Consider the following 144,179-nt stretch of genomic DNA (forward strand, 5'->3'; position numbering starts at 1 on the left):
CTTGTCAAGGCATCAATTATCTTCTCATGAGTTTGGAAACACATCTGTAATCACCTAAATCTACTTCTTCCCAACAGAGACTCTTGCATAACCACCAATGGTACGAGTCTTGAAAGCATCAACATTTATGTCATAGGCTACTTTTCCTTCTTCAACTTCAATCATGCATGAAGTCTCACACTCATGGTCTAAAGACTTGTATCCATCAAATCCAATAAGCATATCATCTGTAGGGTTCCACCAATGATCTCGGCTCTAGTCCATGGCCATCTTTTCCTTTCTAACTCTCCTTTTTATCTACACTCATTTGTAATGTGCATGGGATCATCTACCCCCCCACATTGCCAGTTGAGGGCTAGTCTTGTCATATCAGAAATAAGTATTAGACCCCAATCTATGATACTTATCCTAGGGGTGTTATGTCTAGTAAAGTCTAGTACCATGTTGTTAGCATGCAAATTTCAATGGATGACACTAGCATTATGCACGGTCTTCATCCCATCTATCAATGCATGAATAATGTTTGGCATATTTTTTATGACACCCGCAATTCTGGCCATCTCCTCTACACTAAGCACCATGTTAGGACTGGGTTTGAATCCCATTGATGGCTTGTGTAGATGCTCGATTATTCTTTTGCATTTACATTCTTGAAAAGGACCCCACATCAATATATCATTCAGTGTACCACAATTGAAAAAGGGGAAGATTGTAACCCAAGGGGGCTCAAAAGTAAAGGCAATGCATCACATAATTGATATATTAACCTTCTGCATCCCACACTCCACTTGAAATTATTGTAGTTTGGTGTTGTTGGAGCCCTTGTACATTTGAAGAAGAAAAATAGCAAATATTTTCTATGGTAGCTTCAACACATTGTTCAAAGGAACCTTGGCCAATAACTCTCATTGGCTTGATAGCATCAAAGGGAATACCAATTTTTGGTGCACAATGGTGATTCCTCAAGGTGCGCAATATAGTTCCTACCCTTGATAAATCACCTTGTTGGTTGGCATCACATGCCTAGTTGCAAAAGATGACAAAAGCAACATCATTACTATTAACAAGGGATATTTGATTTTTTGTGCAAGATGATATGGCCTTTATCAAGAAAATACAGAGAGCTTTGGCAACATTGAGGGCCATTGTAAATCACAAACAATCCACAATAAAGAAAGGCAGGCATATAATCATGATGACGAAGGCTTAAACCTTGCATACTTGCATATGGACATGACAAAAACTTGACAAAACTTATAATCATAATTAAAAGAAATACACGATTGCAGTATATAAAAACATTGAAATACACGATTGTAATATAATCTTAAAAAGGAAATACATGATTGTAGTATATGAAAAACATTGAAAATGTGACATAAATTACATTAGATCTTCAATTAAAAACATAATTTCCACCTATGATTGATTCAAAAAATATAGTGTGACATCTAATCTTTGATTGAAAACGAAATTGTGTAACATCAATCTTAAGCTATATTGGTATTGCATGTAAACCTTGATTAAACTATGCAATTGTATTATACCATTTAGGAATTAAGAATTTACATAAACTACATTAACTTGTAGTTCAAAAATATTTTTTAAAAAATATTACCACTTTTTTAAACAACAACACATGCGATGATATTTTTTGGCCAATTATATGACCTGAATGCCCATCCATCGAATAAGCATGTCATGACATTGTGCAGCCGAATATATAACCAAATGCTCATCAGTTATTCTTCCATATGTAAAGCAAGCCACTATTTAGCCAAATTCGCAACCAAGTGTCCATCCATATCCAAGGGAGAAGGGAGGGTGTCACAATTAAAATGATGCCTCTATGTTGAGTTCACGACACAATGCCAAGTCGATTGTGACATGCCCACCAAAAGACATTCACTCACCAAATTCACAGCTAAGTGCCTATTTGGCAAGTAGCTTTCGGCCCTAAATATACTTGTCACAAGATAGAGGTATCATGGCATGTATATGCTGAATACATGACACATGCCAATCCACATGTCCCATAAGTAACAAGACAACTTGCACATACCCCAAATCTCAAATATACAAATATTCCATGACAAGGAAGAACCACCTCATGACATACATAGCATATACCAATTAGCAACCTCTTTCTTAGAATGCATATGCGTATGAAGGATACACATATACACACAGTTACGAAAGTTCCCAAGCAAACTTTGAACTACAATAGTTTATACTTTTTGTAGATAACTTGCAATAACCAAGATAGAATCAATCATACAAAACACATAAGTAATATGCATATCAAAATACATAGATAACAAAGATGGGACCAATCATATTATAGATATTTTCTTTTATCTACAAGCTTATTAAGTCACTAGCTGCTCATATAATCTATGGATGGATCTTTAAGGTTTTTCCATGCCCTAAAACACAATTCATAGCTGGTTCTTTTACTTCAAGAACTAGTACCAATTCTTAAAGAAAGAAAATTTATTTTAAATATCGCAAAAATTTTCCAAAGTGGGAGATGAAGAAGTGATTTTGGAAAATTCTAGTCAGGTGTCCTAATATTTTACCCCGCTTTCGGAACCAATGGATGGTTTCGCTTCCACTTTAACACATCCTTCAAGAGGATTGGGTACAAGCTTGAAAAGACCATTTGACAATAAACTACCACACGGCTAGTATGTTTCAAAGCTATCACCCAATGAACTAAAGAGCATGCTAAGAGACAAGTTGAGCTCAATAAGAGACACTATGAAAGCAACTTTGATTTCAAGAAACATTAGGGGTAAAGGTTCTTGTGCCTAGTCACCCATGTATAAAATACACTAACAATACTGCATACCCACACACTTGTATATTGCAGGTAATAGGTGCCCATCACTGTCACTTCATTCTTTATTCTTTTAGTGACATTTGAATAAAGGAAAGACCGATCACACATTGTGACTATTGGAGTTCCCACATTCTCTCTCTCTCTCTCTCTCTCTCTCTCTCTCTCTCTCTCTCTCTCTCTCTCTCTCTCTCTCTCTCTCTCTCTCTCTCTCTCTCTCTCTCTCTCTCTCTCTCTCTCGCGTCCCTTTTGCTCTCTACTTCCACTTTAGGGCTCTCTCCCTTCAAGTATTATTAGAGCCATTTTTCCCAAGAGCTTGAGCATGACATGCCAACATTGCTTTAGCGTGCATTCAATTGGCAAAGATGGATTTTTCACCCCGAGGTATGCATTGATCTCTACCTTCTTCCTGACTTGTTCCTATTAGTTGAGACTTGTGTCCTAAGGCTTCCTTTAAACCTACTAAGATTCCCAAGCCCTTAATACCATAAAGAGTAGAACCACAATAGCAAGGATAGCCAACATGATTTGTTCTTAGCTGTCATGGTCCTACTCCATCTTCATCTCACCTCTCCCCAATCGGAGGCATTACTCCCAACACACCTAGAAATCATCCCTGATAGTCCCAAGTATTGGTTACTTGAGACTTGGAGCTCCCAACCTCCATTCCTTGCTATCATAAACAACAAACGTGCTATTATACAAGTTGAATAGATTTTTCTCAAACATTGGAGCTTTTATATGCTTCCTAGGATATCCATATGCTTATATATTGATGCTTGATACTTGGGGGATGATATGGCATTGGACTGATTTGAGAACTCTTTTACTTAGTTTTATAGAGGTTTTTTACTATTTTAATAACAAGGGCTGAATGCTATTTTATTAATGAAAGCATATGCCTATTGCTATTGGGTGCTTATTGATTATTCTAGGTGATATATTGATGCTTATGGTTCATATTACATGCTTGGTTATGCTTCCAAATTGCCATTGAGTTGATATTGGAGCCTTTGAATCTTGACATTGGCTATCATTCACTATAATGTATAGTTATTTGATGCTCCAGTAAGAGCTTTGCAAGATACTTGGGTCTAATGCTCCTAGGTGCATGCTACTTGGATCTTGGATGTATGGATCCCTTCACATGATGTTTTGAGCTTTGTTTACTTGTAGAGAATTTGAATTTCACTCCATTGGGAGCCAATCTTGACATTTGGAGACTACATTGAGCTTTTGGCTTAATTGAGTTTGAAGGTCTTACAATGAGAGTGTGGAACTTGGTGCCATATACATGCTCCTCTCATGTTTTATGTATGTAGTTGATGCTTAATGGGTTGATCTTACATCCCTTTTGAACTAACACCTGTCTTTATCATGATGTTGTAAGTGATATCTGTATCTTGGTTGATTATGTACTATGCTTCTATTACATTGCTTAGTTCATTGTGCCTCTAATTGGTCTCTTCTATTACTCATGAGACCAACTCTATGCATGATGGTTATGCTTGTGGGATGTATCTTAGTCTCTTAGACTTATTCTTTAATAGTTTTAAGTGGAAATCACATATTCACTCACTGCTACTTGGAGCCATTCCTTGGTAGTTGTAGTTTATCTTATATCAATGATTGCCCATCTTTGGTATTGATTTCTTTACTAATATACTTCATCTTTAGCATGTTATAGTTATATTTTACTACACTGTTTATGTGAATAGTCACCTTCATTTGACAGCTTTTTGCATTGAGTTTGTGAAAATTTCATTACTTGGTTAGTAGCCCTTTGTTTTCAGCTTGATTTGGTAATGGTTTTAGGGTTTCTTGTAGTAAGTACAATAGTTTATCTCAGTAGTTTGTGCACTTGTTTGCCTTCATTATGGATAGTTGCTCAACTGATAGTGCTATGTTTAATATTGAAAAGTTGGATGGTACTAACTAAAGCTATTGAAATGCCTGAATCTAGCAAGTTTTAGTGTCAGAAATGCAGCAAGTTAGGCCCTTGAAACATAATGGTGTCAAGCTCAAACTTATTGATGCAGATGATTGGGTTAAATTAGATGAGCTATGTAAGTCCACTATCATATTATCCCTCTCTAAGAAAGTGTTCTATAATGTTGTCTCTAATGGTCATTCCACATGGGAATTATGGAAAAATATTTGCATTATCTATGACAAGCAAAGTCCCACTTCTCAAATGTATTGGTTGAAGCAAATCATGGACCTTCCCATGAAGGAGTGCACTTCTACGTCATTTCACTTAGATGAGTCTCATTCCATTATCAATATTTTATCTTTGCAAGGGATTGAATGAAAGGGAACTCTTCTTTCCTTGTTCCTCTTAGTTAAACTACCTGAATCATTGGGATACATTTGGTACTACTATGTGTGTGAACATACCTACTAATGGCTTGTAGTTGCATGATGTAGAGGGGGTGCACTATAATATCTTATCGATGATATCAAGACCCCCTCTTTTTTAACGAATCAAAATGAAAAATTTTACGTCGCCCCCCCTTTTAGCCCCGCCTGTTGGCAGAGGGAGGGGGAGATGAACTGGGAGTTAAGATAGGTGAGGGGAAAGGAGTCGAAGTTGTCAAGATTGTGGGAGAGAAGAAAGGAGTCTCGCTTGAAGCTTTCTTGCTTGCACAATGGGGGAAGACACACAAGGGTGGAGGCTGAAAACAGTTTTCCTCTTCTTAGTTGTGTAAGCCAAAAGAACTCTAGTACAAAGAAATAGAAGAACCCTATATATGGGTCTCAAACCAAACTCAACTAACTAAGGTGGCATACTAACTGAGCCACGAACTAGAGTAGATAAGGATAGCTATCATGTAGCTATTATTCATGGGCGGTGTACCAACCGCGTCTGCAACTGACAAGTCGGTGACATAAATATACAACGGTCACCCTGGCGTATCACGAGTGGAGCTCGATATCTCAACACTCCCCCTCGAGCTCAATCCCAATTCCTGCACACCAAGCAGGTCTCTGAACTTGCGCAGCTTCTCTGCGCCCAATGCCTTCGTGAATATGTCAGCTACCTGATCCTCTGTGCTGACATAAACTAGATCAATAAGACCTAGTAAAACCCTCTCTCGCACATAGTGATAATGCACCTCAATGTGCTTTGTTCTAGCATGATAGACTGGGTTATTTGCCAAGTGTATACTACTCATGTTGTCACAATAAATGACAACTGGCCCATCTGTAGACTGATGCATATCATAAAGTAGCTTATGCAACCAAGCTACCTCACATGCAGCCATTGTTGCACCCCTGTACTCAGCCTCTGTGCTCGACAAGGCAACTGTAGGCTGTTTCTTGCTGCTCCAAGTGACTGCAGCACTCCCAAAAGAGAATACATATCCACTGGTAGATCGTCTATCAGAAATACTACCAGCCCAATCAGCATCAGTGTATCCATGCAACTGTATCTGAACCCCAGTCTCATAAAATAGTCCATACTGCAATGTGGACTTCACATACCTAAGTATGCGTCTAGCCGCATCCAAATGTGGTTTCCTTGGAGCCTGCATAAACTGACTTACCAATCCAACAGCATAGCTCAAATCTGGCCTGGTAATAGTCATATAAATCAAACTTCCTACTATGCGTCTGTACATAGTAGGGTCTTCTAGAAGCTCACCTGCATCTGTGCTCAGCTTCACATTTTGCTCCAAAGGAACTGAAATAGGCTTACAGCCTGTCATCCCATATTTGGACAGCATGTCCAATCCATACTGCCTCTGCAAGAGCTGTATCCCACTTGGTGATCTAATCACCTCAATGCCCAAGAAATAACGCAGCTCTCCCAAATCGTTCATCTCAAACTTCTGCTTCAATAGCATTTTCACATGAAGGATATCTTCATCACTGTCACCTGTCATAATCAAATCATCAACATAAATGACAAGCAGCATAATACCTTTCTCTGTTTTTCTCACATAAAGTGAGAAATCTGCCTTGGAAATTTGAAAGCCAATAGTGACAAGATACTGTCCTATCTTGTCAGACCATGCTCTAGGTGCTTGCTTCAAGCCATACAAGGCTTTCTTCAACCTGCAAACAAACTCAGGATGAACAGCATGCACATAACCTGGTGGCTGCTCCATATAGACCTCTTCTTGCAAATCACCATGCAAGAAGGCATTCTTTACATCCATCTGATGTAAAGACCATCCCTTTGATGCAGCCATAGCAATGACTGCTCTTACGGTTGCCATCCTTGCAACCGGACTAAATGTTTCTTCATAGTCAATGCCATATGTTTGTGCATACCCCTTGACTACTAATCTTGCCTTGTATCTGTTCACAGAACCATCAGCATTGTGCTTCACCTTATAAACCCACTTACAGCCAATTGCATTCTTACCTTTAGGCAAAGGTACTAACTCCCATGTAGCATTTGCTTCCAAGGCATCCATTTCTTCATCCATGGCTTTCTCCCATTTTTCTTTTCCCATGGCTTGCTCAAAAGATGTGGGTTCTGGTTCCTGTATCACTTTGACCATATATGCATAGTGAATGGCTGTAAATCCATCATATTTCAGCCTATCCACAGGATACCTAGCTCTTGTAGACCTGCGCAAAGTAGGTTCACTCCCAGGTGCTCTCAAAACATCCCTGGTCTTCCTTACTCCAGGTGTAACAATAGAAGGAATACCCAACTCATCATCAATGCTCTGTTCTGAGCCACTGGATTCACCATCCACATAAGAGTGACCTGCATTCACATCAAACATGGGCTGATCAACCTTCTCTTTTCCTTTTCGTGATACCTGCATACCACTATCTGCATTGCTTTGAGAAGATTCTCCTGATCTCAATCTGCCTGTCCATGGCGAAGAATGTGAACCACTGCTAGAGGACGCTCCAGGTCCACTAATATTTTGTGACTGCTGCTGTGAATTCTGTGTAGCATTACCATTTTGTGCATCTTCATCATCAATCACATTTACTGGTTTATACCAGCTACTCATCTCATCAAAAACAACATCTCTGCTCACTGTAAACTTACGAGTAGAAGGGTTATAGCATCTATACCCTTTTTGCTGCAGAGAGTAACCAATAAAGATGCACTTCTCAGCTTTTGGATCCAACTTGGATCTCAGCTCATCTGGCACATGTACATAGGCAATGCAACCATAAATTTTCAAATGAGAAATATCTGGTTTCCTACCAGTATACCTCTCCTCTGGAGTCATTCCATGTATTGCTGCAGTGGGAGTCCTGTTCATTATGTAGACTGCTGTAGCAACTGCTTCAGCCCAATAAAAATCTGGCAAGTCTTTTTCATTGAGCATGGCACGAGATACCTCTCCAATATGCCTGTTTTTCCTTTCTGCAATTCCATTTTGTTGTGGGGTATAACTGCATGAATATTGCTGCTTTATGCCATGCTCCTGCAAGAACTTTGCAAACTCATTTGAGAGGTACTCTCCCCCTCCATCTGACCTTAGGCATTTTATCTGCAAGCCTGTTTCTTTTTCAACCATAGCTTTAAGAGTTTTGAAATGCCCAAAAACTTCACTTTTCTTTTTCATAAAATACACCCAAACTTTTCTGCTATAGTCATCAATAAAACTGACAAAATAATGACAGCCTCCAAGAGATGCAGCTTTAGTTGTCCACACATCAGAGTGAATTAATTCCAATGGCTTCTCACTCTCTTGAACATGTCTAGGAAATGGTTTCCTTGACTGTTTTCCAAACTGACAGGCTTCACATACCTTATGCATTTCTGCAACCTTGAATTTCGGCAAACCTGCAACAATATTTTGGGCCTGCATTGATTTAAGTCGCTGTACATTAACATGACCAATGCGTTTATGCCAGATATCAATATCTGCAACTACACCGGTCCCATGTGCAAACATTGCTGCACTCAATTCAGACATGTCTGCATCCAATGTAAACATTCTGCCCTTCTTCTTTCCTTTTGCTATCAAGTGACCTTTATTTTTCATATCCTCAACAAAGCATCCATGAGGATTAAATCTGACCTGCAAGCCCTGTTCAACCATTTGACCAACTGAAACCAGATTCTTGGTGATATTCGGGACATGAAATACATCGGACAGGTATTTCTTTTTCCCATCCTGCATAGACAAGGGAATTTTTCCAATCTGCACAATAGGATGTGCAGTATCATCACCAGTCTCCACAAATCCTGGTTTTTCCATTTTCCTTGCATCCTCCATCCATTCTGCATGACCTGTCATGTGGTTTGATGCACCTGAGTCAACATACCATACATCGTTGCTTTCTTTTGCACTTGTCACAGAATTGTTCATGTGCTGCACCATGAACAAATGCTCATTTCTGTCATCACCCTGTCTACTAGAAGATGCATAATTCCCTTGTTGCAGTTTTCCATTCATGATGTCATTCTGCTTTTTATAGCAGTCTTTAGCCATATGACCCATTTTACCACAGTAGTAGCATTCAACATTACTGTTTGCATTTTGGCCTCTCTGCCATCCACCACGACCTCTTTGGCTCCCCCTGCCTCTAGAGTTACCACGTCCTCCTCCATAGGACTGGTTTTCTTGAGTTTGCTGCATATTTTGATTTTTGCCACGGCCTCCAAATCGGCCTCCTCTACCTCTGCCTCTACCTCTTCCAGCATTTGAGTAGAAGACAGCTTCTTTTGAAGTTCCTCCTGAAGAAGATGCACCACCATTTCTCTGTTCCTCAGAAATTAGAAGAGCAATCAACTCCTCAAAATCAGGAAATCTTTCACGAACTGAAATGGATGTCCGAAACTGTGCATAATCCTTTCCTAGACCATTCAAGGTCACGGAAACTAAATCATCATCTTCCACTGGCGACCCAATGGAAGCAAGTGCATCTGCAATCTTCTTCACCTTCATGTGGTAGTCGTTGATGCTCATACTTTCTCTTTGCACATTATGCAACTCTTGCTTGAGCTGCATTTTCCTGGCTTGCGTATTTGTGCTATACATTTTTGACAAAGTATCCCATGCCTCCTTTGGCGTACTTGCATCCTGAATATGCACAATCATAGAGTCTGAAATGCTGATAGACAGCCAGTACATAACTTTCCTGGCTCTCTCATGCCATGTTTTAAATGCCTGCATTTGTTGTTGATTGGGAACATCAGGAAGAACTGGTTCTTCTTCATTTCCTGCAACAAATTCCCAATATCCTTTTCCCATAAGGAAATTCGTCATTCTAAACTTCCATGCCTGGAAGTTGTTCTTGTCAAGCTTTTCAGTGACAATCTGTGAAAGAGAATCAGACGCCATTACAGAATACTGCAAGAAATTCTGTCACTGCAAAAAACACAGCTTCACCCTCACAAGGGCAAATCTGCAAAACTGGCGAAAGTGGTATTTGACCACACAGTCACTTCCTAGTGACGATTTTGCATAAACAGGAACCAAGGATGATTCTGAAACTCCCAATGTCTCTGCGCACAAGCATACGATGCAATTTCTACAGTAACTTTTCACCGACCTGTAGAACAGTGGTCGGACAGCATAAAACTGAGCCTTTTCTTGAGTGCGTGCAGAAAACTTCCGTCTGCAAAACAGGCCCCGAAATGGCCTCAAATCAAAAAAACAAGGTCGCCTAAGGGCTAAAGCCCTCTCCCGCAGCATATACTGCCCTCTTGCTTCACCGCGAAGGGCGTCTCAACCTGAGACAATGCACTCCTGCAATTTCCGGCTGTGCTACCTGCAGAGATCTGCTCCCAAAACAGAAAATGAAAGCAACACTGCTCCTCTTACCAGAACACCGCGAGCTTGGCTTGCTTTCTTGAGCTCCTTACCACGAACAAGGCTCTGATACCATGTCAAGATTGTGGGAGAGAAGAAAGGAGTCTCGCTTGAAGCTTTCTTGCTTGCACAATGGGGGAAGACACACAAGGGTGGAGGCTGAAAACAGTTTTCCTCTTCTTAGTTGTGTAAGCCAAAAGAACTCTAGTACAAAGAAATAGAAGAACCCTATATATGGGTCTCAAACCAAACTCAACTAACTAAGGTGGCATACTAACTGAGCCACGAACTAGAGTAGATAAGGATAGCTATCATGTAGCTATTATTCATGGGCGGTGTACCAACCGCGTCTGCAACTGACAAGTCGGTGACATAAATATACAACGGTCACCCTGGCGTATCACGAGTGGAGCTCGATATCTCAACAGAAGTGGCACAAAGAGGAGGCCAAAGATCATGAAGACGATGATTGCGATGGGGGGAGACGTGTGCCACCTCCCACCCCCCCACTACACCTCCTGTTATGCAACATGGTGACGAGCAATAAGGCCGTAAAGTGGAGCTAAGGCCTCCTTACCACGATACCTTCTCCCCCAATAATACCTTCTTCCTCCCCCTATAAAAACTTCCCCTCGCCCTCATTTAGGGGGTAGGATAATTCTCTTTCCCCCCCCTAATGAAGAGAGGATATTTCTTCTTTTTTTCCCCCCCATCCTTGAGCAATAACATGCCATTCTTCTTTACCCCCCTTATTGCTAAGCTTGAGAGAGAGAGAGAGAGAGAGAGAGAGAGAGAGAGAGAGAGAGAGAGAGAGAGAGAGAAGGAGAGGGAGAGGTAGTGAAGGAGGGAGAGAGAGAGAGAGGAGAGGGAAGGGAAACCCAAAGTAAGAGAGGAAGAGAGAGAGAGAGACAGAGAGGAGACCCAGGGAGAAATCCTTTCTTCGTCAAAGGCTAGAGTACCCTCTCTCCCCATCGTGAGTCCTCGTAACCTCTCCATCGATTGCTTCTAGTTGACAAGGAGATCACGGAAGTCAAGATAAGGACTAGGGAATTCCTGCACCGAGGAGTCCTCCAAGAGGGATGAAGGACACATCCCGAGCTCCGAAATGGCCCCAAAGTGTAAACTCTCCCAAGTAACTGGAAAAGCCATGACTTCAAAAGGAGGATCGAGAAAAGATGCCGCCATCAACACGAATGGGTTATCAGGCATAAATGCTAATGCGACACTCTGAAACCAGATACCATTTAAGCATGGACATCATTAGGAAGAAGTCACACTTCGCATCATGCATAACTTGAAAGGTAGTTAAAAAGGTTTAATAGCCATGAATTGCGGCAAATAGATCAAGTATCTATGGGTTTTTGCAGTAATTAAGCCAAGTATTAGATTCGAACTCTCACAAATGCATCATAGATTGTCGGTATACACAAATATTCCGTATAGGTCAATTGCATCTTGTAGATCAGTGGTGCAAATTAACTCACATTTACAATGAACTCATGCACACTCACACTTAAATACTTAGGTCATGCCTTATGAATTGCATAAGTGCACTAGAAGGAATTTTTATAAATGGGGATTTACATCGTATCATCAACTCAGTAAAAACTTGCATGGCATCATGGATAGCCTCTATTGCACCATATAATGGGGATGCATCTAAAATGGTAGATTTAAGATGTGCATGTGAAATGTTTAGCTTAAATGCAAGGATTGGTTTGGTAAATGAAATCTTGCATGATAAGTGAATCCAAAATTTAGTTCGACTCAAGTAGGACTTTAGTCACAAATAGGTCAAGTTGTCCTTACGACCATATTCTAACTTAGAGTCAATACACTGTTGCGATGGGTCCTAAACACTCTTGGGTATATCATTTTTAAAATATGATATATCTCAAAGCTAACACAAGCTAACTCGAATGGTGTATCCATAAGAACAACAACCATTCACCATGTTGCATTCGATGTTTGAAAATATTTAAGGATTGTAAATGGGATTAGTTTACGCTTGACTTGCAAGAGGAATGAACACAAGTTCCTACTATCTTGAGGGAAGGAAACCCTAGGGTAAACTTAAAACCTTGAAAAACTCTAAGGTAGGAAAATGGTTACCAACTGACCAATTGAAGTCCTAGACCAGGACCTTAAGATAAGAACCAAAGGTTAGTAACTTGGGGAAGCTATAATCCGAAACTATAACATAATTTCTCACCCCTGTTACATAGGAGTGAGGTCGAAAAGGGGTAATTCTCTGTCCCTCAAAAAGGATAATGGGAGGTGACGCCCAAGCAAGGAGACCCAAGAAGGATAACGCTAGGCGTTCAAAGATGGGAGCTCCACCTTAGTAGATGTCCTAAGCACTCATCTTCATTGTTGTTTGTGCTTGTAAATCGAGATTCAATGTCTCTGAAAGGAATGTATGACCTAAGCACACAAAATAAATTTGAATAATGAATCAGGTTGAATTCATGGAGGGTGCACCAAGCTGCCCCTAACTGGCTGCCAACCCTAGCCAAGGGGATTCCAAATAACCATGATAGGAACGTGGACAGAACTCGCTATGAGAGGTCTCTCCGTGGGTTAGTTTGATTTTAGGAGCACGCTTGGATGCGAGCCGAGGCTCTGGCTATAAATTTCCTATCTCTTGGTCCTACTCAAATGATCTACATGACTCAGATGGATTCTCGAGGCTTTGTTACTAGTGCAAGGGCAAAAACTTGGAAGAAATAAGACACATCCTCATGGATTGCAGGAAACGTCCTTTTTGGACAAGATTTGTATCTCAGCTAAAATGCTAATATAAAGTTTGCCTCCAAGGAACCTATTTGAACTGTTTTCATGTTAGTGCCGTATGTTACGTGAAAGAACCATGTTCCCTAAAATGATAATTAAGGAAGTTGATTTTAAATATCATGCACAAATGTGATAGAACCTAATTAGATAACTAGCAAACACCTATTGAGGAAAGTGGGTGTGCGAAACCTCGATGGGTCCATCCTAGAAGATTGGGAGGCTTCTTACAAGGTTCTACAATCGTACAATCTTTAGATACTAGTAAGCTAGAACCCGACTCATGCCGTTTTAGGGGACTGGGATGGGACTATGCCCTACAGATAGAGAGATTGAGCAATACATTCCTCTCGTTTCCCATTCTCTTTGAACCAAGTAGGGCATGGATGTGCTTCAACTTGAGCATCTCTGTGTATAGTAGGATGTTGAGGATTCGAAGCTAGAATGTTGTTAGGAGACCCTGGCCAATAGGAACCCAGATCTCAAGGCAATCCTAGTGGGTTTGGACATGAACGTTCCGTTGCGAGGCAGACTTGGAAAACCTTAGACGACAAACCTCGGAACATTCTATGGGAGTTTTGGGCAGCAACGCTTAGATTCTTTTCTCGATGGACCGCTAAAAATGTGCTTAGAGAGCACTACGTTATAGGTGGTATCAAAGCCAACCAATGAATAAAACAATCCAGATTGGAATAAATTGGGAAGAGAGAAGTGATATTTTTCACTAGTAAAATATTTTTTTAATTATTCATTTGTGGATTGTTGCCACTTCCAGATTGATGAGGCATGGAGCAGGTTCCTCGTATTTCACATCATGTTCAAGATGGCTTTGAACTCTTCAAGTTATTGTCGACGATCCAATATAATGGGGATCTTGGATCAAATCTACAACCCTTCACTGCTATATGTGGAAAGGCGTTGGACTTCGAGCATGGGATATTGCTACATAGATGCCAATGGACTTGCATATCTTCAAAAAATTTTGAAGAGACTAAAATGGTTGTAAGACTTGAAGATTATCAAGTTATTCATCCTCCAAGAGGCTCATGCAAATTGGATCCTACACATCGGATGTCAGCAAGTAGAACAAAATCACTACATCTATAACGAGGTGGTCAAAGTTTTGCCAATGGATAGAATTAAAGTAATGGGGCAAAATGAACATCATGGCTATTAAAAATGGGGACTTTTCGAGCTTCCCATGACTTACTGCTTCTTGAGAATCCATTTTGCCAATCCATATTATTATTATGTCCTTGTAGTTGAATCCAATGGAGAGTTATTAACCTAGCATTGATGTAACTTTTGAAAAGAAAATCATTCGAGCCAATATCAATCTATTCCCAAATAATTGTACTTGAGGCTCATGCTTCTTTATGGATAAATAAAAATTTTAGGTTCATTTGATTTGTTGTATAGTATTAATGAAAAATAAACTACGCATTGAGATAAGTTATGAAGTGATGTGTAAATACAATCTTAACGCGAGGGTTTTAATTGAAAACCAGATACAACCCCAAGCGTAGAACCAAGGTCTTGTTTCTGCCCTAAGTCCAACACAGGCACAAAAGAAGAAGTTTCTTGTCAAACAGATTAAACCACCAAAATTGACAGAAAAAGGAAGTTCATTGAAGCTGATGCCGAAGTATGGATTGAATCTATGGAAGATTACTTTATCATAGCAAGAACAACACTTGTAAACTAGGCTATGATTGCCAAGCTCAAGCTTACCGTTGAAGCTAGGCTTTCGTGGAAGCAATGTTGTAAAGACCAAGCAGCTCCACTGAAAGCACAATAACTTGGGATACACTAAAGGAAGCAGTGTAGGGAAGGTACATGCCACCTACATACAAAACTCAGAAGATGAATGAGTTCTTCAAGTTGAAACAATTGGGCCTATGTTTGGAGGTATACTACTTGAGATTTGTCTTCTTTTGAAATACACCCCAACAATGAGTATTTCCCAACAGGTCTCAAAGTTCTGTGATGGGTTGAACCCAACAAGGAACACTCGGTTGGAATCAATGTGTCCTTTGGATTTGCAAGATGCATTGATAAGATTGTGACCTATTTCCCAAGAAGTCCAGCCCAGCCTAGGAATAATAGACCTTCATCTCACAAAGACCAGAATCTAGGAATGTTGAAAGCTCAATTCAAAAGGGCACAAGGATAGAGTCAAGGCCAACAGAAGAAGCAAAGGGAAAATGCAATCAGTGACTTTGTCGCCACTCAAAGAAGTGATCAAAGCCTATGTTGTTTTCACTGTAATTAACATGGACACTTCAAAACGGAATGTCCCAAACTTGGCAGAGATCGTCACCAAGGAAAAGTCCATGGTCAAGCCAGAGCTACCCGTGGTGGCTGAGGATGTGTAGCAATAGAAAGGGAAAAAACTTCCAATATCTCAACTAAGGGAATCAACGAACAAGAAGATGCATTCATGGAAGCTGAGATTGAGAGGGCATCCATTCATGCCGCTCTCCATAAGAAAGGCTTGAACCGCCAATTTTCGATGATCCAAACAACTGAGCAAACACCATCAGATTACCAATGTAAGAAATTCAAAATCCTAATTGACTGTGGCAGCACTTATTCTTTCATTTCACCAGCTTCTGCAAGAAGGTTGGAAATAGCCACTGTAGCTACACCCACTTTGCTTGTCAAGCTAGCAAATGGGTGAGAAATCACTTTCACTAGACAAACTGCTAAGGTGGAATTCCTACTCAGAAATGAGCCCACATTTGTGAAGTTCAGGTTAATGAATTGAGGAGTCCATGAGTGCCTACTCGGGATGGATTGGCTAATCTACAATGATGCTCCCATTCATTGTGGGAAAGGACAAGTCTCCTTTCAGAATCCTAAGGGCAAGCTAGTTACTACAGAAGGAGAAGCAGGTAAACTAAAGATCCAACTAGCTAAAGCAATGCAAATAGCTCAAAGAATAAGAAAAGGATTATCCGTCTATCTAATCAAGCTGAACAATCCAGAACAACTAGAGGACTCCATTGAGGAACCATCATGGCTAAAAGAGTATGCAGATGTGTTCCTAGAAGAATTGACTGAATTACCACCACCTAGGGAAGTGGATCATGAGATCAAGCTAATACCAGGAGCTGCACCAGTCGCAAAAAGGCCCTACAAGATGTCCATTCCTGAAGCTATTGAGTTAAAGGAATAGCTCAAACAGCTATTGGACCAAAGGTACATATGCCTCAGTAGTTCTCCTTGGGGGACTCCAGTCTTGTTCCACCAGAAGAAGAAGGATGGTACACTTCACCTTTGCATCGACTATAGAGGCCTAAACCAAGTAACCATGAAGAATAAATATCCTATCCTAAGGATAGACGAGTTACTTGACGGATTGCAGGGAGCAAAAATATTTTCCAAGAGTGATTTGAGGTCAGAGTACTACTAGATCCGTGTCATAGAAGAGGATATTCCTAAGATGGCTTTCAACACCATATATGGTCACTTTGAATTCACAGTAATGTCTTTTGGATTAACTTATGCCCCTGCCACCTTTAACAGGCTAATGCAGGATAATTTTAGACCATATATTGATGATTTTGTGCTTGTCTTCTTTGATGATACCTTGGTTTATTCCAAGAAAGAGGGGGAGCATGAATCCCAACTCCATATTGTCCTTGAGACCATGAGAGCTCATAACCTCTATGCTAAGAAGAAAAAATGTGCCTTCCTCAAGAGGCAGATTGAATACATTGGATTTATTATGTCAAATGAAGAAATCTCTATAGATCCTACAAAGGTCAAGGATGTCCAAGAGTGGCCTCCACCAACTACTATTAAAGAAGTGTGTAGCTTTCTAGGATTAATAGGTTGGTACATGATCTTCATTAAGGACTATGCCTTAATTGCAACACCCCTCATAAATTTTTTGAAAAAGTTGGTTGCCATAGTGTGGACGCTCCACTAAACAATCAAGTTTTGATCAACTCAAGCATAGCTTGGTGACAACACCAATTCTGAAACTCCCTAACTTGAGCAAGGAATTTGAAGTTGTCAAGGATGATAGTTCACTTGAACTAGGCTGTGTACTAATGCAAGAAGGTCATCCTATAGCATATTCTTCGAGGAAGCTGATAACCTAGAAAGGAATTATGCTACCCATGACCGAGAGCTACTAACAGTTCTTCATGCTCTCAAACTTTGGCGACACTATTTTCTTTGTAAAAAGTTCTCTTTGGTCACAGACCATAAGAGCCTTAAAGGGATATTCACCCAGACTAACCTCAATATGAGGCAATGTCGTTGGATTGAAGTTGTGCAAAAATATGACTTTGAGATCAAGTATCGACTTGGCAAAGAGAATGTAGTCGCCAATTCCTTAAGTTGCAAAGTGTTCCTCAACTCTCTTATTATGGAGAAATCCTTGATGGCATAATCATTGGCAACCATGGTGTCAATGCCTAGCAACCCTATCCTTGAATTAGCAAAGGAGGAAGCTAGCCATGACCCAGAATATCTGAAGATAATGAAGGAGATTTTGGAAAATGACAAAGACCCTAAACTCAAGGTCAACTATAAAGAATTTTCTATCAATGAGGGACTTGTCTATTTTAGGACAAGATTGTGCATACCCTCAAGCAAGAAACTCAAATAGAGAATACTCTAGGAAGCACATAACTCCCCCTTCTCATGCCATCCCAGATACGTCAAGACCCTCAACACAGTAAGGAAGAGCTACCATTGGTAAAGGCTTAAGGGAGACGTGCTCAAATATGTCACAGAATGTTTGTCTTGCCAACATATTAAGGCAGACCATGTCAAGATGTTTAGGAATCTGCAATCTCTTAACATCCCCCAAATGAAGTGGAAATTTATCAGCATGGACTTTGTTATCACATTACCTTCATTTCAAGGAGGGCACAATTCAATTATGGTTATAGTAAACATGCTCACTAAGGTTGCACACATCATTCTAGTCAAGAAAAACTATAAAGCTTCAGATATTTATAGATTTTTCATCAAGATTCATCAATGGCAATGCTCTTGCATCCATTGCAGTCATAAATAGTCCACAATATTCGATTGATGAGACAGAAAGCTATGCATTTCTTTAGGAGTACATCACACACTCATAGCAATGATAATCTTTATCTTTTCAAGTCTGATTTACTATATTAGCCAAGCTAAACATATGGCCCAACAACAATCCATAGGGCACTCCAAAGACACATTTCCGTGGGTTGAGAGAAATATAGAATGACCTACACCACTCAAAATATTTTTTTAGAATGATCAACTAACTTTTCCTTGTAATGGTTGCCCCCAACTTATCAATAAAGACTTTCAGCTCCTCTAAGGAAATGTCACCAAAAGTTTTATCAACTGTATGTTGCGAAGATCCTGGTGCATTGCATAGGCCAAAAGCCATCACATGATACCAAAATGTACCAAATACAATTATAAATGTTGTTTTCAATTTATCTTCCTATGCAATAGAAATTTGATCATAACTAATGAAGCAATCCATAAATGAATAAATAACCCTGCATACTAACTGATCTAGAATCCGATCAACATATGGCAGTGAATAGTAACCTTTAACTGTTTGTTTATTGAGCTCCCTTGAATCTACGCGAAGTCGAATTTGATTACTTTTCTTTTTTCTAATGACTACTAGCAAACGCCAATCTATGTGTTGTACATGCAATATTAGGCTAGCCTTACACAATTTCTGTAGTTCCTCAAATAGTCCATCCCTTAGCTCAAAAGACATACACCTCACTTTTAATCAAATAGGCTGGCTACCTTCCTTTAGAGAAATAGTATGAACATCAAGTAGACTAGGAGGAATATCTCTCAGCTCATCATTGCTTCAATGGAGCCCCGAGAGGAACACCAAGGAAAAGGGAATTCTCTTGCAAGAAAATCTATCTTGTAACATCAACAAGCTTGTTTATCATGTTTCATATGATCACAATGAAGAAAAGAACACCAGGCACAACAAATCTTCATGCAGCATCATGTAAATCTCCCACGGTTTTTAATAGAATCAACCATATTCTTCAACATCTTCACAAAATCCATCAATAGAACAAAGAAAGCAAAGAAGTACACCATCTTTGAATGGAAAAACATCACATAGTATTCATCTTCAATATCTTCATAGTCTTCTCTCTCAATCTCTCATATACAATCACTCTGTTTGAGTAGAATTGGCTATCTCTGACTCTCTCTCTTACACTCCATCAATAATACATCATGTCCTCGCTACAATCTCTCAAAAATTACTCTCAATAATCACTCTTAGGTCGTGGATACCCCTCCCAAGAGGTATGTCTGATATGAAGGGTCACCAGAGCCACTACAGTGTCTCTTCACAGCTCACTACTGTCACTTCACTCTAGTCTTCTCTTGAGTCTTCAGCAGCTACTTCTTCCACTTCTTTCAGCTCTTTTGCACTTGTATTCACCTCTTTCCAAGGCTAGAAAACTTTCCCAAAGTCACACATACATTCCACAGAACACTTACAGAAGCATACAGAACAGTCTACAGAACAGTACCAGAACAGCTACAATACAAAACAAAACAGAAACAGAACAGAAGTAGAAGCTCTACAGAAGACCTACAGAAGGTTACAGAAGGTTATCAAAACTTCATAACTCACTCTCAAATCATTCCAAACTCTCACAAACCATTCAATAAACTTTCACAATATCTCATTCTTCATCAATGAATACTTCATCCCTCCTTACAGAAGGCAATCAGAACAAAACAGACTAAAAGAGAACAAAACAGAAGGTATACAGAACCATTCAGAACCTATCAGAACATCACAGAACCATCAACAAACATCATGAACTTCCAAAACACAATCATTATCATCTAAAACACTCTCAAACCACTTCCAAATCAACCAATCATCCCATAAAATCAACCATTCAGCTCTCCAAAACAACAAAAATCAGCCAAAAAATAAGTCATTTCAACACTCAGCATATCCCCACACTTAATAAGGAAGCGTCCTCGCGACCCAGGAAAAAGGGAATACAAGTTCAGGGAAAAGCTCAACTTTGATCTTCAATATCTTTTCACAAAGAATCCATCCAACACGACCCCAACTTATAACTTGTTTCTGATATAAAAATACAAAGAAAGGAAAACTCTTTATACATTAACACCCCTTATCAAACTAAAAATCACCACAAATTTGTAAAGGATATAAGAGTTTGCTTCTTCTTCATCTGCATCAGCTTCAACTCTCCAACCACGACCCCATCTTTACAAATCTCCAAAACATAGCTCGTACACAAAATCCAATAGGAAACCACCACGTTCGTTTGACATAAAGGAACTCACAACACAAACACTAATACACAACACAACCATCTGAATGACTCCTTCAAAAAGAGAGTTGTTCATTAAAAGCTTCCACCATACATTGGAAAGGTATCAATGAAGATGATCCCTCTTAAAAGATTGATGTTGTCGGAATCAATCCATAGATAAGGATTCATCTACAAAGTTTTTAGGAGGATTTTGAAAAAATTGGAGACAGCACATCCTTTCCAACAGGACCAAGTATCTGCTAGGCAAACAGAGGGCATGAAAATACAGTATCTCCAGCTGCTGGGAATCAATGCTAAGATTGACATTCATGCACAACTTTGGAATAGGCTTTGAATCAGTATGAGAGTGCCTATGCATATACGCCAGGTACCAAGCAAAGTGAGCAGTTAATCTCACTGAGGGATCTGCAGACTGTGAATATTGCTGGGCAAAATGAACATAGTTTTGATAAGCTTGACTGGAAGCTGTCCATTCTCCTGGAATTACTGGCCAATTAATCTGCGGTCCTGTAAGGCAATCATCCGAACTCCATCCCCTTCTTTTGGAAATCTGATTATCAAAACCGTCACAGTCACTAACCAACTAAGGTGGCTGAGATATGGAAGTGTTAGGAGAGGGTAATGGAATAAGGGAAAGTGGATGTAGGGAAGGATACGAAAAATCATAAAAGGAAGAAAAGGTTAAAGAAGGAGTGGTAGAAATTTGTAAGGAATCACTAAGGAATGGTGTTAACTGATAAATAGGAAATGTGGAGGGTACATTAATGAGGGGTGAAGGACAGGGTGGAGAAGGGGAAAATACCCTATCCTCAATAAAGGAACAGTAAGTGAAAATAGGAATTTGAGGGAAATTTGAAGGTTGGAAAAGAAGTGGTAAAATTACTGTGGAATTAGTTTGACAAAGGGAAAAATATATAGCATAGCGGTGAGCCAATTGTTGGTAATAGAAGAGGGTAGGAATAGAAGGTTCTAAGAGAGATCGTCTATGATAGGCATCAAAGAAGGTAGCATCAAATGGATTATGTTTGGAAAGATAGGTTAAGAGATCCATCCTCAGTTGGTTAGTACTCTGTACAAAGGTAGGAGCTGTGTTTTGTCTTTGATTGAGGACCACCGAATCAATCATGGGATGCCACGAATTATCCTGACAATCAGCTACTTTGGAGGAATAACTTTGAAACATATCAGCTATGCGCAGCTCCAAATGATTGACATATAAAACAGCCTGTAAGACCACATCCCCCACATACCATGCCATATCTACCTCATCTGGAATTAACAAATCTCCTCGTAGATACATGTATGACATCAACATGGTGTCTGGCGTGACAGAATCTTCAAAGACCATTCTGACTACCTCTGTCAACAACTCAGCAGACCAAGCCCCACTCCAGCCATCCTCTGGAAAAGGTAAATCCATCGTGGAAAGCTTCATATAGAAGACCAACTTCTGTAAGTGGTAGTGGACAAAGAAAGAATGGTCTGGTAGGACAAAGTCCTGAAACTGTTCAAAGGTAGACCATAACAAGTCCATTCTGGACTGCAATCTTTCCACTTTTTCTTGGAATAGAGGGCACAAAGTAGCCTGTCTCTGTAGGGCAGCCAAGTCCTGCTGTGAAAGAGAAGGAATCAATGGAACAGGAGGGCTTGGAGGAACAGAGCGGGACTTTGCAAGCTGATCTTGCAACTGCTGGATTTGGGAGGCTTGGTTGGCCACTGTGTCATTAGCAGTCTGTAAAGCTAAAATCTTGTCATCTAAGATAGCTTGGAATTCCGTCGCTTCGCTGGACATCCTCTCCTTCTCTGCTGAAAGGCTAGTAACCTGTGACTGAGCCTCAAATAACTGGGTCTTCAATGAAGAAATCTCATCGCTCTGGATGGCAACCAGTTGGGTTTGCTGTTCCATTTGCTTAAATAAATCTGCTAGGGTATCTTTAGCAGAAGCTAACTCAGATGTTGCCTTATGCAACTGGTCTTTGGACTGCATGAGCTCTTCATAGAAAGATGCGTACAGCTGTTGAACACAGGCTGTCACTGACAACTCAATGGAACTTTGAATATCCTTGCAGAGGAAAGGAATGGCATCTCCTAAAACGAGACTGTTCAGGGAAGGAACTGAGATCTCCAAGGATCCTTCTCGATGTGCTCTGAACAGGTTATTGCAAGTGAGATACCCAGGGAGTTCACTGCTAGAAGTAGCAGGGATAGGCACTGAGGGAAGTACAGCAAGGGCTTTATCCGCTACCCTCTTCAAGCGTTTGCGTTGTATGACCAGGGGAGGCGGAGAATCATCATCCTCAATGTCAATAGGGGCTGACTCGTCTGAAGGTGGAGAAGGAGGTACTGGATCTGATGGAGGAGGTGGAGGTACAGTCTTCTGTAAACCGGAATAGGTCAAGAAGGCAAACAAATATGATCCATAGGTAACATTGGTAACATTTCCCCTCGTGACTTTAACAAAATGCTGATCCATTTTAGTAAGGAGGTAAGTGCTCCAATCAATAGCAACTCCTTTCAGCACCATCCTGGAAGTTGTGAAAAGCTCTTTGGACAAATAGTGGGATGGCGTTTTGGCAGGCATAAACTTGTCCTGAAGAAACTGACACATCGTCTTCCATACGGGATCAGTGATCATAGAAAAAGAAACTCCTGAAGAGTTTATCACTTTCTTAACATCAAGGACTTCCCTTGTCTGCTTCTGCAACAGCTTGAGAATCTCTTCATTAGAGAAGAGCTGACGAGTGGTCACAAAAGGTTCTCCTTTGGAGGGTAAAGATAGAGCCTTCCCTAAGCCTCGAGATGTCAATGTCATAGACATGCCCTGGACGACGCCTGTCTTCTTGCTGTAAGAGGCCAGGAACTCATCACATAACGACGGATCCTCTGGAAGCAATGGAAAAGGAGTGGCCACAAAAGCAGCAAGTCCCGCCTTCGTGAGGGGCTCAAAAGTAAGTAGGGACGAGTAATCCCTACTAACTAGTGGGACGTACTGGATAGGGGGAGGAGCATGAGAATGCGCCATTCAGATGGTTACACACACCACAAACACAGACAATCAAGGAGAATGCCTGCAAAGCAACAGACAAAAACCAAGGATAAGAGAATTGCCAATAAAACGTGACTCGACCTACTAACCCCAAGCAAACCACATCCTAGAAAAAATTTGACATGACCTCGAGACAAATGCGATCGAAAGCTTCATGCAATGCATCAGACAAACACCCTGAACCCCGTATCATGCAATAAAAGAAAAAAAACTGCATACCGTACCCGTAACCGTAACAAAGACAGGAAACCAAAACCATACCATATCCGACACATATCAATACTATATCTGTGATAGAACCAAGACTGGACCATGGAAAATAACACTAATGACTGTGCAAACCCATCCCACGAAACGGTTCATTAAAAAGGGAATTAAGTGCAGTGAGGGGGGAATTAATTTAATGAAGGGTTGATTTTAATTAATTAATAAAAATGGGTGAATTTTTATTAGGTGATAAACCTTAACAAGAAAACGGCGATTCCTTATTATAAATTAAATTACCAATTATTGGGTGAAGCGATGTAGTTATTCGATTCCCGGACTTCGATTCCCGACTGGGTCTCTAAATGCAATTCATTGATTACAAATTAAGGTGATGTGGAGCGCTTGTTTGCCAGCGCGTGCTCATGTGACGGCTGGTTTATTTAATTTAAAAAAAATTATAGTGCATCTGTAGCGCACGTAGCGCGTGCTAAGTGAACGGCTGGTTGATTTTAATTTAAAAAAATATGTGTGTTTTAGCGCGAATGCGCGTGGAAACTGTGGGTGAATTAAAGGGTTCATTTTAACAATTAATTTGTGATTAAGGGGGAAAATAAAAATAAAACACATAAAATAAATACCTGGAAGGGGTGTGTATGTAATATAGGAATGCGCACGGAAGAGTCCACCAAAAGAAGGGAATCCAGTAAAGGAAAAGTAAAGATCACTGATGAAACAACAATGACAACACCTTAGCGGATGTGTTAATTTGGTTTTTTTCTTTTTTTTTGTGGGTTTTTTTTTTATTTTTATTTTTATGTTTATTTTTTATTTTTTTATTTTTTTATTGTGGTAAGGTGGAATTATGTAGGGTTGAATAAATGGAAAATGAGCAAGGGAGGTGAGGGGAATTTTTTAGAAATTTTTTAGAAATTTTTAGAATTTGTTACAATTTTTTAAATGAATTTTCTACATTTATTGGCAATTTGGAGGTGAAATGAGGAAATATTTAATTTTCAAAAATTTTAGGATAGGCAATTGCCAGCAGACAAATTCCCAAAATTTGACAAAAGGCAAAAGGAATTTTGAGAAATTTTTCTGAAATTTTTTAATGGAAAAATTAATGTAGTGATTAATTAAGTCACCTAAATCACATTAATCAAATAAGTCAGTTAGGCATAAGTCAAGTAAGTCTGGTTAGTAGGATAAGTCATGTTAGTCTACCTAAGTCAAGTCAGGTTAGTCGAAGTTGCTTAGGTTAGTCAACTAGGCTAGGTTAGCTAACTAAGTTAGGTTAGTCAACTAAGGTAAGTTAACTAGGTTGGGGTTAGTCAACTAAGTTAGGTTACTCAACTAAGTAGGTTGGGGTTAGGTTAACTAGGCTAACTATGGTTAGGTTAACTTGGTTAACTATGGTTAGGTTAACTTGGTTAACTATCGTTAGGTTAACTTGGTTAACTATGGTTAGGTTAACTTGGTTAACTATGGTTAGGTTAACACTAACCTAGCTAGGGGTAAGTTAGGGTTAGGGGGTGGGGTTAGGGTTAGTGCTAACCTAACTATGGTTAATTAAATGGGGGTTAGGTTAAGTTAGTTAGGTTAGTTAAACTAAATGGGAGGTTAGTTGAACTAACCTAAGGTTAGGTACACTAACCTCTAAGGGTAGGTAGGGAGGAGGAGGAGGGTGGCAGGGGCAGCGTCGGCGGAAATGGCGGCGGCAGCGGCGACTTCCAACGGGAGGCGGTGTTTCGGCGACCGGACGGCGGCGATTCGACGACCCGACGGCCTGCGTGGCGCGGCAACCGGCGGCGGGGGAGGGATGGGCTGGGGGAGGAGCAGGCTGGGGGAGGAGCGGGCTGGGGCACGCCGCCGGGGGGGCGCGAGGAGCAGGAGGGCGACAGAAGGGCGGGGGGAAGGAGAACGGCGGCGGGAGAGGAGGAAGGCGGGGAACAGCAGAATGGCGGGGGGCAGGAGGGGAGAAGAAGGCAGACGAGGGCGGCTGGGGGGAGGGAGAAAGAAGGTGGCGGCGGGGGTAGGAAGGGCTGTTGGCGGGGGGGTAGGGTGGAGGCGACGGCGGGTTAGGAGGGCTGCTGGCAGGGGGGTAGGGAGGAGGCGAAGGAGGGGTAGGAGTGCTGCTGGCAGGGGGGTAGGGAGGAGGCGACGGCGGGGTAGGGAGGAGGCGAAGGAGGGGTTCGCTGGGGGGGGGGGGGTAGGGAGGAGGCGACAGCGGGGTAGGGAGGAGGCGAAGGAGGGCTTCGCTGGGGGGGGGGTAGGGAGGAGGCGACGGCGGGGTAGGGAGGGCTGCTCGCGGGGGGGTAGGGAGGAGGCGACGGCGGGGTAGGGAGGAGGCGAAGGAGGGGTAGGAGGGCTGGAGATGGCGGGGGGGAAGACTGGGAGAAGGAGAAGGAGAGAAGTCGGGTGGAGGCTGGGAGAAGGAGAACGCAGGAGGAGAGAGAGAAAGAAAGAGAGAGAGAGAGAGAGAGAGAAAGAAAGAGAGAAAGAGAGAGACGGGCGGTTGGGGGGAAGGGATAGGCAGTTAGGGGAAAGGGGTGGGGGCCCATGGGGGGGCCATGGGGTGGGCAGGTGGAGGGAAGGGGTGGGGGCAAGGGCGCGTACCCCCGTCCCGCGCGCGTGCCATGGAAAATAACACTAATGACTGCGCAAACCCATCCCACGAAACGGTTCATTAAAAAGGGAATTAAGTGCAGTGAGGGGGGAATTAATTTAATGAAGGGTTGATTTTAATTAATTAATAAAAATGGGTGAATTTTTATTAGGTGATAAACCTTAACAAGAAAACGGCGGTTCTTTATTATAAATTAAATTACCAATTATTAGGTGAAGCGGTGCAGTTATTCGATTCCCAGACTTCGATTCCCGACTGGGTCTCTAAATGCAATTCATTGATTACAAGTTAAGGTGATGTGGAGCGCTTGTTTGCCAGCACGTGCTCATGTGACGGCTGGTTTATTTAATTTAAAAAAAATTATAGTGCATCTGTAGCGCACGTAGCGCATGCTAAGTGAACGGCTGGTTGATTTTAATTAAAAAAAATATGTGTGTTTTAGCGCGAATGCGCGTGGAAACTGTGGGTGAATTAAAGGGTTCATTTTTCCCCTTAATTTGTGATTAAGGGGGAAAATAAAAAATAAAACACATAAAATAAATACCTGGAAGGGGTGTGTATGTAATATAGGAATGCGCACGGAAGAGTCCACCAAAAGAAGGGAATCCAGTAAAGGAAAAGTAAAGATCACTGATGAAACAACAATGACAACACCTTAGCGGATGTGTTAATTTGGTTTTTTTCTCTCTCTTTTTGTGGGTTTTTTTTTTAATTTTTATTTTTATGTTTATTTTTTTTTTAAATTGTGGTAAGGTGGAATTATTTAGGGTTGAATAAATGGAAAATGAGCAAGGGAGGTGAGGGGAATTTTTTAGAATTTTTCTAGAAATTTTTAGAATTTGTTACAATTTTTTAAATGAATTTTCTACATTTATTGGCAATTTGGAGGTGAAATGAGGAAATATTTAATTTTCAAAAATTTTAGGATAGGCAATTGCCAGCAGACAAATTCCCAAAAATTGACAAAAGGCAAAAGGAATTTTGAGAAATTTTTCTGAAATTTTTTTATGGAAAAATTAATGTAGTGATTAATTAAGTCACCTAAATCACATTAATCAAATAAGTCAGTTAGGCATAAGTCAATTAAGTTTGGTTAGTAGGATAAGTCATGTTAGTCTACCTAAGTCAAGTCAGGTTAGTCGAAGTTGCTTAGGTTAGTCAACTAGGCGAGGTTAGCTAACTAAGTTAGGTTAGTCAACTAAGGTAAGTTAACTAGGTTGGGGTTCGTCAACTAAGTTAGGTTAGTCAACTAAGTAGGTTGGGGTTAGGTTAACTAGGCTAACTATGGTTAGGTTAACTTGGTTAACTATTGTTAGGTTAACTTGGTTAACTATGGTTAGGTTAACTTGGTTAACTATCGTTAGGTTAACTTGGTTAACTATCGTTAGGTTAACTTGGTTAACTATGGTTAGGTTAACTTGGTTAACTATGGTTAGGTTAACACTAACCTAGCTAGGGGTAAGTTAGGGTTAGGGGGTGGGGTTAGGGTTAGTGCTAACCTAACTATGGTTAATTAAATGGGGGTTAGGTTAAGTTAGTTAGGTTAGTTAAACTAAATGGGAGGTTAGTTGAACTAACCTAAGGTTAGGTACACTAACCTCTAAGGGTAGGTAGGGAGGAGGAGGAGGGTGGCAGGGGCAGCGTCGGCGGAAATGGTGGCGGCAGCGGCGACTTCCGACGGGAGGCGGCGTTTCGGCGACCGGACGGCGGCGATTCGACGACCCAACGGCCTGCGTGGCGCGGCAACCGGCGGCGGGGGGAGGGGAGAAGAACGGCGGGGGAGGGACGGGCTGGGGGAGGAGCAGGCTGGGGGAGGAGCGGGCTGGGGCACGCCACCGGGGGGGCGCGAGGAGCAGGAGGGCGGCAGAAGGGCAGGGGGAAGGAGAACGGCCGCGGGAGAGGAGGAAGGCGGGGAACAGCAGAATGGCGGGGGGCAGGAGGGGAGAAGAAGGCGGACGGGGGCGGCTGGGGGGAGGGAGAAAGAAGGTGGCGGCGGGGGTAGGAAGGGCTGCTGGCGGGGGGGTAGGGAGGAGGCGACGGCGGGGTAGGAGTGCTGCTGGCGGGGGGCTAGGGAGGAGGCGACGACAGGGTAGGGAGGAGGCGAAAGAGGGGTAGGAGGGCTGCTGGCGGGGGGGTAGGGAGGAGGCGAAGGAGGGGTAGGAGTGCTGCTGGCGTGGGGTAGAGAGGAGGCGACGGCGGGGTAGGGAGGAGGCGAAGGAGGGGTAGGAGGGCTGGAGATGGCGGGGGGGAAGACTGGGAGAAGGAGAAGGAGAGAAGTCGAGTGGAGGCTGGGAGAAGGAGAATGCAGGAGGAGAGAGAGAAAGAAAGAGAGAGAGAGAGAGAAAGAAAGAGAGAAAGAGAGAGACGGGCGGTTGGGGGGAAGGGGTAGGCAGTTAGGGGAAAGGGGTGGGGGCCCATGGGGGGGCCATGGGATGGGCAGGTGGAGGGAAGGGGTGGGGGCAAGGGCGCGTACCCCCGTCCCGCGCGCGTGCGCGGGGCGGGGTAAAAAAATTTGCCGTGACAGGATTGAAATGGCGCGGGGAAGACGGTACGGGTTACGCGGACACGACCGAGGCCCGTGGAGACGCGTAAAATCGAAAAAGGGCGCGTTCACGCTCAAAACGGGCGTGAGAAAAAACGTAAAAATAAAGAAAAATTAATAACTCCCAATCCGGACGTCAAAACAAAATAGCGTAAAAACAAAAAGTGGGTAGGACGACAGAGGGAAAACAAGAAAAATATATGAAGGAGGTTCCGGGAGGGGTAAAGGGCGGTCACGTGCAAAAAACACAAAAAACGAACCAAAAACGCAATTTAAAAATTAATATCAAAAGATCCGTGCATCGGAATGAAGTGCAAAAAAAAGGAAAACTATGCAGAAAGATATGCCCGACAATCCTATCATATCAAAACATAATTCCGACTGAGATAAGACGCGTTCACATGGGAAAAACCCAAAAAACAGACCCGAAAAATGGGATCAGAAATTAAGAGCGGACAACCCATTCACCGGAATGACATGCAGTAAGAAGGAAAAATGTCGGCAGGAAGGGGTGGCACAGGGTTATCACGTGAAACCGCAGTTCCGGTGGAAGGAGGAGGGGTTCACATGTGAAAAACACCAAAAATACTCCCGAAAACACATGTAAAAATTAATAATAAAAAATCCAGAAGTCGAAAGAGGGTGGAAGAAAAAGGAAAAAGGTGGGGGGAGGCACAGGGGACACGCCTGTCAAATCAAATTGGAATTCCGATGCAAACAGGGCAGGTTCACATGGAAAAATGTCAAAAATACACACGAAAAAGTCGCGAAAACCCGAAAAATTAATAACGGACAAACCGTGTATCGGAATGATGCGGAATAAAAAGGAAAAATGTCAGGGGAAAAGTGGTGGTCAGGGCTATGATGTCAGAGCATGGTTTTGAAGCAAGAAAAGTGCGTTCACATGGAAAACTGGCTAAATTGTGCAAAATGCTTCAAAAATTAATAACTCAAAAACCGTGCACCGGAACAAAGGTAGGTAAAAAGGAAAAATGATTAGTTCAAAGGGAGGAACATGGCTATAAAGTTGGATTTGGACTTCAGTGAACGTAGAGTGCATTCACATGGAAAGACCTCAAAATCAGGGAATGAAGGAAAACTGCAGGGGAACAGCCCCAAGGGTGGGTGGAACATAAACAGGTGGGTGGGAAGGGATCCCATTAGGGTAAAAGCGAGGCAAGGCATACATGCATGAACAGGTTAAGGCATATGCAGAAGGATATGCAATGTAGACGCGCAGGGACGCGTCCCCACACTTAAGACCTCAATGGATAGGGTTAACTGAGCAACAGGGACCTAGGACCACGCCACAAACCATCCACTAACGTCCCCACACTTAAAACATGACCGGCACAAAGAAACCAAAGTGTAGGGTTAGAAAAACTGGGCCCGTTTCGTCAAAAAGCAAGGTTGAGTGTCGATGGCACGTCCAGTGTTGTTGTCGATGCTGGAGGTACCAAGGCATCTTCTTGGCACACGTCCGTCATGGCAGGAACCACGCGGCAGCACCCAGGGAGGTAGCTGATGGAAGGAATCACAAGAAATGCATTGTCGATGATGAGGGATATTGCACTCAACTCACAGTCACTCAAATGGAATGAAAGAACAGTCACTCGCCCCATGACTAATATCACTTGAGGAAGAATGATTAAACCCATATCGCATACCCGGTTTAGAAATTGACAAGGGGGAATGGTGCAGAAGGAGTATGCCAGGGTGCGTCTAACCCGTCTGGCATAAGTGCAAGAAGAAAGGCAAGGGAGCCTTACAGTGTAGTGCACAGAACAGGGTGATATGTCTTGTGATGACGGCAAAGACCCATCTCGTGGGTGCACAGGGAAACGGGAACATACTTGACTCCAAGTGTCATAACGTCCCTCAATCTCACCTCTCGGTAAGTGATTGAAGAAACTCTAATCACACTCAACCCACCCTCTGTCTCACGCTCTGTGGATAGATACAGGAGGGCAGCCTTTTCCTGAAACCCATTGATGTAATCCTCACAGTCACTTGTGCAAAGGGTGTATGCCTTGTGCGCAGTTGATGGTGCAACAGTGCATCCCGCCCTATGCCGGCATACAGTGCAAGAAGGAAGGCAAGGGAGCCTTATGGTGCAGTGCACAGAAACAAATTGTGCTTTGTGCTTTGAGAGGCCCATCCCGTGCGTGCAACACTTCATTCACACTTCTCACCTCTCATTCGATTTAAAAGGAAAAGACTGGTCTCTCACCCCACCCTCTGTCTCACTCTTTGTTGATAGATACAGAGGGCAACCATACTCACTTCCCCATCCGGTTAGGATGAAAGCTCACATCACTCGATTGTTTGTCGATAAAGATCGCGTCATCAGTTGTTGAAGAGGCGTACCCAGGGAGGTAGCCATCAAATCGAACGTTGTATTGGATAGGAACATAGCGTCTGCTAGAGGACAGGTAGTCACTTTGCAGAGAGACCCAGAACACAGCGTACCAAGGGAGGTAGCGTCGGAATTGGATCCGAGGGATATCAATTAATGAATCCACTTTCTGGACTACTGGGTGTTACCACCTTTTCCACAGCCAGCTTCTCGCCCAAGGGTGTTTACCACCTTTTCGTGGAACGAGGCCTGCTATGACAGGGAATTGCTTCCTTTTCTCTCATAACAGATTTGTTTTTCTTGTTTGTTTTTTTTTTCTTCTTTGTTTTTTTTTTCTTTTTCTTATTTTCCCCTATTCCCGAGGGTGTTTCCACCTTTTCTCGAAGAAGAGGTCGGCATGACAGGGACCTAAGTCCTTTTCTCCCATAACCGATATATTTTGTTTTGTTTTGTTGTTCTCTCTTTTTTTTTTCTCTTCCAGTTGAGCAAGGGAATGGTAGAAAAACCATGTCTCAAGACCAACCTCGCCACTGTCGCTGGTGGAAAATAGAGGATAAGAGATCAAGGCTGGAAGGGGGTTTTGAGGGGACAGAGGGTTGCGCCCTCTTCATCAGGAGTGATTGAAGAACGACTATCAGAAGTAACATCATAAGAAGTACAGTGCCGCGCCAACGAGGGAAAGGATCAAGTGTCCGTAATTGTCAAGATCCCCAAGGAGGGAAGTACTTCTTCAGGTGATATCCATTGATCAGAAAAGGATCATCAGAGGCATCAACGGTCTGTACTTGGACAGAGCCATTAGGGTTGACTGCAAGTACCTTATAGGGGCCCATCCACCGCTGTTGGAGCTTGCCAGGAAACTTGCCAAAGCGTGAATCATAGGCTAGGACCAAATCACCTTCTTTGAACTCTTTGTGCTTGATGAAACTGTCATGGTAAGCCTTGCGTCGAGCTTGCGTGGCTTCCATGCACTGTAGAGCCATCCGACGAATTTCGTCCAAACATTCCAAGTGCAGGAGACGGCGTTGCAGTGAATCATCATCCCCCAAACGCTCTTTGATAGCCACTCTCAAAGAGGGTAGTTCCAGTTCAACAGGAAAAACAGCTTCTGTACCATACACCAACTGGAAAGGTGTCTGTCCCGTTGCTGCTTTATGGGAGGTTCTGTACGCCCATAGGGCCTCTGTAAGTCGATCATCCCAATCACGACGATGTGCAGCAATTGTTCTTGTCAGAATCGAGCAGAGGATGCAATTGGTGACTTCGACTTGGCCGTTGGCTCTGGGGTAATAAGGAGTGGACTTGCGATGGCGGATCTTATACAACTCTGTCAACTCTTCCATGACTTTGTTGAGGAAATGCGTGCCTCTATCACTTACCAACTCTAAGGGACTGCCAAAACGGGTGATGATATTCTCGTACATGAACAGGGCCATGCTGTTACCATCGTCCCGCTTTAGGGCTTTAGCTTCACACCACTTTGTGACATAATCCGTACATACGAGGATGTATCGGTTCTGTTTCCTTCTGGTAGGAGGATCGATTGGACCTACGAAGTCGATGCCCCACTTCTCAAACAGCTTCAACGGAAGGATAGGTTGCAATGGCATGGCACTTGTCCTCGTGGGTTTTCCCATTCTTTGACAAGCATCACATATTTTACAGTAATCATAGGAATCTTTGTGGATGGTAGGCCACCAATATCCCGCTAGCAGAGCCTTCCTGGCTGTAGCTTCTCCTGCAAAGTGACCTCCACATGGCTCGTCGTGGCAAGCCTTCAGAACAATCCCAATCTCATCTCCTGCAACACATCTTCTGAGTACTTCATCTTTGCCTTTCTTGTACAGTGCACCGCCGAGCAGGCTGTAGGGGGCTGATTCTAGCATGAGCTTCTTCCTTTCCCGACTAGAAATACCAGGAGGATACTGCTGGGTTGCCAGCAGATTGGCAATGTCTGCATACCAGGGAGTTACAGTTTCTACCAAGAATAGGGAAGCATCAGGGAGGTCGGGATCATCCTGCTCCTCGTCTGCAGTTTGTGGGATACGCGACAGATGATCAGCCAGAACATGGGAACGACCAGGCTTAGTAATCACCTCAAAGTCAAACTCCTGGAATAAAAGGAGCCATCTCATCAATCGTCCTTTCACATCTGCTTTGTTCATCAAGAAGGACAGGGCCTCATGATCCACATAAAATTTAAAGTGGGTAGATAGGAGGTAATGGCGAAACTTCTCCAGGGCAAACACCATTGCCAAGCACTCCAGCTCAGTCACTGTATAGTTTCGTTCCCTCTCAGTGACTTTTCGGCTTGTATAATAGATCGGTTGATCCAACTTCGAGGAGCCCTTTTGGCAGAGGACAGCACCTAAGCCTTCAATTGATGCATCAGTGTGTACATGGAACTCTTTCGTCCAATCAGGAGGTTGCAGAATGGGTGCCTCTATCAAACACTGCTTCAGAGTGTGGAAGGCTTTGTCACATTCTTCTGTCCAAGTAAACTCTGCATCTTTCCTCAGGAGCTTGTGCAAGGAAGTTACCTTTGTTGCAAAATGGGCTATAAACCTTCTGTAGTAACCCACATGGCCTAGGAATCCCCTCAACTGTTTGAGGTTGGTGGGTGCTGTGAGAGCTGCAATCCTTTCAATCTTTGCAGGGTCTGTTGATATCCCTTGTGCCGAGACAATGTGGCCCAACAGAACTCCAGAAGAAACCCCAAAGATGCATTTGTCGGGGTTGAGGGAAATCCCATACTCCCGGCATCGGTCAAAGCATTGTTCCAGGTGTTCCCAATGTTCACGGATCAAACTATAGACACAGAAGTCATCCAAATATACCTCAATAAAGTCGTGCAGATGATTTTGAAATGCAGCCATCATGACTCGTTGGAAAGTAGCAGGGGCATTGCAGAGCCCAAATGGCATCACTCGGTAAGCATAGGTCCCCCATTCTGTGGTGAAGGTTGTTTTGGATTGGTCTTCTTCTGCGATTTGCACTTGATTGTATCCACTGAATCCATCCAAAAGAGAATAAAGTTCATGTCCTGCCACTGTGTCCAACAGTTGATCTGTGAAAGGGATAGGAAAGTGATCCTTCTTTGTCTTGGAATTAAGCTTTCGAAAATCCACACATATTCGCAATTTTCCATTCTTCTTGGGTACAACCACGATGGGTGAAACCCATTCACTATTTGCCACTGGATAAATGAACTCGGCTTCTAGAAGCTTCAGCAGCTCCGCTTTCACCAATGTGGAATAATTCGGGTTCATTCGCCTCTGTCGTTGCCGTACTGGCTTGGCATCAGGCTCCAAGTCAATATGATGTTGACATATTGTGGGATCAATCCCCTTTAGGTCTTTGTAAGACCATGCAAACACGTCCAAATTTTCTTTCAACAAGTTGTACAAGGTTAACAACTCCTCTTCTGGGAGACTGCTACCCACCTTCAAGTGGCGTTCAGTGCCTTCTTAATCCACAAAGGTTAACTGCCTTTCACCTTCTACTTCACGAATGAAGGTCCCACGGACTGCTTCTGGGTACAGATCCGACTCCTTCAAGGAAGTGGTATCCTCTTCTGATGTCCCACTAGAACCGATTTCTTCTTTTGGTGGAGACTTAGGTTGCTCTTTAAGACGTTGGAATGGGATAAGAGCTGTTTCGGGTTTGGTTTCAAAATTAATTACCTCTTGGCTTGAAGACTCATCTTCTGATGATACATCCAGGAACGTCACATAACAGGGACCCTCTGATGCCTGTTGGGTTGGTGGGACTGGTGCTTGTTGGCACGGTGCATCATCATCATCTTTCTTTGGCAAGGATGGGTTAGGACGGCAGGAGCCACACTTAAAAGACGGATTGCTCTTCTTAATCCATTTCTTATAAAGGTTTTGCATATGAGAAGATCCATTTACCAGACCAAATGGTACCATCACCATTCTGTCCCATAGCATGAGCTTATCGGCTTCTGATGCTTCTGGAACTTCTTCCTCAAATGTATCCTCTTCAAGTGGGATAGATTCTTCTGGCTCACTTTCATAATCTTCTTCGTCCATATCATATCCATCCTCTTCTGTCTCTGTTTCTGCTTCTGCTTCTGTCTCTGTTTCTGCTTCTGCTTCTGTAGGAGCTCTGTAACAGAAGAATAGATTCTCTGTTTCCTCTCCTGCCTCTGTCTCTGCTTCTACTTCTACTTCTGCTTCTGCTTCTGCTTCTGTCTCTGTAGGAGCTCTGTAACAGAAGAACAGATTCTCTGGTTCCTCTCCTGCCTCTGTCTCTGCTTCTGCTTCTGCTTCTGCTGTGACCATGTAACAGGGAGAGCAGTACATCCATGCTTCTATCTCACTATCAGAAGTGATTTCCGAAGTCATTTCTGGTTCAGGCAGGAATATTCACCCATTGATAATGGCTTTGCATCTTTTGGAAGTCGGCTTACAGTATCCACTGTTAAGGAATGTGCCATTGTTTTCTTGGGAAGGATCTGTTTGACAGCATCTTCGTCTGCTGACATTCCATCTGTAGCCTCATTAGGGGAATCAGAAGATAATTCCAAGGAGGTGGAGCCATGTCCTTTTTGAGAACCATACAGTTTCAGCACCACTTTGTTGGGTCCTCTGCCCAAGGTCAAAGTTCCTTTGAACCAATCCGTCCTTGCTCGGGCTTCGAAAAGCCATGGTCTGCCCAGTAACAGGGGATAGGATGTACCATAAGAGTTTGGCTTCACCACCAAATAGGTTAGCCAATAATCTTTTCCAGCCACAGTAGTCTTCACATATGGAAGAATGTCCAAAGGCTTGATTCTACTCTGATCCGCCAGTCTAATGAGCCATTGGGTTGGTTGCACACCTTGTAGGCCTAGATCCTTCATTGTCACATCCGTCATAATGTTCACTGATGAACCACCATCAATCAGTGCATTTGAAATAAAGCAACCTTCTATCCATACGCCAGTCTCTGGAGTACCCGGATCTAGAAAAGCATTAGCCACATCCACTTCTTTTACAGGCTCTGGAGCCTTGTTGGACTTTGTCACTGTTGAGGGAGCAATCCTTAAACCACGTCTTTTTGTCAGTATACTTTTGAATCTTTTTCGGCAACTGGGAGACAACATCAATAATTGTCGAAATGTGAGGTTTGGTCTAAAGGTATCTAGATCTCTAACTAGATCGTATTCCTTAATAGGATCCACTGGCTTCTCTAATCGGTTAGGGAATGGGGCAACACCCATTTTCATTTTCCCTCTTTTTTCCAACAGAGGAATTACAGGAACTTCTTCTGCCACTTGTGGCACTTCCTCCTCTTCTGTATCCTGGACCTCTGGTCCTGTCTCTGTAACTGTCTCTGTAACTCTCTGTGGCACTGTAGGGCTCTGTACGGCACTGTTAGGCTCTGTTCTGTTCTGTTCTTCTGGTGGAAGATTGAACTTCACTGTTCTGGCAGGAGGGTTATTCTCTTTCTGGATAGGGGGTTCCTTCTGCTTTGCACACGTGATGGCATCAACTTCCAATTCTACCAAATTGGAGGTAGGCTCTTGGGCCTTGGACGGACTATCAGTAGCACTGTTTTTCACTGGGGCTGGGCTTGGACAGTCTTTTGCAGTGTGGCCTTCTCCTTTGCATCGACTGCATAAGGGCTTGTAATCCACTGACCTTCGAGGATTTGGACAATTTGGTGAGATGTGTCCCTTTTCTCTGCATCTGTAACACTCCACTTCTGATCTCTGACCACCGCCAGACTGTCTGCCTCTGTAACTTTGGGAAGGAAATCTTCTGGGTCCGAAATTAGGACCAAACTCTCTAGGCTTGGGTCCAATATCTTGTGTTGTCATCTTGGATTCCAGCAAGTTGAATCTTGCGTCTTCTTCCTTCCTTCTCCTATCATGCATCTCCTTCAGAGAGCAAATGTCCTCTGTATGATTCTTCCGCAAACAGTAGGAACAGAAGGCTCCAGGGATGGTTGGTTTTCGTGTACATTCAGTGGCTAAATGGCCTACTTGATGACACTTACCACACCAAGTATTTGACCGCATCACATCTCTTCCTGCTCCTGCAACGTTGGATATGCTCAAACCAACCATCCTTGGAGCCTTCTGTTCCTACTGTTTGCGGAAGAATCATACAGAGGACATTTGCTCTCTGAAGGAGATGCATGATAGGAGAAGAAAGGAAGAAGACGCAAGATTTAACTTGCTGGAATCCAAAATGACAACACAAGATATTGGACCCAAGCCTAGAGAGTTTGGTCCTAATTTCGAACCTAGAAGATTTCCCTCTCAAAGTTACAGAGGAAGACAGTCTGGCGGTGGTCAGAGATCAGAAGTGGAGTGTTACGGATGCGGAGAAAAGGGACACATTTCACCAAATTGTCCAAATCCTCGAAGGTCAGTGGATTACAAGCCCTTATGCAGTCGATGCAAAGGAGAAGGCCACACTGCAAAAGACTGTCCAAGCCCAGCCCCAGTGAAAAACAGTGCTACTGATAGTCCGGCCAAGGCACAAGAGCCCACCTCCAATTTAGTGGAATTGGAAGTTGCTGCCATCACGCGTGCAAAGCAGAAGGAACCGCCTACCCAGAAAGAAAATAACCCTCCTACCAGAACAGTGAAGTTCAATCTTCTACCAGAAGAACAGAATAGAACAGAGCCTAGCAGTGCCGTACAGAGCCCTATAGTGCCACAGAGTTACAGAGACAGTTACAGAGACAGGACCAAAGGTCCAGGATACAGAAGAGGAGGAAGTGCCACAAGTGGCAGAAGAAGTTCCTGTAATTCCTCTGATGGAAGAAAGAGGGAAAATGAAAATGGGTGTTGCCCCATTCCCTAATCGGTTAGAGAAGCCAGTGGATCCTATTAAGGAATACGATCTGGTTAGAGATCTAGATACCTTTAAACCAAACCTCACATTCCGACAATTATTAATGTTGTCTCCTAGTTGCCGGAAAAGATTCAAAAGTATACTGACAAAAAGACGTGGTTTAAGGATTGCTCCCTCAATAGTGACAAAGTCCAACAAGGCTCCAGAGCCTGTAAAAGAAGTGGATGTGGCTAATGCTTTTCTAGATCCGGGTACTCCAGAGACTGGCGTATGGATAGAAGGCTGCTTCATTGCAAATGCACTGATTGATGGAGGCTCATCAGTGAACATTATGACAGATGTGACAATGAAGGATCTAGGCCTACAAGGTGTGCAACCCACCCAATGGCTTATCAGACTGGCGGATCAGAGTAGAATCAAGCCTTTGGGCATTCTTCCATATGTGAAGACTACAGTGGCTGGAAAAGATTATTGGCTGACCTATTTGGTGGTGAAGCCAAACTCTTATGGTACATCCTATCCCCTGTTACTGGGCAGACCATGGCTTTTTGAAGCCAGAGCAAGGACGGATTGGTTCAAAGGAACCTTGACCTTGGGTAGAGGACCCAATAAAGTGGTGATGAAACTGTATGGTTCTCAAAAAGGACATGGATCCACCTCCTTGGAATTATCTTCTGACTCCCCTAATGAGGTTACGGATGGAACATCAGCAGACGAAGATGCTGTCAAACAGTTCCTTCCCAAGAAAACAGTGGATACTGTAAGTCGACTTCCAAAAGATGCAAAGCCATTATCAATGGGTGAATACTTCCTGCCTGAACCAGAAATGACTTCGGAAATCAATTCTGACAGTGAGATAGAAGCATGGATGTACTGCTCTCCCTGTTACGTGGCCACAGCAGAAGCAGAAGCAGAAGCAGAGACAGAGGCAAGAGAGGAACCAGAGAATCTATTCTTCTGTTACAGAGCTCCTACAGAAGCAGAAGCAGAAGCAGAAGCAGAAGCAGAAGCAGAGACAGAAGCAGACGCAGAGACAGAGACAGAAGAGGATGGATATGATATGGACGAAGAAGATTATGAAAGTGAGCCAGAAGAATCTATCCCACCTGAAGAGGATACATTTGAGGAAGAAGTTCCAGAAGTATCAGAAGCCGATGAGCTCATGCTATGGGATAGCATGGTGATGGTACCATTTGGTCTGGAAAATGGATCTTCTCATATGCAAAACCTTTATAAGAATTGGATTAAGAAGAGCAAGCCGTCTTTTAAGTGTGGCTCCTGCCGTCCTAATCCATCCTTGCCAAAGAAAGATGATGATGATGCACCGTGCCAACAAGCACCAGTCCCACCAACCCAACACGCATCAGAGGGTCCCTGTTATGTGACGTTCCTGGATGTATCATCAGAAGATGAGTCTTCAAGCCAAGAGGTAATTAATTTTAAAACCAAACCCAAAACGACTCTTATCCCATTCCAACATCTCAAGGAGCAACCTAAGTCTCCACCAAAAGAAGAAGTGTGTTCTAGTGGGACATCCGAACAGGACACCACTCCCTTGAAGGAGTCGGATCTCTACCCAGAAGCAGTCCACGGGACCTTTATCCGTGAAGTAGAAGGTGAAACACAGTTAACCTTTGTGAATGCAGAAGGCACTGAACGCCACTTGAAGGTGGGTAGCAGTCTCCCAGAAGAGGAGTTGTTAACTTTGTACAACTTGTTGAAAGAGAATTTGGACGTGTTTGCATGGTCCTACAAAGACCTAAAGGGGATTGATCCCACAATATGTCAACATCATATTGACTTGGAGCCTGATGCCAAGCCAGTACGGCAACGACAGAGGCGAATGAACCCGAATTATTCCACATTGGTGAAAGCGGAGCTGTTGAAGCTTCTGGAAGCCGAGTTCATCTATCCAGTGGCAAATAGTGAATGGGTTTCACCCATCGTGGTTGTACCCAAGAAGAATGGCAAATTGCAAATATGTGTGGATTTCCGAAAGCTTAATTCCAAGACAAAGAAGGATCACTTTCCAATCCCTTTCACAGACCAACTGTTGGACATAGTGGCAGGACATGAACTTTATTCTCTTTTGGATGGATTCAGCAGATACAACCAAGTCCAAATCGCAGAAGAAGACCAATCCAAAACAACCTTCACCATAGAATGGGGGACCTACGCTTACCGAGTGATGCCATTTGGGATCTGCAATGCCCCTGCTACTTTCCAACGAGTCATGATGGCCGCATTTCAAAATCATCTGCATGACTTTATTGAGGTATATTTGGATGACTTCTGTGTCTATAGTTTGATCTGTGAACATTGGGAACACCTGGAACAATGCTTGGACCGATGCCGGGAGTATGGGATTTCCCTCAACCTCGACAAATGCATCTTTGGGGTCTCTTACGGAGTTTTGTTGGGCAACATTGTCTCTGCACAAGGGATATCAACAGACCCTGCAAAGATCGAAAAGATCGCAGCTCTGGCAGCACCCACCAACCTCAAACAGTTGAGGGGATTCCTAGGCCATGTGGGTTACTACAGAAGGTTCATAGCCCATTTTGCAACAAAGGCAACTTCCTTGCACAAGCTTCTGAGGAAAGATGCAGAGTTTACTTGGACGGAAGAATGTGACAAAGCCTTCCACACTCTGAAGCAGTGTCTGATAGAGGCACCCATTCTGCAACCTCCTGATTGGACGAAAGAGTTCCATGTACACACTGATGCATCAATTGAAGGCTTAGGTGCTGTCCTCTGCCAAAAGGGCTCCTCAAAGTTGGATCAACTGATCTATTATGCAAGCCGAAAAGTCACTGATAGGGAACGGAACTATACAGTGACAGAGCTGGAGTGCTTGGCAATGGTGTTTGCCCTGGAGAAGTTTCGCCACTATCTCCTATCCACCCACTTTAAATTTTACGTGGATCATGAGGCCCTGTCCTTCTTGATGAACAAAGCAGATGTGAAAGGACGAATGATGAGATGGCTCCTTTTATTCCAGGAGTTTGACTTTGAGGTGATTACTAAGACTGGTCGTTCCCATGTTCTGGCTGATCATCTGTCGCGTATCCCACAAACTGCAAACGAGGAGCAGGATGATCGAGACCTCCCTAATGCTTCCCTATTCTTGGTGGAAACTGTAACTCCCTGGTATGCAAACATTGCCAATCTGTTGGCAACCCAACAGTACCCTCCTGGTATTTCTAGTCGGGAAAGGAAGAAGCTCATGCTAGAATCAGCCCCCTACACCCTGCTAGGCGGTGCACTGTACAAGAAAGGCAAAGATGAAGTACTCAGAAGATGTGTTGCAGGAGAAGAGATTGGGATTGTTCTGAAGGCTTGCCATGACGAGCCATGTGGAGGTCACTTTGCAGGAGAAGCTACAGCCAGGAAGGCTCCGCTAGCAGGTTATTGGTGGCCTACCATTCACAAAGATTCCTATGATCACTGTAAAAGATGTGATTGTTGTGAAAGAATGGGGAAACCCACGAAGACAAGTGCCATGCCATTGCAACCTATCCTTCCTTTGAAGCCGTTTGAGAAGTGGGGCATTGACTTCGTAGGTCCGATCGATCCTCCTACCAGAAGGAAACAGAACCGATACATCCTCGTATGTACGGATTATGTCACAAAGTGGTGTGAAGCTAAAGCCCTAAAGCGGGACGATGGTAACAGCGTAGCCCTGTTCATGTACGAGAATATCATCACCCGTTTTGGTAGTCCCTTAGAGCTGGTAAGTGACAGAGGCACTCATTTCCTTAACAAAGTCATGGAAGAGTTGACAGAGTTGTATAAGATCCGCCATCGTAAGTCCACTCCCTATTACCCCAGAGCCAATGGCCAAGTCGAAGTCACCAATCGCATCCTCTGCTCGATCCTGACAAGAATAATCGCCGCACATCGTCGTGATTGGGATGATCGACTTACAGAGGCCCTCTGGGCGTACAGAACCTCCCATAAAGCAGCAACAGGACAAACACCCTTCCAACTGGTGTATGGTACAGAAGCTGTTTTCCCTGTTGAATTGGAACAACCCTCTTTGAGAGTGGCTATCAAAGAGCGTTTGGGGGACGATGATTCACTGCAACGCCGTCTCCTGCATTTGGAATGTTTGGACAAAATTCGCTGGATGTCTCTACAGTGCATGGAAGCCACGCAAGCTCGACGCAAGGCTTACCATGACAGCTTCATCAAGCACAAGGAGTTCAAAGAAGGTGATTTGGTCCTAGCCTATGATTCCCGTTTTGGCAAGTTTCCTGGCAAGCTTCAACAGCGGTGGATGGGCCCCTATAAGGTACTTGCAGTCAACCCTAATGGCTCTGTCCAAGTACAGACCGTGGATGCCTCTGATGATCCCTTTCTGATCAATGGATATCGCCTGAAGAAGTACTTCCCTCCTTGGGGATCTTGACAATTACGGACACTTGATCCTTTCCCTCGTTGGCGCGGCATTGTACTTCTTATGATGCTACTTCTGATAGTCGTTCTTCAATCACTTCCGATGAAGAGGGTGCAACCCTCTGTCCCTTCCAAACCCCCTTCCAGCCTTGATTTCTTATCCTCTATTTTCCACCAGCGACAGTGGCGAGGTGGGTTCTGACACATGGTCTTTCCACCATTCCCTTGTTCAATTTTTTTAAAAAAAGAAAAAGAAAAAAACAAAATATATCGGTTATGGGAGAAAAGGACTTAGGTCCCTGTCATGCCGACCTACTCTTCGAGAAAAGGTGGAAACACCCTCGGGAATAGGGAAAAAAAAACAAAACAAATCTGTTATGAGAGAAAAGGAAGCAATTCCCTGTCATAGCAGGCCTCGTTCCAAGAAAAGGTGATAAACACCCTTGGGCGAGAAGCTGGCTGTGGAAAAGGTGGTAGCACCCAGCAGTCCAGAAGTGGATTCATTAATTGATATTCCCAGGATCCAATTCCGAAGCTGCCTCCCTTGGTACGTTGTGTCCTGGGTCTCTTTGCAAAGTGACTACCTGTCCTCCAGCCGACGACATGTTCCTATCCAACACAATGTTCGATTTGATGGCTACCTCCCTAGGTACGCCTCTTCAACAATTGATGACGCGATCTTCATCGACAAACAATCGAGTGATGTGAGCTTTCATCCTAACCGGATGGGGAAGTGAGTAAGGTTACCCTCTGTAATTATCAACAGAGAGTGAGACAGAGGGTGGGGCGAGAGACCAGTCTTTTCCCTTCAAATCAAATGAGAGGTGAGAAGTGTGAATGAAGTGTTGCACGCACGGGATGGGCCTCTCAATGCACAAAGCACGATTTGTTCTGTGCACTGCACCATAAGGCTCCCTTGCCTTCCTTCTTGCACCGTATGCCGGCACAGGGGGGGATGCACAGTTGCACCATCAAATGCGCACAAGGCATACAATCTTTGCACAAGTGACTGTGAGGATTACATCAATGGGTTTCAGGAAAAGGCTACCCTCCTGTAACTATCAACAGAGCGTGAGACAAAGGGTGGGTTGAGTGTGACTGGAGTTTCTTCAATCAATTACCGAGAGGTGAGATTGAGGGACGTTACGACACTTGGAGTCAGGTATGTTCCCGTTTCCCTGTGCACCCACGAGATGGGTTTTTGCCGTCATCACAAGACACATCACCCTGTTCTGTACACTGCACTGTAAGGCTCCCTTGCCTTCCTTCTTGCACTTATGCCAGACGGGTTAAACGCACTAATGCACCATCACCTGTGCACCCTGGCATACTCCCTTCTGCACCATTTCCCCCTTGTCGATTCCTCAACTGGGTATGAGATATGGGTTTTAATCCTTATTCCTCGCGTGATATTAGTCATGGGGCGAGTGACTGTTCTTTCATTTCAATTGAGTGACTGTGAGTTGAGTGCAATATCCCTCATCATCGACAATGCATTTCCTGCGATTCCTTCCATCAGCTACCTCCCTGGGTGCTGCCGTGTGGTCCCTGCCATGACGAACGTGTGTCGAGACAATGCCTTGGTCCCTCCAGCGCCGACAACCACACTGGACATGCCATTGATACTCAACCTTGATTCTTGACGAAACGGGCCAAGTTTTTCTAACCCTACACTTTGGTTTCTTCGTGCCGGTCATGTTTTAAGTGTGGGGACGTTAGTGGATGGTCTGTGGTGTGGTCCTAGGTCCCTGTTGCTCGGTTAACCCTATCCGTTGAGGTCTTAAGTGTGGGGACGCGTCCCTGCGCGTCTATATTGCATATCTTCTGCATCTGCCTTAACATGTTCATGCATGAATGCCATGACTTGCTTTTACCCTAATGGGATCCCTTCCCACCCATCCGGTTATTTTCCATCTACCCTTGGGGCTGTTCCCTTGCAGTTTTCCTTCATTCCCTGATTTTGAGGTCCTTCCATGTGAATGCACCCTACGTTCACTGAAGTCCAAATCCAACCTTATAGTCTTGTTCCTCCCTTTGAACTGATCATTTTTCCTTTTTACCTACCCCTGTTCCAGTGCACGGTTTTTGAGTTATATATTTTTGAAGCATTTTCCGCAATTTAGCCGGTTTTCCATGTGAATGCGTTTTTCTTGCTTCGGAACCGTGATCTGACGTCCTAGCCCTGACCACCACTTTTCCCCTGACATTTTTCCTTTTTATTCCGCATCATTTCGATACATGGTTTGTCCGTTATTAATTTTCCGCGTTTTCACGACTTTTTCATGTGTATTTTTGACATTTTTCCATGTGAACCTGCCCTATTTGCATCGGAATACCAATTTGATTTGACAACCGTGTCCCGTGTACCTTCCCCCACCTTTTTCCATTTTTCCTCCACCCTTTTTCGACTTCCGGATTTTTACTTATTAATTTTTAAATGAGTTTTTGGGAGTATTTTTGGAGTTTTTTACATGTGAACCCCTCCTCCTTCCACCGGAACTGCGGTTTAACGTGATAACCCTTTGCCACCCCTTCTTGCGGACATTTTTCCTTCTTACTGCATGTCATTCCGGTGAACGGTTTGTCCGATATTAATTTCCGATCCCATTTTCGAGTTTGTTTTTTGGGTTTTTCCCATGTGAACGCATCTTATCTCAGTCGGAATTATGTTTTGAGGTGATAGGATTGTCGGGCACATCTTTCTGGATAGTTTTCCTTTTTTCTGCACCTCATTCCGATGCACGGATTTTTTGCTATTAATTTTTACTTGCGTTTTTTGGTTCTTTTTTGTGTTTTTTGCATGTGACCGCCCTTTACCCCTCCTGGAACCTCCTTCATATATTTTTCTTGTTTTCCCTCTGTCGTCCTGCCCACTTTTTGTTTTTACACTATGTCGTTTTGACGTCCGGATTGGGAGTTATTAATTTTTCTTTATTTTTACGTTTTTTCTCGCGCCCGTTTTGCGCGTGAACGCGCCATTTTTCGATTTTACGAATCTCCACGCGCCTCGGTCGTGTCCGCATGACCCATATCGTCATCCCGGCGCCATTTCAATCCCGTCACGGCAAATTTGTTTACCCCGCCCCGCGCACGTGCGCGGGACGGGGGTACGCGCCCTTGCCCCCCATCCCTTCCCCCCACCTGCCCACCCCATGGCCCCCCCATGGGCCCCCACCCCTTTCCCCTAACTGCCTACCCCTTCCCCCCAACCGCCCGTCTCTCTCCCCCTCTTTCTCTCTCTCTCTTTCTTTCTTTCTCTCTCTCTCTTTCTTTCTCTCTCTCCTCCTGCGTCCTCTACCTCCCTGCCACCTCCAGCGCCTCCCTCCCCTCCTTCTCCTTCTCCCAGCCTCCACGCCGTCGCCCCTCCCCTGCTTCGCCTACTCCCTACCCCCCGCCATTTCTTCCCCCCCCGGCGGCGTGCTCTTCCCCGCCCTCCTGCTCCTCGCGCCCCCCCGGCGGCGTGCGCTCCCCCGCCCTCGTGCTCTTCCCCGCCCTCCTGCTCCTCGCGCCCCCTCGGCGGCGTGCGCTCCCCCGCCCTCGTGCTCTTCCCCGCCCCGCCCTCGTGCTCTTCCCCGCCCTCCTGCTCCTCGCACCCCCCGGCGGCGTGCGCTCCCCCGCCCTCGTGCTCTTCCCCGCCCTCCTGCTCCTCGCGCCCCCCCCGGCGGCGTGCTCCTCCCCGTCCCTCCCCCGTCGCCTTCTCCTTCCTCCCCTCAGCCGCCGCCTTTTCCCCTACCTCCCGCCCTTCTGTCCTCCTCCCCCAGCCCGCTCCTCCCCCAGCCCGCCCCTTCCCCGCTGTTCTTCTCCCCTCCCCCCGCCGCAGGTTGCCGCGCCCATGGAACCGCCGCGCCACGCAGGCCGTCGGGTCGCCGAATCGCCGCCGTCAGGTCGCCGAAACGCCGCCGTCAGCCGCCGGATTTGTCGCCGCCGTCGTCCGCCGCCACCACCACCTCCACACCTTCTCTAACTACCTTGGGTTAGTTGGTCTAACCTAACTAACCCTAACTAGGACAACTAACCTTAATTAGTCTAAACCTAACTTAACCATAGCTAGGTTAGTTTTAATTACCCATAGTTAACCTAGTTAAACTACCCCAAGTTAATCTAGCTAACCTAGTTAACTCAACTTAGTTGACTAACCTAACTAAGTTGATTAACCTAACCTAGTTAACTAAACTTAGTTGACTAACTTAACTTAGTTGACTAACCTAAGCAACCTAGACTAACCTGACTTGACTTAGGTAGACTAACATGACTTACCCCACTAACCAGAGTTAATTGACTTATGCCTAACTGACTTATTTGATTAATGTGATTTAGGTGACTTAATTACTCACTACATTAATTTTTCCATTAAAAAAATTCAAAAAATTTTCTAAAAATTCCTTTTGCCTTTTGCCAATTTTTGGGAATTTTTCCGTTGGAAATTGCCTATCCTAAAATTTCTGGAAATTAAATATTTCCTCATTTAACCTCCAAATTGCCCATAAATGTAGAAAATTCATTTAAAAATAGTAAAAATTTCTTTAAAAAATTCTACAAAATTCTAAAAAATTCCCCTCACCTCCCTTCATCATTTTCCCTTTATTCAAACATAAATAATCACAACTTAACACAAAATAATAATAATAATAATAATAAATAAAATATAAAATAAACAAATAAAAATAAAAAATAAAAATCAAGATAAACAACCAACACAAACCCAATCCACACATCCGCTAAGGTGTTGTCATTGTTGTTTCATCAGTGATCTTTACTTTTCCTTTCGTGGATTCCCTTCTTTTGGTGGACTCTTCCGTGCGCATTTCTGCATTACATACACACCCCTTCGAGGTATTTATTTTATGTGCTTTATTTATTTTCATTTCCCCCTTAATCACAAATTAATTGTTAAAATGAACCCTTTAATTCACCCACAATTTCCACGCGCATTCGCGCTAAAACACACATACTTTTTAAATTAAATAAACCAGCCGTCACATGAGCACGCACTGGCAAAAAAGCGCTCCACATCACTTTAATTTGTAATCAATGAATTGCATTTAGAGACCCAGTCAGGCATCAAAGTCCGGGAATCGAATAACTGCACCGTTTTAACCTAATAATTGGTAATTTAATAACTAATAAGGAACCGCCGTTTTCTTGTTAAGGTTTATCACCTAATAAAAATTCACCCATTTTTAATAATTGATTAAAATCAACCCTTCATTAAATTAATTCTCCCTCATTGCACTTAATTCTCTTTTTTTTTAATGAACCCGTTTCGTGGGATGGGTATGCGCCGTCATTAGAGTTATTTTCCATGGTCCAGTCTTGGTTTATCACAGATTTAGTTTTGATTTGTGTCGGATATGGTATAATTTTGGTTTCCTGTCTTTGTTACGGTTATGGGTACGGTATGCAGTTTTTTCTTTTATTGCCTGATACGGGGTTCAGGGTGTTTGTCTGATGCATCGCATGAAGCTTTTGGTCGCATTTGTCTCAAGGTCATGTCACATTTTTTTTCTAGGATGTGGTTTGCTTGGGGTTAGTTGGTCGTGTAACGTTTTATTGGTAATTCTCTTATCCTTGGTTTTTGTCTGTTGCTTTGCAGGCATTCTCCTTGATTGTCTGTGTTTGTGGTGTGTGTGTAACCATCTGAATGGCGCCTTCTCATGCTCCTCCCCCTATCCAGTACGTCCCACTAGTTAGTAGGGATTACTCTTCCCTACTTACTTTTGAGCCCCTCACGAAGGCGGGACTTGCTGCTTTTGTGGCCACTCCTTTTCCATTACTTCCAGAGGATCCGTCGTTTTGTGATGAGTTCCTGGCCTCTTACAGCAAGAAGACAGGAGTAGTCCAAGGAATGTCTATGACATTGACATCTCGAGGCTTAGGGAAGGCTCTGTCTCTTCCCTCCAAAGGAGAACCTTTTGTGACCACTCGTCAGCTCTTCTCTAATGAAGAGATTCTCAAGCTGTTGCAGAAGCAGACAAGGGAAATCCTTGATGTTAAGAAGGTGATAAACTCTTCAGGAGTTTCTTTTTCTATGATTACTGATCCCGTATGGAAGACGATCTGTCAGTTCCTTCAGGACAGGTTTATGCCTGCCAAAATGCCATCCCACTATTTGTCCAAAGAGCTTTTCACAGCTTCCAGGATGGTGCTAAAAGGAGTTGCTATTGATTGGAGCACATACCTCCTTACTAAAATGGATCAGCATTTTGTTAAAGTCACCAGGGGTAATGTTACCAATGTTACCTATGGATCAAATTTGTCTGCCTTCTTGACCTATTCAGGTTTACAGAAGACTGTGCCTCCACCTCCTCCATCAGATCCAGTACCTCCTCCTCCACCTTCAGAAGAGTCAGCACCCATTGATATTGAGGATGATGATTCTCCGCCTCCCCTGGTCATACAGCGCAAACGCTTGAAGAGGGTAGCGGATAAAGCCCCTGCTGTACTTCCCTCAGTACCTATCCCTGCTACTTCTGGCAGTGAACTCCCTGGGTATCTCACTTGCAATAACCTGTTCAGAGCACATCGAGAAGGATCCTTGGAGATCTCAGTTCCCTCCCTGAACAGTCTCGTCTCAGGAGATGCCATTCCTTTCCTCTGCAAGGATATTCAAAGTTCCATTGAGTTGTCAGTGACAGCTTGTGTTCAATAGCTGTACGCATCTTTCTATGAAGAGCTCATGCAGTCCAAAGACCAGTTGCATAAGGCAACATCTGAGTTAGCTTCTGCTAAGGATACCCTAGCAGATTTATTTAAGCAAATGGAACAGCAAACCCAACTGGTTGCCATCCAAAGCGATGAGATTTCTTCATTGAAGACCCAGTTATTCGAGGCTCAGTCACAGGTTACTAACCTTTCAGCAGAGAAGGAGAGGATGTCTAGCGAAGCGAAAGAATTCCAAGTTCTCTTAGATGACAAGCTTTCAGCTTTACAGGCTGCTAATGACACAGTGGCCAACCAAGCCTCCCAAATCCAGCAGTTGCAAGATCAGCTTGCAAAGTCCCGCTCTGTTCCTCTAAGCCCTCCTGTTCCATTAATTCCTTCTCTTTCACAGCAGGACTTGGCTGCCCTACAGAGACAGGCTATTTTGTGCCCTCTATTCCAAGATAAAGTGGAAAGATTGCAGTCCAGAATGGACTTGTTATGGTCTACCTTTGAACAGTTTCAAGACTATGTCTTACCAGACCATTCTTTCTTTGTCCACTACCACTTACATAAGTTGGTTTTCTATATGAAGCTTTCCACGATGGATTTACCTTTTCCAGAGGATGGCTGGAGTGGGGCTTGGTCTGCTGAGTTGTTGACAGACGTAGTCAGAATGGTCTTTGAAGATTCTGTCACGCCAGACACCATGTTGATGTCATACATGTATCTTCGAGGAGATTTGTTAATCCCAGATGAGGTAGATATGGCATGGTATGTGGGGGATGTGGTCTTACAGGCTGTTCTATATGTCAATCATTTGGAGTTGCGCATAGCTGATATGTTTCAAAGTTATTCCTCCAAAGTAGCTGATTGTCAGGATAATTCGTGGCATCCCATGATTGATTCGGTGGTCCTCAATCAAAGACAAAACACAGCTCCTACCTTTGTACAGAGTACTAACCAATTGAGGATGGATCTCTTAACCTATCTTTCCAAACATAATCCATTTGATGCTACCTTCTTTGATGCCTATCATAGACGATCTCTCTTAGGACCTTCTGTTCCTACCCTCCTCTATTACCAACAATTGGCTCACCGCTATGCTATATATTTTTCCCTTTGTCAATCTAATTCAACAGTAATTTTACCACTTCTTTTCCAACCTTCAAATTTCCCTCAAATTCCTATTTTCACTTACTGTTCCTTTATTGAGGATAGGGTATTTTCCCCTTCTCCACCATGTCCTTCACCCCTCATTAATATACCCTCCACATTTCCTATTTATCAGTTAACACCGTTCCTTAGTGATTCCTTACAAATTTCTGCCACTCCTTCTTTAACCTTTTCTTCCTTTTATGATTTTTCCTATACTTCCCTACATCCACTTTCCCTTATTCCATTACCCTCTCCTAACACTTCCATATCTCAACCACCTCAGTTGGTTAGTGACTGTGCCGGTTTTGATACTCAGATTTGCAGAAGAAGGGGATGGAGTTCGGATGATTGCCTTACAGGACCGCAGATTAATTGGCCAGTAATTCCAGGAGAATGGACAGCTTCGAGTCAAGCTTATCAAAACTATGTTCATTTTGCCCAGCAATATTCACAGTCTGCAGATCCCTCAATGAGATTAACTGCTCACTTTGCTTGGTACCTGGCGTATATGCATAGGCACTCTCATACTGATTCAAAGCCTATTCCAAAGTTGTGCATGAATGTCAATGTTAGCATTGATTCCCAACAGTTGGAGATACTGTATTTTCATGCCCTCTGTTTGCCTAGCAGATACTTGGTCCTGTTGGAAAGGATGTGCTGTCTCCAATTTTTCCAAAATCCTCCTAAAAACTTTGTAGATGAATCCTTATCTATGGATCAATTCCGACAACATCAATCTTTTAAGAGGGATCATCTTCATTGATACCTTTCCGATGTATGGTGGAAGCTTTTAATGAACAACTTTCTTTTTGAAGGAGTCATTCAGATGGTTGTCTTGTGTATTAGTGTTTGTGTTGTGAGTTCCTTTATGTCAAACGAACGTGGTGGTTTTCTATTGGATTTCGTGTACGAGCTATGTTTTGGAGATTTGTAGAGATGGGGTCGTGGTTGGAGAGTTGAAGCTGATGCTGAAGAAGAAGAAGCAAACTCTTATATCCTTTACAAAATTTGTGGTGATTTTTAGTTTGATAAGAGGTGTTAATTTCAAAAGGGTTTTCCTTTCTTTGTATTTTTCTATCAGAAACAGGTTATAAGCTGGGGTCGTGATGGATGGATTATTTTTTTAGAAGATATTGAAGATCAAAGTTGAGCTTTTCCCTGAACTTGTATTCCCTTTTTCCTAGGTCGCGAGGACGCTTCCTTATTAAGTGTGGGGATATGTTGAGTGTTGAAATGACTTGTTTTTTTGGCTGATTTTTGTTGTTTTTGAGAGCTGAATGGTTGATTTTATGGGATGATTGATTGATTTGGAAGTGGTTTGAGAGTGTTTTAGATGATATTGATTGTGTTTTGGAAGTTCATGATGTTTGTTGATGGTTCTGTGATGTTCTGATAGGTTCTGAATGGTTCTGTATACCTTCTGTTTTGTTCTGTTTTGGTCTGTTTTGTTCTGATTGTCTTCTGTGAAGAGGGATGGAGTATTAATTGATGAAGAATGAGATATTGTGAAAGCTTATTGAATGGTTTGTGAGAGTTTGGAATAGTTTGAGAATGAGTTATGAGGTTTTGATGACCTTCTGTAACCTTCTGTAGGTCTTCTGTAGAGCTTCTGCTTCTGTTCTGTCTCTGTTCTGTTCTGTACTGTAGCTGTTCTGTAGACTGTTCTGTATGCTTCTGTAAGTGTTCTGTGGAATGTATGTGTGACTTTGGGGAAAGTTTTCTAGCCTTGGAAAGAGGTGAATACAAGTGCAAAAGAGCTGAAAGAAGTGGAAGAAGTAGCTGTTGAAGACTCAAGAGAAGACTAGAGTGAAGTGACAGTAGTGAGCTATGAAAGGACACTGTAGTGGCTCTGGTGATCCTTCATATCAGACATACCTCTTGGGAGGGGTATCCACGACCTAAGAGTGATTATTGAGAGTGATTTTTGAGAGATTGTAGTAAGGATATGATGTATTATTGATAGAGTGAGAGAGAGAGAGAGTCAGAGATAGCCAATTCTACTAAAACAGAGTGATTGTATATGAGAGATTGAGAGAGAAGACTATGAAGATATTGAAGATGAATACTATGTGATGTGTTTCCATTCAAAGATTGTGTATTTCTTTGCTTTCTTTGTTCCATTGATGGATTTTACGAAGATATTGAAGAATATGGTTGATTCTATTAAAAACCGTGGGAGATCTACATGATGCTGCATGAAGATTTGTTGTGCCTGGTGTTCTTCTCTTCATTGTGATCATATGAAACATGATAAACAAGCTTGTTGATGTTACAAGATAGATTTTCTTGCAAGAGAATTCCCTTTTCCTTGGTGTTCCTTTTGGGGCTCCATAATTTTAGACCCAGAAGGTTTCCATCCCAAAGTTACAGAGGAAGACAGTCTGGCGGTGGTCAGAGATCAGAAGTGGAGTGTTACAGATGCGGAGAAAAGGGGCATATTTCACCAAATTGTCCAAATCCCAGAAGGTCAGTGGATTACAAGCCCTCATGCAAAAGACTGTCCAAGCCCAGCCCCAGTGAAAAACAGCGCTACTGATAGTCCGGCCAAGGCCCAAGAGCTTACCTCCAATTTAGTGGAATTGGAAGTTGCTGCCATCATGCATGCAAAGAAGAAGGAACCACCTATCCAAAAAGAAAATAATCCTCCTGCCAAAACAGTGAAGTTCAATCTTCCACCAGAAGAATAGAAGAGAATAGAGCTTGACAGTGCCGTACAGAGCACCACAGTTCCACAGAGAGTCACAGAGACAGTTCCAGAGAGAGGACCAGAGGTCCCAGAGATAGAAGAGGAGGAGGTGCCACAAGTGGCAGAAGAAGTTCCCATGATGCCCCTGTTGGAAGAAACAAGGAAAATGAAAATGAGTGTTGTCCCATTCCCTAACCGATTAGAGAAGCCAGTGGATCCTATTAAGGAATACGATCTGGTCAGAGATCTAGATACCTTTAAACCAAACCTCACATTCTGACAATTATTGATGCTGTCTCCCAGTTGCCGAAAAAGGTTTAAAAGTATACTGACAAGAAGACGTGGCTTAAGGATTGCTCCCTCAACAGCAACAAAGTCCAACAAAGCTCCAGAGCCTGTCAAAGAAGTGGACGTGGCTAACGCCTTCCTAGATCCGCGTACCCCAGAGACTGGCGTGTGGATAGAAAGCTACTTTATTGCAAATGCACTGATTGATGGAGGTTCATCAGTGAACATTATGATGGATGTGACAATGAAGGATCTAGGCCTACAAGGTGTGCAACCAACCCAATGGCTCATCAGACTGGCGGATTAGAGCAGAATCAAGCCTTTGGGCATTCTCCCATATGTGAAGACTACAGTGGCTGGAAAATATTATTGGCTAACCTATCTGGTGGTGAAGCCAAACTCTTATGGTACATCCTACCCTTTGTTACTAGGTAGACTATGGCTTTTTGAAGCCAGAGCAAGGACGGATTGGTTCAAGGAACCTTAATCTTGGGTAGAGGACCTAACAAAGTGGAGCTGAAGCTATATGCTTCTCAAAAAGGGCATGGATCCACCTCCTTGGAATTATCTTCTGACTCCCCTAATGAGGCTATAGATGGCACATCAGCACAGACGAAGATACTGTCAAACAGATCATTCCCAAGAAAATAGTGGCATGTTCCTTAACAGTGGATACCGTAAGCCGACTCCCAAAAGATGCAAAGCCATTAACAATAGGTGAATACTTTCTGCCTGAACCAGGAATGATTTTTGAAATCACTTCTGACAGTGAGATAGAAGCATGGATGTACTGCTCTCCCTATTACATGGCCAGAGCAGAGCCAGAGACAGAGGCAGAAGATGAAACAGAGAACCTGTTCTTCTCTTACAGAGCTCCTACAGAGACAGAGACAGAGCCAGAGACAGAGACAGAGACAGAGACGGAGACAAAAGAGGATGGAGATGATATTGAAGAAGAAGGTTATGAAAGTGAGATGGAAGAGTCTATCCCACCTGAAGAGGATACATATGAAGAAGAAGTTCCAAAAGCATCAGAAGCAGATGAGCTCATGTTGTGGGACAAGATATCGATGGTACCATTTGGTCTGGTAAATGGATCTTCTCATATGCAAAATCTTTATAAGAAATGGTTAAAGAAGAATAAGCCGTTTTACAGCAGTGGCTCTTGCCGTCCTCACCCACCTTTGCCAAGAAAAGATGATGATGATGCACCGTGCCAACAAGCACCAGTTTCACAATTCCAACAGGCATCAGAGGATCCCTGTTATGTGACATTCCTGGATGTGTCATCAGAAGAGGAATCTTCAAGTCAAGAGGTAACTAATCTTGAAACCAAACCTGAAACGGCTCTAATCCCATTTCAACATCTCAAGGAGCAACCTTAGTCTCTACAAGAGAAGAAGTTGGTTCTAGTGGGACATCGGAAGAGGACACCGCCCCCTTGAAGGTGTCGGATCTGTACCCAGAAGCAGTCCGTGGGACCTTCATCCGTGAAGTAGAAGGTGAAAGGCAGTTAAATTTTGTGGATGAAGATGGCACTGAACGCCATTTGAAGGTGGGTAGCAGTCTACCAGAAGAGGAGTTGTCAACCTTGTACAACTTGTTGAAAGAGAATTTGGACGTGTTTGCTTAGTCCTACAAAGACCTAAAGGGGATTGATCCCACAATATGTCAGCATCATATTGACTTGGAGCCTGATGCCAAGCTAGTACGGCAACGACAGAGGCGAATGAACCCGAATTATTCCACATTGGTAAAAGCAGAGCTGTTAAAGCTTCTGGAAGCCGAGTTCATCTATCCAGTGGCAAATAGTGAATGGGTCTCACCCATCGTGGTGGTACCCAAGAAGAATGGCAAGCTTCGTATATGTGTGGATTTCCGCAAGCTCAATTCCAAGACGAAGAAGGATCACTTTCCTATCCCTTTCACAGACCAACTGTTGGACACAGTGGCAGGACATGAGCTTTATTCCCTTCTAGATGGATTCAGCGGATACAACCAAGTGCAGATAGTAGAAGAAGACCAATCCAAAACAACCTTCACCATAGAATGGGGGACCTACGCTTATCGAGTGATGCCGTTTGGGCTCTGTAATACCCCTGCTACTTTCCAGCGAGTCATGATGGCCGCATTCCAAAATCATCTGCACAACTTTATTGAGGTATATTTGGATGACTTGTGTGTCTATAGTTTGATCCGTGAACACTGGGGACACCTAGAACAATGCTTTGACCGATGCTGGGAGTATGGGATTTCCCTCAACCCCGACAAATGTATATTTGGGGTCTCTTCTAGAGTTCTGTTGGGCCACATTGTCTCTGCACAAGGGATATCAACAGACCCTGCAAAGATTGAAAAGATTGCAGCTCTGACAGCACCCACCAACCTCAAACAGTTGAGGGGATTCCTAGGCCATGTGGGTTATTACAGAAGGTTCATAGCTTATTTTGCAACAAAGGAAACCTCCTTGCATAAGCTTCTAAGGAAAGATGCAGAGTTTATTTGGACGGAAGAATGTGACAAAGCCTTCAACACTCTGAAGCAGTGTCTGATTGAGGCACCCATTCTGCAACCTCCTGATTGGACGAAGGAGTTTCATGTACACACTGATGCATCTATTGAAGGCTTAGGTGTAGTTCTATGCCAGAAGGGCTCCTCGAAGCTGGATCAACCCATCTATTACGCAAGCCAAAAAGTCACTGATAGGGAACAGAACTACACAGTGACAGAGTTGGAGTGCTTGGCAATGGTGTTTGCCCTAGAGAAGTTCCACCATTATATGTTGTCCACCCACTTTAAATTTTATGTGGATCATGAGGCCCTATCCTTCCTGATGAACAAAGCAAACGTGAAAGGACGAATGATGAGATGGTTGCTCTTATTTCAGAAGTTTGACTTTGAGGTAATTACCAAACCTAGTCGTTCCCATGTTCTGGTTGATCATCTGTCGCATATCCCACAAATTGCAGATGAGGAACAGGATGATCCAGACCTCCCTCATGCTTCCCTATTCCTGGTAGAAAGTGTAACCCCCTGGTATGCTGACATTGCCAATCTGCTGGAAACCCAACAGTACCCTCCTGGCATTTCTAGTCGAGAAAGGAAGAAGCTTATGTTAGAATCAGCCCCCTACACCTTGTTAGGCGACACACTGTACAAGAAAGGCAAAGATGAAGTGCTCAGAAGATGTGTTGCAGGAGATGAGATTGGGATTGTTCTGAAGGCTTGCCATGACGAGCCATGTGGAGGCCACTTTGTAGGAGAAGCCACAGTCAAGAAGGCTCTGCTAGCAGGATACTGGTGGCCTACCATTCACAAGGATGCCTATGATTACTGTAAAAGATGTGATGCTTGTCAAAGAATGGGGAAACCTACCAAGACAAGTGCCATGCCATTGCAACCTATCCTTCCTTTGAAGCCATTTGAGAAGTGGGGCATCAACTTCGTAGGCCCAATCGATCCTCCTACCAGAAGGAAGCAGAACAGATACATCCTCGTATGTACGGATTATGTCACAAAGTGGTGTGAAGCTAAAGCCCTAAAGCAGGACAATGGTAACAACGTGGCCTTGTTCATGTACCAGAATATCATCACCCATTTTGGCAGTCCCTTAGAGCTGGTAAGTGATAGAGGCACTCATTTCATTAATAAAGTCATGGAAGAGTTGACAGAGCTGTATAAGATCCGCCATCGCAAGTCCACTCCTTATTACCCTAGAGCCAACGGCCAAGTTGAAGTCACCAATCACATCCTCTGCTCGATTCTGACAAGAATAATTGCCACACATCATCGTGATTGGGATGATCGACTTACAAAGGCCCTCTGGGCGTATAGAACCTCCCATAAAGCAGCATCATGACAGACACCCTTCCAGCTGGTGTATGGTACAGAAGCTATTTTCCCTGTTGAACTGGAATTACCCTCTTTGAGAGTGGCTATCAAAGAACGTTTTGGGGACGATGATTCACTGCAACACCGTCTCCTGCACTTGGAATGTTTGGACGAAACTCGCAGGATGGCTCTACAGTGCATGGAAGCCATGCAAGCTCGATGCAAGGCTTACCATGACAGCTTCATCAAGCACAAGGAGTTCAAGGAAGGTGATTTGGTCCTAGCCTATGATTCAAGATTTGGCAAGTTTCCTGGAAAGCTTCAATAGCGGTGGATGGGCCCATATAAGGTACTTGCCGTCAACCCTAATGGCTGTGTCCAAGTGCAGACCGTTGATGCCTCTGATGATCCCTTCCTGATCAATGGCTATGGCCTGAAGAAGTACTTCCCTCCTTGGGGATCTTGACAATCATGGTCACCTGATCCTTTCCCCCGTTGGCGTGGCACTGTCACTCTTATGATGCTACTTCTGATAGCCGTTCTTCAGCCACTCCTAATGAAGTGGACACAACCCTCTGTCCCCTCAACCCCACCTTCCAGCCTTGATCTCTTATCCTCTATTTTCCACCAGCAACACTGGCGAGGTGGGTTCTGACAAATGGTATTTCCACCATTCCCTTGCTTAAATCGACAAAAAAAAGAGAAAAAAGAGAAAAAATATACATATCGGTCATGGTAGAAAAGGACTTCGGTCCCTGTCATGCCGACCTATTCTTCGAGAAAAGGTGGAAACACCCTCGGGAGTAGGAGAAAAAGAAAAGAAAAAAACAAAGAAAACAAGAAAAACAAAACTGTTATGGGAGAAAAGGAAGAAGTTCCCTGTCATAGCAGGCCTCGCTCCAAGAAAAGTAGGCATACACCCTTGGGCGAGAAGCTGGCTGTGGAAAAGGTGGCAACACCCAGTAGTCCAGAAAGTGGATTCATCAATTGACATCCCTAGGATCCAGTTCCGAAGCTGCCTCCCTTGGTACGCTGTGTCCTGGGTCTCTTTGCAGAGCGTCTAACTATCCTCTAGCAGACGACATGTCGTATCCAACACAACGTTTGATTTGATGGCTACCTCCCTGGGTATGCCTCTTCAACAACTGACGATGCGATCTTCATCGACAAACAATCGAGTGATGTGAGCTTTCATCCTAATCGGATGGGGAAGTGAGTATGGGTTGCCCTCTGTAACTATCAACAGAGAGTGAGACAAAGGGTGGGGCAAGAGACCAGTCTTTTCCCTTCAAATCACATGAGAGGTGAGAAGTGTGAATGAACTGTTGCACGCATCGGATGGGCCTCTCAATGCACAAAGCACAATTTGTTTTTGTGCACTGTACCATAAGGCTCCCTGGCCTTCCTTCTCGCACCGTATGCCGGCATAGGGCGGGATGCACAATTGCACCATCAAATGCGCACAAGGCATACAACCTTTGCACAAGTGACCGTGAGGATAACATTAATGGGTTTCAGGAAAGGGCTGCCCTCTTGTATCTATCAGCAGAGCGTGAGACAGAGGGTGGGCTGAGTGTGACTGGTGTTTCCTCAATCACTTATTGAGAGGCAAGATTGAGGGACGTTACGACACTTGGAGTCAGGTATGTTCCCATTTCCCTCCACAGGGTGGGTCTCTACCATCATCACATGACACGCCACCCTGTTCTGTACACTACATTGTAAGGCTCCCTTACCTTCCTCCTTGCACTTATGCCAACCGGGTTAGATGCACTAATGCACCATCAACTGTGCACCCTAGCATACTCCTTCTGCACCATCCCCTTGTCGATTTCTAAACCGGGTATGAGATATGGGTTTCAATCATTCTTTCTCGAGTGATATTAGTCATGGGACGAGTGACAGTTTTTCCATTCCATTTGAGTGACTGTAAGTTGAGTGTAATATTCCTCGCCATCGGTGAATTTCTTGCAATTCTTTCAACTAGCTAACTCCCTGGGTGTTGTTGCGTGGTCCCTGCCATGAAGGACATGTGCTGTGAAGATGCCTTGGTACCTCCTGCAGAGCCGACAACAACACAGGACGTGCCATTGACAATCAACCTTGATTCTCTACCATATGGGCCAAGTTTTTCTAACCCTAAACCCTGTTTCTCAATGACGATCATGTTTTAAGTGTGGGGATGTTAGTGGTTGGTCTGTTGTGTGGTCCTAGGTCCCTGTTGCTCGGTTAACCCTGTCCATTAATGTCTTAAGTATGGGGACACGTCCCTGCGCGTCTACATTGCATACCCCTCTACATATGCCTCAACCTGCTAATGCATGTATTCCATGACTTGTTTTTACCCTGATGGGGTCCCTTCCCACCCAACCGTTTATGTTCCACCCACCCTCGGGGCTGTTCCCTTGCAGTTCTCCTTAATTCCCTTATTTTGCTGTGTTTTTATGTGAACACAGTCTACCTTCAACGGACTTCCAATCTGACTTTACAAACCTGTTCCTCCCTTTGAACTGACCATTTTTCCTTTTTACCTACCCCTGTTCCGGTGCACGGTTTTCGAGTTATTAATTTTTGAAGCATTTTGTGCACATTAGCCGGTTTTCCATGTGAACGTGCTTTTCTTGCTTCGGAACCGTGATCTGACATCATAGCCCTGACAACCACTTTCCCCCTGACATTTTTCCTTTTTACTCTGTGTCCTTCCGATGCACAGTTTGTCCAATATTAATTTTGCGGTTTTTTCACGACTTTTTCGTACGTCTTTTTGACATTTTTCCATGTGAACCTGCCCTATTTGCATCAAAATTCCAATTTGATTTGACAGCTGTGTCCTTCGCGCCTTCTCCCACCTTTTTCCTTTTTCCTCCACCCTATTTCGACTTCTGGATTTTTAATTATTAATATTTAAATGTGTTTTCGGGTGTATTTTGGGTGTTTTTTTGCATGAGAACCCCTCCTACTTCCGCCGGAATTGCATTTTAACATGGCAACCCTGTATCCCCTCTTCCTGCGGACATTTTTCTTTTTTATTGCATGTCATTCTGGCCAACGGTTCGTCCAATATTAATTTCTGATTCCATTTTCGGGTCTGTTTTTTGGGTTTTTTCCAAGTGAACGCATCTTATCTCAGTCGGAACTATGTTTTGACGTGATAGGATTGTCGGGCACATCTTTCTGTGCATTTTTTCTTTTTCCTGAACCTCGTTCCGATGCACAAATCTTTCGATATTAATTTTCAATTGCATTTTTGGACCCGTTTTTTGCGTTTTTTGCATGTGAATGCCCTGTTTTTCCCCCGAAACCCCCGTTGCATGTTTTCTCTATCTTCCCCCTGTCGTCCTGCCCACTTTTTGTTTTTTCGACATTTCGTTTCGATGACCAAATTGGAAGATATTCATTTTTCTTTATTTTTTTCGTGTTTTCACGTGACTTGTCCCGCGCGTGAACGCGCCCGTTTTCAATTTCCCGCATCTCCACATGCCCCGGTCGCGTCCGCATGCCCCGTCCCGACATTCTTGCGCTATTTCGATCCCGTCACGGTAAATTTTTTTACCCCGCCCCACGCACGCGCGCGGGATGGGGGTATGCCTTTCTTTTATGGCCATCATGTGCACCCCCCTATGCGTACCCCTGCCCATTCCCCCCTATAGGCCCCCCTGCCCATTCCCCTATGGTCCCCCTACCCCTACCCTTCTCCCCTGGCCACCCACACCCATGGTGACCCTTCCCCCCGGGCACCACCCATGGGCCTCCGTCCATTCCCCTATGACCACCCACACCCATGAGCCCCCGCCCATTCCACTATGCCCACCCACACCCATGAGCCCGCACCCATTCCATTATGCCCACCCACACCCATGAGCCCCCACCCATTCCCGTATACCCACCCCCCATGCCTTTTCCCCTATGCCCACCCCCATGCCCATTCCCCTCTGCCCACCCCCCATCCCATGGGCCCTCCCGCCCATTCCCTTCCCACACCCTTCCCTATCCCCCCACCCTTCTCTCTCCCCGACCCCTTCCCCCCCAACTACCTTTCTCTCTCTCGCTCCCTGCGTGCTTCTCCCCTCCCTCCATCTCCACCTCCACCTTCATTTTCTTCTTCACCCTCCCCTCCTCCTCCTCTCCTTCCCCTCCCTCCCCTCCCTCTTCTCCTCGAGTCGCCCCTCTGGCCCTGTGGCCCTGTGGGCCGCTTGCCCCCTCGGCGCCCTGCCCCACGCTGTAGATGCCGTCCGCCCCACGCCGCCGCCGCCACGTCGAGCCCTCCTGCGCCGCCTGTGGCCCCGCTGTAGCCGCCGATGCCCTCTGCTGCAGCCGCCTGACGACGACGCCCGCCGTGTGCCCACCATCCTGTCCGCCGTGGCCTCCTCCCTCCTCACTGACGCCGCCCTTCTGACGCCCGTGCCCGCCTCTGCTGCTCGCCGTGTGCCCGCCATCCTATCTGACGTGGCCTCTTCCCTCCTCGGTGACGCCGCCCTCCTGACGCCCTGCTCGCCTTCGTGGCCTCCTCCACGTGCCGAGACAGTCAACCCCCCACCATTACACATTCCCACCCACCCCCCATCTAAGCCCCCCTTCCCCCCACTGTCACACACCCCACCCACCCCCCATCTAAGCCCCCCTTCCCCCACAGTTACACACAAACCCACCACCCCCACCCAAGCCCCCAGTCACAAGCACACACCTACCCTTGCCCCATCCAAGCCCCTTTCCCCCCCAAGGCACACCCACACCTACCCACCCCCCTGTAAGCCCCCCGTCACGCAGACACCCCGCAAAAAACCACCTCCTTCCAAGCCCCTGTTTCCCCCCGCAGAGACACACCCCGCAGAACCGCAGAAACCCTTCTCCAACACTGTTCACACCCCGCAGACAAGCACTTAACCCCCCATCAGCCCCCCTCTCACCCGCCGAAACCAGTAGCACCCGCAGACATTCAAGAACCACGTGGAAACCCGCAGATACCTTTTCTCAGCCCTTGACACACGGCAGCGTGGTTGTGTTTGTGTATTCGTGATTACTCGTGTTGGTGTGCGGGAGACTGTTAGCGGATGTTCACGCGCGGGGACGCGCGTTAGCTGGTCCGTGAGGCGGTGTGCAGCCGGTTGTTCACACGCAGCTGACACGTAGCCTATTCCTGGGTATATTTCTGGATTTTTTAATTCAAAAACCCGAAAACCCTCAAAATACATTGAAAATTTACAAAAAAAAAAATCATTTAAAAAACACTTAAAATTTAAAAAAATTACCAAAAAAATCTTGAAAAATCCCTAATCTTTCTGCAGTAAATTGCCACATTTTTCTAAATTGAACATTTCAGTAAAAAAAAATCAGACCATTTTAAAATTCAAAATTCTTTTAAAAATACAAAAAATGAAAAAATTTCATTAAAAATGGCAAAAAATTCCAAATTAATTGCCAAAAAATTCCTTTCATTAAACACCTAAATTCATACAAAATCCTCTTTCATTCAAAACACATACTAAAAAAATCTCGAAAAAAAATCCAGATACCTTTTTGGATTGAGAAGAGCGCATTTATTGCATTCACATACACCCACTACCAGGTATTTTTTCCTTTTATATTTTTATTTTTTTCCCGCTACCCCAAACTCTACGGTTAATTATTAAAATAAACCCTAAACACCACCATGGCACGTGCTCTTGCACCAAACACACCATTTTTTAAATAAAAATTAACCTGTCGTTCACTTAGCACGCGCTAAGTGCGCTTAAGAGGCACTTTAATATTTTTAATTAAAATGAACCAGCCATCACAAGAGCACGCACTGGCAAAAAAGCGCTCCACATCACCTTAGTTTTTAATAAATGAACTTGCATTTAGAGACCAAGTCTGAGTATCGAAGTCCGGGATTCGAATTTAAGCACCACTTTAACCTAATAATTGGTAATTACATTTTTAAGAAGGAACCGTCGTTTTCTTGATAAGGTTTATCACTTAATAAAAATTCACCCATTTCTTAATAATTTATTAAAATGAACATTTCATTAAATTAATTCCCCCTCACTGCACTTATTTTCCCTTTTTAATGAACTCGTTTCGTGGGATGGGTACGCGAAGTCTTCGAAGTTGTCTCCACCTGATTATCAAAGTTGTGGTCTTGATATGTGTGGGTTGTTGTTATGTTTTGGTTCAGTTTCTTTGTTACGGTTAAGGGTACGGTGTGTAGTTTTTTTTTTCTTTATTGCCTGATACGGGGATTTGGGTGTTTGCATGTTGCATAGCATGAAGCTTTCGGTCGCATATGTCTAGAGGTCATGTCCAATTTTTTCTAAGCTGTGGTTTGCTTGGGGATAGTTGATCGAGTCACGTTTTATTGTTTTGGTTGCTATCTTATCCTTGGTTTTTGTCTGTTGCTTTACATGCATTCTCCTTGTTTGTCTGTGTTTGTGGTGTGTGTGTAACCATCTGAATGGCGCCTCACGCTCCTCCCCCTATTTTGTATGTCCCACTAGTCAGTAGGGATTACTCTTCCCTACTCACTTTTGAGCCTCTCACGAAGGCGGGACTCGCCACTTTCGTGGCTGCCTCCTTTCCATTGCTTCCAGAGGATCCATCGATATGTGACGAGTTTCTGGCCTCCTACAACAAGAAGTTGGGACTGGTCTAGGGTACTTCCATGACTTTGACACCTTGAGGCCTCGGGAAGGCTCTGTCTCTTCCCTCCAAAGGTGAACCCTTTGTTACAACTCGCCAGCTTTTCTCTAATGAAGAGATTTTGAAGCTGTTACAAAAACAGACCAGGGAAATTCTGGATGTTAAGAAGGTGATTAACTCTTCAGGAGTTTCCTTTTCCATGATCACTGATCCTGTATGGAAGTTGGTCTGTCAATTTCTCCAAGACAGGTTTATGCCTGCAAAAACGCCATCCCATTACTTGTCCAAAGAGCTCTTTACAGCTTCAAGGATGGTGTTAAAAGGAGTAGCTATTGATTGGAGCACTTACCTACTCACTAAGATGGATCAACATTTCGTCAAAGTCACCAGGGGCAATGTTATCAATGTCACCTATGGATCGTACTTGTCTACCTTCTTGACCTACTCAGGTTTACAGAAGAGTGTGCCTCCACCTCCTCCATCTGATCCAGTACCTCCTCCTCCACCTTCAGATGAGTCAGAACCAATTGATATAGAGGATTTGGATTCTCTGCCTCCCCTAGTCATACAGCACAAACGCTTGAAGCGGGTAGCAGATAAAGCTCCTTCACTTCTTCATTCCGTGCCCATTCCTGCTATCTCTGGCAATGATCTCCCTAGTTATCTCACATGTAATAACCTGTTTAGAGCACATTGAGAAGGTTCGTTGGATATATCAGTCCCCTCACTGAACAGTCTAGTCTCGGGAGATGCCATTCCTTTCCTATGTAAAGACATTCAGAGTTCCATTGAACTGTCAGTGACAGCCTGTGTTCAACAGTTGTATGCTTCCTTTTATGAAGAACTGATGCAGTCTAAGGATCAGTTGCATAAGGCAACATCCGAGTTAGCCTCTACTAAGGATACCTTAGTAGATTTGTTTAAGCAGATGGAGCAACAAACTCACCTGATTGAAACCCAAAGAGATGAGATATCTTCTTTGAAGATTCAGTTAATAGAGGCTCAATCAGAGGTTACTAGCCTCTTAGAGGAGAAGGAGAGGATGTCCAAAGAAGCGCAAGAGTTCCAAACTCTTTTAGATGTCAAACTTTCAGCCTTACAGACTACTAATGACACAGTGGAATCACAAGCTTCCCAAATCAAGCAGTTGCAAGATCAACTGGCAAAGTCACGGTCTCTTCCTCCAAGCCCTCATGTTCCCTTGATCCCTTCTCTCTCACAGCAGGACTTGGCAGCTCTTCAAAGACAGGCTACCTTATGTCCCTTATTCCAGGCCAAGGTGGAAATATTGCAATCTCGTATGGATTTGCTATGGTCTTCTTTTGAGCAGTATCAAGAATATGTTCCTCCGGACCATTCTTCTTTGTCCACTATCAATTACAGAAGTTGGCCTTCTACATGAAGCTTTCCACGATGGATCTTCCTCTTCCAGAGGATGGTTGGAGTGGGGCTTGGTCTCCTGAGTTGCTGACAGAGGTGGTCCGTATGGTGTTTGAATATTCTGTCACGACCGATACCATGTTGATGTCATATATGTATCTACAAGGTGACTTGTTGATTCCAGATGAAGTGGATATGGCTTGGTATATGGGAGACGTGGTTTTACAAGCTATTTTGTATGTCAACCATTTGGAGTTGCGAATAGATGACATGTTTCAGAGTTACTCCTCCAAAGTGGCTACTTGCCCTGATAATTCCTGGCATACCATGATTGATTCTGTGGTCCTGAATCAAAGACAGAACACAACCCCTACCTATGTACAGAGCACTAATCAACTGAGGGTGGATCTCTTAGCTTATCTTTCCAAACATAATCCATTTGATTCTACCTTTTTTGATGCCTATCAGAGAAGATCTATCTTAGGTCCTTCTGTTCCTACCCTACTGTATTACCAACAAATGGCTCACCGTTATGATATATATCTTTCCCTCTATCAAACCAATTCCACAACCATATTACTCCTTCTTTTCCAACCTTAATCTTTTCCTCAAATTCCCATATTTACATACTTCTCTTTTATCGAGGATAGAGTATTTTCCCCTTCTCCACCATGTCCTTTTCCATCCATTCATGTACCTTCTACCTTTCCTATTTATCAGTTAACACCCTTCCTAAGTGATTCCCTAAAATTTTCAGCCACTCCTTCTTTAAATTATTCCTCCTTTTATGATTTTTCCTACCCATCATCTCTTCATCCACTTTTTCTTATTCCACTTCCATCTCCTGCCACTTCTATATCTCAACCACCTCAGTTGCTTAGTGACTATGATGGGTTTGATCATCAGATTTCTAGAAGAAGGGGATGGAGCTCGAATGATTCTCTTACAGGACCTCAGATAAACTGGCCAATAATTCTAGGAGATTGGATAACTGCCAGTCAAGCATACCAGCACTATATTCATTTTGCTCACCAATATTCATAGTCTCTGGATCCTTCGGTGAGATTGACAGCTCATTTTGCTTGGTATATGGCATATATGCATAGGCATTCCCATAATGATCAAAAGGCCATTCCAAAACTTTGTATGAATGTCAATGTAAATATTGACTCCCACCAGTTGGATGTCCTATATTTTCATGCCCTGTGTTTGCCTAGCAGATACCTTGTCTTGTTGGAAAGGATGTGCTGCCTTTAGTTTTTTCAGAATCCTCCCAAGACATTTGTAGATGAATCTTTATCCATGGATCGTTTTCGAAATCACCAATCTTTCAAAAGGGATCATCTTCATTGATACCTTTGCCATGTATGGTGGATGATTTTTAATGATAAAACTCTCTTTTTGGAGGAGTCATTCAGATGGTTGTGTTGTGTGTAGTGTTTGTGTTGTGGGTTAATTTATGTAATAAGATCGTGGTGGTTGCCTACTCGATTGGCTTTCGTGCGAGTTACATTTTGGAGAATTGTGGTGATGGGGTCGTGGTTGGATAGTTGAAGATGCTGATGCAGAAAAAGAAGAAACCTCTTATTTCCTTTATAAGTTTGTTGTGATTTTCAGTTTGATAAGAAGTGTTAATGTATAAAGGGTTTTCCTTTCGTTGTATTTTTATATCAGATACAGGTGATAAGTTGGGGTCGTGGTTGGATGGTTTGTTTTTGAAGATTTATTGAAGATCAAAGTTGAGCTTTTGAATGAACTTGTATTCCCTTTTTCCTTGGGTTGCGAGGATGCTTCCTTTCTAAGTTTGGGGATATGTTGAGTGTTGAAATGACCTGTTTTTTGGCTGATTTTTGTTGTTTTTGAGGTCTGAATGATTGATTTTTGGCGGATTTAGAGTGATGTATGGTTGTAATGGAAGTATTTGAGAGTGTTTTGGATGATATTGATTATGTTTTGGAAGTTCATGATGATTTTCAATGGAGATATGAGGTTATGTGATGTTCTGATAGATTCTGATTGGTTCTGTATACCTTCTGTATAGCTTCTGTTTTGTTCTGATTATCTTTTGTATGAAGCATGGATTGATGATTGATGAAGATTGAGATCTTGTGAAAGCTTATTGAATAGTTTTTGATGGTTTGGAATGGTTTGAGTATGAGTTATGAGGTTTTGATAACCTTCTGTAACCTTCTGTAGACCTTCTGTCTCTCCTCTGTCTCTGTAGTGTAGCTGTTCTGGTACTGTACTGTGACTGTTCTGTAGACCTTTTGTAGGTGTTCTGTAGAATGTATGTCTAGCTTGGAAAAGTTTTCTAGCCTTGGAAAGAGGTGAATACAGTGCAAAAGAGCTAAAAGAAGTGAAAGAAGTAGCTTCTGAAGACTCAAGTAAAGACTAAAGTGAAGTGACAGTGATGAGCTATGAAAGGATACTGTAGTGGCTCTGGTGACTCTTCATATCAGACACACCTCTTGGGAGGGGTATCCACGACCTAAGAAGGATTATTGAGAGTTTTTATGAGAGATTGTAGTGAAGATATGATATATTATTGATGGAGAGAGAGAGAGAGAGAGAGTCACAGATAGCCAATTCTATCAAAACATAGTGATTGTATATGAGAGATTGAGAGAGAAGACTATGAAGATATTGAAGATGAATACTATGTGATGTATTTCCATTCAAAGATGGTGTATTCCTTTGCTTTCTTTGTTCTATTGGTAGATTCTATGAAGATGTTGAAGAATATGGTTGATTGTATCAAATCCGTGGGAGAAATCTACTATGATGCTGCGTGAAGATTTGCTGTTTTCTTTGTTTTGATGATCAAAAGAATGAAATAAAAGCTTGTTGATGTTACAAGATAGATTTTCTTGCAATAGAATTCCCTTTTCCTCGGTGTTCCTTTTGGGGCTCCACTACTGCTTATTGCTCTTTCCATCTATTCCTTAGACTATCTTTTCAAAAGACTATGAAGCAAGTGGCTCAAAAGCATGTATCGACAAAAATATATTTAAATTATAGATGTCTACTAGAACCTAATGAGTAGCTAATGGATTAAAAAATTATTGTAGTTTATTTGATGAGAAACTAATTGATTCAAAAATTTCTTCTCATAGAAATTTCCTATTCTTTATTTAGATTTTTTTGTATAGGTATATATTGAATTTATCTATTCTTAGTAAGGGGTAACTTCATATTAAGTCCTTACGTCAAGATATATTATTTTACTATATAGTTCTTTATATTAATACATGGGTTTAATTGCTGAATGAGCATGTAAGTGGGGTTTCAATAGAACATTTACATGGGCTTTAAAAAGAATATGAAGCTATTGGTTGTAGGATCATGATTACCTTATGGCTCCATCACAATTCTACATCTAGTAGCTCCCTAGTTTTTAAAACTTGCAAATGCGATATCTATTTGTGAATTTAAAATCTAGAAAAATGGTGTGAGAAAATAGCAAATGAGGTGCATTTAAATTGTGTTTAAGCTCACCTACAATCTGCATTCAAAATGCATTTTAAAGTGCATTTAAAATTGAACTTGTTGTTTGCAAAATACATGCCAATTTAGATGTATGTTCCTTGACATACACAACAACAGAAACGAGTCATAAACGCGCATGTTAGACGTGCAAAGTCGGGCACGTCTATCATTGCGTCTATATGCGCGTATAAAAGAGCGTGTAAATAGACACGAATTTTGCGTCTATATATCTGCGTGGATAGACGCGAATATAGACGCGTTTTCAGATACGTAATTATTAAACCACCTAAAATTGGACTTAATATAATTAAAAAACCAAATTTAATAATTATTTTTGCATTGCTCTCTAATGAATGGCAGTTCCTTCAGTTGACAAGCCTGATATAAGTAATTAGTAGCAAGCGACACAAACTTTATTATACAATTAGTAGCAAGCATTGCATGTATCTCGTAATTTCTCTACTTGAAGAAGATAAAAAATACTTCCTTTTTATTATGGAAAATTTAATTTAGCTTTAAACTTGACTATTGATTCTTGAGTATGCACATGTGCATATGATATTTTCCATAGAATTAAGAATACACATTGAATCATTAAGCGAATTAAGTATGTTACAGTGAATGATCCATCTCATCTTCAATGAGATCAGCCCTTGCTAAACTATCTACTTCTAGGTCTATGTTACCAAGAGGTAACGAAACAAATAAGTCTATCCCACTATCAGATATGTTGCTATATTGCTCAATAACTTCATCATCATCAACCACATTATTGTCCTCTTGTGCGTTTCCTTGAACATCATTGTGAGGTTCATCTTGTACTATATCACGCATATCATCCATTATGGTGTCATCATGTACATCATCATTAATTGTTGGATTTTCATATGCTATCTCTATGTCGGTAATATTACCATATATTGGTTTTGAATGATTAGATATAGGGATGACATACCACCATCGATTATTGTTCACCATTGGATGATACAGAACTTGTATTTGAAAAACAAAAGCAAGAAACTTAAATACTTATTATATTGTATATATGTATCACATGTATACATATAAAAATTTTAGCTTTTATATATATATCTGCTCGCATTGTTGAGGTAGTATTTATGTCATTCTTGTTTTGGTGAAATTTTGTAGAGTCAATGATTACAAAACCACTTGGATGACGTCTGATTGTGCAATGCTCACCATTTGTTACCACTTCTTTGAACCACTTCACATACAGTACATATATAAAGAATTGTCTGAAGTCAAGCTTTAGAATATCTTGGATCAAGCCACAATAACCTTCCATGGTATCATTGGCATCCTCGAAGTGACCAAGGACACCACAATCTTGGGTATTTCTCTTTTCATCTATACATTGAGTTCGAAGATGTTTACCCTCACACCAATAGCATTGAATAATGTGCACTAGTAGTAAAAGATTAAGGTTAAATATGTCAATTTAATATATAAAATATAACTAGAAATAAATTAATTGATAGTATGTCTCACCTTTGATAAGCAACCTCGTGCATATTCCCACTCTTCTTGAGATATATTAATTTCCTCCTCTTTTTCCATTCTCTCCATTTTCTCATGTAACCAATCTATATCAATATGATGTGGGAGCGCATTTAGATGATCTGGAAATGAGACATTACATCCATATCTGGTGCGAAATGCTTATCTTTCGCTTTTTCTTCTTGCTCTTGCTTCATTATATAGTATAACCCATTTGCTCATTACTTCACTATTGAGCACACAAAAACTATTTAACTTACGGAGTTCTTCTTTTGTTAGCACTTTACTCATTCCTTTTCCTTGAGGTATTATAGAGGTCATCCTCAAGTCTTCATCGTCTTTCCATAGTCGTGGTTGAGAGGGGTCCACTTCAGCAATATATTCAGAGATATAAACAAGGGATGATTGCACTAACCAACCCTCAGCCATGCTTCCCTTAGGCCGTGCTTTTTGCCTCACAAAATCTTTCAAGGTTTTCATGAAGCGCTCAAGAAAAAACATCCACCTTGCATGAACTGCCCCATAAAGTGCGATCTCATCAATCAAATGTACGAGTAAATGTAATTGAGTAGTCAAAATGGAGCTAGAAAAAATTATCTCCACCAAACAAACCATCTCAACAGATAATACTCGAGCATCTTGCAATGTGTTTGAATCAATTTCCTTCGAGCTCACGTATCTATCAGGATGTATTTGACAATTGTTTATTTTTGTGTAGAAATTCAAAGAGGTTCTTATTTTTGTGTAGAAATTCAAAGAGGTTCACTACATGATGTATGCAATATATAATGAAAAAATACAATGTATATACACCTCACAAACTCTCCCATCTTGTAAATGATATCACGTACATCTTTGGATACACAATGGGATATGCTAGTAGGAAGTACGAACTGAATGTAAATAATATTCATAGATCAAATGATTAGTTGAGGAAAAATTCGTTATATCCCAAAGTTTACACATAGTTACTCCACTAATTACTATATTCATGGTTAGAGATACCCTTACTTGAATTATTTTGTGCCAATCATGGGACTTCAAACTAGATAGTTGCTCCACACGTCTTTTGTTTTTCTTTATGAAGGCTTCCTTGAGACATCTCATACATCCTATGGGTGTTCGAAAGCTACATATCAATTCCTTCACTATTTTTTCCTCATTCTTTAACAGCATCCAAGGTGCATGGGGTAGCTCAATCTTTCCTCTTGGTCCAATGCGTGGCCAGGCTTGTCTCATGCAACCAATGTTACATAAATCCTCCCTTACATTGAGTGAATCACGAGCCCCTATCAAGTGATCCCATAATGTAGATACAACATTTTTGAATATGTGCATGGGGTCCAACAGGTGATTGATCTTGAGTTCAGTCCAATATGAAAGACAAAAAAGTATAGAGAACCTAACAAACAAAAAATATATTATGTAAACAATTCATCATGCTAAATACTTTAAAGTCAATCGAGAGAAATACACTTCTTACTGACTCATGCCAAGTGGAGGGTGGCTTTTGGCATTAATCCATCTCTCCTTCCAATCTCGAATTGTTAGAGATTGTGGAGTCATTCCATTAGTAGGGAGAAAATATTTGAGATGGTCAATAGGAAGAAATCGATGATGGTTGTCATAGATAACTTTCTTTAAACGTACCAGCCTAGAGGAAACTAGAGAGGGACTGCAAATAGGATATGCATGATATCTTGATGTGGTTAAACTTGAACAAACAAGTGAATTAATAACATGCAATTGATTCAAGTCTTGAATTTCAAATATAGAGTTATATACATGTACATGAACACTCTCCATATCCTAGAAAGTCATGCATGGTCCACAATAACATGGCCTTCAAAGTGAAATATCTAGAGGATGCAGATGCGCTTGTATCTTGCACCTCAATACCTTCCCATAACATTTCTAACTCTTCAATCAAAGGCTTTAAGTAAATGTCCATGTTTTTTACCTTGTGCTTTCTAGGAATAAGAAGGGACAACATTACATATCCCTTTTTAATTACCATGGATGGAGGAATATTATAGTTCACCCATACCACTGGCCATACAAAGCACATCTTTTGATGCCAAATGGATTGATTCCATCCATACCTAAACCAAATCTCAAATTTCTTGGCTTTTCTTTGAAAACGGGCCACAAATTGTCTATATGTTGCCATGCCAGTGTGTCTGTAGGGATCCTCCATTTTCCATCACTTGAATGATGACTAGCATGCCATGACATGAGCTTTTCAATAGACTTACACTTGAACATAAGTTGAATACGTGGAATAATCGAAAAATGTCGCAAAACCTTACGAGGCACATCCATTGACTTCATTTCCACTTCGTATCTTGATTCACCACAAACAAGACACTCTCGAACGAACTCATGAGTCCCACAAAATAAGACACAATCATTGGCACATGCATGGATCTTGACATAATCGAGGCCTCCCAGAGATGTCAAGTAATGTCTTGCTTGCTCTCTCTTAGTTGGCAATTTGTTTACTTTTGGAAGCATTTGTGATAATAACATACATATATTTTTAAAAGCGAGTTTAAAAACCACCAAAATATATTTGTGTGTGATTTCAAAATAGAACAATTAATATTATGATTCATAAGCCAAACTGAATTGATACCTACTTCAATAACATATTCAAACTGACATTACTCCATCGATAAATTGTTTGCAACTTAAGTATCTCGAGGGATGCACGAAGAACGGAGTACATACAATCTTCATACAACGGAGTAGATGACGCTACGTATAGTGGGTCATCTGGCTTCGTAGAGTGACCTTCTTTCCGAACCGGTTGCGAAAATAGATCATGTACCATGTTGTCCAAAATCTCATCCTCTACAACTTGATGGGACATTTCATTAGGGCTACTATCATGGTCGTCAGTCTCCACTCTTCTTGAAGACTCTGCCTCCTTGCGTTGATGTTTTGCAGCCTCTCGATGCCCGAGAGGGAGCATCTGAGGATGTGGCACCGCATCCTGCTCAACCACAAAAGGGAGTTACATGTACATTGATATATATTTCAAATATAGACTAGAAATCTTAGTGTTAAAAACAATGAGTACCGGTGATTTTTCTCGATGCCATTCTCCATACATGCTGAGGTGTGACATTGCAAGTCGACGTGCTCGAAAAATACACCCTCGACAACGATCACACATGCATTTAATTTTTTGTCGTATCCATCCATATTCTCAATTATGAAGACGTAATGTTTCATCCTCACTTGAGGATGTACTCATTGACTCATCAGCATACACCGTACTAGGTGATAACGACGACATGATTAAACCTAATTCATGACAACATCAAATTTGTTATTAATATGTTTACATAAAAACTTCAAGGCGTATTAATTATTCTAAGATATTCAATTTTAAATACACAAAAATTATCATAAATACATAAAAACTTATGATAAGAACTTACTATCAAAACTTATCTTAAATACAAAAACTTATGATAAAAACGCAAGCGCGCTAAATGCGCATCTATGCCTGCGTCTAACTGCGCGTCTACGTCTGTGTCTGTCTACGTGTCTAACTCCGCATCTATTAGCGCGTTTACATAAACTTAGACGCGCATATACACTCAAAAATAGATGCAAACATCAAAAATCAAAAGATATAAGCGATTTCTTTTCAAACTGCACATTTCTTACATTTTTTGTATGTTCTAGAGCTCCAGTTTAGCCGACATGGAGTCTACCTCCACTAGTCTCTTCATGACTCACCTCCTCATGACTCACCTCTTCTTTTATTTCAAAGAGACAAGAAGGGAAAGAAGACAACTAAAGAGAAGAAAGCCAAGGAGAGGAAGAAAGAGAGAACAAAAGAGAGGAGAACAAGAGGAATAAGAGGCAAAGAGAGGAGACAACAAGCAGCAAGTATCAAGGGAGAACAACTCACCAAGGAGAGGAAGAAGGGAATGGAAGCAGTGCCACCACCTGTCCACACCAAAGACCCAAGGTGAGTCCTCTCTCTGTCTCTCTCTCTCTCTCTCTCTCTCTCTCCCTCTCTCTCTCTCTCTTTCTCCCTCCCTCCCTCTCTCTCTCTTTCTATATTAGGATCTTTCTTTCTATGATTGAAGTTTTTATATCACAAATAAATCATGGATGGTGGTTGTCGGCTTGAGAGTAGCCGACTTAGCGCGTTTGACAACGCGTGTAGATTCCAGTGCAGACGCAGATATAGACGCGCAGCTATGTTTGCTATTATCGCGTCTGCAGTCGCGTGCATTCTACATCTCAGACGCGAGAATACACGCACTTTTCTCATAAGCTTTGACTTCAGAGACACGTCTGAGAGCGCGCCTATTCTGCATCTCAAACGCGAATATATACGCGCTCTGCTTAGAAGCTTTGACTTCTGGGAAGCGTCTGAGAGCGCGTCTATTCTGCATCTTAGACGTGAATATACACGTACTCTGCCCATAAGGTTTGACTTCAGGGAAGGTCTGAGAGCACGTCTACTCTGCATCTCAGACGCGAATATACACGCGCCAACTCTAATAAAAAAACAAGTTTTTATTTTTGAAATTGTAGAAACATGTTACATAATAGTACAATTTACACAATATTGTAGTTTAGCAAATTTGTCTTATTCCTGTGTTTTGTTTGCAGATGTCGCATCCTGGTTCATCTAGCAATGACCCAGAATTTGGAGCACATGAATGATACATTGGTCTTGTTCAGCAGAGGGGTCAATGATTTTTTTGGAGGTTTTCCTAGTAAGGAAGACTTCATGGGAGAGATGACTAGACACCTTGGTCACTCTCCCACAACAGACGAGGTGTTCAGCATCATGTTTGGAATGCCTCTGACGTCTTTGCCTGGCACTGCTTCCCAAACACCAAATGTCCAAACACCAATTGTAGGTACTCCACGTGTAGTGCCTATACATGCATCGGTTGAAGCACAAGCATCAGCCGACGCATGTGCATTTACGAAAGCACATGCATCCAGCAACACAGAGGGTAGTCGACAGTGAGGAAGGAGGGAGAGTCGAGGGGGAGGACAAGGCTTGTGTGGGGGTTGCCTAGGAGGTGGCGAGCGATCACCCTCACCAGAAGATCACATAGAGGAGCCTGTACTCAAGTACTATAGAGTTACAGATACTGGTGGCATCTTCCATGATGATGAAGGAAGGGATGTAATGGTGTACATGAGGAGTGTCGTGCATGCGACGTATAAAGATTGTTTCCTTTACTTGAAGAATCAGAAAAGCGGCTTGTGGCAAGAGGTCTAAAGGGTAGTCCATAGGAGGTACCCAAATCCTAAGGGTCAGCGATTCTTGGATTGGGGATGCACAAAAGTGAGGGATTTGCTTCATAACAAAAGATCCCACCTCATGACACGTGCCAGGAAGTCATTGCGGAGAGAAGAGGAGGGGCGTGGAGCCTATAGCCAACCACCTATGTGCCACCATATAGAGTGGAAGAAAGCAAAGAAGAAAGCAGCAGAGAAAGTGAAGAGTCACTAGCACGTAGAGGTGTGACACATCCAAATGGAAACCATGGGATCGTTGCATTATGGATCAGGCAACAGAGAGTCGTGGGAGGCAGAGTTTGTAAGTATATTTTGATTTCTAGTTTTTTAAAATTTATATTTTTTAAATTCTTTATATAATTTTTTCTAATACATTGTGTCTCATAATTGTTTGTATATCATAATTGTTTTGCAGACTACTATCGTTGGTAGGATACCTACTCCTAGAGAGGTAGATTACCATGGAGGCGAGAACCGCGTAGCCACATGGCTTCACTTCTATGAGGAGAGTCTCATCACTGAGGAGCAATACAACCGGGCTATGAGGATTCGACAGCCAGAGGAGGTATGTTTTTCTTACTTTCCTATTAAAAGTATGGCTAATTATAAATTTTTCTTTGCAATTGTACGTAAGCAACCTTGATCTTTTGTGTGTGTAGGCGAACCCGAATGTGGAGCATAGAGAGGAGGGGGATAGCGATGGTGGTACTAGCGAAGATGTTTCTTCTTCAGATTCGTAGAGGAGCACCATACATCCTCTATGGCCTTGTTTCCTTGTTTTTCTATTATCCATCTTTGAGCCTACTGCTTGCGGCCACGCTTTAGGTCGCAAGCACTTAAACTCCTCATGTAAATGCATTTTATATATAATGAATACATGGATTTTTTTTTTCAATTCTCCTGCCTTCAGATCCATTGTGTTTTTTCCAAATTCTCTCTGGTTGCATGCTCTCTATTTTTTTTTTCCAATTCTGTGTTTCGCATCTATTTGCGCGTCTAAATTGCAAAAAACGCACGTCTATATTCGCGTCTAGAATGCAGAGTACACACGCCCATGCACGCGCTATATAATTCAAATTAATAAAAATAAATTAAATATCTTTTTTAAAAAAGAAGATTTTTGGTTTTGCTATCGCGTCTACTAGCGCATGTAAAAGCGCGTCTATGCATGTGTCTATGTGCCCGTCTAATCGTCCATGTAGACGCGCTAGTAGACACACAAAAAAAGTTAAATAAATAATAATTTTTATTTTTTTATGCGTGTTTATTGATGCATGTATATACGCATCTAAAGCGCGTCTATTGGTACGTGTGGATTTCCTTATACATGCGACTATAGACGCGAGATTGTAGACGCACAAATAGATGGGCTTATAGACGTGCCTGTAAGATTTTCTCTCAATTCAAAAATCGCGTCTAAAAGTGTGTCTAAGAGGCCTTTTTGTTGTAGTGATGTGCTTAATCTTTCCCATAGATGCACTTAAATTTTTTTTCTTTTATGTGTGAGCCTAAAGCCTTATACTGGTAACGTGGGATTGGAAGTAGTATGCATGTTTGGATAGAAGATAAATTGAATTGTGAACTTGGATATGCATATGTATCCAAGATGATATATAAAGTAAGAAAGTAGAAACCTCTAGGGATACATATGCAAAACCTATACTAGCAACCTCTGATTCTCTCTTGTAATAATTGACTTGTGCTAGAACCGTTGCGATAGCTTGTGAGATCAACAAGGGTAATGGAGACAGATAATAGGCATAAGATTGAGAATGAATATACTTAACTAAGAGATGTGTATCGTAATATCCCTAAGTAGATTTCAAGACAAGGAGTAATGGACGTTGGTAGGTGGAGGTAGCACTTATCTAGTCCTCCTAAGGAGACCGAAGATCATGAATACAATGATTGTGATGGGGGGAGGGGCACACATGTGCCACCTCCAACCCCTCCCCCCCACTACCACTCTTGTTATGCTGCATGGTGAGGAGCACTAATGCCGTAGAGTGGAGCTAAGGCCTCCTTACCATGATGCCTTATGCCCCAATAATACCTTCTTCCTCCCCCTTAGATAAAAATTCCCCCCCTTCCTTGAAGGGGTAGGATAATTCTCTTCCCCCCCCTCCCTTTAGCAGAGACAGGATAATTCTCCTCCCCCCCCTTGAGCAGTAACAAGTCATTCTTCTTTACCCCCCTGTTGCTAAGCTTGAGAGAGAGAGAGAGAGAGAGAGAGAGAGAGAGAGAGAGAGAGAGAGAGAGAGAGAGAGAGAGAGAGAGAGAGAGAGAGAGAGAGAGAGAGAGAGAGAGAGAGAAGGAGAGGGAAAGAGTGAGAGAGGAGAAGGAAGGGAAACCTACAATAAGAGAGGGAGAGAGAGAGAGAGAGACGAGGAACAAGGACAATTCCTTTCTTAAGCAAAGGCTCCAATACCCTCCCTCCCCATCGTGAGTCCCCGTAACCTCTCCATCGATTGCTTTTAGTTGACAAGGCGATTGTGGAAGCCAAGATAAGATGTAGGGAACTCCCACACCAAGGAGTCCCTGAGAGGGGTGAAGGACACATCCCAAGCTCCAAAATGGCACCAAAGCGTAAACTCTTCCAATTAACTTGAGAAGCTGATACTTCAGAAGGAGGATGGAGCAAAGATGCTACCATCAACATGAATGGGTTAGTGGGCGTAAACACTAATTTGACACTCCAAAACCAGTTACCACTACCATGTTTAGTATTTTGAACGGAGCATTTAAGCATGGACATCGTTAGGAAGAAGTCACACTTTGCATTACGCATAACTTGAAAGGTAGTTGAAAAGGTTTAATAACCATGAATTGCGGTGAATAGATTGAGTATCTATGGGTTGTTGCAGTAATTAAGCCAAGTATTAGATTCAAACTTTCACAAATGCATCATAGATTGCCACTATATATTAATATTCCATACAGGTCAATTGTATCTTGTAGACCATTGGTGCAAATTAACTCACACTTACAATGAAATCATGCACAGTCCCACTTAAATACTTAAGTCATGGCTTATGAATTGCGTAAATGCACTAGAATGAATTTTTATGAATGGGGATCTGCATCGTATCATCAACTCATGAAAGACTTGCATGGCATTATGGATAGCTTCAATTGCACCATATAATGGGGATGCATCTAAAAAGGTAGATTTAAGATGCACATGTCAAATGTTAAGCTTAGCTGCAAGGACCGGTTTGGTAAATGAAATCTTGCATGATAAGTGAAGCCGACTCAACTAGGACTTTAGTCTCAAATAGGTCAAGTTGTCCTTATGACCATATTTTGACTTGGAGTCAACATGCTCTTTGGTATCTTTCCCAATAACCAACTGCAATGGGTCCTAAAGACTCTTGGGTATATCATTTTCAAATATGATACATCTCGAAGCTAACACAGGTAAACTCGAATGGCGTATCCACAAGAAGAATGACCATTCGCCACATTGCATTCGATGTTTGAAACTATTTAAGGATTATAAATGGGCTTAGTCTATGCTTGACTTGCAAGAGGAATTAACACAAGTTCCTGCTATCTTGAGGGAAGAAAACCCTAGGGTAAACATAGAACCTCAAAAAACTCTAAGGCAGGAAAATGGTTACCAACTAACCAATTGAAGTCCTAGACCGGGACCTTAAGATAAGAACTAAAGGTTAGTAACTTAGGGAACCTACCATCCAAAACTATAACATAATTGCTCACCCCTATTACATAGGCATGAAGTCGGAAAGAGGGTATTCTTTGTCCCTCGGAGGATAATGGGAACTGATGCTCAGGAAAGAGGACCTAAGAAGGGTAACACTAGGCATTCAAAGATGGGAGCTCTACCTTAGTACATGTATTGAGCACTTGCCTTCATTGTTATTTGTGCTTGTAAATCTAGATTCAATGTCTGTGAAAGGAATGTGTGACCCAAGCTCACAAAAGAAATTTGAATAATGAATCAAGTAGAGTTCATGGAGAGTGCGCCAAGCTACCCCCAGCTGGCTACCAATCCTAGCCAAGGGGGTTCCAAATAACCGTGACGGGAATGTGGACCGAACTCATCACAAGAGGTCTCTCCGTGGGTTAGTTTTATTGTAGGAGGATGCTTGGATGCCAACAAGGGCTCTAGCTGTAAATTCCATGCCTCCTCCGGGTCCTACTCAAACAATCTACATGAATCAAGATGGATTTTTGAGGCCTTCTTACTAGTGCAAGGGTGGAAACTTGGAAGAAATAAGATGCATCCTCATGGATTGTGGGAAAGGTCCTTTTTGGACAAGATTTATATCTCAGTTAAAATGCTAATATAACGTTTGCCTCCAAGGAACCTGTTTGAACTATTTTCATGTCACTGTCATATGTTACATGAACGAACCCTGTTCCCTAAAAGACTAATTAGGGAAGTTGATTTTAAATGTCATAGGTAGATGTGATAGGACCTAATTAGAGAAATAAAGAATGCCTTTTAAGGGAAGCAGGTGGGAGGAACCCCAACCGGTCCATCCTACAGAAGGGTGGTCCCAAAAGACTGGGAGGCTTCTTACAAGGTTGTAGAATCATACCATCTTTAGGTCATAGTAAGCTAGAACCCGATTCATTCTGTTATAGGGGACCGGAATGGGAATATGCCCTATGCGCAGAGAGGTTGAGCAGTGCATCCTTCTCATTTCCCATTCTCTTTGAACCAAGTGCGGCATGGATGTGCTTCCACTTGGAGATCTTTGTGTAAAGTAGAATGTCTAGGATGCTGTTAGGAGACCTTGGCCACAAGGAGCCTATATTTTAGGTCGATCCCAGTGGGTTCAACTGCAAACATTTCGTTGTGAGGAAGGCTCGAGAAACCCTAGACAACAAACCTCGAAACATTCCATGGGAGTGCTGCACAGCGACGCTTAGATTTGTTTCTTGATGAACCACTAAAAACGTGCTTAGATAGCCATTAGGCAGGCACATTACATGCACTCTTGACTGAAGAGGTTAATCAAAAGAATGTTGATTCTTCCTACACCCCTCATTGTTTGAAAATTAGAGGCAATAATGGTAGGGGTAGTAATGACATTCATGGCAAAGACTCTTAGTAGTCCCGCCCTTAGTCACATAGATAATCTCACAATAAGTCTCATGGCTGTAAGTTCTCTTTGACTTGTCATTAGTGTGGAAAAGAAGTGCCATAAAATGCATGAAGACAAGTGAAAAGAAAAGAGAAAGGATAAAGTACCAGACAAAAAAAACAATGTTAGGGATTTTGAAAAATTTCATATAGTTTGGGAATTTATAGGATGGTCAAACTTTTTCTAGATACTATATAAGTGCTAGTACCAAGTTCCATCTTGAAAAAAGGGATTAAGATCTAGACACATGGTCAAATATTTATTTCTAATTTGAGAGTGGAACTTGGGGGATTCTCAAATTCTTTAATATATTGTTAAAATGATGATAACAACATTGTCTCTAGTGAGTCTAGTGTTAAGATTAAAGAGATTAATGTTGTATTAGCTGATTCTGATGATGATTTCATACTTTCAACTTCTTCTCTTGAGACTCCATAGTTAACTAATGCTTTGTGATGGTATACTTAGTGTTGGTTGAAAGATTCAATGGCTTTTTTTCATATGAACCCTGATAGAGAGTGGTTTCACTCCTATCACAATTTGACTAAATCATTAGTTTGGGTAATGATTGGCATTGGACATAGTTGATATTGGTGATATCTAGCTATAGTTTGGTTTATGTTGCATTTTTACTCTTCATGATATATGTTATGTACCATCTCTCACAAAGAGCCTTATCCGTGCTAACAGTTTGGATGATGCAGGACATCTAGTTTCTTTTGGTGATTCCTCATGGAAGATTACCCATGGGAATCTTGCCATTCATTTGGTACTAATTCCAATACTCTCTATTCCTTACTTTTATTTGGGTTAGTTGACCATGTTTTGGTAATGGATGTAGTTTTACATGTATCTTGGTCAATTGCCCATGTTTTGGCAATATTTTAGCTCCACATGTATCTCTATGGCATCATCACCTTGGAAACATGTCCTTGAAAGAAATGCAAATGCTTACTTGTTTACATTATCTTCTTTCCCTTGAGTATAAGTGCTTTGAGTCTTGTGATCATTGTTTATATGGCAAGCTCACACATAATACACATAAAACTTAGTATGGTATGACATGCATGGGTGAGCCATTCACTCTCATTCATATGGTTGTATGTCGTTCCATGCCTTGCAAGTCGTTAGATGGGGTGACTTATTTCGTTACTTTCATTGATGACTATACGCCTAAGGTTTCGACATATCCTATTAAGCAAAAATTGGAAGTCTTGGCTACTTTTTAGCATTGGCTTGCTTTGATTGAGAACCAACCTAAGTATCAACTAAAATATCTAAGGTCAAATAATGGGGGTGTAGTATGTCTCTAAATCCTTTGAGAAATTTTATGATGATAGGGGTATTAAGCATTAGTTGACCACCCTGTACACCCCACCCTAGAACAATATGGTGAGCACATGAATAGGAAAATTCAAGAGCAAGTTCCTAGTATGCTTAGCCACATAGGCTTACAACATCGTTTTTGGATTGTGGGAGTTACTACTACCATACACTTGATAGATCAGTCCTTACGTATTGATCTTAACTATTAGGTTGCATAGGAGGTATGGTCTGGAAAACCTTTCTTATATACTCATTTACACAAGGACAAGTGCAATAAGCTAGATCCTAAGTATAGAAAATTTATATTTCTTAGTTATGGGGATGTAGGTAAGATGGTCTATCGCTTATGGAATCCGTAAGCTCAAAAGGTTATCCCTAGCCATGATGTTGTTTTCCATGAGGAGAAAATGTATAAGTAGTCTAAGTGTTGTATTGAGGTACACAAGGTGGTCATTTAGGAGGAACCTCCTATTATTGTGTAGCAAACTAGAAGCTTGTAACAACAACAATTGTTTTCTTAGTGGGGTTGAGGTCCCTAATGCTTTTAAGAGGATGTACATGCCCCATAGCCAGTCTAGTAGAGATAGACAATATCCCGCATGGTTTGAGCTCTCTATGGATTATGTTATGGTAACACATGCTAGTGATCCTCTTTCTTATGATGAGGCCATGCACAAAGGTGATAGTCACTCTTGGGAGATGGCCATAAAATTAGAGTATGACTCACTACATAAAAATTATACATATGATTTGGTTCCTTTGCCTAGTGCCAAGTGTTCTTTGCTATGCAAGTGGGTGTATAAGTTGAAAAGTAACCCTCGATACCCTAAGCTAGCATGTAAGACTAGATTGGTTGCTAAGGCCTTCAAGTAGGAATATGGTGTGGACTTTGATGAAGTCTTTTCTCTTGTTATGAAGACAACTACCTTAGACTCGATTCTAGCTTTGGTTGCTCAGCTTGAATTGGATCTCCATCAAATGGATATTAAGATGACTTTTCTTCATGGAGACTTACATGATGAGATTTGCATGGAGTAGCCTAAATGCTTTGCTAAACATGGCAAGGAATACCTAGTGTGTAGATTGAGGAAGAGCCTTTATGGCCTTGAGGCACCTAAAGAATGGTACCACAAGTTTGAAGCATTTATGCATTCATAGGGATATTCCCACAGTGTTATGGATCCATGTTTATATATGAAGAAGGATCATGATGGCAGCCTTATGATTTTGATCCTCTATGTGGATGATATATTGATTGCTAGAAGTGCTCATGATGAGCTCAATGCCTTGAAAGGTTAGCATAAGAAGAGCTTTGAGATGAAGGACATGAGACATGCCTCACATATTCTTGGGATGTGCTTCATGGACGATCGCTCTAAGGGACTCCTCTATGTGTGGCAGGAGTACATTTAGAAGGTACTTGAGTAATTTCATCTCCAAGATGTTAAGCCTATTGGTTTTCCTTTACCTTCTCACATGAAGGTTAGTCAGGCCAATTGTCTAGAGTCTATGGCCAGAGTTTGATGAGAAAAATGCTAAGATAGCCAAGATTTCTTATGCATTCATATAATAGTGGATACCTTGATATATGCCATGATAGCCACTTGTCATGAAATAACATTTGTAGTGGCAGTTGTGGTATGTGATATAGCGATAAATAGTTGATGACATTGGGATGTTGTTAATGGTATCAAGAGGTACCTAAAGGACACAACAACTATGTGCATTTGTTATGGTAGCTAGGATACGAGAGTTGTGGGATACAATGCCTTTGATTATGTGGGACATACAAATAATAGGAAGTCTACCTTTGACTATATCTTCATCTTTGCTGGAGGTGTTGTTTCTTGGATGTCTAAGGTATAAAAAGGCACAACTCTATCTACTACTACAGAGAAAGAGTATGTTGTAGCCACAAAGACTTGCAAGGAGACTCTCTAATAAGGCTATCTGGTGGTAGAATTTGGCATTATTGATGTGGTCCCTACATTGCATTCAAATTCTATGAGTCTCATTCAGTTGGCTAAGAATTGAGTCTTCCATGCGAAGAAAAAATACATTCAATTGCATTACCACTTCATCAAAGTGGTCATTGAGAACAATTGATTGAGCTTTCAATATCTCAACTAATCAAAATCTTACAGATCTATTCACGAAAAGTATCTTAGCAAAGCATTTTTTCTTCCTTAGGAAGTTGATGCTTTGATAGGCTTGGTCAAGATTGGAGTTATTTTTACAGATTGGAACTAAAGTCTACTAGTAGTTGTTAAACATTTTTGAAACAAGTATGTTTTTGTGCCAAAACTCTTACACATCATAGGGATTATGGACTCACAAGCACTTCACGCTGCACTTGTGCAATGCACTATACTTGGGGATCATCTCCTAATTTTATCAATTACTTCCATGCCATGGGTTGGATTGATGCATGTTTCACACCATCATTGAGCACTAGCACTAATGATGCCTGGTGAAACTATATGCAATAAGTCTTAGTTGCACGCGCACTTGTGAGAGCACCTTTATTGAGCACACACTATTTCTTACACACAAAAAAATTGGGATATTTATCACTGAGTTAGGAATCTCTGAATGAGTATGAAAGGTATTTCGGTGAGTTTGAGGGTCGTGAAGGACTCCACAAGTTGTGAGATAGGTTGTTTTCTTGGTCAATATCATGAGGACCATTATTTTCTTGAGTGATTGTGAGATTTTGGGTGGATGGAGTAGAATACAATATTTCCTTACCAAGTAATGAGAGGTGAGGTTAAAGATTTACTGTAATCAAGTAATTATGTTTGCATTTTTTATGATGCACAAGAAAATGTAGATAAGCTAGGTACTATTTTTCTAGTACATCCATTTTTTTGTGTGGAGAATTGCTTGTTTGATTGCATAACATGGATCAGATGTTGCATCTCTTCTCAAATCATGTTTAATTGAGCAGAAGATACATTTTTTAAGCATGTTCTTTAGGACACATTGCATAAATAAAATTAGCACTACAATATATAAACCCAATATCAATGCTTAAAGGGACATAATTATTTGTGAAAAGAATTGCTCCCATCATCACTATTCACGTCGATATTAGTGATGCAATAAATCCATCTCTATTAGCATTGCTATTAGCTAATGATGCTAGTAACAATGCAAACAGTAATGGTTGTAGAGAAAATTTTCAACACAAATAACGATAGTTACAAAGGGGAAAATTTTGGTGGCAGGACATGCACCCCTACCACTCTTTTAGCTATGTACACTAAATATTCTTGTATAATTAATTTTTTAGCATTACGTACACCTAATGTCTTAAAATTGTACATAAAATTTTCTATAATAAATTTAGATATAATAAATTCAAAAATATATTGTGCAATGAGCTTTTTCATCACTTACTTAGGCTTGAGAAGAAGAGCTTCTAATTGCAAAAGCTAGATATAATTGATTTAAAAAAGTATTACTCAATGAGCTTTTTTATCACTTGCTTAGACCCAAGAAGAAGAGCTTCACTTTAAGCTCTCATTGGAGTCAAGATCTTGAGGTACGAATAAGTCCCATTGATATTCTACTTCATGTAGGTTACTTCAAATTTATTCAAGTCTTTTTAGGGGAGCATTAGGGCATTTGTAAGAGTTATACTATGGTGTTGGAGCCAGAAACACCTATATAGGGAGTAGTAGTATCTTTGAGCTCTGTTTCTTTCTTCTTGCTTTCACCTACATCTAAGTCATCTTCGATCTTTTCTTCCTTGGCCTCACCCTTCATCAAAGGAATCCCATGTCTCACAAGAGGTTACCAACCTGGCCTCATACTCAATCTCAATGGATGGAGCTCTTTCAATATCAGAAGAATCGAGCTCATCATTTCCCTTCTTAAACTCCATTTCTTGAGTTGCAACCTCTAGGTGTAAGGACTTATCCTTTTGACATCTCCACCTATCTTTGTCTTCTTTATTGTATCCTAACTCTATAATAATACTTTCTACCATTGAACACATAACCATTCTCCATCCTTCTCCCTTCATATTTTAGTCCATCATTTCTTCCTCTTCTTGGACTCCTTTAGGTTGGTATTCTTCGGGATAGGGGTAGTTGGTGTAGAGGTATTCTCCTTCTAAGTGGTAGTCGATGGGAAAATATTCAAGGTAGTAGCATCCATCTCCTTGAGGAGGTTATTCATTATAGATGTATTGGAATTTAGGGTAACCTTCTTGGTAGTAGTCTTGAGGTTAGTAGTCTAGGTAGTAGCAGTTAGCTCCTTCTTATTGGGGACAAGGTGTTCAAAGATCTAAGCTGAGCTCATCCTCTCCCTTTCCTTCTTGATTATGTTTATCTAACTAAATTTCTTTATCTTTTTCACATGTTTCTTTTTCTCTTGGCTCATTAGTTCTTCTTTGGTTGTCTTCACTCCATTTTTAGCTCTTGGACTCTTTTGACTCTCATAAGCTTCAATATGATTTGGTCCACTATTTGGCTTCTTCCGATCTAGAGAAAGTCTCCTAGTCCCACCTTAGTATGATTTCTTCATGTAGCTCTATATTGAGGTCTCGAGCCATCCTCACTTGGCCATAGCCTCTCTCTCTCTCTCTCTCTCTCTCAGTTTTCTCTACTTTTCTTTTAACTATATATATATATATATATATATATGTTCTCTCTCTCTCTCTATCTGTCTATCTATCTATACACATGCACACATTCTCTCTCTCTATCCCTCCCTCTCTTTTTATTTTCTCCTCTTCATTTTTCTCTCTCCTTCTCCACCCTCTATTTCTGTTAATCCCTCCCTTCTCTTCTATTTTTTTCTTTCCTCTCTCTATTTTTCTCTCCATCTATTTCTCTCTTTGCATCCGTCTCTCCCTCCGTCCCTCTCTCTCTCTCTCTCTCTCTATTTCTTACTCTCTATTTCTCTATTTTTATTTCTCTCTCCCCCTCTCTATTTCTCTCTCTCCCTCTCCCTCCCTATCTTTATTTCTCTCCTCCCTCCCTCCCTCCCTCCCTCCCTCCCTCCCTCCCTCTCTCTCTCTCTCTCCCTCCCTCTCTCTGTCTTTGTGTGTGTGTGTATATATATATATATACACATTGCCTCTCTCTATCCCTCCTTATCTTTATTTTTCTCTCTTTGTATTTCCCTCTTCATTTTTCTCTCTCTTACTCTCTTAATTTCTCTCTCTTTACCTCCTCCCTCCCTCTCTCCCTCTATGCATGTATTCATAAAAAATAAGAAAGATAGAGGAGAGAATGCACTTGCCTCAAAGCTTGAAGAAGAATCATTTCATGCTTCTCTCCTTCTTCCTCTTCTCCTTCAAAGTTTCCCTCATTTTCCTTCACAGGTCCCCTCCTTCTCCTTTGCAGTTTTCTCCTCTCTTTTTTGTGGATGGCAGTGGTTGTGGCCTCTCTCTCTCTCTCTCTCTCTCTCTCTCTCTCTCTCTCTCTCTCTCTCTCTCTCAACCTCCCTTGCTTTGATCTCTCTCCTGTTATCTCTCTCTCCCTTTTTTTCTGTATACATCTCTTCATCAACAAAATGAAAGAGAAAAGTAAACAAAAGTAAAAACCAAAGAGAGAAGAGAGAATGTACTTACCTTAAAGCTGGAACAAGAATCCTATGGTACTTCCCTCCTTTTTCTTCTCCGTCAGGAGCTCCCTCCTTCTCCTTTACACTTTTCTCCTCCCTCTTCATGGTTGGTGATGGTAGTAGTAGGGGTAGCCTCTCTCTCTCTCTCTCAAGCTCCCTTACTTTGAACTCTTTCTCTCTCTCTTTTGCTCTCTCGCTCTTGCTTGTTTATAAACCCATAAAATGTCACGCTCACATTTTAACACTTTTTTATGAAGCCCCTATCTCTCCCCCTTTTTATTTCTCTTCATCTCTCTCTTACTTCCCCTCCCTTCTTCTCTCTATTTCTCTCCCTCCTTCCCACCACACTTTCACTCAATGCATCTCATTGCAAACAAAATCAAATATAGAAAATAAAAAACTTAGAAAACAAAGATATTGAAAGAAATGTCTCCCTACTTCTCTTTATCTCTCTCTCCCCCCTCTCCCATTACTTTTATCTATTTCCCTTCCCTCTCGTTCTCTCATGGTTTTCCTAGTTCTCTCTCCCTCTCTCTCACTCTCAATTTTTTTCTCTATATCTCTCTTTTTCCCTCTCTCTCCAAAAAAAAGAAAGGAAGATAACACAAAATAAAAGTAAAAAGAGGCAATGTACCTACCTCAAAGGCCAAAAGATAACCTTTGTGCCTTCTCTTTGCTCCATCCCTCCCCTCTCCCTTGCACACTTTTCTTTCTTCTTCATGTAGTAAGACAGCGATGATGGTGACAGCACTGATGAGCTCTCCCTCCCTCCCTCCCTCCCTCTCTCTCTTTCTCTCTCTCTTTCTCTCTCTCTCTCTCTCTCTCTCTCTCTCTCTCTCTCTCTCTCTCTCTCTCTCTCTCTCTCTCTCTCTCTCTCTCTTAGAGCTTTAAGCTCTCTCGCTCTGTCTTTCATTCTCTCTCACAAATGTTTTCAACAAATGCCACACTTGGGTTTTCAACACATTTTTCTCAGAGTGGCATCGCTATTAACATTACTATTGGCATCACTATTGGTGTGGCTATTAGCATCGGAAATTATAATTGTGATGCTAATAGCAACGGTCATTTGCAACACAATGCCACTATTTTACATTGCAAATGACCGTCGCTATTGCTCCATTCCCTTGTAGTGCACATACATATGAAAAAGTAATTAGTCTTTGGAGACTCAAGGGGGAGTTAACATGAGCCATAGCTATTGATCTTGGAGGACAATTTTTTTATAAAGGCTTGAGCTAGTCACATTGGTTACTAGGTGATCTATGGAAAGATCTTTAGAGGTGGATGATGATATTAATGCCAAGGATGAGGAGGAAGAATATGATGATGAGGATACTGTGGAAGGAGTAGCGGTTGTTTCTCATCTCTCTTCTCCTAAAACTGATGTGGAAGATCATGAAGGAAATTGACTTACCAAAGGGAAAGCAAGGTGTAATGAAATTATTATGCTTGGTCAGTATATGTAATAACCTGGAGTTACTACTTTACCTTGATGACCAATCGGAAGAAGCATTTTATCATGGCCATCAATTTGAGATTCAAATTGGAAATTATAGAGCATATGGAGTTATGCAACTCATCACAATCCTTATCTGCACGATTGAAAATGTTGAGTGGGGCTTGAGGACTAATAGCTCAAGATATACTAATGATTCACTAAAAGAAGCCTTGTTTTGAAATAAGTCTATGGGGGAACAAAGGGAAAATCAATTCATCAAACTTCGAGACTTATTGAGAAAATGAGATTAGCTTTGTCCAAGGCCTTCTTGAGTGCAATGTGGTTGAACATAGAACAATTAGGAATTTAGAAGATTATGGTGCATATGTTGGCCAGTCTAAACTTGAAATTTGAAGGCGTTTCAAAGAAGTAGATGCATTGGATGAGGGCTCCATAGAGAAGGAAGATAGAGATGCCTTGATGGTTCACATATCAAAATTGGAGTTAGATCTTTATGATTGTTAATACAACATGGGTTTGTTACTAATGGAGTGAAAAGATTGAGGCTCCAAGACAGAGAAATTAAAGGCTACAATATAAGAAGCAAAAGAGAACTTAAGAAATGAGCTTTTTGCACACCTGATAGCTATTTTTTAAGATAAAAAGTGAGAAGAGAGTCTGAAGAGAGCATTGACTATTTAAAAAAAATGTGTTTTTGACCTAGAGAAGGCTTTGAAGGACATGCAAGCTAAATCAACAGAGCTGAAAGTTACTGCTAAAGATACATTACCTCAAGCAAGGGACATGGTTGCTGGAACACAAGATAAATCACCTCTAACAAAGTCAAAGGTTACATGCAATAGAGGTATTGCAATCAGAAGTTTCTCACAAACACGGTGTTGCAGAGAGAAATCTACAAAAGCTGAAGCCCATGAAGATGCATTACGAGGAGAGTGTCCTTTTGAATCTACAATGCTTTTTGAAATCCTTATTGTAGATCATAATCATTTTGGGCATTAGTCAGAGGCATTAACAAAGCGGAAGATTGCAACTAATGTGAGGGATGATGGAAAAGAATATAAATATTTTAAGCTTTAAAAAAAACTTTTAAAGAAGCTTACGAGCTTAGAAGCTATAAGGATTTTCATTTTTCTCACAACATAAAAAGCCTTTCAAGCTCTAAGGGAAAGCAAAAACGCTTAAAGCATTGCAAAAAACTAAATGTGTGAATAGAGAGAATTAAAACTATTTAAAGGGGTGTTGTGAAGTGTTAGGAGCCCTTCGCCTTGAATATTAAACTTGTATCGAGAGAAGAGAAAAGACGGTCCCATACATGTGTTTAGATATTTGAGTTGATCAAACTCTTGAAAACATCAATATTAAAGAGTCAAAGTGTTGTGCAACCCCAAGGAGGTACGAAGTGATTGTTATTTTGGACTCAAGTTTAAATGTTAATGTTTTGTTGTTTTTTATGCTGTACCTTGAGATTTATTTTAGGAGTACTTGAGGCTACAAGAAGCATATTTGGTTGTTTTGTTCCATGTGTTGATTGTGTAGTGTTTGTGAGACATTAAAATTTTCTCTTTTGTGTTGAACATTGACAAAGTCAATTCCCTAACTCGCACTCACTCCTTAATGTCCCATTTTCAAGTTGTGAGAGAAGGGGCTAGTCTTTGATCACTACTCACTACACAAGCAACATTGGAGGCACTTAAGGCACCTATACCTCAAGTAATTGTTTCTTTAGTGGGAAAAGAGAATGTTGTACATAGATGGTATGGGTTAGATCAAAGGTCTCACCTAATTTTGTACAGAAATCATTTCCTCAACCTAACCATGTATGTGGAAAGTGTAAGTAATAAAGCCAAGCTGCACAAGTATGTGTATTGCTTAGAACTAAGCATTTCCACCACTATAGTCATGGCCTAGTCCCCTACCAATTTTTTAAAGCCATTGAGCTAGCAAAGCAACATGACAGGAAGTATAAGAGGGAATCTATCATTCAAAAATGTTTTGGATAGCAAAGAATTCCAACAAAATAGGTCCGAACCAATGCTACTTTTGGAGGATACACTTCTTAAGCTAGTGGCCTAAGGTTTCCGACATATCCTCCCCACAATGCCATAAGACAAGAAATGAATTTGAGACCTTCAAATTTACTAAAATGGACTAAGGTCCCCCACATATCCTCCCTACAAGGCTACAAGACAAAGAATTAATTTTAGACCTTCAAATTGTACTAAAATAGAGAATATATCTACTCAAATAAAGTCAACACCATATTCTAATCAAGGTAATGGTAAGATCATTCCAATGATAGTTTTGAAGGAAAGAAAGAGGAAAGATTAATACTTCAAATGTGAAAAAACATATACATAAATTCATGCTTCCAAGTGCATTGGTAAGAAGGAAAAAAGTGAATAGTATATTGATCATTCATGACTCAAAGTATGAGGCCATGGATGCCTTAGCTTTGTATGAGCATTGGGATCCTCCAAAGATAGATACCCCCAACTTAAGGACACTTTACATATGCTTCTACTTTAGATACATACATCCATAGGATATGTCGTATTTATCAACACTCCCCCTCAACCTCAGAATGAGCTTGCACACATAAGACTCCAAGTGCACTCCTGAAGTAAAACTTATCTTTACCTAATGATTTGGTAAAGATATCAGCAACTTGGTCATTTGTTTTCACATGGACCAAGTCAATCTCTCCATCAATGACTTTTTCTCTAATGAAGTAATAGTGCACTTCTATCTGTTTTGTCCTTGCATGGTAGATTGGATTCTTTGCCAACATAATGCTGCTAACATTGTCACAATACATAATGACTCTACCATCAATATCTATCCCCATGTCATATAAGATCAATCTTAGCCATGCCTGCTCACATGCTGCCAATGCAATGCCTCTACACTCTACTTCAATGCTTGATAGAGAAACTGTAGGTTGCTTCTTACTGCTCCAACTTACCATGGTTGAACCAAATGAGAATGCATAGCCACTAGTAGATCTTCTATCCATAGAGCTACCTTCCCAGTATGCATCTGAGTATCCAAACAATATGGGCTTTACTCCTTTTTCATAAAACAAGCCATAGCCAAGTGTCTTCTTCACATACATAATAACTCTTCTCACTACATCCAAATGTGATTTGCAAGGTTTCTGCATAAACTGACTTATCAATCCACCAGCATAACTCAAGCCTCGTCTTGTAATGGTCAAGTGGATAAGACTATCAACCATCTTTCTGAACATAGTAACATCCTAAACATAAGATCCATCATCCATCAACTATAACATTTTGATCCAATGGTGTATCAACAGGTTTGCATCTTGTGATGCCATATTTTCCCAACATCTCCAATGCATATTGCCTTTGTATCAGCCATATACCATGAGGGGTGTCAATAACCTCAATACCCAAGAACTAGTACCTCAACAAACCAAGGTCCTTTATATCAAACTCTTTATGTAATCCATGCTTAACTTCAGCAATCTCCCTCTCAAATGTACCTGTAATAATGAGGTCATCAACATAGATGACAACAACAACCATATCATCTTTTATATGTCTCACATAAAGTGAATAATCAGCTTTGCTTTGCTAAAATCCCATACTACATAAGAATTTTCTGATTCTATCACACCATGCTCTTGGTGCTTGCTTCAATCCATATAAAGCCTTCTTCAACTTGCATACATAAAGTGGGTATTTTGGATCTACAAAGCCCTTTGGCTGATCCATATCCTTGCTTTATACCTCTCAAGAGAACCATCCGACTTAGATTTGACCTTATAAACCCATTTACATCCAATGGATTTCTTTCCATGAGGTAATTTCACCAAATCCCAAGTCTTGTTTTTCCTTAGTGCATCCATCTCTTCATCCATTGCTTGTCTCCACTCTCTTTGCTTTCTACTACTTCTTCAAATCAAGTAGGCTCCATATGTTTTACATAAGAAACCATGTATGCATAATGCATCTTCATGAACCCACAATCTATTAACTCGATACCTTACCCTTTTTGACCTTCTCAATTGAGGTGCACTACCATGTGTCTCAACTAATCTAGCATGTGGTGGAACATACTTTCTTGCACTTCTAGTGCTAGGTGTTTTAACATGCAGAATGCCATACTCATCATCTATAGATTCATCTTCTGAACTTTCAGCCATAGGTACCTTTCTTTTCACAACTTTTGCACTCCTTTGTGCATTTCTCAATCTACCACTCCATGGCCTATAACTGCCACTACTTTCCACATTCTCTTGAGGTCCTAAAGCATCTTCCACATGCTGATTTTTAGCCTTGTTGTTTGCTGAAATTTTTCTTCCATAGCCATCATCATCATTGCTTTCATATGAATCAACATCCACTACAATTTTGGGCTTGTACCATGATTCATATTCACTGAATCTGACATCCTTGCTTCTGTATACTTCCTTACTCACTGGATCATAGCATTTATATCCCTTCTTCTCATCAAGATATCCTTGGAGAATGCATTTTACAGCCTTTGGTTCCATCTTCTTTCTCAAATCATCTTGAACATGAACATAACAAACACATCCAAAGACTCTAAAGTATGTAGCAGTGGGTGTCCTACCATACAGTTTCTCATATAGTGACATATTATGAGTCAAGGCTGTAGGTGTTCTGTTCATAATGTGAACTACAATATGCATTGCTTCTACCCAATATGAATATGGCATGTTCATTTGGTTCATCATTGCCCTTGCAACCTCTACAATAATCCAATTCTTCATTTCAGCCACACCATTTTGCTGAGGTGTGTACCTACATGTCAATTTCCTTTTGATACCATGATCTCTCAAGAAGTCAAAAAACTCATATGACATGTACTCTCCACCATTATCTGACCTCAAACATTTTATGTAGTATACAAACTTCTTTTTAGCCATAGATTTAAATTCCAATAACTTTTCAAATGCTTCACTTTTATGTTACATAAAGTACACCCAAGTCATTCTACTAAAATCATCAATAAAAGTGATATAGAATCTACATCCTCCACTCATGGAAACATTCTAACATGGGCCCCAAATATTTGAGTGTACCATTTCCAAAGGATAGCTACTTATTCTCCCCCTCTTTGGAAATGGCAATCTGGACTGCTTGCCAAATTGACAAGCCTCACATACATGAATCAAAATTCACATATCCAAAATGCCATAGACCATGAACTATCTGTCTTGATTGCATTTGCTTCAATCTTTGCAAATTGACATGATCAATCCTTCTATGCCAGGTGCACCACCATAAGTGCCTGCATAGTGGCCATATTGGGTCCTTCCATGACCCCTAGACATGGCATTCTGTTTATGATAGCAATCCCTCTCAAAATGACCAAACTGGCCACAATAATGACAAGTACCATCTCTCTTTGAAGGACTAGAATGTCCTCTACCTCTAGGGAAAGATCTCCCCCTTCCCCTATTCATGAAGTCACCACAACCAAAGTTACCTCTTCCATGAGCAAACTCATAATTACCACGACCAAGTGAAGAGCCTCTAGCTCCAGATGAGCTGCCATGACCTCTCTGGTGATAGAAAACACTATCTCCACCTGCATTTTTGCCACTACTAGATGCATTCAATCCCAACTTGATTTTTTCTGTAAGTAGCAATCCAATAAGCTTCTCAAAGTTAGGAATAGATCCTCCTCTAATTGAAATAGAGTTATGCAAATATTTGAAAGCTGATCCAAGTCCATTTAATGTCACTGATACTAAATCATCATCATCAACATGTGCATTAATGGATGCAAGGTCTTTTGCAATTTGCTTAATTTCTACCACATAGTCACTAATACTGCGATTGCCTCTCCATGCACCATGTAATCTATGCTTGAGTTGTATTTATGAGCCTTTGCACATGCTCCATACATTTTTTCTATGATTTCTCATTCCTCCTTTTAAGTACTTGCCTTTTTGATATGAGGAATCAAGGCTTCTGAAATACATATGGGGATCCAATGCAAAACATTATTGTTCTTCCCTATCCAATCCTTATACACTTTCTTTTTCTCTTCAGTTGGATGTTCAAGAATGTCTGGACATTCATCATCACCTGTTATGAGGTCCCATAGACCTCTACCCATCAAAAAATTCACCATCCTATAAGACTAGACACTATAATTGTATTTGGTCAATTTGTCTCTCACAATATGAGTGATCTGTGCCGTGTCAGACATTATGGCTATTGCAAATTTAGAAAAACCAGCAATACAAAGTGTCCACAAATGGTATTCATCAGCATGCCCCAATCCATAACATCAATGGTCCAATCCAAGACCAAAAAGCATTAAAAATAGCCCAAAAATGCATGTAAAAATAGCTTCCTGCAATATGACTGTCATACATGTGTCCAAAAACTATCATATGCATCCATCCATCATGCAACATGTCATTCAATCAGTTTGCAACAAGAAACATCCAAATCGGATCCCACACGATGTCCGTATGATCCAAAATGCATCAAAACACAGGTCTAAATTTGACCACTTTTTCTGTAATTTTTATACAATTTTTTGTGCCAAGATGAAAGTACTTGTCAAGCTGAAGCTACATAAAATTTTCCAGAAAATTTTGAGCAAAAATAAGCCTCCAAATAGCCTCATGTAAGTTGCATAGAAACTACCCTTTTCCAGTCTTCTAACCAACTACTTCTTCTTCTCTATAGTCTGAACTGATTGATTGTGAACCAGTTTAGGAAATACCCAGTTCATGGGCTCTGCAATGTGAACACAATCTCACCAAATAACTAGTTTACCCCTTGACCAATATGAACATGGCTTAATTTAAAGGTTTTTTTAAACCTTAATGAATAAAGGTTTTTTTTAAAACTTAATGGATAAAGCTTGGAGCAACTTTGGTACTGTGGTAGCGGTAGCAGCAACGGATTATTTGTGTACACAACATCACTAGTAGACAAACTGATCAGATACGACAATGGGTACGGTGACGTAGATTTTCCAAACGTTACAACCCAATCTGGTAATTTCAGAAGTGCCCTCTGGACTCCTGGCATCAATCTGTCAACATCTATTCTAAGCTTCAATAATGTATTCTCTTGTTTGTTCTCAAGATCTCAGTCTCTGTCAGTAGATGTCCATAAGGTGATGTTCTATTGAAGCGACTCAATGCACCCAAGCATTTGATGCTCGACAGGCTTAGTGGTGCCTTTGCTCCGAAACCATTTGTTGGCCTCACAAGATAAGGGAGTGCCTACAACTTGTGGTACTCCTCGGAACCATCTTAAATATACTCTCACCTACCATGAGGTCATTGCAATTATAATGCAATGGCTCATCTCAGTTGATGCTAAGGTTCGCACGGACAAGTGCTATCTTGCTGGATTTATGAATGTTGTGTCAATTGCTAAGATAGGGGAAATTTTTCGCATTCTGTATGACAACATTGGTACCCTACTTCAATGTTGGACAACAAGCTAGAACCTTGATGTAGACCTTGATTCAATGTGCTCCCCACTCCAATCTTGAGCTCCCGCACACTCATGCTCTGATACCAACTAAAAAAAGAGGGGGAGAGATGTGCAACCGAGAGTAGACTTCATGGGATATGGAAGCTCAATCATTTTCCATGTTCATCATCTTCTTCTGCTTATTCTTCTTCCATTGATTCTATCTACAACAAGTGGTATCCTCCAAAGATAGATACCCCCAACTGAAGGACACTTTGCATATGCTTCTACTTTAGATACATACATCCAGAGGATATGGCTTAGGATATGTTGTATTTATCAACAATGAGGGATTTCTTTTTTATTGTGATTGGCATATTTCTTTTGTTCCAAGTGGGTATGCTCATGAATTACTATTAGATAAGTCTACATCAACCTTTTCTATCTTTGTGTATGCAGGGAGAGGCTTAAGAAGTCTAATCACTTTGAGGATTCATGATATCTTTAATGTAAAATATTACCATTAGAAAAAGGTTCATGGAGGCCAACACTATCATTAAAGAGTTTCAATAACTTCAAAACGATCTTTTAGATAAACAAGATGTAAGCTAGTGGCTCTCTTTCAATACACTCTACACTCTATAAATTCTCTTTTTGTAGAGTTATTGTAAATTTTGAATCCATTATATAGATGAATAGCTCACATATGTATATACATATCATTAGGGAAACTATGGACTTAAAAAGGGCCCATTATCTTAGGAGTAAATCACATTCTTAATCAAGAATATTATGATGTGGACCAATGGGAGAGGGGCTGAAATGCACATTTTATCCACTTTTTTTCATCTTAGACCCATCAACCTTGTTTTACTAAAAAATATTGGTTTTCTTGATTTAAATTTTCCAAAAATGAGCCATAGCATGACATTTTTTGGAGGGATTTCAAAAGTCAAATTTCAATTTGGTTTTTTAAGGCAAAAATTTGGCACCTAATAGATGAAAAACACCCATTTCATGCCACATGTTTATGTGGTCTAGAGGAGGGAGACAAGCAGTGCATTTTGCATTGGCATAATTTGAGAAAGAGATAGAGAGTACACAATAGATAAGAGGAGAATTTTTAAAAGGAAATTAGATCCAAACAACTGATACAAAGATGGCTCTGCCCATCCGTGCACTTCCACTATGAAGCTTTGATGTTGCGATCTAGATAGAAGATAGGTGAAGAGCTTAAGGATAGCTAGAACAACTCTCACTGGGTGAAAGATAGATGATTTATGGCTATGAAGGGGTTTAGCTTTTATAGCCTATGAAGGGGGTCATGATGGATGGCCTTCCTTATGTACCTGTGTCTGTTGACTTTCCATAAGCACATGTGTCTGTTGACCTTCCATGTGCCCATGTGTTTATTGACTTTCCATGCTCACATGTGTCTGTTGACCTTTCATGTGCCCATGTTTTGTTGACCTTCCATATGCACATGTGTCTGTTGACCTTCTATGTGCACCTCCACTAGTTGGCTAGGGAATATTCCCTTTACCGTTGGCTAGGGCCCCTGATAACTCCCTTACCCTGCAACTCAATGCAATGTGCCTCGAGTTGCTACTAGCTCAACTACTCTGTCTAACCCAAAGATTAGGCCCACAACGGTCACCTTTTTGCCATCCGGTCACATAGACCTCATCTGACATATAAGTCAGGACTCAACCAATATTTGGGCTCACATATGGCTTCTCCTCATAATAGGGGCCTTATAACTTTTAGTACCATGGATTATTGGTGGCACCTTATGAGGGTGGGGCGTTGAGCATATCTAACACCCCCCCTCAATGTCCCCAGGTGAGCTATTCCCTCAATGTCCACCCGTAGGTGAACTATCTCCTTGGCCCAATGTTGAGTCTCTGAAGATAAACTTGAATCAAATCCTTTGTAAGTGTTTTGGTGAAGATATCTTCTCCATTTTTCTCTATTGAATAATAAACCAGTTCCACTATCCCATCCTCGATCAAATCATGCACATAGTGATACTGGATCTCCATACGTTTGGTGCACACATGAAACACTAGATTTTTGGCAATGGAGATGCAACTCTAATTGTCACATCTCAACACAATTGGTTCTTTATCCTGTATTCCCATATGCCATAGGATCCTTCTCAACCATATTGCTTCACATGCAACAAAACAAGTTGCCTTGTACTCTACTTCCATAGAAGACAATGCCATTATTGGCTACTTCTTATGAATCCAAGAGAAAATTCCTAAACCCAAAAAGAAAAACTAACTAGAAAGTGATTTCTTGGAATCACTATCTCCTCCCCAATCTAAGTCACAGTTACCCACAAGAGAAGTTTTGGAATTGTATGTGATAGCATAGTCAAGAGTTTGCTTCAAGTATCTGAGCACCCACATCCCAGCTTTCCAATGACTCTCATGAGGTTTGTTTGAGAACATGCTCAAAAAACCAACAGCAAATTTGATATCTCGTCTGGTGTTACACAAGTAGATCAAACTACCAACCAATCTCGTGTACCTCCCAATGTCTTCTAATGCTGATGTATCCTCAACGGATAACTTTGCATTCACCTCCATAGGTGTAGGTATCTCCTTGCTCTCGATCATGCCAAATTCCTTCAAGATCTCCCATGCATACTTCTCCTTAGAGATGATCTTTCCTGGCTCTTGCCAAGCTTCAATCCCCAAACAATATTGCAACAAGCCCAAGTCTATCATTTCAAACTCACAACTCAAAGCCTTTCAAGTTTGGTTGATCGTATCTTCATAGTCACCTGTAATAACAAGGTCATTCACATATAGGACACTCACTATAGACTTTTCACCATCCATGTAAACATACAAGTTAGTATCTGAGGCACATCTATTGAAGTTTAAGCCTAAAAGGAACTTATCTATGTGCTGGTACCATGCTCTCGGGGCTTGTTTCAGCCCATACAATGCCTTCTTTAGCTTACATACTTTGTTCTCAGAATGGGGGGCCTCAACCCTTGGTGGTTGAGTCAGGTACACATCCTCCTTGAGGTCACCATTTAAGAATGCTGACTTAACATCCATTTGGTAAATTGGCCACTCCTTGTGGGCGGCCACTGCAAGTACTGTGCATTTTTTTACTATATATTGAGAGTGCTCCCGAAAGTACTCAATCAAGAGTAAATCTCACAATAATTGGAGACAATATGGGATACAAGCACTATTAAGAAAGCACTAATTGGAATTGATATGAGGGTGTATCCATCTCTTGTTTATAACTTCAAATTTATTTAAAAATATCTAGGAATTGATTTTACACAAGTGGGTAAATGAGCTCAATATCTCAACACTTCTTGGTAAATTTAAATTTTAAGTAAGAGAGAGATTATTTCTATACAATAGTTTCAATTAGGCCTTTCCCCATAGTTCCTCCAATACCTACTTTTTCTAACTATTCTAAGATAGGAATGTACCTTCAATACAATTGTAAATTTGTATATTATGAGGTCTCAATAAATGAGTCTGTCAAGTATCTTAATCTTTTCAGAACTCTTTTGAGTTTGTGACTATTCGAGCATGAAACTTTTTAAAACTTCAACCCTATCTTTTCGATTAAGGTTTTTTGGCTCTTGTTTTAAATTTATTAGTACTTGTTATGTTTTTTAATCAATTTAAAAACTCTTCTGATTGGATACTAATGATCGTAAAACTCAAAATTGATGCTAGATTTAATAATTGCTAATTAACTGTACCATTTTCTATCAACTTTGGGTAGAGCACAACTACACTAATTAAAAAGGCATCAAGCAAAGGTAACTAGGGACTTGGCACAAATGGAGGCTACCTCACATCACTATGAATCATCGCACCAAGGGGTGTTAGGAAATTTCTTACCAGGCTTGTCTGTACATCCTATATTATTGTTAGTAGTAGACATTTATTTAGTATAGTATATTATATTTTGAAAGGTATTCATTAATAAAATGTTCCATAAATCCTTCAAATCAAATCAATCTAGGTTACAATCTTTTATCCAATGAAACAACCATTATATATGTCCAGTCGTTGAGCACTCCCAAATGTATGAAAATGTGTTCCCTATTCTATGGGTGCATGATTAGGATATTACTTATCTAGTAGCTCAAGGAGAAGGTTGCAAGTTGTTTTGTAACTTGGACCCTATAGAGCACATGGAGGCATTTTAAAGGTGTGATATTACTATATGTACACTGTAGGATTTGGATTAATACTATCTATTACCAATGTTTCATGAGAATGATGTTACTCCATTAAATATTTATGTTAAGCTTGAGGCCAATGTATCACACATGTGAAGAGTATTCACGTATTTAACTATCATGATCTTGTGCTTTTCTTCAACAATTAAATTGTCTCATGATTTTTGCTCCATTTGCTAGCTTTGTAGTCTATCAATGGCATCATTGTTCAGTTTATGCATGAAAATATTTCTATTACTAGTGTGTATGTCCTTGGGTAGGGTATTATTGGAGGTAAAGGCACCTATGGATGCCCTAAGGATAAGGATGTCTTCAAACATGAATAAAAACCATGTCTCCCTCCTTAAAGATCATTTCTTGTCTTTCTACATCGGCATATACTTGTGTCGATCCTTGGGAGCTTGGATATCTTGTGTGATAGCCTGTACTTCCTCATCCATTTCTTCCAACATCTTCTTGGAAGCTTCTATCTTTAACATGGGGTCTGAAAAGTTTAGTGGAGTTAGATAGTCTTGTCCATACGAAGCTTGGAATGGGGTCATCTTGATGCTTTGATAATATAATACATTGTAAGCAAACTCCACCATAGGTAGGTATTGTATCCATTTTTTAGGCTCCCTACAGTAGTAAGCTCCAAGTATGTGTTCAATGACTTGGTTGACTAATTCCATTTTCCCATGAGTTTGGGGGTGATAGGTAGTGCTGAAGCAAAGTTGGGTACGAATGTCCTTAAACAAACTCTTCCAAATATGAAAAGTGAAGAGAGAGTCATCATGAACTATGATGGTTCCTCTTGGTAGAGCATGTAGCCTAAATATTTCCTTCACAAAGATTCTTGCAATATTTGAAGCCTTGTAGTTAGTTTTAGCTAGTATAAGGTGAGAAACTTTAGTTAGCATATCCACAATGACTTAGACTAAATTATATCCTCCTTGGACACAAGGTAACCCAACTACAAAATCCATGTTGATAAACCCACATCATTTGTGAAATGTCAAGTGGTTGGAGCTTTCTTAGAAATTTGATGTGCTTAGTCTTGACCTATTGGCAATTTAGGCATTCGATGACATATTTTAAGTATATCTCACTTCTTACAATGTTCAAAGTCTTTGCAAAGCCTAGATTCCCTAAGAAATGAGAATCATGGGCTCCCCAAAGTATCTTATTCTTATGCATAGTCTCACTTTGAAGTAGATAAGTTTCCCTTTTGTACAGACCTTCAAATACTTGAACTTGAGTTTGGAGTCTATCTCTTTGGATAAGACTTCTCTTATCATATATTGGTATCTTAAGCCCTTATTTGCTTCTTCCTTAGCCATGTCTAGGATTGGGTTACTAGGAATTGACACCATTGTTGTTAGTGATCTTGTCTTGGAGGGTTTATGTGAGATAAGGGCGTTGAGAAATGCTTTGTGGCTTAGGGCATCTGCAATGACATTCTCTTTACCTAGCCCATACTTAATATCAAAGTCATACTCTTGCAAGACTTCAATCCATCATCGTTTCCTCATGTTTAGATCCACTTGAGTAAAGATCCATTTGAGGATTTTACGGTTAGTGATAAAGGTAAACTTGCTGCCAAGTAAATAGTGCCTCATAGTTTCAAAGCATGAATTATAGCAAGCAATTATAGATCATGGGTAGCATATTTCTTCTCATGAATCTTCAATTTCCTAGAGGAGTAGGCTATTCGATGGCCTTCTTGCATGAGTATACAACCTAATGCAAGAGAGTTTGCATGAGTGTGACAACTTCAAATTCTTGGTTCAACTCGGGTAGTTTTAGGATAAGACCAAACTCTATTTAAGCTTCTCAAAGTTAGATTTCTCAATGGGAGTCCATACAATGGAAGTTTGCTTCTTGAGTAAGTCAGTAAAGGGTGCCAAAAAAAAACATAATCCTTGATAAAAATCTTGTACTAAAGAGTTGAGGCCAAATTTTTTTGGACTTCCTTAACTGTCATTGCGGTTGCCCATTCTTGTACATCTTTAGCCATGGTAGGGTTTACAGCAATTCCCTTGTCACAGACTATAAATCCAAGGTACTCAATCTTCCTCTTATAGAAGGCACATTTCTTCTTGTTGGCATAAAGCTTGTGTGTCCTCATTATTTCAAAGACAACATAGAGTTGAGATTCATGATCGTTATCTTTCTTTGAGTAGGTCATGATATCTCAAAGAAGACAAGAACAAAGTACTCAATATTGAGACAAAAATTTTCTTGCATCATCCTCTTAAAGATTACTAGTGTATTGATTAACCCAAAAGATAATACAATGAACTCATCATGGTTGTACCTTGTGTTGAATATAGTTTTTGGAATGTCATCATTTTATTCCTTATCTAATAATATCATAGATCAATATTTGAAAAGATTTTTTCTCCCTAAGGATAGTCAAGTAATTCATCTATCCTTGGAATTCAATATTTGATCTTGATCATATCTTGATTTAGTCCACAGCTATCAAGGGTTTTGTCTTTCTTCTTTTGGAACACCACTAGTTCTCCCCATGGTGAATTACTTAGTCTTATATATCCTTGATCCAAATTTTTCTTGAGTTTCTCTTTCAAATCAATGGCTTCTAGGATAGACATATGATAGGGTCGCTTTATTGGTTCAGCTCCTTGTGTTAGCTTGATCTCATGATAAACTTCTCTTGGTAGTGGAAGTTTTTTCAACTCTTCAAGAAATACATCTATATGTTCTTTTATCTAGGATGGCTCTTCATTCTGCCTCCCTTATGTTGCTCAACCTTACTAAGTTTTATGAGATAAATAGGCAATCCCTTCCTTAGCCCCTTTATGATTCGTGAAGATTTTGCTAGCTGAATTCTAGGGTTCTTAGCTTTGCCTTGAGTGATTAATAAATTTCCTTTCCCATCCACGAATGTGATTTGACTTTTGTCACAATGAATGTGAGCTTCATTGAGGATTAACCAATCCATCTCTAACCAGCACATAAGCTCCTAGATTCATGACTCTGAATCCCATTTTGGAAAGGTTACCTCCTAAGTTAAAATCTATTCTCATAGTCTATTGAGCAGAGATTGCCACTCACCCATTTGATAATTCTACTCATAGTTTAGATGTAGATTCAGTGTTTACTCCTAGTCACTTTGCATAGTTTGGTGAGATAAATGAATGGGAAATTCTATGGTTATTTGAGAGAAACATGTATTTTTGCTCTCTCCATGTCTACTTCTAAGATGAGATATTCTCTTTCTTCCATCTCTTTGTTCCTTTCCTTGAAGGTTGTTCTGGTAATCTTCCATTTAGTGGTTGATGGGCTCAACTCTAGCCATGAGACCACTATCACAACATGTGAGGTTGGAGGTCACCACAGGGGTTTTGCAAGAGATCTGGGCAAGATAGATGGAGATGTGTCTTCAAGAGATAGGTGGTAATTGTTTATAGGTTCGAGAGGAGCTTCACAACTTTCAGCTCACCATTTATTTTGACTTTATCTTGGAAAAACCCAGATTGATACATAAGACTGTCAAATAAATGGGTTAAGAGCTTGCAACTTTTGATCATAGAAGAATGAATTATAAGTAGAAGTATAACTTCAATAGATACAAGAAGAGTCTTGTCCTTCCTTGCCAATGAGTATAGCTGCCTATGTAAGCTTAGGCATGAAGAAGATCTTTAAGTCCCTTCTCTTTTCAATTGATAATGAAGATAGAGGATCAAGAAGAATATTTCCTACTTCAGTTTATGAATAAATCACTATAGTTGGGTTCACATGAAAAGTTCATGAGTTCCATGACTTAGATCAATGTAACTTGAATTAAGTAGCTGCATAAAAGCTTTAGCTATTTAATTCCAAAGTATGGCAAGAATTCTCTGAAAGATTACTTTAAACCCTATCTTGAATTAAAGGAAGCAAGATACTATTGTACTTGTAATGTTTGGTGTTGAGGTAGATTTTGTGTTTACAGAATTCAGCCCATGAATATCTTGGTTTAGAATGAATCAAGAATAATTCATGTTCTACCAAAATAGAGGAAGTGGTTAACAAGTAAGCTTCAACTCAAATAAACCCCTGTGAAAGATAAAGATTTGGGCCCCAATATGGATGTTTCCCAAATGAAGGTGAAAAATCCTACCCATAGCCTCTTGGATCAAAAGGTATATCATCATAATAATGATGAAGATGGAAATTTTTTTCATCAAATTCATAACATTGACCATGTGAGTCAAATGGGTAGGAAGAAAGATCCACATAATCATCACCATAAGCATATCCATCATCCATTATATTATATTCATCACAAATCTCATGTACATCCTCATTATCAACATACCATTCAATAAAACCATTATCCAAGTTTTCATAGCCATGATCATATGCATCCAACTCCTCTTCTAATTGATGTAGTTCCTGATTGAGTGTGAGCTGATACATATCCTCAACTAATCCATCATAAGCATGATCAAGAACTTTAGAGTCTTCATTTTTAGCATGCTCATAATCTTCTCAAATGGTCCACAAGACTACAAATTATCTTAACTTACATTGTCTTCTATTAGAGGATCATCTTGTTGATTAGCTTGGTCTTCTTCATATGGTTGGTCTTCATGATCATCATCTTAGTCATTAACCTCTTCATGATCTTCCTCTTGCCCATCATAGAATCCATTGTCCACTTTAGGATCATCATTACCTTTAAGAAACAAGGAATTCAACACTACATTTGGTTGATTCCCATTAATTTACTGTCCATGATCTATAGAATAATCATCCTCATCATGGCTTTGTACAAAGTATACTTGTTGTCCATGATTTAATTGTACAGATTCAGACATAATACTAGCATCAAAATGTTCCAAAGAAGTAACTGCATCTTGTAGAGTAGTCTAAGAAGCACTATCCTTAAAGTGATTGCACAAAGTAGCAATTAATGCAAGCATTTTCTTTTTCCATGTAGTATGATTCAGCAAAAGATTCATAGCCATCTCTAAAAAATGTAGAATATCCTCATGGTAGATACAAAGATGAATCAAGATGAATGTAATATATTCCTCTATCTTGGTAGAACATTTACCAAGAAGTTTAACCAATGAAAGCATACTAACACAAAGATTTCCCAAGCTAACTGTCCTTCTAATGAAGCCCATGATCACCTACTAACCAATGGAGGTGTATGAACCATCGTATCCCACTAATTAGCATCAATTAAGAGACTAGAAATAAATACCAATACACGTTCTAACTATTGATGAGATGAGTGATTAAGCAATTATACCAACCAATGTAATGCATTTCCGCCTTGAAAAGATTGTAAAAGATTAGTACCACTATTGCAAAAATACTTTATTGATGCCCACAAATCAGCTTGAAGCTCCAAATTTTCCATGGTTAGTAATTCCAAAAACATGTGTTTAGCTTCCACATTACATATACATCCTTGTAAGATATTGTTATCATAGAGATTGATAAGAGTCTACATTACACCTTGCTGAACCAATTGAGAGGTATGTGTTGCAAGTGATGGATAAGTACTTGCTCAACCAAACTCACATCTATTACTTTCAATGCCATTTGAGAATCATCATAAGCCATAAAATCATGTGCCAAAGTACCCATAATTTCTATCAAAGAAATATCCAACCTATTAGTACCAACATCTCTAACTAGACCCATAATACTCTATTTCCCTGCTTGTGGAAAGTGTCCTCCCCTCCAATACCTATAGGCACTAAATCAACTATAACTTTTGACTGAAATCTTGGATCGATAAAATTTTTTATTCAAATAAGAGCTAATACTTTTCTCTTTGAATAGAATAATTAACACTAATTTTAGAGAAATTCAAAAAAAGATATGATAGCCCAAAGTTGACTTAGTGAAACTGACTACAACCTGCCCTATTTAAATGAGTCTATAAGAAGTCTATATATCCAGCATTGACCTTGTTGAACCTTGCATTCTCACAAATAGAACTGAGGACACTGTGTAGGATCAATGAAAAGTAATCAAAGTCCCAAACCACCCATTGTAGTGTCTACAATGAAGGAGTAATGTCCTCTAATCATTGTATGAATGGAATCATTGCCAATATGAATCAACTACCAACCTAAGATTTTTCAATGCCAACATGAGCACCATCTTATTGCCATTACCAACAATATCAATAAATTTCTATAAATAAATCAACATAAGCATTTAAGTGGCTCACTAAAGTTTCCATGCCATCACCATAACCCATGTAACAAGTAATGATTTATAATCCAAGATCTCAAAAAAGAGTAATGACTTTATATCTTGTTGCTATCGAAGCCCCAAATTTTTGTTTTTGAATTGAATCCCATAACTCCATAATCCTCAATCTTACTAAGGTTGAAGAGCCTTACTCAAAGAAGACAATCAAGTTGGCTAAATTGATAGCTATGATTAGAGCTTATCATTGAGCATTCAACATCAAAGAATGCCTCTTGATACTTAAATTATTGAAGGAGATAAAGAAGAAAATATTTGACTACTTCTTGCTTCATTCAACAAAAGAAGCTCCATGCATCTAACAATAGGTGAGTATAGGTTAATTTGGAGAATTTTTAATATTCTTTCAAAATTCCCTATATAAGAGAATGTGAAAGTGCGATTCCTACTTCTAATAGTAGGGAATTATAGAGAATTCCTATGTTCTCTCAAAAGGCCCTATAAGACAATGTAAAAATATCATTTCGTACTTTTGACAAAGTAGAGTTATCTTGTGACTTATGCATATATATAGAAAATTGCTTATGTTCTATTAAAATTATCTATATATGATAATATAAAAAAATAAAGTTTTGATCTAGGTATTTAAATTCTAGCTCATTAACCATATGGATGTGAAATCAACTTGTTTAGGAATGCACCCACCTCCCAACATAGTTACATGGTCATATCTAGATATAGTTGTGGACTTCTTTTCCTTGGCACTAAATGTAGGAACTCACAACCGTATTTCACAAATGCACATACCCTCTCCAATCCGACTTAAATGCTTGTATATATATATATATATATATATATAGTTGTGCACCGGTTTTCCAAGGAACTAAATATTGGAAAGGACCAGCATGATGTAAAAATGGGAGGCCTCAAACTAAGTAGTCACTAGATCTTGTCCTGCTTAGATGGGCCTATTATTTGTATTTCATGCCCACATGGGGCAACATTGTTTCTTGCTTTTCCTATGAGATTTCTTAAATTTATTCTCATTACTTCTTCAAAAATTCATTTAAGTAGTGCACAAGTCCTATGAAGATAGCGTACGACTAACTGACAAAGAAATGTTGACCACCATTTAAAATAATAGAAACTAGTTGACATGACAATGGAATGTTTGTATGAGGGAAGAACCAAATTCTAAAAGGATTATTAAATTATTTTTCTTTGATATTATTTTGTTGAAAATATTTTGATTGATTCGATTGGCTAGTTTAGTTCTAAATAAAAAATTAATATAAAACAATTTTTGACATTCTTGATTATCATGAGCTAAATGATATTAGACTAATAAAGATAAATATGTATTTAATCGCACACATTAGCCAACTCTAGCCAAAAGTACTCCTCTTTGTTAAGATGTGGTGTCTACAAATATTGGGTGCACATTAAGAAAATAGTAATCTTTTGTTAGGTTTACATAATGAACTTTCACTTAAGGACCAAGCACGATGTATTTCTATTTCCAACACAAAGAGAGGGGGATTCCATCACACCAAAAATAAACTTGATCACACAACCTATGTAAACAAACCCATATCTTATAATAACTATAGCTAACATATTTTCAAAAAAGTACATAATTCATGAAAAATTGCTTTGTGATTTTTTTCCAATTATATATTATATCAAAGAGGGTGAAGTCACCAAGATTAGTTTTAGTAGTTTTATCGCAAGTAGGAGTTCATATTATAGTTAAGCATCCAGACATTATTTCAATGTGGATATTTATTAAAAGTAGGAGATATGTGAAGTCTCTAGGGTTTGTTTTAATATTTTTATGGAAAGTAGGAGTTCATACTGTAGTTAAGCATGTAGACATTTTTTCAATGTGGATATTCAGCAAAGGAGATATGTGTAAAAATATACTTGTATTCTATGTATGATACTCTCATGGGGGTAATGCCATACTTGCTCATTATTTTTATACATATATAGGGGGTTATCCACTTTCATTAATGAAAAATCTTGTTGCATAACTACAATTTAGAGAGGGATGCATCACTCTCCTCATCCAACTCATGGGTTACTATACTATTTTGTATTTAACTTCTTCATTTACTTTAAGTTTTGATTAAATCTCTTAGGGTTACAAGTGGTTTTGCATTCTAATAGACAAACCTTTCAACAAGAGCATGATCAAATTTCCATTCTATATATCAATCAAATGTGAGCGGTTGTTTCTTTTCCTTTTTTTCTAATCTAACTTAATGGGTAGATTCTACAAACTAAGGCTACACCTATGTCTATACCATTTATGTATCGATATACCTATGGGCCAAAAAGAGGTAGTAATTTTGCTCCCATTATGGTAATGTAAAACCATGAGCATATTTTGTTTCCATTACAAATGTATGATTTGTCTTTGAGAGGTGAAATTCAACTAGTATTATGTTAGTTTAAAGTTAAGATAAGGCATGGTTATCTATCATGCTTATTGATTGATCAATCAAGATAGTTCATCATATAGATATAGCTAGTTGTAAGGTATAAGAAGAGCTATACACATTATCCAAAAACATATTTTTGATTAATGAATGATTTGCATGCTTTGGAGAAATATTGCAACATCAAAGCCTCACCCCACTACTTGAATAATCAATGGCTTCAATTTCTTCATTGGACATCCAAGCCTATGTTACGATGACAAATTCTTATACAAGATAACTCTCACGTGTGCAAAGTTGTCTTGCATAAATTTTTGGATGAGATTAGGCAAGTCCAAGAGCATGTGTGTGTTTAATATACTTTTCTCTTGAGATAGAAATATATCCTCATGATGATCAAGTCAAGGAAGAAGCCACCCTAAAACCTAAGATGCTTAGGTGGATGGGTGGTTGTGCACATACAAGTGCAAGTGAAAATGTGGGTGTATATCTATTTTAAGATACATACAAAAGTGGCATCCATATATTTGGGCTTGTTTGTAAGCAAGTGCATTGGTATTGTGATTAGCCATCCCCCAATGATTACATTGGGATATGTCCAATATAAAAGAAGCTTGACTAAGAGCCTAACTAAACGATACTTAATGTTTGGAGTAAAGAAAGATGACTATTCTTGGGGTGGAATTTAATGTCTTGGCCTAAGGAATTTTTTTTTTAAAGAGCTTACTTAGGATGTATGGCTTGTTTATTAGTTGTGTGCATAAATGTCCAAGGAGAATTAATGCTTAAGTATTGTATGTGTGCATGTGTGCATGAGGTGTGTACACATGAGTCTGTGTGTGTCTGTCTACATGTGTGTGACATGAAGGTAATAGAATTTGCAAGAATTATTAACCAAGGCTATGAGTGTGCTTGTGAGAGACTAAGTGTGTATTAATTGAAAGTCTATAAATGTGGAGACAAAGAGTAAATAATAAAATTAAAATGAATGGTCTAGGTATATGTGCATGTCAATTTTTGTGAAGCATAAATAAGTAAGGATAAGTAACATGTGTGTGTGTGTGTGCATATGTGTATACGCATGTGTGAGTGTGAAAATAAGAGACCAAGTTTAGATGTGTGTGTGTAATACTGAATTCACTATCCACATTCAAGGCTCTATACTAGTAGGAGGATCGGTGGGTCAATATCTTCTTCCATGTGACTTTACCATATTCATGATGTTTTGGTTGCTTATTATTCTTCATGGGTGCTAACTAGGCTATGGCTTTCTTTTTCATAGGCGAATAAGACTACTACAAGAGTGTTAGCATAGATTAGATGATTATAGTGTCACATGCTGAAATTGTGTGTCACTCTACTAGTCTTGGGTGTAACCTTGAGCATCAATCCTACTAGTGGTGCTAATGCTTAGCATTGACTCTAGTGTTGGGGAAAAGAGCTTTTGCTCTTCCAAATCTATCCATCATTAAAACATCTCTCATGGATTGCTCCTCTAGCAATGAGGAACAACATGCAATTGGTGTTGAATATGTGTGGATGCACACATGCAGATGTGTATATATGTGCGCCCAATAGGATTTTCTTCCCTTGTGTACTTGGAAATACCCCCTATTAATTTTATTGAAGAGTTTTTGAGGAGTTACATCCCTGTCATATGTCAAGAATTGCGTGGTGGGGGGACTTGCTCAAGATGCTGCGCCGAATACACCTAGAATGCACAAGGAGAAGCTCACTCAAGCGACAAGAAGAGAGATGGAGGCCAAAACGTTTTCTTGCTGATTTTTTCTTCTTCTTCCACACAATTTACAATGTACACAAAGTATAGATAAGATACAACATAAAGGAAAGTGGCCTACTAAGTCAAACAATGCATAACCGACTACACTAGTCGACTGGCGCTATAACTATGCCAGCTGTAAATAGGTGTAACAACCTGAATATAATAAGTAATGAGTTAGTGGCCATGTGAGAGTCATAATGACCACCGACGTGCTAAGTGTAGACATGTGGACCCATCTAACCAGGTGGTCCATCATTAATGTCCGCATGTGTTGAGCTTGTCATCTCAACACTCCCCCTCAAGTTGAACTACATCCCTCCAACTCCAAGTAAGCTTTGAAACTTTTGAAGCTTCTCTGTACCCAATGCCTTCGTGAAGATGTCATCTATCTGATCCTATGTGCTGACATACACCAAGTCAATCTCATCTACTAGTATCTTATCTCTCACAAAGTGGTAGTGTACCTCAATATGTTTTGTCCTGGCATGAAACATAGGGTTCCTAGCCAACTGTATACTGCTCATGTTGTCACAATAAATGACAACTAGACCTTCCACTTGCACATATAAATCAGCCAATAACTTTTTTAGCCATACTACCTCACATGCTGCAACAGTAGCACCTCTATACTCAGCCTCTATACTCGACAAAGCAACTGTAGATTGCTTTTTGTTGCTCCAAGTAACTGCTGCACTACCAAGAGAGAACATGTATCCGTTGGTAGATCTTCTATCAGACATACTACCAGCCCAATCTGCATCTGTGTATCCAAACACCTGTACATCTATACCTGCCTCATAGAAAAGTCCATAATGTAATGTGGACTTCACATATCTCAATATGCGTCTGACTGCATCCAAATGTGGCTTTCTAGGTACTTGCATAAACTGACTCACAAGACCAACAGCGTAGCTCATGTTTGGCCTTGTAATGGTCATGTAGATCAAACTCGCCATTATCCTCCTGAACATAGTAGGGTCTTCTATCTCATCCCCAACATCAGTACTCAACTTTACATTTTGCTCCAACGGGACTGAAAGTTGTTTGCATTCTCTCCTACCATACTTGGACAACATATCCAAGCCATACTGTCTTTGGGACAGCCATATACCATCATCATATCTGATCACCTCAATGCCAAGGAAGTGCCTTAGCTCACCTAAATCCTTCATCTCAAACTTCTTCTTCAAAAAATCCTTGACTTCAGCAATCCCACTATCACTATCACATGTAATAATCAAGTCATCCACATAGATGACTATGATGACCAAACCTGCATCTCCCTTTCTCACATAAAATGAGTGATCAACATCAGAAACATAAAAGCCAATATTGACAAGATACTCTTTGATATTGTCAAACCATGCTCTAGGTTCTTGCTTGAGCCCATAGAGCGCCTTCTTCAACCTGCACACATACATGGGATCCTCTAAATCTTCATAACTTGCTGGCTGATCCATATACACTTCTTCCTGCAGATCACCATGCAAGAAGGCATTCTTCACATCCATTTGCTGCAACCTCCAACCTTTGGTTGTTGTCAAAGCAATCACACATCTAACAGTTTCCATCCTAGCAACTGGACTGAAGGTTTCATCATAATGTATGCCATGTGTCTGGGCATAGGCTTTTGCAACCAGCCTAGCTTTGTACCTACTAATAGAACCATCTATATTGTGCTTAATCTTATAAATCCACTTACATCCAATAGATTTCTTGCCCTTCGACAATGATACTAGATCCCAAGTCTTATTGGCCTCTAATGCAGCCATCTCCTTATCCATTGTTGCATCCCAATGAGTATGACCAACAGCATCCTCAAAACAAGTGGGCTCAACATCCTCAACTAGTTTTAGCATATAAGCATAATGGTGAGCTGCATAACCTTCAAAACCAAATCTTTTAATAGGGTATCTGACCCTGCTAGATCTGCGTACCACCGGATCACTCAATGGAGCCTTTACATTATTATGAGCTCTCTGTATACCTGGTGTCCTGACAGAAGGAATACCAAGCTCATCATCTAAGCTCTCTAAGCCACTAGAGTCTCCATCAAGAACTGCATCAATGCCATCTGACACTTTATTCTTTCCTTTGTCTTTACCTGTAGTGCTACTAGATGCACTTGAAGATGTAGAGCTACTCCTTAGTCTCCCAGACCAAGGACTACCAAATGATGTCTCTGGTCCACTAAGAGTCCGTGATTCTTGCTTTTCAGCCTGCACATGAGTATCATGATCATCATCATCATCCAATGCATCACCACTAGATGCATACCAACTGCTCATTTCATCAAAGATGACAACCCTGCTCACTCTGAACTTACATGTGACAGGGTTATAACAGCGATACCCTTTCTGCTCTAAAGAGTATCCGATAAAGACACATTTTTTTTGCCTTTGGATCAAGCTTTTTCCGTAGCTCATCTGGCACATGAACATATGCAACTTAGTCAAATACCTTCAAGTGCGATTCATCAAGCTTCTTGCCAGTAAAGCATTCTTTAGGAGTCATCCCATGAACTGCAGCTGTGGGAGTTCTATTCATAATATAAACAGCAGTATGAATAGCCTCAGACCAAAAATGCTTAGGCATATTCTTTTCAGCCATCAAGGCACGTGCAACTTTTGCAATATGCCTGTTTTTCCTTTCTGCAACCCCATTTTGCTGTGGAATATACCTACATGTGAACTATCTCTTTATCCCATGAGACCTCAAAAAATCACTGAACTCATTCGAGAGGTACTCTCCCCGAACTCAAGCACATTACTTTCAAGCATGTTTCTCTTTCAACTGCAGCCTTGAAAGCTCTAAAGTGCTCAAATGCTTCACTCTTTTCCTTCATAAAATATACCCACAGCTTTCCAGAACAATCATCAATGAATGTGACAAAGTATGAACTGCCTTCAAGAGATACATTTTGTGTAGGCCACCAAATGTCTATATGCACAACATCAAGGATATTTCTGCTTACATCTCTGTCATGTGAAAAGGGCTGTCTTGCCTGCTTACCAAACTCACATGCTTCGCATACCTTATGAAATTCTACAACTCTAAATGTAGGCAAACTTGTAACCAACCCTTTGGACTGCATTAATTTCAATCTTTGTACATTTGCATGTCCAATGCGTTTGTGTAATATTCCCATTTGAGAATATTACTAAACCGACCTCCCACTCTCATCGTAAACTCGTGCAAAGATTATCACCAGTGCCAGCAGCTAATCTATAACCACACGCGAGAAATGGAGACACTCCACCTTAGGAAAATAAGGCCGGGGATTCAAACCTGCATAGCCGCGGGAAAACTCCCTCTTGGGAGGAGGTTAAGGGGATAAAGGTGGAATTATTGAAAAAAAAAATTATCTTCCCCAGCCGATGTGTGGCTGGGAGAAAGGGATGGGCTAGTAAGGGCAGCATGAGGAGGTGGGGGGGAGAGAGCCATGCAACGGGCCACGTGGGGAGGTCCCCTCTCCCCCCCTTGGACTATAAGAATCCCCTTTGTGCAGGGGGGGATAAGGGGAGGCTGCGACGGGCTGCATAAGGCGTGTGTGAAGGAGACGACAGGAGGCGTTGACGCTGCCATTGTGGAGAAAGGGGGGAGGTCGCCAGGCTGCCGTGAAGGGGGGGGGCCCGTGAAGAGGCTGCCATGCTGGTGGGATTGAAGGAGGAGGGAAGGAGCAGACGAATGATGCCGTGCTGAGCGAGAGGAGAGAGAGAGTGGAGGCCACCATCGCCATCCCAAGCCAGCAGGCTATCGCGCCATCGTTCAAAGGGGGAGGGAGAATGTTGTTGTCGTCGTGATGAATTGCTATGCCGCCGCCGTGAGGAAACGCGCCTCCATAGCTTGTTGCTGCCGCCCGTGGTGCATATTGCCACATCAAGTCAATCCCCCCCCATTGGTCGCCATCCTTCCAGTTTTTTTTATTACCCCCAATCATTACCTTCTCCTTACGTGGTTCCTAGGGAAAGCATAAGCTTCCTAGAGTTTCTTGGAAGTTTCTAATGGCATGGCCTAAGGCCTTACGCACACGGATTGACCCTGAGGGGAAAAGTCCCAGCTTCCTTAAGCCTTGTTTTCGCGTGGCCACCCTGGGTTTTAAAAGAGGCTCGTAAAGTTCCATTCCCACAAGCCCCGATTTTTAAGGCCTTTTTCCATGGATTTCCCCACACAAGTCAATATTACCCCATGGGTTCCTTTTAAACCCCTTTCCCTTCGCAACACCCACAAGCCCCTTAGCCCGGGCTTTGAAGAGAAGAAAGCTACGAGCCTTCTCACCAATCACCCACAAAGCCCTTAGCCCGGACTTTGAAGAAAAGAAGGGAAAGTCTATAAGCCCTTCCCACCAATCATCCCTGGGCCAGGATTTTGAAGAGTAAGAGAGGAAGCCTATAAAGGCCCTTCCCACCAATCACCCACAAGGCCGGTCCTAGGATTTTAGGGAAGGAGAAGGAGAACTCTAAAGCCTCCATTCTTGCAAGGCCCATTCGCAAGAGCCCTTTCCGCGAACATCCTCGTAAGGCCCCAATTGTTGAAACTCCATTCATAAAATCCCCATTTCCAAGAATTTTATAGGAGCCCCATTTCCACAAACCAAGCTCCAACCCCGCAAGGCCTTCCATAAGGCCAAATTCCGCAAGCTGGTATTCTCAAGGATCCACAATTCGAAAGGGATCTCCTGCGTACCAGGGAGAAAAGAGCAAGATCTTGAGGCTGCGTACCAGGGCGAGCAAATTCACCGATTGCGTAAGGGAAAAGGCAACCTGGAAGTCCGTAATTATGTCATGATGGCCCCCAAAAAGTCACAAGATGCGCCTGCGGAAGGATCTTCTCCTAATATTTACGTGGATATTTCTCGGAGCCCACAAGTCCAGGTTTGATCTATTTGGATTCCACACAAAAGTATTGAATTAGTCACGATAACTTCATCGATTAGGAAGCACTCATGCATGTTCAAATTCAACTAGTCAAGTTAAATGTAATTGGAAAATGAATTGGCTATTTGAACATTTACTAGAAATAGGTTAAGATATGAAAATTGATCATTGGTACGTTCAATGGAATGAATGAAAAGAGCATAAGGTGTCTATGCATTTGTAGGACCTTATTAGTAAGTTTCCTTTTGTGCATTCAAAAGTGACGAGCCTAGGACAACTGTTACCTCATTACAAGATTAAAAATTATTGAGGTACACCTTTTTACTAGGCGTGGAAAGATTAATGGCATGTCACATTTTTAGATAAATCTTCCTTGTAATGATTCATGAGGAAAAGTTAACACCCATAAGATGTTATTCGAAAAGAAATAGAAGAGCACGAGAAGGATCTATGGACTTGCAAGTGGCATGTAAAATGGAATAAGTTAACACTAGTTTTAGTTTTTGTATGAGCTTCATTGACTACATTGGGCTAGGAGAAAGTTGCGTATTGCATAGTCGTCATGCAAAAATGTCATTCATCAGGAGCCGCATTTAGGAAAGGTTGCATGGTTTATCAAAGCATAAGATTCTAAAGTGTAGACAACAAGGTTGTAGGCATGATTATTTGATGTAAGCCCTAGTAGGACCTAGGAAAGTTAGTGTCCAGCTTATCAGGCATTTTTACTTTACCAAGGAAAGATAGGGTTATTGTGAACCATGTGATGCGTAGAAGCAATGAATCGCATGTTTACATGTATTGGTGTAGTTGTAACTATTTTTCCTCCTTTAGATCTAGTTTATTATCTCTAGGAAAGGTTCATCCTTGTCGCAAGACAAGTATATTAAGTTGTCTAAATCACCTAACCTACAAGGGATTCATATGGGCATGGTTCAGTCGATATGACAAATATCCCAAGTGCTAACTAGGGTTTAGTGCGATAAGGATTCGACCTAGTTTTACACTTGTTGCCAAGTCAAAACCCTCAAACCCAATGATCATACCCACATTCACGAAATGTTGAGTCAATTGGATGCTCATGCATAAAATGATCTAAGGTTTCTATCCTAAGGATCACTCGTTCAAATGATGAAACTCCGACTGAGTTGGAAATTCCGAGGACCGTGGCCCAATATAATTAGGAATGGGTTGGGTCAGAAGATACCCTAAACCCTGCTACTCGGCTGGAGGTAATTTCGTGACCAGAAAACGCCATTCAATGGGTGAAATGTCCCCGTAGAATAGATGCAACACATGTGCAAAAAGTTGCAACATCGCATAGACTTGCGATTTGTCCACAAGAGAGTTTTGTCATTTCTTGAAATGAGGTTGGCAAGTTATTGTGCAAATTTAACTTACAAGAGGATGAGTAATCATCCTGTTACATCACCTTTCTTGGGGAATACTTGCCAAGAAAAAGGAGAGTTAGGTATTTGCCTGGGAGCAAATGACCAATCAATAAATTGAAGCGACATGGTCGCCAGGATTTACTATTAATAAAACCTAAGGTATTGGTTAAGTTGGGTTAACAGGGTATGGCCCTAACCCAAGGACAAAAGGGTGAACAAACAAACCCTTGGGGATCTTGCCAAGTCGCAATTGATCCCAGATCGAATGCTGGATGCATTCGGAGAGAAGGATTCACTCCTTAACAGTTTGCCAAATAAACAACCACTGGAATTGATTGTGCTTGTAGCAATTTAGAAAGCACTGTTTGCATTGTTTACTCAAGGAACTAAAGGATGAAAAGATATATAAATGCTTCAGGTTGAAGGCCTGAAGGGAGAGGCAGCTTCAGTTACCCCCGACTGCCTGCCTGACCCTAACCAAGGGGGTTGTTGACCGCGCCGGGAACGTGGACCGAACCCGCCGTGAGAGGTCTCTCCGTTGAGTTCTACTTGGAGCAGGAGGATGCTTGGGTGCCAGGGGGGGCTCTGGCCGTAAATCCCTCGCCTTCCGGGTCCTGCACAAGAGGCTAACGTGACTCGAGATTGGATCTCGAGGCCCGCATACTAGTCTACGGGCGGAAACTTGGAATAGTAATCCCTATGGATTACTGGATAGCCTTCGGGCAGACTATGGACAAGCCTACGGGCGGAACTCCTTGTATTCCAAAGATAAAAATGAAATGATAATAAAGAAGTTGTTTGATATTGTTTTTCTATGTCACGTGATAAGATTACGTGAAGGAACCAGTGCTTAACAGGGTTAATTAAAGAAGCTGATTGTTATATGTCAAATTAATGTGTTAGATAATTACATAACTAAAACAAACCGAGGAAAGTGCGGAGGATGGACCATGGGTCCGTCCTACGGATGGGTGGTCCCGGTTAGCCGGGAACTTTTCTCAAAAATCTCGAAGAGCAGCGGGAGGTTCATCGAAAGCAATGACCGAGAATTATGTTTTACCTAATTTACGCTGTTTTAGGGGAACGGAATGGGACTATGCCTTATGGCAGAGAGGTTGAGTTTTGCATCCCTCTCGTTCCCATTCTCCTTGAACCAAGTGCAGCGTGATTCCGCTTCGGACCTGGCGTTTCTGCGTAAAGTAGTTCGCTTGGGTCTGACGCTAGTTGCTGCTAGCTAATGACCAAACAGGAAAACCCAAATTCAGGTCGATCCTAAGTGGGAACGGCCAGGATACTTCCGCTACGTGGCAGACGCGGGAAGACCTAGATCGCAAGTCCCGTAACATTCCATGGGAGTGCCGGGCGGAGCTTTCTAGACATCCTTTCCGATGGACTGCTAAGACGTGTCCGGGATGATTCTAGGGGACACGTTACAGTTTGTGCCAAATTTCAATGACTACAACAACATCTTTTCCTTTAGCATACATAGCAGCATTCATAGTAGGAATTCCAGCATCCAGAGTAAACATATGTCCAACTCTACTTCCCTTTGGAACTAACCTGCACTTGTCATTGAAGCCTTCTACAAAGTAGCCCTTTGCATTAAATCTGACTTGCATCCCTTGCTCTACCATCTGACCGACTGACACCAAGTTCTTTGTAATAGATGACACATGTAATACATCTGAAAGACTCTTTGTCTTACCATCATGCAAGGACAAGGGAACTTTTCCAATATGTGAAATTGGGTGGCATGAATCATCACCCGTCTGCACATAACCTGCATTTTACAAATCCTGCATCTCTCCAAACCATTCTGCATGGCTGGTCATAGGATTGGATGCACCTGAATCAACATACCAAACATCATCATGTGTTCCCTTTCCTGTAACAGCATTCAACATATGCTGCATAACAAACATATGTTCATTTTGTCTTCATTTTTTCGTGAAGACGATGTATAGTTTCCTTGCTGCAACTTGCCACTGCAAATATCATCTTTCTTAGCATAACATTGGGTTGTAATATGACCTGTTTTGCCACAGTAGTGACACACAATACCAGAGTTGTTAGAACCTCTATTCTGTCATCCACCTCTTCCTCTAAAGCTCCCCTTGCCTCTAAAGTTACCAGGACCTCCTGAAACCTGCATATCACCAAATTGTTGATTCAATCTGTTTTGCTGGTTGTCACTACCACGTCCTGTACCACGGCCTCTTGAAGAGAACCTGCCACATCCCCTTCCTGAAGTGGAGTAGAAATCTTGGACCTGTTCACCACTTCTTTCAGATATCTCACTCTACATGTTGATCTCTTCAGTGATCATAAGAGAGACCAACTCATCGAAATCTGGAAATGGCTTTCTGACATATATGGAAGTTACAAAAGACTTCCAAGCCTTTTCATTGTTAAGTCCACCCAAGGTAGACGACACTAAATCATCATCATCGGGCATTGCATCAATTGCTGCCAAGGCATCTGCAATGCTCCTTACCTTCATTGCATACTCATTGATATAGACATCTTCCCTTTCTTCAATGTATTCAACTCTTGCTTGAGTTGAATCTTTCGTGCCTTTGTATTTACGAAAAACATACTTTCAAGTATGGTCCAAGCTGCATATGAGTTCTCTGCATTTCTGATATGTCCTAACATGTTATTGTCAATTACTACAGACAGCCAATACATGACCTTTTTGTCTTTTTCATTCCATTCCTTCTGTGCCTTTGTCTCTTCTGCAGTTGGAGGATCACTCACCTCAGGCTCCTTTTCTTCACCACCTGACACAAACTCGTAGAGGCCTTTTCCAATAAGGAAGTTCATGACATGGAACTTACATGAAGGGTAGCTGTTCTTGTCGAGCTTCTCAATGATGGGGTTTCCACTGTTCTCTACCATTATCACAAAACTAATACCAAATAGCAAGCAAATCTTCTGCAACCCTCGACCTGTAGTGCACAGCAATACACCAGACAGTCTTTTTCACTATCTGCTCAACAATACATGCAATCTCCAACCAGTTTGCAGATAAACCTTGTGTTTTTTTGCTAGTAAATACCTTTGAACTTACAGATCTAAAATATGTAACATGTGCACATGTATATGGCAGACAGCTAAAATTGCAGGGTATCTCAAACTGTTGTCCGCAACCTTGCGGCTCTAAAACGGGGCCTGAAATGACCTCAGATGGCCAAAATAGCAGCACACAAGCCTAAAGGGCCAATTTGCAGAATACATAGTGCTCTTCGCGCACAACAAATCTCACTAGAATCTGAGATTTTTGCTCTGCCTTGCTTCTGGTGCCTCCACACGCATTGTCCAAGAGAAAGAGTGGAAGAATGGGAGAGCTTCTTACCCATGGCTTGCTTGCTCGAACCTTTCTTCTTCTCCTTCACTTTAGCCTTCGAAATCAGCCTCTCTCAGTGGCGCGGCTCTGATACAATGTCAAGAATCGCGTGGTGGGGGGACTTGCTCAAGATGTTGCACCGAACACACCTAGAATACACAAGGAGAAGCTCACTCAAGAGACAAGAAGAGAGATGGAGACCAAAAAGTTTTCTTGCTGGTTTTTTCTTCTTCTTCCACACACTTTACAATGTACACAAAGTATAGATAAGATACAACATAAAGGAAAGTGGCCTACTAAGTCAAACAATGTATAACCGACTACACTAGTCGAGTGGCACTATAACTATGCCAGCTCTGTAAATAGGTGTAACAACCTGAATATAATAAGTAATGAGTCAGTGGCCATGTGAGAGTCATAATGACCACCGACGTGCTAAGTGTAGACGTGTGGACCCATCTAACCAAGCGGTCCATCATTAATGTCCGCATGTGTTGAGCTTGTCATCTCAACATCATATACTAGCATATGTCTCTAATGACCACATGATATGTCTATTGAGGTCCCACACTCTCCCCTTTTGCTATATAAATTAGCGAGATTCCAACCAAAGCTTATGAACAACTCTAATGATATCACATTACTACATCGTTGACATTGTCTTCACCACAAATCTAAATGGGCAAATTACTCTCAAAGTCCAACTTACCCATGTGCAAAAATGCTTTATATGGACCTTATCAATTCATGGATAGAAATTCTACTATACAAGGATTGAATGAGTGTCAAAGAAGGATTTCATAGTTCTCATCAATTCAATAGAGTTTCCCATACGTATTTTAGCTTTGAAAAAAAATTATTTCAATAATAGAGATAGTATCCATTTCTTAAAACTAATAACTCTGCTAGTTTCTTGATAGCCCATGACAATGTTTACAGTACAAAGTCATTGTGGGAACACTTTTTTTCTTTCTTTGTAGATATTTTCACTGATACTATAGTTAAGTTTAGTTCTCATAAAAGTATAAAGTATTTGCTACATGCTTATGTATGTGTGGAATCTGCCTAGAGTAAAAGCCTCAATTGAGTGCATTTGGACTAGGGGACTTTAAATTGACCAATATTATGAAAACCCATTGCATTGACCCTACAAGTAAGTTGTAATTACATATTTAAATTTTGGGTAAATTGGTACATTCCATAATATTTTTTCCTATAAGCATAGGATTGTAGGTCATAAGGATTTTGTTGACACTACCTAGTTCTCAAAGTAATATTAAGCTCTAAAACTCGTGTACATCCAATCATCAACAACACTACCATTTATTATTCATGCACCCATGTGTGTTTCCAAACATATCTAGAGTGGCATCCAATATGTGATAAGATGAAGCATTCAACTAGATGGATATGAGCATCCTTAATTTTGCAAATCACTTATGATTTGGAAAGCAACCATGTTGTCTTTTTTTAATGAAATCATGGAAAATTGTAGTTCACACGCATTGAGGATTTGGCTTAGTATTGAAAGTAATTTCCACCTTTTTAGGATTATATTGATCGGATATCTAGTAGGAAGGATGAATATCCCTAACAAAAGGGGATAGTGAGGCTATCCAAATAGGAATTTTTGTTTATGACTTGGATCCAAACTTGAATTTATAATTGATGCTCTTCATAAATGTCTTATAGTAGCAATGCCCAGTAAGGGCTATGCAGTTTTCATTCTAAGTTTTTGTGTTCCCCTTGTACATTTGAAGAACTCTTCTCCCACATGAGTATCATAAGCTCTCCTTTGTCTCACATATTCAGTTGAGCTAGAGCCACTCTTATATAGGCAAGAGGGCTCTCACTTCAAACTCCTATAGCTTTCTTTGTTGGGGCTCCCAAGATTGTCTTCTACAATGCTCAAGCTCAAGATGAAAATGTAATAGCAACATATATAGCCCTTTTTTGGCTTTCACAAAAGAAACTTTCTTCTTCTTTGCTTGAAGAGCCCATATTTTGAGAAATAGGAGAAGTCCATTTCTACAATACCCACAACCAAGTTCTTTTGTCATTTTGGCTCATTCAAATTATGGTAGATTACTAATCTTGGTTAAGGCAGGGTAGGAGAGCCAATGGAATAACTTTGGCTCATTCAAATAAGGATGTGTTATGGTACATTACTAAGTATTACTAATCTTGGTTAAGGTAGGGTAGGGGAGCTAATGTAATAAGATTGAAGCATATTGCGTCACAATAGCAATTACAACTAGAAAAATAACTTTGAGGTGATCACTTGACTCTTATTATTTTAATGCAATGTTGGCAAAGAGACCTTTGTTTGATGGTATTTTGAGAGAACACAAAAGCTTGCATGTAGAATAATTTGTAGAGGTGCTGGTAGAAAATCTATTGTAAAAAGTTAGGGGGTGTATAGTAGTAACACAAAGAACTTTAAAAATGTTTCCATATAGTAAAAAAAGAGAGATTTTCTAGATACTTGTCAAAGTATCTAGAAAAAGTTTCAACTAGTAAAAGTGGAACGCTTTACAAGTTAGTGATCTAGTAAAATATTTATATATAGAAAATTTTTGAAATTCCTAATTGATGATCTAGTAAAATATTCCTAGATAAAAAAACTAGTCGAAACCATAGATATAGTAAAATTTTCCTACACAAGAAAACTAGTCGGAACCATTAATACAAGCCATTATCACACTAATATATCATGTTAAGAAAACTAATCACAAATTGTTCACAATGTTGTATTATTAGCAATAGAATTGTGAGTGAATCAACTAAAAACGTTGTCTTGAGCACTACTTTCTCTCTGCTTCACCATGTTCTATAGCACCTAAGGTAGGTCTAGACACTACAAGAGAAAGGCCCTATAGACGCGCACTGTACATGCGAAATAGTGGGTGCATTTATAAGTGTGTGTATCAGCGCGTCTATTCACACTAGTATACAGAATGTGTCTATATACTTGCATTTATAAACGCACCTATAGATGCGAAAATAAACATACATATTTTTCATTTCTCATAAAGTCCCTAAATATGACCAAACATCTTAACAGCTAGTATTTGCTTGAATACATTACCAACTTTACTTATTTCTGAGTATTACAAATATACATCTAATCATTCAAAGCTAATTGTATATGCTACAATGAATGATCAATCCCATCTTCAATGAGATTGGCCCTTGCTAGACTATCTACATCTAGGTCTATGTTACCAATAGGCAATAAAACAAATAAGTCTATCCCACTGTCAGAAGTATTGCTATGCTCAATTTCTTTATCATCATCTGCAACCATATTGTTATCCTCTTATGTGCTTCCTTGAACATCCTCGCAGGGATCATCTTGCACTACATCATGTATATCATCGATCATGGCATCATCATGTGCATCATCATTGATTGATGGATTGTCATCAACTATCTCTATGTTGGTAGCATTGCTATATATTGGTTTTGAATGATTAGATATGGGGATGACGTGCCACCATCGGTTATTGTTTACCATTGGGTGATACACAACCTGCATTTAAAAAACAAAAAGTAAGCAACTTTGATATTTATTGCATTTTGAGAATGTATCAAGAAGTAATATATATATAAATAAATAGCTTCTAATATGCCTGCTTGCATTGTTGAGGTAGTACGAATGTGTCATTCTTGCCTTGGTGAAATTTTGTAGAGTCAATCAACACAAAACCACTTGGATGACGTCTAATTGTGCAATGCTCACCCGTTGTTACTACTTTAAACCACTTCACATCTAGCACATATATTAAAAATCGCCTAAAGTAAAGCTTCAAAATATCTTGGATCAAGCCACAATAACCTTCCATGGTGCCATTGGTATCCTGGAAGTTTGCAAGGATACCACAATCCTGGGTACTTCTCTTATCATCTATACATTGAGTTTGAAAATGTTTGCCTTCACACCAAATAGCATTGAACAATGTGCACTTGTAACGTGTCCCCTAGAATCATCCCGGACACGTCTTAGCAGTCCATCAGAAAGGATGTCTAGAAAGCTCCGCCCGGCACTCCCATGGAATGTTACGGGACTTGCGATCTAGGTCTTCCCGCGTCTGCCACGTAGCGGAAGTATCCTGGCCGTTCCCACTTAGGATCGACCTGAATTTGGGTTTTCCTGTTTGGTCATTAGCTAGCAGCAACTAGCGTCAGACCCGAGCGAACTACTTTACGCAGAAACGTCAGGTCCGAAGCGGAATCACGCTGCACTTGGTTCAAGGAGAATGGGAACGAGAGGGATGCAAAACTCAACCTCTCTGCCATAAGGCATAGTCCCATTCCGTTCCCCTAAAACAACGTAAATTAGGTAAAACATAATTCTCGGTCATTGCTTTCGATGAACCTCCCGCTGCTCTTCGAGATTTTTGAGAAAAGTTCCCGGCTAACCGGGACCACCCATCCGTAGGACGGACCCATGGTCCATCCTCCGCACTTTCCTCGGTTTGTTTTAGTTATGTAATTATCTAACACATTAATTTGACATATAACAATCAGCTTCTTTAATTAACCCTGTTAAGCACTAATTCCTTCACGTAATCTTATCACGTGACATAGAAAAACAATATCAAACAACTTCTTTATTATCATTTCATCATTTTATCTTTGGAATACAAGGAGTTCCGCCCGTAGGCTTGTCCATAGTCCGCCCGAAGGCTATCCAGTAATCCATAGGGATTACTATTCCAAGTTTCCGCCCATAGACTAGTATGCGAGCCTCGAGATCCAATCTCGAGTCACGTTAGCCTCTTGTGCAGGACCCGGAAGGCGAGGGATTTACGGCCAGAGCCCCCCCTGGCACCCAAGCGTCCTCCTGCTCCAAGTAGAACTCAACCGAGAGACCTCTCACGGCGGGTTCGGTCCACGTTCCCGGCGCGCTCAACAACCCCCTTGGTTAGGGTCAGGCAGGCAGTCGGGGGTAACTGAAGCTGCCTCTCCCTTCAGGCCTTCAACCTGAAGCATTTATATATCTTTTCATCCTTTAGTTCCTTGAGCAAACAATGCAAACAGTGCTTTCTAAATTGCTACAAGCACAATCAATTCCAGTGGTTGTTTATTTGGCAAACTGTTAAGGAGTGAATCCTTCTCTCCGAATGCATCCAGCATTCAATCTGGGATCAATTGCGACTTGGCAAGATCCCCAAGGGTTTGTTTGTTCACCCTTTTGTCCTTGGGTTAGGACCATACCCTGTTAACCCAACTTAACCAATACCTTAGGTTTTATTAATAGTAAATCCTGGCGACCATGTCGCTTCAATTTATTGATTGGTCATTTGCTCCCAGGCAAATACCTAACTCTCCTTTTTCTTGGCAATTATTCCCCAAGAAAGGTGATGTAACAGGATGATTACTCATCCTCTTGTAAGTTAAATTTGCGCAATAACTTGCCAACCTCATTTCAAGAAATGACAAAACTCTCTTGTGGACAAATCGCAAGTCTATGCGATGTTGCAACTTTTTGCACATGTGTTGCATCTATTCTACGGGGACATTTCACCCATTGAATGGCGTTTTTTGGTCACGGAATTACCTCCAGCCGAGTAGTAGGGTTTAGGGTATCTTGTGACCCAACCCATTCCTAATTATATTGGGCCACGGTCCTCGGAATTTCCAACTCAGTCGGAGTTTCATCATTTGAACGAGTGATCCTTAGGATAGAAACCTTAGATCATTTTATGCATGAGCATCCAATTGACTCAACATTTCGTGAATGTGGGTATGATCATTGGGTTTGAGGGTTTTGACTTGGCAACAAGTGTAAAACTAGGTCGAATCCTTATCGCGCTAAACCCTAGTTAGCACTTGGGATATTTGTCATATTGACTGAACCATGTCCATATGAATCCCTTGTGGGATAGGTGATTTAGACAACTCAATATACTTGTCTTGCGACAAGGATGAACCTTTCCTAGAGATAATAAACTAGATCTAAAGGAGGAAAAATAGTTACAACTACATGAAAACATGCGATTCATTGCTTCTACGCATCACATGGTTCACAATAACCCTATCTTTCCTTGGTAAAAATGCATGATAATCTGGACACTAACTTTCCTAGGTCCTACTAGGACTTACATCAAATAATCGTGCCTACAACCTTGTTGTCTACACTTTAGAATCTTATGCTTTGATAAACCATGCAACCTTTCCTAAATGCGGCTCCTGATGAATGACATTTCTGCATGACGACTATGCAATACGCAACTTTCTCCTAGCTACAATGTAGTCACTGAAGTTCATACAAAACTAAAGCTAGTGTTAACTTATTCCATTTTACATGCCACTTGCAAGTCCATAGATCATTTTCGTGCTCTTCTATTTCTTTTCGAATAACATATTATGGGTGTTAACTTTTCCTCATGAATCAATACAAGGAAGATTTATCTAAAAATGTGACATGCCATTAATCTTTCCATGCCTAGTAAAAAGGTGTACCTCAATAATTTCAACCTTGTAATGAGGCAACAGTTGTCCTAGGCTCGTCACTTTTGAATGCACAAAAGGAAACTTACTGATAAGGTCCTACAAATGCATAGACACCTTATGCTCTTTTCATTCATTCCATTGAACGTACCAATGATCAATTTTCATATCTTAAGCTATTTCTAATAAATGTTCAAATAGCCAATTCATTTTCCAATTGCATTTAACTTGACTAGTTGAATTTGAACATGCATGAGTGCTTCCTAATCCATGAAGTTATCGTGATTAATTCAATACTTTTGTGTGGAATCCAAATAGATAAAACCTGGACTTGTGGACTCCGGGAAATATCCATGAGAATACTAGGAGATGAACCTCCTACAAGTGCGCCTTGCAACTTTTTAGGGCCCATCATGATTTCGACCTCTGGTTTGCCTTCAGAGATTCAAATTGCTTGCCTGGGTTCGGAGCCTTATCATCTTTGGCCGTCTCCCTCGTACGCGGAGATTCCCTTTGAATTACGGCTCCTTGAGAGAAGTACTGACTTGCGGAGTTTGGTTTTTTTGAAGGCCGTAGGGTTCGGAGCTTGGACCTTCATTGTTTCGGGAAAAGAGGGATTTTGTGAAGGGATCTTATGAGGGCCTTGCGGAAATGAATGCCTATGAACTTCATCTTCCTCCCCTAAAATCAAGAGGAAAAAGGGGTAGGAATGGATTTATGTGGAATCCAGTGGGGAGGGGGTCTAAGGAAGCCCTCTTCTTTTCCACAAAGACCCGAGGGTTAAGGATGGGCTTATTGGGGAATCTAGTGAGAAGGGGTTTTATAGGCTTCCACCTCTTCTTTCAAAACTCGAACTAGGGACGATTGGTGGGAAGGAGCTTTATAGCTTCCTCTCCTTCAAAGTCCCGGGATGGGCTTATTGAGTGATTTGGTAAGAAGGACCTTATAGGCTTCTCTTCAAAGTAGGGTATGGAAATTTGGGCTTTTTGGAGGATTCCATGGGAAAGGGGCTTAGGGAAGCCCTTAGAAGCTTCCTAAAGAAGCTTCTATGAAGCTTCTGAAATGCAACTATGGAAAAAGGGAGATTATTGGCTACGTGGATTATGAGGATTTGGAAGGCCTTGCTGGTGGCGACCGTTAGGTGGGATGGCGACAGCGACTCCAGCTGGCAGCTAGCGGCGTTTCGGCGATGGCAGCGGCGGCCTCAATGTTCAGGCGGTGGCTCCTCCGGTACACAGCGCAGCCCGGTAGCTTCCTCGTGGCCCCTCCTTCACCGACAGCCTCCCCACAATCCCTCCATCACCGTCGCCTCCTCACGGCCCTCCATCACCGTCGCCTCCTCATGGCCCATTCATCACCGTGGGCTCCCAGCTTTTTCCACCACCCCCCCCTTCTCACACCTTAGAGGGGGGGTATTTATAGGAAGGGGGGGTAAGGTCTCCCTCCCCCACGTGGTGCCTGCATGGCTCTTCCCCTCCACCTCTTAAATTTCCAATTTCAGTCCATCCCCTTCCCTCAGCCATGCTTTGGCTAGGGGAAGTAATAAAAAAATTTGCAATTACCTTATCCTCTTGACCTCTTCCCAAGAGGCTGTTTACCTATGGTTATGCGGTTTATTTAAACCTCGGTTGCATTTTGCCAGCGGAGAGGTCATGATTCTTCGGTCCCGATTTACCAATGCGGAGTACTTCCTTTTCTCGCATACGATCATAAATCAGCTACTGGAAATGGAGATAACCTTTTCACAAATTCACGATGTGCGGGAGGTTGGTCTAGTAATATTTCAAACGGAAATATTACATTCTCTCCCCCTTGGAGGAATTGAGATGTCCTCATCTCGAGATGAACTGGGGATATTTATGGTTGAGAGTGCTTATCATCCACCCAAGTGGTATCCTTCTCGGGATAATCTTTCCACTGGACGAGGCATTCTTTCTAGATCTTCGTCGTTTTTCCCCTAGCATCTAAGATCCCGTCAGCCGTAGCTCAAGGACTCCTTGACTAAATATTTCAATTTGTTGGTCATCAAGTACATGGTTAGGATTAGGTACATACTTGTTCAATAGGCTGATATGGAATACATTATGAACCTTTAGGTTCTCAGGGAGTTTCAGTCTATAAGCATTGGGTCCTAGGTATTTGAGGATCTTGTATGGTCCACAATACCTTGGACTTAGCTTCTTGCAATCCCCTAAGGATAGGGAACTCTTCTTTGGGCATACGTGAATGAAGACCATGTCTCCTTCCTCAAATATTCTATCTTGACACTTCAAGTCCGTGTATGCCTTTTGTCTATCCTTCGCAGCTTTGATGTCCCGAGAAAGTGAAATCATGAGCTTCGCACAATCTTTTCTGTTAAAATAACTGGCTTGCCGGTATACATGCTCTCATTCTATAGTAGACATGTCCATTATTGACAGAGAATTCATGACCTTTGGCCTATAGCTTTTGTTCCTGGTCCTTGATAGAGACTTCCCTTAGCATCCTTTGATAGGCTAGATCATGGCATCCTTCCTCTCTAGCTAGCTCAAGTATGGGGTTGTTCGGCATTTATACCCTTGTGGCCAGAGATCTAGCTATTGATGGATTTTTAGAGAATTAAGGAATGCCTTGTGACTGAGTGCATCAGCAACTACATACTCCTTTTCAGGTCGGTACTTGATCTTAAGGTCACACCCCTCTAGCACTTCAATCCACCGACATTTCCTCATGTTGAGCTTGTTCTAGGTAAAGTTCCACTTGAGACTTTTTATGATCAGTCACTAGTGTAAACTTGTTACCCAGGAAGTAGTGTCTCCAAAGTTTGACAACTACAAGTTCAAGATCATGGGTAGCATAATTCTTTTCATGGATCTTCAGTTTCTTGAAGGTTTGGCTATAGGATGACTTTTCTATATAAGCATGCTAGTATCAGTTACTTCCTCTACTCCTTACTGTGGTCTAGGAGTTTTAGGATCGGTGTTGATACCAAACTTTGCTTCAACCTATCGAAGCTAGTTTGTTCGGCAGTTGACCATGCAATGGATGTTTGCTTCTTCAATAATTCTGTCAAAGGTGCTGCAATCAAAGCATAGTTTTTGATGAAGACCCCATACCATCTTGTCAATCCAAGAAAGCTGTGTATTTCTTTGACAGTTGTTGGTATTTGGTCATCCTAGAACATTTCTAACTTAGGCTGGCTCCACTGAGATTCCTTCTACCGATATGATGAATTCCGGATAACCAATTTGATGTTTGGGGAATGCACATTTCGTCATCTTAGCATACAACTTGTATGACCTCCTTGTCTCAAGGAAAATCCGAAGTTGGGGTTCATGATCTCCTTCCTGTTTGGAATAGCCTAGAGTATCATCAAAGAAGACGAGCACAAAGTTTATCAAGATATGGTCTAAAGATATCCTTCATTAACCTATTGAATGTGGCAAGCACATTCGTAAGCCCTAATGACAGAGCTAGAACTCAAGTGTCCATATCTAGTGTTGAAGGTCGTCTTTGGAATAACTTCTTCCTTGATTCTTATCTGATAGTAACCAGACCTAAGATAATCTTGGAGAAGATTTTGGCATCCTGAAGGCTATCAAGAAGCTCATCTATTCTGGGAATATGATATTTGTTCTTGACTATTGATTGGTTCAACCCTCTGTAATCAATACATAGCCGAAGTGTTCCATCTTTCTTTTCTGGAACAGTACTGGTGCTTCCCAAGGTGAACTGCTAGGACGGATGTAGCCCTAATCTAGTAGTTGCTTGAGTTGTTCCTTCAACTCAGTTGCTCTCGGTATAGACATTCTATAGGGTCTCTTCGCAATTGGCGCAGCTCCTATTACTAGCTTGATCTCATGATCTACTTCACTTTGAAGTGAGAGTTCTGTTAACTCTTCAGAAGCTACGTCCACGTATTCCTTCAGCCAAGTGACCAAATCACTTTACTTCTTTATCAATATTCATAGTCAGGACAATCGGAAAAAAAAAGTTTTATTCCATTCATATCAACATAGCCCTTTCGAGGTATAATTATTTCTTGGGGTGATGGAACAAGTTGATACATTAATTTGAGGAGAATAAGATATTATTGCATTCAGCTACAGGAACTGAGTAGTAGTACGGATTGGGGTCATCGATTTTCAGGAATCGATAGTTCATTGGAAGATTAGGGTATCTCTTCCTTCGATATCCATTCTTCTCATGACGCCCCAAAACCTTGATTCGGTCGGCAGGGATTGTTTGAATCACTTCTCCGTACACATACTTATTCTGGTTAACCCTTCTACCTCTGACCTGTAGGGTCGCGTTTGCATGAGCCTCAACAAAGACGAACAGCTTTGCGATCTTCAAATCCTCCATCCACTTGATTCTCTTCAAGTTAATTTGAAGGTACGCAGGTTGATAGGCAGTTATGTAATAGATCCCTGTAACACCCATCCATCTCCGTTCCACGTACACAGGCGATGGATTGTAAATGCGATCTAGGATGTTCATCATCTCAACCCTTTGTCGATAATCCGTGGAATGCATCGCGGTCATAAACATGACTCGGAACACTAAGAACTTGTTCCATGCTTCATAATTCTGCAAGACAGCATTGAAGTAAGGAAATGTTTGGGACAGTAGCATTTTCTTTACTTCGTAGAATTTTCTAAAAACAAATCCTTTGTTGGTTTGCTCTGATACCAACTGTAACGTGTCCCCTAGAATCATCCCGGACACGTCTTAGCAGTCCATTGGAAAGGATGTCTAGAAAGCTCCGCCCGGCACTCCCATGGAATGTTACGGGACTTGCGATCTAGGTCTTCCCGCGTCTGCCACGTAGCGGAAGTATCCTGGCCATTCCCACTTAGGATCGACCTGAATTTGGGTTTTCCTGTTTGGTCATTAGCTAGCAGCAACTAGCGTCAGACCCGAGCGAACTACTTTACGCAGAAACGCCAGGTCCGAAGCGGAATCACGCTGCACTTGGTTCAAGGAGAATGGGAACGAGAGGGATGCAAAACTCAACCTCTCTGCCATAAGGCATAGTCCCATTCCGTTCCCCTAAAACAGCGTAAATTAGGTAAAACATAATTCTCAGTCATTGCTTTTGATGAACCTCCCGCTGCTCTTCGAGATTTTTGAGAAAAGTTCCCGGCTAACCGAGACCACCCATCCGTAGGACGGACCCATGGTCCATCCTCCGCACTTTCCTCGGTTTGTTTTAGTTATGTAATTATCTAACACATTAATTTGACATATAACAATCAGCTTCTTTAATTAACCCTGTTAAGCACTAATTCCTTCACGTAATCTTATCACGTGACATAGAAAAACAATATCAAACAACTTCTTTACTATCATTTCATCATTTTATCTTTGGAATACAAGGAGTTCCGCCCGTAGGCTTGTCCATAGTCCGCCCGAAGGCTATCCAGTAATCCATAGGGATTACTATTCCAAGTTTCCGCCCGTAGACTAGTATGCGAGCCTCGAGATCCAATCTCGAGTCACGTTAGCCTCTTGTGCAGGACTCGGAAGGCGAGGGATTTACGGCCAGAGCCCCCCCTGGCACCCAAGCGTCCTCCTGCTCCAAGTAGAACTCAATGGAGAGACCTCTCACGGCGGGTTCGGTCCACGTTCCCGGCGCGGTCAACAACCCCCTTGGTTAGGGTCAGGCAGGCAGTCGGGGGTAACTGAAGCTGCCTCTCCCTTCAGGCCTTCAACCTGAAGCATTTATATATCTTTTCATCCTTTAGTTCCTTGAGCAAACAATGCAAACAGTGCTTTCTAAATTGCTACAAGCACAATCAATTCCAGTGGTTGTTTATTTGGCAAACTGTTAAGGAGTGAATCCTTCTCTCTGAATGCATCCAGCATTCAATCTGGGATCAATTGCGACTTGGCAAGATCCCCAAGGGTTTGTTTGTTCACCCTTTTGTCCTTGGGTTAGGGCCATACCCTGTTAACCCAACTTAACCAATACCTTAGGTTTTATTAATAGTAAATCCTGGCGACCATGTCGCTTCAATTTATTGATTGGTCATTTGCTCCCAGGAAAATACCTAACTCTCCTTTTTCTTGGCAATTATTCCCCTAGAAAGGTGATGTAACAGGATGATTACTCATCCTCTTGTAAGTTAAATTTGCGCAATAACTTGCCAACCTCATTTCAAGAAATGACAAAACTCTCTTGTGGACAAATCGCAAGTCTATGCGATGTTGCAACTTTTTGCACATGTGTTGCATCTATTCTACGGGGACATTTCACCCATTGAATGGCGTTTTCTGGTCACGGAATTACCTCCAGCCGAGTAGCAGGGTTTAGGATATCTTCTGACCCAACCCATTCCTAATTATATTGGGCCACGGTCCTCGGAATTTCCAACTCAGTCGGAGTTTCATCATTTGAACGAGTGATCCTTAGGATAGAAACCTTAGATCATTTTATGCATGAGCATCCAATTGACTCAACATTTCGTGAATGTGGGTATGATCATTGGGTTTGAGGGTTTTGACTTGGCAACAAGTGTAAAACTAGGTCGAATCCTTATCGCGCTAAACCCTAGTTAGCACTTGGGATATTTGTCATATCGACTGAACCATGTCCATATGAATCCCTTGTGGGATAGGTGATTTAGACAACTCAATATACTTGTCTTGCGACAAGGATGAACCTTTCCTAGAGATAATAAACTAGATCTAAAGGAGGAAAAATAGTTACAACTACATGAAAACATGCGATTCATTGCTTCTACGCATCACATGGTTCACAATAACCCTATCTTTCCTTGGTAAAAATGCATGATAATCTGGACACTAACTTTCCTAGGTCCTACTAGGACTTACATCAAATAATCGTGCCTACAACCTTGTTGTCTACACTTTAGAATCTTATGCTTTGATAAACCATGCAACCTTTCCTAAATGCGGCTCCTGATGAATGACATTTCTGCATGACGACTATGCAATACGCAACTTTCTCCTAGCTACAATGTAGTCACTGAAGTTCATACAAAACTAAAGCTAGTGTTAACTTATTCCATTTTACATGCCACTTGCAAGTCCATAGATCATTTTTGTGCTCTTCTATTTCTTTTCGAATAACATCTTATGGGTGTTAACTTTTCCTCATGAATCGTTACAAGGAAGATTTATCTAAAAATGTGACATGCCATTAATCTTTCCATGCCTAGTAAAAAGGTGTACCTCAATAATTTCAACCTTGTAATGAGGCAACAGTTGTCCTAGGCTCGTCACTTTTGAATGCACAAAAGGAAACTTACTGATAAGGTCCTACAAATGCATAGACACCTTATGCTCTTTTCATTCATTCCATTGAACGTACCAATGATCAATTTTCATATCTTAAGCTATTTCTAATAAATGTTCAAATAGCCAATTCATTTTCCAATTGCATTTAACTTGACTAGTTGAATTTGAACATGCATGAGTGCTTCCTAATCCATGAAGTTATCGTGATTAATTCAATACTTTTGTGTGGAATCCAAATAGATAAAACCTGGACTTGTGGACTCCGGGAAATATCCATGAGAATACTAGGAGATGAACCTCCTACAGGTGCGCCTTGCAACTTTTTAGGGCCCATCATGATTTCGACCTCTGGTTTGCCTTTAGAGATTCAAATTGCTTGCCTGGGTTCGGAGCCTTATCATCTTTGGCCGTCTCCCTCGTACGCGGAGATTCCCTTTGAATTACGGCTCCTTGAGAGAAGTACTGACTTGCAGAGTTTGGTTTTTTTGAAGGCCATAGGGTTCGGAGCTTGGACCTTCATTGTTTCGGGAAAAGAGGGATTTTGTGAAGGGATCTTATGAGGGCCTTGCGGAAACGAATGCCTATGAACTTCATCTTCCTCCCCTAAAATCAAGAGGAAAAAGGGGTAGGAATGGATTTATGTGGAATCCAGTGGGGAGGGGGTCTAAGGAAGCCCTCTTCTTTTCCACAAAGACCCGAGGGTTAAGGATGGGCTTATTGGGGAATCTAGTGAGAAGGGGTTTTATAGGCTTCCACCTCTTCTTTCAAAACTCGAACTAGGGACGATTGGTGGGAAGGAGCTTTATAGCTTCCTCTCCTTCAAAGTCCCGGGATGGGCTTATTGAGTGATTTGGTAAGAAGGACCTTATAGGCTTCTCTTCAAAGCAGGGTATGGAAATTTGGGCTTTTTGGAGGATTCCATGGGAAAGGGGCTTAGGGAAGCCCTTAGAAGCTTCCTAAAGAAGCTTCTATGAAGCTTCTGAAACGCAACTGTGGAAAAAGGGAGATTATTGGCTACATGGATTATGAGGATTTGGAAGGCCTTGCTGGTGGCGACCGTTAGGTGGGATGGCGACAGCGACTCCAGCTGGCAGCTAGCGGCGTTTCGGCAATGGCAGCGGCGGCCTCAATGTTCAGGCGGTGGCTCCTCCCGTACACAGCGCAGCCCGGCAGCTTCCTCGTGGCCCCTCCTTCACCGGCAGCCTCCCCACAATCCCTCCATCACCGTCGCCTCCTCACGGCCCTCCATCACCGTCGCCTCCTCACGGCCCATTCATCACCGTGGCCTCCCAGCTTTTTCCACCACCCCCCCCTTCTCACACCTTAGAGGGGGGGGGGGGGGGGGTATTTATAGGAAGGGGGGGGTAAGGTCTCCCTCCCCCCAGGTGGTGCCTGCATGGCTCTTCCCCTCCACCTCTTAAATTTCCAATTTCAGTCCATCCCCTTCCCTCAGCCACGCTTTGGCTGGGGGAAGTAATAAAAAAATTTGCAATTACCTTATCCTCTTGACCTCTTCCCAAGAGGCTGTTTACCTATGGTTATGCGGTTTATTTAAACCTCGGTTGCGTTTTGCCAGCGGAGAGGTCATGATTCTTCGGTCCCGATTTACCAATGCGGAGTGCTTCCTTTTCTCGCATACGATCATAAATCAGCTACTGGAAATGGAGATAACCTTTTCACAAATTCACGATGTGCGGGAGGTTGGTCTAGTAATATTTCAAACGGAAATATTACAGCACTAGTAGTACATTGTTGAGATCATATTAATGATTCAGTTAAAGATGAAACATGTGAAATTATTATATCATATATAACTAAATATAATTTAGTTATAAGTATGTCTCACCTTTGATAAACAACCTCATGCGTATTCCCACTCCTCTTGCGATATATCCATCGCCTCCTCTTTTTCCATATTGTCCATTTCTTCATGTAGCCAATCTATATCAATATGACATGGAAGCGCACTTAAATGTTCTAGATGTACACTTACTTGTACATCTGATTGATAAGATCGCAATTTGTGGGGTAGTTTATGCAAAGGTGGATGTTTTTTCTAAAGCTCTTTATGAAAACCCTAAAAGATTTTGTAAGGAAAAATGCATGGCCCGAGGGAAGCATGGTTGAGGGTTGGTTAGTGCAATCATCCCTTGTAGAAATATCTGAATATCTTACTAAAGTGGACTCCTCTTTACCACGACTATGGAAAGATGATGAAGATTTGAGGATGATCTCTATAATACCTCAAGGAAAAGGAAGGAGCAAAGTGCTAATGAAAGAGGAACTTCGTAAGTTAAATGTATTTTGTGTGCTTAACAATGAAGTAATGAGCAAATGGGTGACACTATATAAAGAAGCAAGGGCAAGAAGAGTAAGCGAAAGGCAAGCATTTTGTGCTAGACATGGACAGTAGTCAAAATCGAGCGAGGAAAAGTTTCCTCCACCAAACAAACCACCTCAATGGACAATACTCGAGCCTCTTGCAATGTATTTGGATCGATTTCCTTCAAACTCACAAATCTACCAACATGCAATTGAGAATGATAATTAGTTTTGTCCATAAATTCAAGCGGGTTTACTATGTGATGTACATAATATGTAAACTAAAAAATAAGTATAAAGTATACATACCTTGCGAGCTCACCCATCTTGTAAATGATATCATGCACATATTTCGAAACACAATGGGATATGCTAGTAGGAAGGATGAACTATAAGTAAATATTCATACATTGTTAATTAGTCTACATAGTTACTCCACTAATAATATATTTATGGCTATGAAAATCCTTACTTGAATCATTTTGTGCCAATCATGAGACTTTAAACCGGATAGTTTCTCCACACCTCTTTTATTTTTCTTTATGAAGGCTCCCTTGAGGCATCTCATATATCCTGTGGGAGTTCAAAAGCTACATATCTACTGCTTCACCATCTTTTCTTCGGTCTTCGACAACATCCAAGGTGCACGCGGTAACTCGATCTTTCCTCTAGGTCCGATGCGTGGCCAAGCTCGTCTCATACATCCAATGCTATGTAAATCCTCCCTTACATTGACAGAATCACGAGCCCTGATTAAGTGATCCCATAATGTAGAGTCAAAATTCTTGAATATATGCATGGGGTCCAATAGGTGATTGATCTTGAGTTCAGTCCAATATGGGAGACGAAAAAATATAGAGAATCTGGTGCATAGATCGGATGTTGTATGCGCGCGTAGTGAGCGTCAGAAGGTCCCCAAGAACAAAAGAACTGTACTTTTTGCACAAAAAAATGAAGAAAGCTTGCACGACATGAAACAAGAGACTAATTGAGTGCAATCTCCCCCCATGCCTTGTGTGAGTGCTTCACAAAGCATGTATTTTATATATTATTCATCTTCAAGCTCAAAAAATAGCCCAATTTACAATTAGCACGCTTTAGCTTTTGGGTTTGCTTTTGTGCCACTAAAGAATTAAAGCTATTGGGCACCCAAGGAGTCAGGCGGTACCCAAATACAATGTCCAATACAAATATTTAAATCGTGCACCCATGCACATACAAAAGTAATAAATAAATATCAAGCGCTTTAATAAATAAGCGCGTCAAAATATGGATGCCATGCCTAAGATACGTGCCCATAAAAATTTGATGATAATTTGAATACACACTATCCTCCAATTCTTCCCAATGCCACTGCTGCTTGCTCTATACATCAACTGAAGCATTCACAATTGTTAGAATAATATAATTAAACCGACAAAAGTGAATACCTAGCAGTCTTCAGCTTCAAAAATAAATTGGTTAGAACTCAATCCTAACCTTAATTTATTACGAGTGCGCACTCCAAACTCATAAACATTTATTAATTTAAATATGTATTTTGCAGAATCACCCGCTATGGAATCACCCACTTACACATTAAATTAACAAAACACCCGAAAAGGATAGGCGTCCCCATCGAAGTTTCGCACAAAGAATCTACCTTGTGTATGAGCCCCGGTAATAAAATTTTACGAAATCCACCGCAAAACCTCATGGAATCCACCGTGGAATCACGGAATCCACCGTGGAATATGCCTCCTGGCATCAGAATCTAAGGCACAAACAATATATTATTTCTTGTTCTCATAATAGAGTGTACTTTAAAGACAAACAAAAGAAGTAAACTAGTTACCGACTCATGCCAAGTGGAGGATGATCATTGGCGTGTGTCCAAGTGTCCTTCCAATCTTGAATGGTCAGAGATTGTGGAGTTCTTCCATTAGTGGGGGGTGCATATTTGGGGTAGTCAATAGGAAGAAAACGATGATGATTGTCATAGATAACCTTCTTCAAGCGTGTCCATCTAGAAGAAACCAGAGAGGGACCACAAATTGGGCATGCATGATATCCTGATGTAGTTAAACCTGTAAAAACAAGTGGGTTAATGATGACATATATTTGATTAAGGGTAAGAATGAATAAAATAGAGTATGTAGCTACCTGAACACTGTCCATAGCTTGGAAAGTCATGCATGGTCCACAACAACATGCCCTTTAAAGTGAAATCTCTAGAGGACAATGATCCACTCACATCTTGTACCTCAATACCTCTCCATAGCATTTCTAGCTCCTCCATCAAAGGTTCTAAGTAAACGTCCATATTTTTTACTTTGTGTTTTCCAGGAATCAAAAGGGACAACATTACATGTCCTTTTTTTATTGCCATGGACGGAGGGATATTATAGTTCACCAATATCGCTGGCCATATACTATATGAGGTGCTTTTGATGCCAAATGGATTTATTCCATCTAATCCTAGACCAAATCTCAAATTTCTGGGCTCTTCTTTGAAAGTAGGCCACAAATTGTCTACGTGTTGCCAAGCTGGTGTGTCTAAAGGAATTCTCCACTTTCCATCACTTGAATGGTGACTAGCATGCCATGACATGAGTCTCGCAATAGATTCACACTTCAACATAAGTTGAATACATGGAATAATAGAAAAATATCACAAAACCTTATGAGGCACATCCATTGATTTCATCTCCTGGTTGTATCTTGGTTCACCACAAATAGGACACTGTCGTGCAGATGCATGATCCCCACGAAATAAGATGCAATCATTGACACATACATGGATTTTAACGTAATCGAGACCTCCAAGAGATGTCAGGAAATGCCTTGCTTTCTCCCTTCTAGTTGGTAATTTATTTCCATTTGGAAGAATTTGTGACAATAACCTGCATATATTGTGCAAACAGAGTTAACAAACCGCGAATATTGTCTAGAAGCATTTATGAATTAATATAAAATTATACATACTTCAATAATGCATTCAAGCTAGCATTACTCCATCCATAAATGGTTTGTAATTTCAGTATCTCGAGAGATGCACGTAGAACGGAGTAGGTGCAACCTTTGTACAATGGAGTTTTCGATGCTATGTGTAGCAGGTCATCTGTCTCTCTAGTGGCACCCTCCCCCCAAACCTCATGGGAAAATAAATCGTGCACCATGTTGTCAAAAATCTCTTCCTCCAAAACTTGATGGGGCATTTGAAGAGGGCTGCTATCGTCGTCATCAGTCTCTACTCTTCTTGAGGACTCTGCCTCCTCGCGTCGACGCTTTACAACCTCTCGACGCCCTGGAGGGACCATTTGAGGATGTGGTACCGCATCCTACTCAATAAAAAGAAGGAGGTTTTGTTTAATGGTGAAGACGCAACACAGACCAATAATATTTGTGCAAATAAAGCAATAAAAATTACTGGGTCTTTTTCTTGGTCCCACTCTCTGTACATGTTGAGGTGTGACATTGTGATTCGACATGCTAAAAAAAAACATCCTCGACAACGATCACACATACATTTGATTTTCCGTCGTAGCCAAGCGTCTCGATTGTGAAGACGCAATGTCTCATCCTCACTACCACTGGTTGAGTTTGCCTATAATGCTTCTTACCAACAGAGTATTCAGATGACCCCTTTTCAAGCATTGTATGGGCATGATTGTTGTATGCCATTGAACTTCTTAGATCCAACTTTGAGGGTAGAAGCTTCAAGGCAGATGCTAGAAGACATGGATAATCAAATCAAATCAATAAGACAAGACATTCAGACTGCTAAGGATAGACAGAAGGCCTACGCTGACTTGAAATGGCAAGACAGATCCTTCGTTGAAGGTGATATGGTCTTTATCCGTGTACGCCCTAAAAAGAGTTCACTGTCCTTGGGAGAGTACAAGAAGCTAAGTCCAAGGTATAGTGGACCCTATAAGATCACCAAGTGCCTAGGGCCTAATGCTTACAAACTACAGCTACCCACAACTCTAAAGATTCATAATGTATTCCTCGTTAGCCTATTGAAAAAGTATCTAATCTGAATCATGTACTTGATGATCAGCAAATTGTAATGCCTAGCCAAGGAGTCCTTGAGCTACAGCCTGATAGAATCCTGGATGTTAGGGAGAGGTATTTGAGATCAAGGACCTTGAGAGAATACCTCATCTAGTGGAAAGATTATCCAGAAGAGGATGCCAGCTGGATGGGCAAAAATAATCTCAACCAACAATACCCCCAAGTCTTCGTGAGATGAGGACGTCTCGATTCCTCTAAGGGGGAGAGGATGTAATATCCCCCGTGCCCCCATGCCTTTTCTCCCCATGCAAACCCCCCTTAAAATTTTTAAAATTAACACAATTTTTTTTAGTCCCTCTCTCTCCCCCTGCTGACTGCATGGCAGGGAGAGAGAGAGAGAGAGAAGGAGTTAATCAAAAGGGGGGGCATGCAACCCCCCAGGTGGAGGGTGTGGTAGCTGTTAACGGCCGTCTCCCTCCCCTCATGAAGCCCCCTCCCCACCATATAAGGCAGCCCCTCCTCCCTCCTCCTTGGTCGTCAGCCGCAATGCCCTCCCCCCTGGTGGTCGTCAACCTGGAATAGCACCCCCCCTCCCTCGTGGAACAGCGCAGCCCCCTACCCTCGTGGGCTGAAACAAAACCCCCCATGTTAGCTATATATAGACAAGCTATCTATATATAGTCTGTCTATATATAGCGCCCCAGGTCTCCTCTATATATTCCTATCATGTGTGCTCAGTTGACACACTTCTGGGGTTCCACTTCCGGTGTCTCATATCTCTCTTCTCTCCTCTCTTTCTTTTGTCTCTCCTCTTCCTTGCAGTTTCCAACACCCCCCTCCCCCATGTTCATCGTGAAGAGAAGAAGAAGAAGAAGAAGAGGGAGAGAAGAAGAAGAAGAAGAAGAAGAAGAAGAAGAAAAAGAGAAGAAGAAGAAGAAGAAGAGAGAAGAAGAAGAAGGAGAAGCGTAAGAAGAAGAGGAGAGAGAGAGAGAGAGAAGGAGAAGAAGAGAAGAAGAAGAAGAAGAAGAAGAAGAAGAAGAAGAGGAAGAGAGAGAGAGAAGGAGAAGAAGAAGAAGAAGAAGAAGAGAGAGAGAGAGAGAGAGAGAGAGAGAGAGAAGGAGAAGAAGAGAAGAAGAAGAAGAAGAAGAAGAAGAGAGAGAGAGAGAGAGAGAGAGAGGAGAACAAGAGAGAGAAAAGAAGAAGAGAGAAGAAGAAGAAAAAGAAGAAGAAGAAGAAGAAGACAGAGAGAGAGGAGAAGAAGAGAATAATAATAATAATAATTTCTGAAAATACGCCCCTCCCCCTTCATTATTTTTTTTCTCCACTCAAGGAGAGGTGGCAATAATTTTTCGTAGGAGAGTACGAGAACTCTATCACTCGTACACACGTCTTCGAGTGATATAGTTCTTGCATAAAATCTTGCATAAAGTGCATTAAATGCATTTCAGAGGACATTGAAGAAACAAAATGCATCTCCATATCGCAAGATGGATTCTAAGGTACATGTAATAAACTGCAGAAAATATTAAAGTGCACTTAGACTCATACATTGATCACATAAAGTTAGATCATTCAAGCAGGTTATAGATCATGTAAATAATTACATAGATGATAATGTAAGATTTCATGGATAGAAAGTACCTTCGCATGTGCGGCATAAAATATCGTATGGATTATAACAAAATTGTAAGCATTGGAATGAAGGCATGGCATTACGTTGCGTGCATTAAAGCTGTTCAAAAAATTCAATGTTGGGACTAAGTTTCATGAATCCCATGTCAAGTCCTTGGTGACTTCAAGAGAGATAGGTAAAAGCTTAGTGCTTGTGAGCATTATTAAGAGGGCTTAAGAAGATTATACTTAAGTCGGAGTAGGAACTGTTCTAAACAGAACCATCTTGACCAGCCATGGTCAAAGGGATAGAAAATCTTGATCAATTAAGATCAAAGATAAAGGTACATAGGTACTTCAGGGAATCTAGGAGATAACCAGCAAGTTGACCCAACCGAGGACAACGGGGTTGTCCATGATCTATTTTACAAAGAGACCTAAGGTAAGGATAACTAGGGTCGGTAGGGTACAAACCCCAACCCAAAGAAAAAGGGAATACAAGCAACCTAGCTTTCCAAGCCCTTGGGATCTCGCCAAGTCGCGAATGATCCAAGATCGGATACTGGGAGCATTCGGGAAAAAGGAATCGCACCTTAGCAATTGGTCATACAAACGACCTCTGAAATGATCATGATTGTACACTTAGGTACATTGTTTGAACTTCTCTGCTCAAGGAACTAATTCAAGGCAAAACACTTAATGATTCAGGTTAAAAGCCTAGAGGGAGAGGCATGTTTAGTTACCTCCAATTTTCTGCCTAGCCCTATCCAAGGGGGTTGTTAGCCGCGCTGGGTATATGGACCGAACCCGCTGTGAGAGGTCTCTCCGTGGATGCTACTTGGAGCGGGAGGACACTTGGGTGCCAAGGGAGGCTCTGGCTATAAATTCCTTGCCTCCAGATCCCGCACAAGAGGCCGATGTGACTCGAGATGGGATCTCGAGGTCCGTGTACTAGTCTACGGGCGGAACTTGGAGCAACAATCCTGTTGATTGCTAGGATAGTCTTCGGGCATGATACTTGATGTATTGCGGGACTATGATAAATAAAGATCACTTATTTGAAAAAGGAACTTGCTTGAATTTGTTTTTGTGTCAGTGCCTAAGTTACATGAAGGAACCTGTGTTTGAATTGATTAATTAAGGAAGCTGCTTTTGCATGTCAAACATAATGTGGTAGGTAATTAGATAACTAAGCAAACCGAGGAAAGTGCGGTGGATGTGACTTGGGCTCGTCCTACGGAAGGGTGGTCTCGGTTAGCTGGGAACTTTTCTCAAAAGACGAGATAAGGAGACTATGAAGACCTAGCATTAGTAGAGTTAGAATCCTGATTTATGCTTTTTTAGGGGAACGGAATGGGGCTATGCCTTATGGGCAGAGAGGTTGAGCTTTGTATCCCTCTCGTTCCCATTCTCCATGAACCAAGTGCAGCATAAATCCACTTAAACTTTGTTGTTCCTATGCAAAGAGGTTTATCTGGAGGTCGACGCTAGCTACTTCCTAGAGACTTTGCTGATAGGAAAGGAACCCTGACTTCAGGTCCATCCTAAGTGGGAACGGTTGGATACTTCATCCTACACTCCCATATGCCATAGGATCCTTCTCAACCATATTGCTTCTGTAGAAGACAATGCCACTGTTGGCTACTTCTTACTAATCCAAGAAAAAATTCCTGAACCTAAAGAGAAACAATAACCAGAAATAGACTTCCTGGAATCACTGTCTCCTGCCCAGTCCGAGTCACAATTCCCCACAAGAGAAGTTTTGGAACTGTATGTGATACCATAGTCAAGAGTTTCCTCAAGTATCTAAGCATCCGCATCCCAACTTTCCAATGACTCTCATGAGTTTTGTTTGAGAACCTGCTCAAAACA

General features: G+C 41.3%; 1 non-coding gene across 1 annotated transcript; it reads left to right on the top strand.

The window, feature by feature from the left end:
* The first annotated feature begins 51,557 nt into the window (after nt 1-51,557).
* On the top strand, nt 51,558-51,626 carry LOC148028194 (small nucleolar RNA SNORD36). The gene has a single exon (XR_015692732.1). It is a non-coding gene; the product is annotated as a small nucleolar RNA SNORD36 (small nucleolar RNA).
* Nucleotides 51,627-144,179: the final 92,553 nt, after the last annotated feature.

The sequence above is a fragment of the Lygodium microphyllum genome, chromosome 12 (assembly GCF_053477565.2).
Source record: "Lygodium microphyllum isolate KBCC chromosome 12, Lygodium_microphyllum_v1.1.10, whole genome shotgun sequence".
Lineage (NCBI taxonomy): Eukaryota > Viridiplantae > Streptophyta > Polypodiopsida > Schizaeales > Lygodiaceae > Lygodium > Lygodium microphyllum.